The sequence below is a fragment of the Pholis gunnellus genome (assembly GCF_910591455.1).
Source record: "Pholis gunnellus genome assembly, chromosome: 19".
Lineage (NCBI taxonomy): Eukaryota > Metazoa > Chordata > Actinopteri > Perciformes > Pholidae > Pholis > Pholis gunnellus.
In genome coordinates this window covers 3,716,455-3,860,633 of record NC_136546.1, presented here as the reverse complement: position 1 = coordinate 3,860,633, position 144,179 = coordinate 3,716,455, and the positions used below count along the sequence as shown (strand labels likewise).

Here is a 144,179-nt window from a genome sequence, read left to right as displayed (position 1 = left end):
CTATATAATTAAGATCTGGCTTGACCATATATGTCATGCCTAGCTAAGACATTTGGTATTGTGGGGTGTAATGATCATTGCTAGGAGCTGCAAGCTGGACTTTCTTTTTTTTAGTCGTGCTGTGATCAGATTACTGTAATCCCTCATCACACTACATCTACAACCCACTGCTTTTCAACCTGCTGTTTTAGTAAATGCTGAGGTCTGGCTCACACTCTAAACATTCAATGTAAGACAGTCATTGAGTCATGACAAAAAAACACACATCTAGACGCACACACATCCAGAATCCCCATCAAAAATAGGTTACCTAAGAACAGACACAAAGCTCACAGGAAATAAAATTCTGCCACTGAAGCTTTCCTACAGAGTGTTTGAATGTGACTCTGTGTGCATCATGTGCTTTTTTTTATGACACATGTATGCATGCAAATACATCTGTGTGTGTGTGTGTGTGTGTGTGTGTGTGTGTGTGTGTGTGTGTGTGTGCGTGTTTCACCGATTTCAATTATTAGTTATGGTGTACTTATCCTGCATAAACAGATGAAAGGTTGGCATGCTAGACATAAAGCCAGTGGGGGATGAGGATGGCATGTGTTTGGGTGTATTTCAGAGAGAGAGAGAGAGAGAGAGAGAGAGAGAGAGAGAGAGAGAGAGAGAGAGAGAGAGAGAGAGAGAGAGAGAGAGAGAGAGAGAGAGAGAGTAGTAGTAGAGAAATAGACAAAGACAAAAATAGATATGGATAATGGTCAATAAACCCCCCCCCCCCCCCCGGTTTGGTGGTACATTGTGTATGTATGTATGCCTGTAACACAATTCATCCACCCCAATGAATCAAACTAAAAAGGTGTAAACGCCCTAGATGTTCAAATCAACCGATTTAAACTTTGCTTAAACGCATTTACTGTTATGGTTTTCATTGGGGTGTATGTAGAGTCTGGACTTTTTTTCCCCAGTGTTTATTTCTAAAATCTTTTATTTAATTGTAACACTTTAACAGACAGTTGCATCGTAGTCTGAGATGACATTTTGCAATGAACCCTGAAACCCCAAAATATATTAAAGTGGATGGTTATCTTCAAAAACAATGAGTTATATTTCTTGAAATTCTCTTGACAGCAATCAGTGAATCAAATGCTCTGACAAAAAAAAAGAAAAGAACGAAATCCAATATCGGGCCCTCAAGGACTTACTGACGTCACCTGGTGAGTGGTTGAGTGTGAGAGACTGTGAGGGCTTGAGATGGTCTAAATATGAACGGGACAGCACTTTGCTGCAACATATCACGTTACCAAGAAAACGACAAAAAATATGATGTACAATTGTGTGTATTTATTTTATATTATTTACTCCCTGATTTGAACGTCTTCCAGACTCTTTTCTCACAAGATGAGAGGTGACTTCATTTCATCTTTTTACTCGTTTTTTAAGACAGCTTCAATGACAAAATCAAATATTTGATGAATAAATAAATAAATATCTTCTGATTTCATGTTTATTTTTGTTCCGTCTTTAATCCTTAATGTTTCTGAGTAAATTTAATAAGACAGGCTGAACACACGTGAGCCGTCCTCTTTGATTACCTTTTTTTTACATCTCCATGCTTCCACTGGTTACTCCGTGTTTAAAGTCACATTGCAATGATTTGTGGGTAGTTCCCTTCGGTAAGTCAGCATTACGGAAAAGGGTTCATAAAGGGATCAAAATGTCTGCCAGAGAGCCCTCAAACCCTCGATGATTTGACGGTGGGACAGCCCTAAACCCTCGCGGACTTCACGGGAGCGACCCTCAAAGTCCGTGAGTCCGTAAGGGTGGAGATTGGGATTGGGCTGCTGATTTATGGAAAGGGTTCATAAAGGGCTCAAAATGTCTGCCAGAGAGCCCTCAAACCCTCGATGATTTGACGGTGGGACAGCCCTAAACCCTCACGGACTTCGTGGGAGCGCCCCTTAAGAGAGTCTGTAAGGGTGGAGATTGGGATTGGGCCTCGGACTCTTCAACTAGCTGCTAGATTGACAGCTGTGAGTACTGACAATGGGTGTGTTTGTTGTTTAGGTTCGTTATGGCAATCTTGGGGGAGCGGCTTTGGAGAAATGTATGACTTTCTTACTAGATTTAGCGATTTTTGGAGCTAGTGCTGCTAGCTAATACATCTAGCTAACTTTGGAAAAGCTTGAGCAACTGCCCTCTGGTTAGCGGCCGGTCCCTCCGCCTCACTCACCCACCGCTCCGGACAAGCTACCTAGCCAAGAAGCAAGCCATCCGTCTCCAGATCTGTGCCCGCTGTCTTCCTCAGTGAGCTGCGACAACACTTTACCACCCCACTGACGTGTGTTGTCACTATAGCAACTAACAACCACAGCCATTTTCTTTTGTCCTAGATAAATGACCACTGAAAACAATGCAATGTCTGTTGTACTCCTATCCTATTTCTATGCTTTTCTAACTCATGATTACGTTTGTAAATTAAATTATGAATCTATCACTTAAATACAGTAAATACGGAGTATTAGTTGGCGGATTTAACTTTTTTTTCTGTAAGTAAAACATAAAAAATGTGAACTGTAATTCACACATTTTTTAAAATATGAAAAAATGTATTAATTGATTATATTTAAACACTCAGTAGACATATGGTAGCCTACACTCAGGACTCCATAAAGCTGAAGCTGTCAACCATTGGTGAAAGCACACGGCAGCAACACGGGAGGAACTGGAGGGTTACATTTCTCTTGCGAAGTTGATTAAGAAGTGAGTGATTGTCCATCACTTCACCCCGATTTTGTTTGCTGATCCAAGGCTCCAAACATGTTACCATGTTAACTACAGATATCCAGCTCTCCATCGTCCTCACTGGCTCTGCAGGAAGATTGAAACACACAAGCCAAAACCTGCACACACAAGGAGAATTTCATTGTTGTAGTCTGGGTTGTAGGGTCTATTTTTGGGAACCCCAGTCTCCGATTCAGCCCCAGGACTCTTTGTTAACAAGTAAACACAACCGCCCACCTCCACAGCCTACTGTGTGAATTAGAGGCACACACATCACTGTATAATTCCAACATGTCCTTTTGCTGCCCAAAATATGGCAGTGTACACATTAGTAGATGGGTAGTTGTGGGAGTACAAATAAAAACAACTTTCATGACGATCCTTTGAGGAAATCTGGAGAGTCAGTTCTTTTGGATTTCCTCTTTTCCCCAACATGAAAGCGACCTGGTATGCACAGACTGCGTGCTCCCAAACACTGTGAGGTCTCAGTGCTTTATAAAATCTAATACTGATGTAAAAAGATGCATTATCTCTTTGGCTACTTTTTTAAGGGATCAACTACAAGGAATATCCTGGAATATGTATTTGTTTAATTTTATTGATGCAAACAAACTCATACCGTTTTGCAGCTAAGTGCAATTTGCTCTTCTTGTGTCTGATTGAAATGAACCATTAGGCCAAGTATCAATGCAATTGAGGTAAATGCGTCAGTTGCGGTGGGTGAGAGTCATACGGAGCCAGGAGCCTGCAGAGTCAATTCTGGCCATTCAGACCGGGTTTGGGTTGGATTTGGGACTTTATAATCTCAGAGAATATTTTAAATCTTGAACGTTTTGGTTTTTTTCCTTAGAATATCACCCCCCCTAAAACCCTGGCCCTTATACGCCATCTTAGACCGGTCTAATGTTCAGTCCGTCATGTAGTTTACACTTGCAAATATGCAATTACTGATGGTGACCTTGATGCTGCCTTTCTGTTTATAACCATAACTACTGGCTGTTTTCCTGTTTTAGATGAATAAACTGTGAGTGCCCAAATTGGATTTTCAAGTTGAAGCCAGCCTCTCAGAGATTAATGACTTCATGAACAGCCCTTCCATTATGATTCATATTATGTTGAATAACCTATTTCAGTATTCTATGTCAAGTTTAGCTCCCATCCGTCTGAGGATGAAGTGTTTTATGAACTAAAGTGTATAATGGGTTCCAACCCCTCAGCTGTATTCATACTCTATTTATCCCACCTTTGGAATGCTTGCCATAATGAAAGTTGATGCTGGGTAAAACATGAAACATGTTGGTAGTAAATGATCAGCTGAACATGGGCTGACACATTTTGAAGATGAAGACGAAGCTTTGTGTGTTTCTTCCAGTGTCTGTTAATCTCAAGTAAAGAGCCAATGGATACTTTAGCCTGCTTTAGTGCCCAATTTGCTGTTTGTCCTTTATTGCTAATCCCCAATAGTCAAAAAAAGATATTGGACAGAAAGCCCATTTGTCCAACACCCCGTTATCCAAAAAGCAAATCAAAAATACGTAGTCTTCATGCAACAAACGGAAGCGCCTGGCTAATTATTGGGCAAAATGACATCATCAGACCATTCGCATTATTTATGGTAAAAATATGACCTGCCCTACTCTGCCTCTGGTTGGTTTCATCTCACTCCTCATGCCTAAACCTAACCAACCCAACCATGAATTCTACATAATAATCAGCCATGTGCCTCTATTTGTTGCAGGGTGTGCTCACCCTGCAACAAACAATGAACAATGGGTGTTTGTTTTCAGGATAATGTGCTTCTGGAACCAACAGGCTATTGATCCAATGTTACATTTATTGGACGAATGGTCCATCAGCACAATGGACAGTCCTCCTTGAAAGCAGGTGAATAAACCGAGAAGCATTGTAGGGAACATAATAGCTTTCTGTTTGTTTGCACACCTAGTACTTCTCATTAAGGGATTCTTATTCTTGATACCCCTAGGGGGTCTGCGGAGGTACTGCAGGGGGGTCGTGACATTTTTGGTTGATTAGACAATTTTTCATTTTTTTTTTTTCCCAAACATGAATCTGTCCATTATTCTAATAGTTCAGTATTGTATTCAAGATAGCAAGTATGTTTATGCATGGCAGTGGCACTAATAGGCCATCACTCATTTTACGTTTCCACATTTATGTTTAGAATAAAAACCTCAATTTGAACAGCTTGTATGCATGATTATCATGCAATTGACAGACAGTGTTGGTATTGGCATTGGTATCAGCTGACAAGGTATGTTTCTAAATGGGAGTGGCACGGCCCCCCTACTCACCTTGAACATGTTTAAAACAAAAACATGAATATATCAACCTGTGTATTATTTGAATAGCTTAGTATTGAATGCACAATAAATAGGTACAGTATGTTTATACACGGCACTAGGCCCAGTTTAATATAAAACACAATGTTATACAATATATATAGTCGGGGGTCTCTGCTCCATCTCTCTATCAGTTTGGGGGTCCTTGGCCTGAAAAACATTGAAGACCCCTGCGTTAGAGTATTGCCCCCAACCAGTCCCACCTCATGATCACAGTTTTTCCTTAGATATCTCAAAAGGTCCAGAAGTAAAGCAACATAGTAAGCAGTCAAATGACTTGAAGGCATGGGGCAGGATCGAAAGGCTACTTGTATTGTCGAGTTACATGTTATAAAGGCCCGGACATACCAAACTAAAACAAAGACCTAGCATTGAATAAGGCTGCACCCCACCTCACGCTGTGAAAGGGTTAAAGTTCTAAGACGTTGTGGTAGCAACCTTTCAAAGCATCCCCTGCTTTATGACTCTAAATGGACCATCATCTACTAAATGAACATCATGCTGTATTGAAGAAGACTTGAAACTAGAGATTGAGACCATAAACTCATGTTTACAATGTTTACTGAGGTAATAAATCAAGAGAGAAGTAGAGTCATTTTCTCATAGACTTCTATACAATCTTGACTTCTTTTTGCAACCAGGAGTCAGCCTCTGGTTGCCTTTAGAGAGAATGCAAGTTTAAGGAACTTCCGCATTGGCTTTGCTTTTCAGACTTGGAGGTTGCCGCCTGCTGGATGTAAAAATGAGGTTGATGAAAGTACAGAGGCAGCACAATTGCAGTCAAAACAATGACCTCATTGAGGCTAAAAAAAACTCCACAGAACCAAAGGAAACAGCAGGTGATCATATGTTTTGGGTTCCTCACTACTAGTTAATTACACAACTAAGCCTTTTTACATTACAGTCATGTGATCTAATTTTGATATAAAAATATTGAATAGTGCAGCTTTAAAGAAACATTTGAGCACAGTTATTGCTATTCCGAGTTTAGCCTTTCACCCATTTTCTTCTGTCAAGTGCACCTTTAGTGCTCAGCCTTGATGAGAGAGCAGATGGAGAGGAATGACTTCTTCTCAATAAATGTTTCTGAGTTTCAGGTCATGGTCAAACAGCTCCTCCAACATGGTAGCACAGTAATATTTCTCAGCATGTGTGTGTCAGAGAGTGTGTGGGAACTTGTGTGAGCTCCTCCAGCCTTGTGGTTAATGCAACAGTATTGAAGGTCAGCTCAGCATAGAGGAAAGGAATGTAACTTTAGTAATTAGCACTCCCACCGAGAGCCCTCCATCTGTGTCTAACCACGCTACACTCACCAGCATAGTCAGACGCTTGCAATACTGTACTTGTGAGGTCCTTCACTGACTAAACTATAAATCAAACTTTGACACCAATGTCAATTGTTAAACAAGAAAAAAGCGTTAAATGATCTCAATATGGGTTTTCTTAATTTCTGTCAATAAGTAAATTCTAGAACTACACACACAAGTACAAGCTATTCTAAAAAAAATACATTATGTAATTTAGATTTAAATATTCCAAATTTCCAGGAAGACATCGTCTCAGGCAGGCAGTCTAGCTAATGGCAGTTTGCTTATTTGTTACTTGTTTGATAGAGCTGTTCACAGATATACTCAGGACAGAGACAAATTATCAAGATACTTTTGACTTGCAGACATTTGGGGAACTTGTTTGCTGCCTTAACAGGAGTCGATTAGATCCCTGCACATTCATGGCGGAATTGGTTCTAGGACTTGTATTGCTAGCTCACGGGCATGAATAACACATTACTTGTGTTAGTTTGTGGATATTAGATTAAACACAAGAACATGCATCAAGTGAGCACTATATCAACTAAACCAATACCATTCTTAGCACTGGATTTTGACAAATAAGCCAATAAGGCAGGACTCACCTAAATTGATATTGTTCTTTGGTGGACATCCTAAATTTGCCATTAATTAATTTCCAAAACCACATGACATACAGTGAAACCTTGTGCTTTTGGGGCAGTAGCAGCTTTGTCTGGCTGGTTTAAACCAGTTTTGAACTCGTCTAGCTCAAAGCGACAAAAATGGGGAAAAATGGGGATGGGAGGGGTGGAAGCATTCCACAAGTCTGCATGGCTAGTCATTAATAAATCCAATAATCATGTTCTGTTATATGACATTGTGCAATGCACGCAGCCTAGCAGTGAGGACAAGTTCCTAAGCTAGCTTGTAAAACCACCATGTCTCATTTTCACAGTAAAAAGGCTTCTTTTGTTTTGTCAAAAGAAAGACAGAACAAACATCCAAGAAGTGGCTTTCTTTCTCAATGTTTGACAAATCATGCTCTGGATGAAACGCCCGTCTTTCTATGACAGTGTTTTGATTACAGTTGACTTAGTTATGTTGTAGCGTAAGTAGTAGTAGTAGTAGTATATCTTGTTTGCTTAATCAGTACAAAAAAAGAGGTGTAGAAATGATACATTGTGGTTTTACAGGGCGGGTATGACTAATTCTTGGCTGGGCACAGTAACTTCTTTCCTGGCTGCATAATTCATTCATAATTACCATATGTATGAGAGTGGTATTGATCTTCTTATCCAACTCTTTGCATAGCATTGCAATATAAAGAGAAAAATAGTGCGATCATCCCTTGCACCTTGTAGAAGTATTCATTCACAGTAAACTCTTTGCCATGTAACAGAAGCAGAACAGAAGGGTGTTCTTGGCACCTTACCCAAGCACTAAACACCAACTTCCACAAAGAAAGACCTCATGTTGGTGTTTGGAAAACATGGGAACCAAGGAAATATACTTTTATCAGATGACACACTCCTCACTCCTCTCTGGGTATATCGGATCGCTCACCAATGGCTCAGATGAAAATATTCAGCCAATGGTCCATCCCGGATCGACACACACCTTAACACCTGTGCTGTAAAACAGCAGCCACATCATTCAGTACCCAGAAACACCTCAGAGACACACTCAAACACTCTCCTCGCTGCTGCATGACATAGAGAGAAAGGATTCGTACAAATGGCAGTAAAGGCTGATTCTTCTGTATCACTGGAGTCATTGCCAGAGGCTGTGAAGGTACAAGTGCTCTTTAGAGATGGGTTCATTTGCAGTCTTTTCTAACATAACAATGGAAGACGCTGTAAACCTCTCCTTTTTGAGGCCCATATTATAGTGCATTAAGTTGTGTGTTACTCTCTGGAAAGGTTCAGAACGCGTATAACAGTAACCTGGTTTAGTGTAATAAAGAACATTAAAGGAAATGGTAATTCTTTAATTCAAAAGTACAGTAATATTCAATTGAACATTAGAGGAACTTTCATTTTGCGTGGATTTTATATATTTGCTTACGTGTTGCAGTGAGAACAAAGTTGCAGGTCGACTGTCGTCTTGGCTTTTTTGACACCAATGAACAGAGGTGACACTATTTGCACTGCGGAGGAGTAACGCAGAAAAGCTGAATACGGCTCTGGTAGCTACCTGTCAACCACAAGGTAGCCCCGCCCTAAAGCATGCGCTAGTTTATAATCTATTTCACTATAAATGGACCATCATTTACTAAATGAACATCATGCTGTGTTGAAGAAGACTTGAAACTAGAGATTGAGACCATAAACTCATGTTTACAATGTTTACTGAGGTAATAAATCAAGAGAGAAGTAGAGTCATTTTCTCATAGACTTCTATACAAACAGAGGAGTCGCCCCCTGCTGGTCAGTAGAGAGAATGCAGCTTTAGGACATTTCTGCATTGGCTTCACTCTTCAGAACCGGAAGTTGCTGCCTGGTTTGTCTCTATGAGCGACACTTATTGAACATAGTCCTTTGACTCGTTAATATAAAAATATTTTCATTGGGGTAGCAATCAGCGTCTATATTGTTTCTATTAAATAACTAAGAAATTTGAGATGCACTCACATTTACAGCCTTTAAATATAACAATCAGAACTTGGACTATCATTAGAGTAGCATTTCAGTACTTTGTTTGACAAAACAGTCAGTGGACTTTTGAAACTGTTTTTGATCTGGAGTCAGACGACCAGACGGTGAGATCCCCACCTCTCAGCAGTGGCAGTGTGGGTAATGCAGTTTGACAAGACGGCCATCTGACGCACAGAGGACACTGACTGCCCGTCCAGCTCTGCAGGACAACGCAACCACACCTGTCAAGGCTCATAATGCTTAGCTGCATCTGCCACCCGCCACACCTCTCTCTCTCTCTCTCTCTCTCTTCCTCTCTCTTCCTCTCTGTGTCTGAGGATAAAAGGATCAGTGACAGAAGGTGAGGGGCGTGCAATGAAAGCAAAACAATAGTGGAAGACAGAAGTTTTCACGATAGTGAAAAGCAAGAATCAGCTCCCTGGGAAGTGTTCAGATGGCATTAGAGTTGAGAGACAAACTGGGTCAGTGAACAGGACTTAACGAACAAAAACACACTGACTCAGTGGATCTTAAAGGGACAGTGTGTAGGATTTGGTGGCATCTAACAGAACTGGATACCCCTCTGCTCACTCTCCCCTTTTCAAGACGGTGGTAGCGTGAGCAGGCAAGTGCATAACTGTGGTAACGCCATTCTCCTCGCTCAGAGGCCATATTTAACACAATACTACTTTAGGAGTTACGTAAGTCAGGCGGCGGCTGGAGGTACTACGGTTTTGATCTCTGTGACTTGCTTTACAACAGTTTCACAAGCATGGTGGAGAACCACGGTCACCTTCAGCTAACGCTAAAATGCAAAAATCTCTCGCTAGAGCCAGTGTTCGGTTTGTCTGTTCTGGGCAACTGTAGAAAGATGGCGGTGCAACATGGCGGACTCTGTGGAGAGAACCTACTCCCTATGAACACATGAAGGGCTCATTCTAAGCTCATGAAAACACAACGATTCGCTGCTCTTGGTGATCATACACTAATTAAATCATAGTTATGAATATAATATATATAAGATCCCCCTACACATTGGGCCTTTAAACACAAAGCCAAACGCTGCTACTGATGTTGTTTTAGTGCAAAGAGGCTGGAGACACTTTCTGAGGGAGTAAAAAAAAAGAATCCTTTGGGAAATCCTTGGGTTTATCTGCTTTGTCTTAGTACTAGCATTTTACGTCATCTGGCGGAACCTCTCCGGCAAACAAGCATTGAGCCCTAGGAGCCGAATTAAGAATTAAATTAAAAATGTGTTTTAAATTGTCTTTAACAGAGACTATAAATAAGACAATGAGGTTGCTTATCTAATTTCCAGTGGAAGGCTATTTCAGACTTTTGGACCCCTGACTGCGACAATCTTGCAACCCTGTGTCCAGCCTGGACCTGTGGACAGTCAGCAACGACTGGTCAGCGGACCTCAGGCTATGAGCCGGAGTGTAGGGAGAGAGGTCAGCAGTGAAGGATGTGGCTATCCCTTATTCACAAGTAACTGACTAACTGACACTAACTAGACTTCCAGGCTTAAATGCAAGGTAACCTATCACGGTGGTTCTCTACTGTAGTTCTTTAAGTAACTGTGACTTTTAAGTTCTGACAATCAGAACAACAGCTCACTATTTGATTTCTTCAACTGAAGCCAGAGAGAAGGGCCTAAAAGGCACAGATTCCTTGGAGAGTCGGGCGGCTTCAATACAGAATCAATACAGTTCATTTAGTAAATGATGGTCCATTTAGAGCAGGGAATGCTTTAGGGCGGAAGTACCCTGTGATTGACAGGTCACTACCACTTCCAGAGCGTCTCTACGTCACTCCTCCGCCGTCCAGATATGGTCACAAAAAAAACAAGATAGAGACTGCCAAAATCCAAGATGGCGATGGGCAAACTGCCAAACTGGAGGCTTCAAAACGTGTGATGTCACGACGACTACGTCCACGTCTGCAAGTTAATTTGTAGCGTTTGGGTTGGAATGGAAACCTGCAGAATCTCAGGCCTCGGTGTCACACGGTAGAAAATCTCTGACCTGGAATAACGACAGCCCTCCTGTGTTCCACGTCAGTCCTCTCGCCGCCCCTACGTTCACAGTTTTTGAAAAACTATTTGAACTCTCCACGAGTCTCAGTCACTATTTGCGCTGGGCCAGTTCGCAGAGAGGAAGTTACCAATATGCATTGGTGAGCTTCGGTCCCACGCAGAGCGAGATTAAGATGGGCTCCCTCGCTGTGAAAAGTGTGAAGAAGCAGAGTTTCTACAGACAAACCTCGGGTTCCAGACCGCTGAGCGCAGCGGGCCAGAGCCGCAAGACAAGAGCTCAATGTCATCTCACAGCTTTAAGAGGAGAGCTAGATGCTGGCAGGATTTCGGGGGAAGAGAACAGAAATAGAGGGAAGTGAAAGGGTTGACGTACGGTAAGGAGGGAGGTCGGGGGGGGCTAATCCAAATACATCACTGCCAGTCTGCACACGCACACACACGTACACACACACACACATACACATTAAGAGGGGCCAAAAGGTTAGCAGTGTGTGCCCGGTTTAATTATGATGAAATACATGGCAGTGATGTGGACAGCACCCAGGTGCATGCTGGGAAGACAAGCTGTCACCAATCTGTCAGCGTCTGTCTGCCTCGGCTCGGCTCAGACAGACACACACTCGCTCACCTGCACACACTGGCCGATGTGGACCAAAAGGCAACGGCAATACACGATGCACATCTCGGAAAATGTTCAGTTATAAGTCAAAGCCACACATTAAAACAGATATATCATATGACATGGCTAAGTCACGATTGAGAGAAATGAACGAGAACTGCTTTAATTTCAATAAGTTCAACAATATAACCGTGCTATTTTCAATTATTTGTTGTTCTCATTGTCACTGTCAGGCCACTGTCTTATTGGTGGTTTTGTGGGTTTTACAATTCTCAACCAATGAAAAGTATTAAAAGAGAGCTTGTGACTACATCTCATAGCTTCATCTGATTCTCAATCTGTTGGTGAACCCTCATCGTGATCCTAGGGGCGACTGAGACTCAGTGGTACAGCAGGGTCGTCGGTCCAATCCCCGGCTTATCCGTGTCCTTGGGCAAGACTCTTAACCCCCAAATTGCTCCTGTAGGCTGTGCCTGCGGTGTCTGAATGGATATTGTTGGGGAAAATCTAAATGACTAATGATAAGGTGTGCTTTAAAAGCTTGGTGTCCTTATGTGTCCTTGTTGTGTGAACTGCCTCACCACAGTTGTTTAGTCTATGCGAAAGAACACTCAGCAGCATGTCCTGGATTGAAATGATAATAAGGACTGTGGGAGCGTTAAGATGGGTACAGAGCTATGTTATGAGAACTTAGCTTCCTGACTATGAGAATGTGACCTTTGTGCCAGAACAAATGCTCAGGTAAAGTTGCAGACATCTACTTGGCTACATGGCGTGGACGCCATTTTGTGTGTGTGTTATGCTTCTGTGAAATATTATTGCATGTGACACTATTGTTTACTTGGTATAAATATCCGAGGCTCAGAGTCAGACCTCTGAGCAGCCTTGATCCATGTATACTGTATGTGAATCAACTCTGTCTCCTTCTTGCAAGAATAAATGGCCAATTGATTAATGATTTTCCATCGGTCTTGCGTGAATTTTTCTAACAGATATGAATGGTTAGTCAGAGTCCTGAATATCAGTGTATGAATGGGGGTGAATGGGTGAATGATGACATGTAGTGTTAAAGCACTTGGGTCCGAAAACTAGAAAAGCGCTACAAGTTCTAGTTACCATCGCTCCACCCCGCCTCCTCCTTGGATGAGGTGCAGCACACAGCAGTGATGAGGCGGTTTGATCTGACTTCTCCTGAGGCGGTCTTCCCCGCATAATGTTCCATAATGAACAAAAATATATTTTTCAACAGCAGTCTGCGCGAAAGATTCAACTCTGCAGGTCGGGGATGGCCGCTTGGTGTGGGAGGATCTCATCCCATGCACATTTCCTCCATGAGCCGCTGTGAGCGCCAACATTGTAAAGGCCTGGAGGAAAAAAACCAAAGTGCTGCAGGGATGACATTTCTTTGTAGGCCAATACTGGAAGTTACCACATCACTGGTTCCCTCGACAAAAAAACAATTCGATTTTTCCATTGGATTATGAATTATTGCAGAAAATTAGATCTGTGGCCAGAGTGTACTTACAGAGTGTTTAGCAAGATACTCTTCACAGAGTTTTGAAGACACGTAAAAAGCTTCAGAATTCACGAGAGGGGTGTTTTTTGACGTATTTCATATCTTAGAACAAACGTTCTTTTATTATTAAAATAATTATTACCTGACTTTGCAGTTTCCCCTCAGCTATGAGGAGCATTTCTTTTGGTCGTTATGATCATTGTTTGGGTTTTCCAGCCCACAACTTTCCAGTTTGGGGTTCGTCTCATCACTATCATCGTCATTTTAGGCTGTTGTTTTCAGTGAATGGATTCACTGCACCAAAAAATAGAGAGACAAAGTAAGTGACTAGCTGGTGAAAGAATAAAGAGAGTGAACACTGGACTTAGATTTGCCAAATCCCCAGACTCCAAAGTAATGATAATGTCGCATTGTGTTTGTTAGATAAATAAAATGGCCAACAGTTTGCTAACAACTTGGTTATGGTTCGTTAGCGTTGTATTTGCAGCTTTTAGGGTTGCCCCCATGTCGCTAAAGAACTCATTAATGCAGGTTTATCTCCTCCACCATCGTGTCCAGCTAAAAGCTGTGGACTACTTTGATTTGTGTTCTGTGCTGGTAAGTGTGTTCTAAAGTCAAATGGCTTCTGTTTTGCCTCATTTAATGTGCTTAAATGTTGACAGATGGTTAACACTTTTTATGACGCCCAATGTCCATCATGCATTCTAAACATATGTATAATAGACATATGTAGAATAGACATTCTTCTTCCCATGTTCCCCTTGTAGTTATTATGCAGCTCACACACAAGGAGCATGTTATAACACAATGACAAAGCATGATGACTGGAAGCAAATCTTTGATTTTAAAATACTTTATTTCATAAACAATATCTGAATTCAACTCCGTCGGGCACATACACAGTAAGGATAGAAAATGCTTGAATTAGAATAAGAGAAAACAACGATAATTGGGCATTCCTATCTGCTATCCTCGAGTGGCAGCTTACAAAGTGAGCTCCCTGTGTGAAGACGATGGTGAAGATCTAAAGAGTGGCCTGGTGGTTAGAAAACTGTGCTACACATGGAAGACGCAGGTTTCAAGCTCCCGCCCTGCTGAAGTGTCTCAGAGCAAGACACTGAGTTCGTTCCAGCTGCAGGGACGATGACCTGTATACTGAACGGAGAAACTTTCTTTCTGGGAATCATTATACAGTAGTACCTCAATATTCTCAGACAGATCTCATATATATGCAAATCATTCTTTTTTTTCCAAGGTCGTCAAATACGGCTGCTTGGTCAATGGCTGCACTTCCAAACTGTGACCGTTTGTCACCGTCGTCGTGCTGGAGGAGCAAGTCAGGTGAAGTGGTACAAAGAGTGATCAAGTCTGCGTAGGGAGGGAGGCTGTGGTGTATGGCAAAAACACCAAATGTTGACTTATTTAAAGATACGTACTTATGTTAAGTCACGTAACGTTACATAAGTTTAATTATGTGACATTACGTTCATTATGTTTTGTAACATAACGTTGTGGTTGATAAAAACACCAAAAGTCAACATTGGCTCGTTTGAAGTTACCTGTGTAAGTTAAGTTACGTAACGTTACGTAAGTTAAGTTACTTTATATATGACCATAGTTATGTTACATAACATAACATAACATCGGGGTTGATGACAGGGTCAGAAAGCACCAAAAGTAAACATTGACCTGTTTAAAGTTACGTCCGTTACGCAACAGTACATACACTTATATGTTGCATACGCAATGTAACCTACTCAACCATGCAACAACCCTACTCTTTTTGACCCAGACCACGATCTTTTCCTCTACCTGACCATGTAGGGTTGTTGCCTAAACCCCAATGTTGCTTCAAGTGAACATGGAAGTTTATATTTCGAAAAGACGCAAAACTGACACTAGAGGGGCAACGTAGCGCGTCGTATTTTGAAGCGTAGGGCCGCTGACCAAGCTGCCATGTTTGACGAGTAGTGAGTGAGAAAGTGTTGCATAATGTGTCGTTCATCATCTGCTACAGTTGCTTTTATTCAAATCACAGAGAAAAGCGGATCCACGCTCGGCACCTTTCTCATCTTCTGCTTTCTTTACTACTTGTGCTGTCTTATCATGATGTGGTTACATTTGGAAACAAATATTTTGTTTAAGGTAGAGCATGGAGGCAAGCCATTGGAATCTCACAAACAGACATAAATAAAATCAATTTCAATACCGAAAAGACAACATTTTGGTCCATGGTGTAAATCGAGCTAGAAAAGAGTCACATTGTCTCCCCGTCCTCAAACGGGGCTGTATAGTTCTTTACATGTTGGAAGACCTTCCCCTGTGCGGCTAGACCATCATAAATTACCTCTAATATATAGCCAAATATTGCGAATACTGTGCGAGATCAAATACACATATTTGTGCAAAGAACATGTGTTCCTTCTACATTGAAAGCTCAGACAGTTTTTAGTTTGGAGTTTTTAGAAAAGTTTCCCACAGTAGAACGACACTAAGGACAACATTAAGAAGGCATTTGCTGTATAGAATACCTTTTTTTGCTCTAGATCATAATTCAATTGGAAATGCCTTTTGTTAAAGAATACACCAAAATGCACACGTCACAAAAGCCATAATGTTAGATTAGAAAGACAAACCCACAGGCCATGGACTGTGTGTGTCGTCCCGGGGGGGGGGGGGGAAATATTGAGAACTGGCTGCTCCGGTGTGTCCCCCCACCCCTAACCAGAGCGTTCTCTTTTCTGTACAGTGTTATCCGTCCGTCCACTCGTTCCCATCTGTCCCTCGGTTCGAGGCTCACCGCTGAAGCTACGAGTTGGTGAGGCGTCGAGGGGGGGGGGGGGGGGGTGGTGTGTGTGACTGAGAGTCGGTGAGCTGTGCCGTGCTGGACACAGTGCTCCACCATGCTGTGCCTGAGACAAACTGTGCAAACGCTACTGTGCTCTTCTGTCCTCCGGGGCTACCGGCGCTGCTACCGTGCAGTAAGTATCCGGTACCACTTCGGAGGAGGCTGTGGATGTGTGTTCATGTGTGCGTGTGTGTGGTACAAACGTTGGCCAGGCAGTGATTAACTCGGGTCTTCGCTACGACCAGTCAAACTGTAAACAGGACTTTTAGTCTTCAGTTTTTATATACAGACGAAGCTAAAAAAAACGCTTCGACCCCCCCCCCCCACCCGCCCCATCCAGTTCATTGTTTGGCTTCACAGCGAGAAAAAAAAAGGAAAAAAAAAGAAAAGTTAATCTTCTTTACTTTCTAATAACCAGTCTCTCAGTTCTAGACCAGAGACAGTGGCCGTCTGTGTATCCCGGAGGCTTCTTTCTCTCTCTCCAGTTGCTGAAAAATCAGTTGTTATGAGGTAACCAAGGAGTAGATCATACTGGAACACAAGAAGAAGAAACAGGAAACGGTCAGCGAGTCAACACTGGCAGGCGGGATGTGACAAAGTGAGAACGAACAATAATCTGATGGCCTGCTTGGAGCATTCGCCGTGTTTGTGCGTGTGTCAAACATTTCATTGATCCATAGTTAGTATTTCTGCTGATTCATGTCCATGCTGCTGTCTCATCTGCTTGCAGATTTAATGGCAAGTCTGTTTGTGTCCTTGGAAGGGAGAGGCTCAGAAGTGGACTTATTTATCTTAGTTGCTGACGGCAAACTTTCATGTGCGACGTCCCTTTGAAGCTTTTTCTGTCGTGATCTGCATAATTTGGAGTAACGCTGCTTCTCGGTCAAGATCGGGCCTGCATTACAACAACACAAGGGGCTGCTGTGTTGGGGGGGGGGGGCAAAATGCTGTTCAATGATCTATTATACTTGAACACAGGATTTCTCAACTCTTGGAAGCTTTCACAGCGGCAACAATTTGATCTTATCAAGGGGAAACAGCATACATGCCTTGTTCCCGTAATCTACCAGCTATATGCACCCACGTTTTTCTTTGTATATTACATTTGCCAATGCAACATCTTGCTGGACGGAGTTGCATTGTGCATCACCAGCTACTGGCGATATACTGGCTTCATCCAAACGAATCAGCGGGCTGCGCTTCAAACAGAGCTCGAGGCGGTCTGGACGCAGCTTTCTGAATGTGTGCAGGCCGACATGAGCACGGCATGAACAATGTCAGCTCCGTCATTTATTCATTTCTTTTTCATTATTTTTGACCAATTTCATATTCACTTTAATTTGGTCTGCAGGTGTACATTAACAAATAACTTCTGTCATTTTGAACATACAGCCATACCATTATGACTAAGACAGTAAAGGATACAGAAAAGGCCCTGGAACTTTGATCCCTGTTGAACTCTGACCTACCCCCCCTTCCCCATTTCTCTGGATTCCATTGCGGAACGCCGCAGATGGCAGGCACGAAACAGGCTTCAATGTAGTCGGGCAACTCTTCACCGTCAATGTACGTTCACTAAAGTGTCTGACAACATTATGGAAAGGACAATATAGAGAAATAAAACATTTTTTCTTTACCTTTCGCCTTTCTTTTCGTTATTGTGTCATGTGACAACGTTGGAAGCGTGAGTGAGAGTTAGAGAGAGAGGGTGTTGTCAGAGTTTGTTACTTTGGAGGACAGAAAGCGTAGCTTAGTGTTGTTATGCAAGAGATATTCGTTGTCATGGCATTTAGCTGATTTCAGAACGAGACTTATCTTTGAGCAAGGTTAGACACAAAACTAAACAGTTTTATTTCTCAGTCGGGTCCTTTCCATAATGTTGTCGTACACAATCTGAGCCCGTCAGTGGCAAAAACAAGCACTTTTAGTGGATGTATTTTGACAGTGAGGAGTCGCCCCGAGTGATTACATTGCAGCTCGTTTAGCAGCTGCCATCTGCAGGGTTCTCCCTAAGTACTGGACACCTTTTCAAAAGTTGTTCCTATTAGTCACTTAGATTAGAGGGCAACCTCCAGGTCAGAAAAGTGAAGCCAATGCAGAAGTTCCTTGATCCTGCATTCTTTCTAATGGCCACCAGGGGGCGACTCCTCTGGTCGCATAAAGAAGTCTGATTGTATAGAACTCTATGAGGAAATTACCCTACTTCTAAACACGAGTTTATGGTCTCAATAGTTTCAAGTCATCTTAAATAAAGCATGATTTAGTAAAGTATGGTCCCATATAGTAAAATAGAAGATAAAGTAGGGTATGCTTTAGGGCGGGGCTACCTTGTGATTGACAGGTCGCTGTCACAGCGTTTTCCCGTCTGGGAGTTGTACATGTTTTTGTCTTCGAACATTTTCAGTTCAAGACAGTTAATTGTAACATTGTGGTCGCGTAAAAATGTCTCATTCAGTGTGTTTTTTAATCTCTCATCCTGACAACATATTTAACATAGTAGGACTATCGACTGGGGTCCCTGTTGACCGCAGAAATAAATGTCATGCTGCAACAAAACCCCATCTGCAAAGCCCCTTCCATTTGTTGTTAACAAAAATGTCATTTTCTTTTACCAATATTCTGGGATTACACTTTTAACCAAGAGGCCACTTTAACATCTAGACCGAAAAGTAACAGCCAATTTTACAGAGCAAACAATGGGAAGTGGCCTCAAATTGCCCAGAATGCAGGTGCCCTTAAGCTTTCTGTCAGAGCAGAGAGCCTCCCAAATGGAGAGAAGAGTTCAGTTTTTCTCAAAAATAATGAGTAGAGTAAACTTCTTTTTTTTTTTACACCAACCAATCAAAAAAGGAGGCTATATTTTTCACAACACAGCAGCTAAAATGAACAACTATGCATTCAGCTTCATGGATGTGTTCACACAGTTTTACTGCACAACAAATCATTGTGGAAGGCTTTATGTGAGAAGCAAAGTATAGAGCCATTTTAGATTATGAGAAGCCCATGCAGTTGTGTGCATGAGAGGCGCCAACTGAGGCAAAGTCTGCTCGAGTTGAAAATGTTCATGTCTGCGGATGTCTGTACTGTCTAAATCCCCTCACTGTCTGGCTGCCGGAATGCTCCAAAATGAAATCTAATGAAATCTGAATATACCTTAACAGACTTTACCATGGAAATAATTCATTAATAATCACTGAATGATTATGAGTAAAAGCAACAGATCTAACTTCCTTTTTTGGGGGGTTTTATGAATGAAGCAAACGCGGAGGTGCCGAAAACGGCAATTCCTCGAACGGCTACTTGAGGCTGGCTCCAAAACGGAGTCAAATCCTAATAAACCGCCAATTTAAATGCTGAAATAAACATGTTTACTGAAAAACAGTAGTGGTCTCTAGAATGGGGGGAGAATTTGTAGATAACTCACCTGCTTAAATTATGTTAAGGATTAAGGTTATGCACAATTAAGGGAGTGGCCACTTTGAGTGACGGGTGGGTGTCGTCTCATCCTCTGCGTCATCCTTTTAATGAGATATCATACAAAGTAACCAGATCATTTGTTTGTAATTCACAACGTTACTACATATAAAGTGACGCCAAGGGGTCCCGACCAATCGTCCATATGTGAAGTGTTGGGAATGAGACCGGGTTGTTACAATAATGGATTTTCCCTATTTCAAATATTGTTGTGGATCTACATCTTATCTTTTTTAAATTTTTCGGTTTACACCTTGACATAAAAAATGTAAAAACAACAATCCTTCCGGGCATTATTGTACTGTTGTTTTTTTTTCATTTGTAGGAAAGTTGCTACTGAATGCATAAAGGAAAAGCAAAAGCTGATGAGCATCATGTAACGCAATGAGCATGTACAACAACAAGCTGTGAAGCACACATTGCTGCAGTGATGTTCTATAAGTAAACCATTGACCATGAGATGAGCCTTTGTCCCCAATGTGCTCAACATACTATAATTGTTTTGACGAGAAACCCAGTGATCTGTGATGTTTACCTGAAAAAAAAAAGGATTGGAGAAGATTGCATGAAACAACAACCAAACAGCCAAACATCACAGATCGGGGATTCAACACTTGTCTCACTGAGCTGTGACTTGACAAGAACAGATCAGCACTTCACTGACAGTAACTAACGATTCCAAACGCTTGTGTTCATCCCCGAGGCCTTTCCGAGCTCCTAACACCTCCGTTCTCTGCTGGTGAGAAGACTGCAAATTCACAAGTATCCATGGCCAGAGAGAGAGACAGGAGAGGATACAAGTGAAGGGAGAGACAGACAGATCAAGAGTGAAAGGCTGGCTACTCCTCAGAGACTTGACCTCCTCCCGTTAAATCCTCAGAGAACCGGCTTCTTCATTAATAGATGGACTTGTAGCTCTTTAAATTACAGCTCCTTCGCTTACACAGCCTAATTAGACATTAACTAAACATAATGTATGCTAAAATATGACTTGTTATGTTTGAGCGGCTGCAGCAAAAAGGAATACTGACACTTTGGGAAGAAATATAATGTTGTTTAAGTTGCAAAATATTTATAAATATTTCAACTTGTTTGCTTATAATTTCACATTTTCAAATTAGTAGTCTATTGGCATTTCAAAAATAATATAATAATTCCTTTTCTAAGCCATATATAATTATTTTCATGTTCACATGTGTACCAAAGGGAATAAGAACAATGGTAGAACTGTCTTTGTTTAATTATGCATGTTCAGTTGGGTTGAATGTTGTTCTCGTTAACCCACTCTTAGCCAACTCATTACATACTGAATCTTGGTCAGTTCTTCTCGATACAACTTCAACTAACGCTAATGTAAACCCATCCACGTTGTTATTAGACGGTCAGAGCCACTGACAGATGATGAAGAGTGACAAAGTCTACTGAGGGGGAAGGTCGGGGTGGATGGACTTTCACCTAGGAGACCACTGTCCGTGTCCTGTGTGAAACCAAGTCAATGTTGTCTTATTTTACCTTAGTTTGTTACGTAATGTACGCAGGAATTTTAACTAAAGCTGTGTATGCTAAGTTGCGTAACAAGCATACTTATTTTACATAACAGACATACTTATCTTTACCCAAACCACATCTTTTTATAAGACTCAACAAGTAAACCAAAAAAAATAACTTATGTTGGAAGTTTATTTTGAAACAAAGCATATAATGAGCGGAAAGTGTCTGTTTCCTGTGAACATGGAAGTCTTTTCTGAAAGACACTATGAATGTAACGAACGGAAACAGACTGTTAGTCCAAACGATGCTAGAGGGGAACCCGGAGCATCATAGTTTGAAAAGTAGGGCCATTGCCCAAGCGTCGGTATTTGGAGTGTTGGAAGTAAGACATTATTGATCCATGCATTCAAGTTTATCTGAGGCCGCGGTTATGATTGTCTTTTCAATACAACTTTTAACATCAGATCAGCATGTGGGCACAATCTAGACAATTTATCAAACATAGGTCTCCATCATCTTACCCCCACACGGGAGGTCCTATCCAGAGAAAACCCAGCATTCCCTGATTTTGCTGCTTCAAAATAACGAAATCACCAGGGACTTTTATTGTGAATAATTTATAGGAAATTAAATGTGTTCATCACAGAATTATCAGAGCTTTGTTAGCGGCTATTCTTTAACAAAACATCACTAATACTGCAGGGAGGAAGTTTAAGCAGGAAAAACCAACGTGGGACTTTTATTGTGAAGAATTTATAGGAAATGAAATGTGATTATCCACTGTTTTCTCAGCGGCTTCTTATACCTAATCAGTATCCGATCAGGAAGGTCGCATTGAATAGTCAAGTGTGGACACATATGTGGTCACAGCTGAGTTCCGAACCAGCGGCCATGATCACAAAAAATTCATATTAAAAAGACGAGTGTAGCCACGGCGAGAGATGAATCATTTCTGATTGTTTTGCCATAGAAGACTTTGCCACTCTATTGATCATGATTGAATTACAAATACAAACAACCCACTACCAATCGGACAGTGGTGCTGGACAGCTACTTTTTGCAAGTTTATTGCTTCAGTAATGTTAATTATATGTTATAATCTGCTGCTGGAGGTGGTAATCTTCTTTAGTCAGCCAATGCAAGGGACTAAAAACATGGACGTCATAAACAGTAACTCAAGTGTGCAAAGTTATCGTGTTTCTGCAATAACATTGTTTTTGTTTTTTTGCCAAAACCAAAAGTGTCTTCCCCTACCAACCTAGTAATGCCAACGGCGGCGTACATTTCAAATCCAATCTGGTCCATTGGCAAACACTCACACTTCATTGAACATTGTGATACAAGCGAAAACAATGCATGAATGCATTTGCTTCAGCTTTGCTGAAAAAATGCATTGTGTTTCCATGACCACATACTGGAGAACACAATATTCATGACAGACAGATTTTCTGACTTTTAATGAATAATAATGTTAGAAATACACTCTTCTTCATGATTGTTTTTTTTATCTTAATTAATATTGTAAATTAAAGATGTATGTCAGAATTCACTGCGTGTACAAAAACCCCCATTTCATATCAAACGCTTTCCTTTTAGTGACAGAAGTCACTTTTTCCATGTTCCATTAAATTTCAACATCTATCCAGTTAATGAGCCGAGGTTAACCTCGTGTGTCTACGTGTATGAGCAAATACAGAGGCCAGATTTTTCATGCCCGGGGAGACGGTAAGAACGACAAGTACGATAAAAAAGGAGAGACGGGATAGCACCCAGGTAGTAGCACACAATATGCTAAGGACCATTATTTTAAAACCACTGGGGTTGGACAGGATACCTGTACGCATCTTGCAGGGGAAAAAGTACTCGTCACTGGAGTGCATTACATTTGACACGGCATCCTCGTGACAAAAAATGACGAGTTATAGAGGTAGAGGTCAGGCAAGGCTTCATTATCACCTAGTATCAGTGGAGCAACAGCTGGGGGAGGGGGAGACAGCACAGAGCTCACCTGGGGCCAAGGTAGAATAGAAACTGTGCAGACATGGCAAACTAGCAGGGAGGTTCCCTTCTCGTGATTTTATTAACAGCAGAGTGCACTGGTCTTTTATTCTCAATTTATTTGGGATTATTTATTGAGGAATTGAATTTATTCATCTGAGTACACAAAATGTGTCGAATGGGTGAAATCATAGACACTGTATAAAGATGGACGTTATGCAGGGGCGTAAATATAGACAGTGCAGTGTGGTAACACTGGGGCCCTTTTGGGTTGGGGGGCTCTCCAACAATGTGTCAGGGGGGGGGGGGGGGGGCAGAGATGTATGTAACTTTAACTTTCCATAACTGTGATTGTCTGTTTCAACCACAGACGGTATATGAAGATCTCAATACAGTCTATTGCTCATTCAGTCACTGACTTTGTTGCTGGCTAGCTTAGCAACATTTCCACTGACTTAGGAAGGTTAGCCACTGAGTAAGTGGACATGTTGGACCATTGTGTGTGTGTGTTCATATCCTAGAAAGAACGTGTGTAAATTTGAATTAATTCATAGAGATATTATAATTAGTTGTCTTTCTAGCGAATAGCTACGATGGCGCTAACATGGCGGCTAGGTGGCGGGTGTATGGGCAGCACCTTTATACCGTGGCCCCACCCCTCTATCACTACTGCGTAGACTCTGTCTCCAAATTACATTACCAGCACAAGCTGGCAGCACCCGTATCCGGAATATTTTGGCTTGATTTTTGTACAGTGGGCGGAAGTGGAGAGGCGTCGTCCATCTTTATATACAGTCTATGGGTGAGGGTATGACTATATAGATTTAACCCAGGTCTGCTGGACGCCCTTTGAGCCTGTGCTTCTGTCCTCCTGCCGTGCCCAGATTGACAAAAATCAATAGTGATCGAGTAATTCCAGTGGTTCATCTGCACCAGATAAGCTCCACTGAGCCAAACCAAAAAGGGGGTTTTAAAATCACCCATCACCCAGGTGTGGAGGCGAGCGCTCGGGTGGAGCTGTGTGTTCATCGTCTGTGAGGGCATGCACAATTTCATTATGTGCATGCATGGGGGTTTGGCGCCTGTGTGTGTGTTGGTGCGTGCAGTAGGATTTATTGTGAAGGTGTGAAGGGTCTTAAGGTCAGAGATGAGGAGAGGAGTGTGTTTGGTCTTGGGGAGCCGTGAAGAAGGGTCAGTGTGACAAAGGCAAGGAAACATAAAGCAGGTTTCAGGTCACTTCACTTCCAGTTCAAGTTCAGTTGAGTTCTTTACATACACCGACTGTATATATGTATATATCCACCTTAATATTGGCTCACTGTTTATACTGACCGTCAACATCTATAAAATGGCCCAGTCAAGCCTGATTATAAAAACCTATTTCAGCAAACAACTAAAAATCTGTTTCTGCTTATTGTTATTGTTTAAAAATGTTCTACAACCAAACATTTGATTTCCAAGTTTTGTTATAGTTATGATAATTTAAATCGGCAATGTAAATGCGGGAATCTGGTTATAAGGCAACATATTCAAGAAAAACGCCCCGTTGAACTTGATGGGATTGAAAGTGAATGGACCATCGCCCGGCTTGTAAAGAAGTACCTCACTGCTGCTGCTGCCAGCGGTCTCTAACACAGCATGAGCTAGAGCAGGACGGGATGGAGAAGCAATGGTATAAGTTCAAGATGAATCATGGTTTACCACATACCACATTCTCGCTTTCTTCAAGCTCGCTTTGAAACTTCTCCTGTTGATTATTTACAATAAGATTTTTTGAATTACACATTTTTTGAAATTCTATGGTTAATTATATGAATGATTTTCATATATTTACAGTACAGTAATCCGAACATTAGTTACTGTTGGTCCAGCTGTTGTTTCATGTTGTTGACATATTAGAGTCGACGGTTTCTACAAAGGGAAATTTGGATATCTCATTATCAATCCATAAATCAGAATATGATGTCAACAGCTATCAAATATACATTTTCTCCATGTTTTTAGTAGTAAAATGTTGTATAAATCAGGCTATAAATGATATAAGAACAAACTCCTCTGTAAAACCCTTCAGAATATAGAGAGGAAGAAAACTTGATGGTTTGGTGAAAGTAAGAGCAGCTGAAGAATTCTGTATCAGAGTCTGAGAGAAAACTTATTTGGAGAAAACAGCTTTTAAAGATGTGTTTTGTAAAACTACAGGTGAATAGCGTAAAAAAAAGTAACTAATAGATTCCTCAGTTGATTACTTAAATTAATATTATTTTTTGTTCTGCAAGTTTTTTAAATGTTATGTTTCAATATTCAAATAAAATATTATCGAATGCAAAATGTTGTCAGAAATCTAAAGAAAAAAGACAAAGTAAGTAAAACAAACACCTGTTTTCATTCCACTAGTCTGAAAGAGGACGCGTTAAGGAATCAAGTGTGTGAACAACTACAGAGAGTCTGTCTCCCCTTCAGAACACATCTGAAATGTAAAAGTAAAGTTATGTAAAGGGCATATATTTAGTAGCTGCATGTTTTAGTTAATGAACTGAAAATACACAAAAACACCTTTAAATTCACCTCAAAGGTTGAACTTACAATACAGGTGACTTGACTTCACCTACTGATTGATATAGGTACTGCTATGACGATGGATGAGATGAGCATCAAACATTAGTTTCTTTTATTTTTCCCTTCCTAACTTCTACCACTCTACCATGGGGGAGCATACTTTAACCTCCTTGTCTACAATGTTAGTCTTTGTAATACTGCTGTCAGTGGGAAACATACATACAATTAACTGCATGTCTCTGTGTGAAGGGGTCATGTGTTGAAATGGAAAGACATTTTCTTTACGATAATATCTGTATCATAATAGCTGTAGCTGTAAGGACAATGATCTTTTGCCAAAGGAAAGAAGTCCGGTATATTGAAATTACAAAAAAATAGTATTTTCTTTCAACAACTTCAAACAAAACAGAAATGTCAAGATCAGTTTGAAGCTAAAATCCATGTAGTCACAACAGTCCTACAAGACACATTCAGAGCAAACTTGGCCTTTATACAGATCGAGATCAACTGTGGCGGCCCTATGGAAGACCGTTAGGGTCAAATTTTCTTAAAGTTACGACAAGGAACTTTCATTTTGTGTTGAATATGGCGCCCCCTGTGGACACAAGTGGTAGTGTCTCCTTGAACGCAAGCGCCCCTTGTCATAAATATCAGCAGCTCCCAGACCCCCTTTAGAAAACTTCCTCTCATTTTACTGCAGTAGAATCTGACAGTCAGCCCAGCTTTGTCATTGTTCTGGTACTACCGTGCTTCCCTTCCCTCAGGCCCAGCAATACGGCCTGGGCCTCCTGCAGCGTGGTGTCGGTGTTGGCTCTCATTGAGGCGGGCAGTGAGCTCAAGGTTCTGCAGCCACTGACTGACTCCGCTGTAGCTTCTCTCCATACCCAGGGAATCGGCACACAGGTCGTCCTGGATCAAGGGAAAAATCCCATGAACACCGCTTTGTCTTTGGCTGGTCCCATCTGGATCATCCGGGGGCCGGTTGAGCAGCAGGGTCGAAGCTCTTCTAATGGATAGAGGAGGAGCTGCTGCCGCCAGGCAAAGGAGTCGGGTCGAAGGAGGCAGCGAAGCCGGATCTGGGTCGTGCTGGGCTGGTCGCTGCTGGCGGCCCAGCTTGAGTGTGAGCAGGAGTTTGAATCGTTTAAATCGGACAGGCATTAAGAATAACTATATAGAAATAGTCAATCATCTTGATGATGCTCTTGTTTACTTATGGAGGTCATAGAGAGGCATCAGTATTAATTTAGATTGTTTCATAACCAGTTAACTGTTCCTTGTAGTAACTTTAAGAATAATGCTATTCTGTCTTCATTTACTATCAGAGAATAAAAAGTGTAAAAAAAAAAAAAGGATTGTACCTTTAAGTGTTTCCATTGATAAGACCTATTAGAGGGATATATCCAGGTTCCACACACTGCAGCACCCACATGACACATGGAACAAGAATCCGGAGTGATTAATAACAGCATTATTAGAGAAGGACATTGTGTGCATTATTATCATGTAACAAGCAGAACATTTTAGCAAAAACATTGGACAAATGGTAAAACCTTGCACAGGCAAATAACTATGTGCAATCTATAAAAAAACACCATCATTTATGGAATTGTATTCTTCTGTAAAAAATACACTGAATAATGAACATGTATCAATGTGTAGCAGTTGCTATCCACCAAAGCATTCTGGTAGTGCTTGTTAATGAAGTAAAGAATCAAATTCTCTCAACATCATATGCATTAGCAGTAGAGTGGGCCTAACAGTAAACCTAGGTAACCTGACAGATCAGTATGTGTGAGAACTTGCATGTGATTGCCAGAGAAATGGTTACTTTATTCAGTAATTTGCACTCACACTGTTTCATGGGAGCTGTGAAATCAAACCTAGTGAAATAACCATGTGATAGAAATAGGGTCGGGCAACAAACGTGATGTCAGTGGTCTTTTTTCAAAATGTCAAGAGTTTTACATTTTCACCATTTCCCTTCAAATACTGGTCTAATATCGTAATGTCTTCACATGTATTCCAATTATCGTCCCACAACTCCTGCCACATGCTCACCAGTAGAGATAGTAGAAGAAGGAGAGGACGAAGAAGGACAGCTTGCACCAGGCCTCCTTCAGGCAGAACTTGAGCGTGTCGCCGTTCATCACCGATGCCGGGTCGTAGAGCAGCTCCTTAGTGTCCGTTGGGGAATGGAAGTACCTACCACAGAGAGCAAAGACCACATCGCGGGTAGTTGACCCGTTCCAGACCCCGGAAGGGGGGAGGGGGAGGGGCGGAGGTAGGCGGGGGGAGATGATGGGAGGAAATGGGGAAGAAGATAGTATGGAAAAAGATGGCATGATGAGTTCGGGGGACACCATCATGCAGCAGACGTGGGTGAAATTGTTGAATATGTTTGTGGAAATTGACCGTTTGCTAAACCCCTTCCCTGACCAGTTGTTCAATTGTTTGCTTCGTAAAAGTATAAGGAATGGATTAAATATTGTGTAGATTTGCCCTAAAGTTGGCTGCAAATGTTTGCATACCATCTTCTTTACATGTTACCTGCCACCAACATGGGACTTTCACCCAGGAGACCAGTGCTGGTGTCCCGAATGAACCCACAAGTCAAAGTTGAGTTATATTAAATGACGTATAGGCCACACAGGAAGCTACTTTCTTTTCTTTCCTAAACCTAATTATTAGTTTTGTTGCCTAAAACTTTTTTTGTTTTGTTTCCATGGTGGCATGTCATTTTGCACTTCACGTGAAACCGCCACGTAATGCGTTGTTTGTTATTTCACGTATTTCTGTGAGATCACATGGACCTAACCTGAGCATTGCTTGTCCAAGAATGTTTTTGTCAAGTTAGCATCCAAAGACTGATATACTAAAACAAAATACCAATCCAACCTCACATTCTTCTCAACATACTGTCGACTTCAAGCTAAACAGCTACTGCTACTCTTTATTTGCTAGCCCCATCTGAGAAACCAGCAATCTTTGAGGAGTACTGTGATTCGGTCAGACAGCGTACACAAACCTCAGAAGTCAAGACTGTAGTTTTACCTTTAATCCAGCAGCAGTTCAAATGTCTTTTTTTTCATATTTCATAGATGTCTACTGGCTGCGTGGAACGTTAACAATGTTTATCTGTGCAGAGAACAAAGTTGAATACAATATGTCCACAGCTTGCTCAGGTGCCTAGGCTGTGGAAATGTGGAATTGAATCTTTGGTATTTTAATCATTATGGGTAAACTATAGACATCTGTGGCATTACGGAAGTGGAAAACAGAGGAAAAGTAAAGGTAAGATTTCCCCCTAAAGTTTCTGTAGGAAAAACTGACTGAATCACAAAATAACGCAAGAGTGCTGAGGTCACAGATGGGGCCAATTATTTCCATGTCTTCATGGGTCATCAACCAGTGAGGATGCTGAGTTCTTAGTAGGGACATGTTGCTTCGGCCTCGCAGTAATGTAATGGTGGTTTGACTTATCTTGTGTCTGATTAAGTGTCTGAATGCTTATTCAAATATATTTTCACCCAGGTCACGGATGTGGTTCTAATGGTATCAGGGCTGGGGTTTATTCATCTAAATCCAGTCAGCTCAGTAAGTGAATCACACCGAGTCAAACTATGATTTTCTATAACTCTTTATGATGAATTTCCAATGAAACGTTTTCTCCTGTTTCCAATTACAACCATTTATCACCTGCTGACTGATTTACAACACGTAGAGAGAATCCACCCTATAATAGAATCAGCATTTGTTATTGCTATGCTCTTAGCATAATAAATATTTGTAAACACAAAAAGCTCTCTCTTAAAGCTGTGTAAAATGAAGCTGTGCACTGTCACCCGAAGAGGAAAACCTGGCGGTGATTAATAACAGAGTGGGCTTGGGGAATTGTAGGATGTTTCCTAGAGCGTTTACATCCCAGTGAGTCTTGTTTCTGTGGGGCTGTTAGAATTCCGAAACGGAAAATATAACGTACAGAAAATGATCCCTCAAGGAAAGTCACCGTGAGAAACGGGAAGAGGGAATTGCTACTGCTGCCTGTTGCTTTGAGAGAGAGAGCTGTTTTGTAATGATCCGCGAATGCCTCATTACGTTTTATAGGGGGAATGGTCTTTTATGGACCCCAGAGCTGACACAAATGAACACGATGCTGTATTAATGGATAATTGTATATCAATGTAACAGACCAGTTGCATTGAGATAGTGGGAGCCTTTATTCCACATAGGCCCATCACAGAACATTTCACTCATTTAAACATTCAAATTATGTTTTGCAGGGTATGATGGGTAATGCAGTTCAACAAGGAAGCTGCCACCATGATGCATGTGGTCTGTACGGTCATAAAACTTGCCAACGGATGGTTTATGCATGTTCGTACATGTACATTGGTACAAGTGTGAAATGATCATACATTTGGTTGTCATCAATGAATTACAATGTACATTTACTAATTCAGTTGGTCAATTAGATGACTCATGCATGTATGAAATCTTCAACAATGCACTTGAAAATGAATATCGATGTACTCTGAATGTGACAGAATGGCTTTGTTGAATACAATTCCCATGTATTTCTACAGTAGATACATGCACACGTGACTGATGATGAGGTAAACAAAGTTAGCTAATAGTTAACAAACAGCCAAACAATTAGCTAATAATATGTCATTAACAATAACAAAGCACTATTGACACCATTTGTTTCACCATTACCTGAGCAAAGCCAACAGAGAAGAAGAAACGTTTTTGTTTTATTGTTTTACCGGACCAATTGTCTCCATTAGTCAGTTGGACACAAAAACATGCGGAAATACGGTCCAGGTTGAAAAATACTGAAGTTACCCTCTGATTTCCTCCACGAGCTGTGCGTCACATGCAGCCAAAGCTGTTGCTCCTACTGCTGACCGTGTTGGATGAGCGATCCCAATCAGAGGTCCACACTACAATAACTAACTTCCTGTTGTTTCTAGAACAGCGACATGCACTTTCACCTTTACTCCCCCTTCATCACCCCGGGCACTTTGTATCTTGGAAACCTCTGTTCTGGACCTCACTGTGAACATGTTCTTTTGTGAAAATACTTTATAATGAACCAAGTTGCTTTGAAAACTATGAACTTAGTAACCAGGACATTCTTTCTGGAAAGACACATTTTAAATGTCATTTTTCAATTGTTGAAGGACCACAAACTAAATATTGAAGAGATTGAATATCTTGGGCACTAAATACCAGAAATGTCTGCATGGCTTCATAACTACATAGCACCAGAGTGAAGTGAGGAAGCCTTAGGGCACCACGTAACTCCGAAAGTCGTCATGGCTATAGAGGAAGATTATAGAGGAAGGCACACCATTTATTAATACAATATATTTTCTGTAACTAGGCAACTCTTTTTGTAATTCTATTTTGCATTTTTTTTAGTCTGGGGAAGTCATGTGACCAAGTGTAGTCATGTGACCAACATTCGGACCATCACAGTCATTGACATTCTAGCATAATGGTTTGTCAGAATTAACCACCTTTGATGAAGTTTATATAGGTAGCTGAAATCCTCTGGGAAACTTAGTTATCATCCGACATCCATCAGAGAGACCTCTTGTGCGAACAGAGCGACAACTTCTCAAACCACAACAGAACAAGTACGAAAACGTAAGTACTCAAACAACAATAAAGCATTACCGTTGTGTAAAAATGAAGGACCTGAGAACAGCTGAAATGGACACTGAAAAAACAGTCAACGAGCAGGCATCTGAAATTGCTGCCTTGAAGGAGACGATGGCCACAAAAGAGCTCGGTTGCGAGCAGGAGAGACAGAAAATGATGAAGGCTCTCAAGTCAGAAAGATAGGGTAGCAAAATAGCACGGGCGGACAAGGTCATCATAGCGAAGGAAAAGAACGAAATCATCCGTTCTCTTCGTGAAAGTCTGTTCAAAAAGCAGAGTGAGAGTGCCGAGTTCAACCGGGTTATTGACGCCATGAAAGAGGAGAACGAGACGTTCCTAAAGAACTGTGTAAAGAAGGCAAACCATGTCCACTTTGGTTTGGAAAAAATGGATGTGATGGACTTGGCCGCAAAGTTGCTTGCGCTTACAACTCAGCAAGATAACTTTGAGAAGAAGGTGACCGTCCTGGACCTGGAGAGCCAAGCCACGCAGAAAGACATCGAGCTCATCCGGAGCGAGGCGGAGTGGAAACTAAAACCCATGGCTCTAGAAGGACTGATGAGATGCGAGCTTGCCGCAAAGGAGGAGAGCTTCAAGAGAGAGAAGGAGCTGCAGAGACGCAGCAGAGAGATGGAGGAGGAGTGGCGCAACCAAAAGGAGGAAGAGCTAAAGCTCCTGACAAAGCAAAACGCTGACCTCCAGGTACAAAACCTCAGCCTTCAAAAGCTCGCCCAACAAACAAACAAGGAGAAGGCGCAGTTTAAGAAGGAGGAGAAAAAGGCCAGGAAGGACGCGGAAAAGATGCTGAAGAAGGACCGGAAGGAGGAGGAGAGGGAGAAGAAAGAGAAGAACGAGAACGAGAAGAGAGAAAAGGAGGAATTGAAAAGACAGAAGGACAGGAAAGAAAATGAGAAAAGACAAAAGGGGAACTGAAAAGACAAATGAAAGACAAGGAGTTGATGGAGGAAGTAGAAGAAGTGAGAAGCAACATCCTTTCTATTCTCCCCACTCACTTCTACCCTATCCTCACTTCTACCCTAAGCCCACTTCTACACTAACCCTACATCTACCCTAAACCCATCCTTCTTCCTACCAAACACCCTCCCATCCATTTACTCCCCCAACACACACACACACACACACACACACACACACACACACACACACACACACACACACACACACACACACACACACACACACACACACACTCCAGCCCCACCACACGCACACACACCCTCCTCCGTGAATCGCCACCTTAACGTGGTGGAGGAGTTTGAGTGGCTCAGTGATCCTGGGAGCTATGTTGTCTGGGGACCCTGGTAGGGTCTCCCAAGGCAAACAGGTCTCAGGGGAGAGCCCAGACTAAGAGCAGTTCAAAAATGATGGCATACACCACCTATCCCTTTTTGCACAGGTGCCATCACGTATTTAGGAATAAATATTTCCCCCAGGCCGTCAGAGCTGTTCACACTCAACTTAATTCCATTACTTTACACAGTAAACGATGATCTCCTCCACTGGATGAAACTACCACTATCACTCATGGGCAGAATAGCTACAGTTAAAATGACAATACTTCCTAAAATAAATTACCTATTCACTATGATACCATCTCAACCCACCCACTCCTGGTTCAAATCGCTTGACTCAATCATTACTCAATTCTACTGGAAAAATAAGAAATAAGACATTCTTAAATGGATCCACCCCAATCAATCAGACAACACACGGTTAGATATAGAACAGACAGTTTGTAAGGACATTCAAATTTCTGACTTAACATTTTTCAGCCAATCTATCAAACGCCATCCTTGTTTTAAAATACTAAATAGCAGAAACTCTGACAGCCTGGTGGAAACACAAAATTACTAACATTACTGTTGCACCTTCAAATTTGACTCCCATATGGAACAATCCTGATTTTCTAAGTCACAAGACACCTTTAAATCTCCACACATGGTCCGCCAAAGGCATCACTCATCTGAAACACATCTTCAATAATAACACCATGGTTTCATTCCCCCACCTGGTTCAGAAGTACGGCATCATGAGCAATCCATTTTTGGAATATCTGCAACTCAAATCATCCGTCCAATCCAAAATTAACACTAAGGCCACTAACCTAGAACTACCCCCCTCAACTTCAGAATTAATTAATATCCCTTCTTCAAAAAAGTTAATCTCATCAATATGTAGAGTAATATCACAGTCTGACAAAACATCATCCATACCATCAGGATCATAATCAGAATCAGACCTGTCCATCACTCCTGATGCTGACTTCTGGAACCAAATTTGCAATAATATTTACTTCATGACTAAAAATGCCAATTTACAACTAATACAGTACAAAATACTTCACAGAATTCATTACACTGGGCAAACATTTTTGAAAATGGGATTCAAGTCAGACATCTGTCCATATTGCACTCAAAATACCCCGGATAGCGATGTTCACGCCACCTGGCACTGCACACCAGTTAATCACTTTTGGAAGGAAATAACTGAGTCACTGTCTGTCTTCCTGTGCTGCCTCGTCCCACTATCCCCTTCACTGTGCTTACTAGGAGACATCTCAACAATAAATCTGAGCAAAACAAACCGCCGATTACTCCTCGTGGCCCTAACTATCGCCAAGAAAACTATCCTCATGAACTGGAAATCAAGGAATAACACACACATCACACACTGGAGAAATTTAATGACAGAGTATATTTCAATGGAAAATCTAACCTCCTCCATCATATACAATACAACAGAACACCACTCCATCTGCTCATCCATCACTACGTTTTTACAAACGTGACACCACCTATCCTATTAATATAGAATTTGTATAAGTATATATATATTTTTATGTATTTAATATTATTATTGTTGATTGTTGGGTCGTGGTCGGGGCGATACTTACATCTCTCACTCTCCTCTGAATCACCTTGTCAATATTAGATTTCTCTCCTATCACTCACTCCCGACTTACCGTCTTGCCTCCCGCCATTTCCTCCTTCACTTTTCACCTCCCTCTCTCTCTCTCTCTCTCTCTCTCTCTCTCTCTCTCTCAGCTGTGGAGGAAGCAACATCTGTAGCCGCTGGCAACTGGCACAGTCTCCAATTAATGAGACAGCGAGATACTTTTTTCCCATTTTTTTTGCGCCTCTCCTCTCAGCCTGTAACTTCAACCAGCTGAACACATGAGCTTAATAAACCAGGCTGCCATTAGTCTACATCTAACCCCAAACTGGCAGAAAGAACAGCAACAAAGAGGAAAAGAGACAAAGAAAGAGCAGCAAAGGAAATCTGGAGATCACTGACTGGTGACCCATTTTTTAGACATTGCCTTGAGATGTGTTAGAAAACTGATATACTGGCTTTTACCCATGCATTTTCTTCAAAACAATGGTTGTGTACATCCTCAGGAATTAACGCAAAACACCTGCAAGGTTCAATTAAACATGTACATGGCATATATCCCAATCCAGATATATCTCCTTCCCCCGTGCCATAGAGCTCCTTGGTTGACCAAAAGTTATTTAAAAGATATCAATGCTGTTGCATTGGGTCATAAACACATTTCTCCTGTCTGAGTAATGTTTGCTCGAAAGTAAAGTGCCCAGTTGTTTCCAAAATGATTATCCTTTTTAAAATAAAACTATACAGTATATTTGTATTTCTGTCTTCACTAGGAAACAATGGGCTTGAGAGCCTCAAAAACTGTAGAAAAGTCGTAATGTATTGAGAGAGGGGTGTATTGTTTTTGCTCTTTTCATGGGATTTGTTGACACAGTAAGACAAATATAGTATAAGTCGAGCTTTACCGTTTGAAATTAACAATATAGTTACTTCCTTGATATTTGCCACGTTTGGTTACATTTTTCATCTTTAGTTACATTTTACAGTGTCAGGTAGGGCAACCCTGTCTCTTACAAAATTACGGTCCCATACAACTAAATTGCATTCTCAATTACTATTCGAGGGAAACCTTCCTGGATAACGGTCACAGTTTTGAACACAATTTAAAAACAAATAAACATTTGCCAATTGAAACACAAAAAAAGGCCAAAGAACTACTTGGTTAGGTTGAGTAAAACATCATGGTTGGGCTTAAAATAAGTATTTGTTGTTTTATTTCGATTTTTTGTAACATTCAGGTTACGAAAGTCAATTTAATGATGTCACTGTTGACTTTTGGTTTCACACAGGACACAAACTTCTCCCGAGAGAAAGTAGTGTTTGTAACCCATCAAACCACACAAACTTCCCCACAATGGAGACCTCTGTTGAATATGATTACAAACGTATTTGTGACATGTCAAAAAAAAAAATTATCTGGGAATTAAAAGTTTCCATCCAAACATAGTTAACAATTAAATAATGTTTCTGTTGTATAGGATCGTCATTTTTTAAGAGACCAGGCTGTCTAGGAATGATTCTGCCCTTCTTTTCAAAATAATGGATATATTTTTTGATGTGAACAATGCTGCTTCCTACCCTCTCTGCCGCTGTCTGACCCAAGCCCATTCATTCCAACTGGAGACAAAATTATTTAAAAAAGTGTCATGGATATAAAGCTTCATTTTAAAAAGGCTACACAATTTTATAGGTGGGCACTGTACATCTTAAGCAACTTTATCTCAAACTGGGACTATTTTTACATGTGGATTAATACACGTTTGTTGCACCAGAGATTATTTAAAGCAGCTGAAGGCTGCATGGGAAACAGTCTTGGAAAACCTGTGTATGGGACTACACACACACATGCACACACAAACACACACACACACACACACACACACACACACACACACACACACACACACACACACACACACACACACACACACACACACACACACAGAAACCCTCGTTGACACAACGCATTCCATAGACCTTTACTCTAACCTTAACTATCCCAAATAAATGCCTAACCCTAACCTGAACTTAATTCTAACTTGAACATTAAAACCAAATGTTAACCCTCAAACAGGGCTTTGAAGAAGCTGCGACCGACCAAAATGCCCTCACTTTTCAAAAAAGTCCTCACTCTGCCGGTTAAAAACTTGTGGTCCTCACTATGTAGTAAGTACAAGAACACATGTGCACGAACAAACATTACAATGGATTGCATAGTCACCTCCATGTGTTGTAGAAGAGCAGGGGGATGTTGAGGCCCACCGTCAGCCACTGCTGGGCACACAGGAACATGATGCAGAAGAGTCCATGGATGGAGTATTCTGGTAGCACCAACTACAAAGAGACGCAGAGGAGCAAGAGACAGAGGAGGAATGGGGATGAGTCAGAGTGAAGAAAGTGGAGCAAAGAGCAACCGCTTAGCTTATTCAGACTTAAATCACTGATGGAGCAAAATAACTTCAATTTTTTATGAGAAGAGAGTGAGGCACCAACACTTCTTCTGCTCCCTTATTGCATATGTGGTGAATAGTGTTACTAAATGCTGATACTGCTTGAATGGCATTTGCACTAATAAAAGAACTGCATGACTGAACCAACGCTAAATTAAACTTAACTAAAGGGCGTGTTGGTTAGCAGATGCCACATTACCATTTTTAATGCCCACAGGTATAAGAAAACACCTCAAGTACCATCATTAGCATTCAAATCCTTAGCCTAGCCTATATTTAGCTACTGATAATCTGTCTATCTGCAAGCATTCCAAATGGCTAAATGCCCCCCCCATCTACATTATGGAGAGCTTAGCTTCACAATGGACTGCACACACCGATGGCAGGGCTCCATCGTTATCATAATAACTGTAGGGCTCGGCCCTCAGAATGCAGGAAGCAAGACTACCTCCTGGCAAACCGCAAGGGTGAGAATATGTGAGACCAGTGACGCCTTCCCCCCTCAAGCAACAAGGCCCGCTTTTGTTCTCCAAAATAAAAAGTGAAGCTAAAAGAAGCTTATATTTGTGCTGTTTCATAATGATCCATAACAAGTTGGAACTTCATACACTTGCAGCCAGTTCGGCGATTACAAAGCTAGATTTATAGACAACTGAAATTTGACCATGATTTAAACATTATATTATTGGAACGGCTGCATAGCTGTTACCTTTGCCCGTAGTCTGTGGCGTGAAATGAGTGGTCTGTAGCCCGTCATTCTTAAGGAACATTATGCGATGCTCTGATATGATTGCCATGCAAAAAATAAAGTTACACATTGAAGATGCACAAATTGTTTAACTCCATATACTGTAGTAGCATTACATATTTGACCGGTAGCTTATGGAGGCTACATTCGCTAATGTTAGCAAAATTTGGATAGATATTATTGTGTAACTGATGTTAGAATAACATTTTTATTAAAGCATTTTTGCAGAAAGAATCTTTTGGCTGATGGACTGATAAGATTGATAATGGTTGATAAGAGCTGAAGCAAAACTGTTAACATACAAGCCATAAAACTAAAACAAATGTTAAAGTATAGTTAGTATGTATATTATTGACTTAAGTGCTTGGACATGATGCTATTTCATGTCATGGGTAAAACACAGATGTGCATGCATTTGGGATCTAATCCCTAATTGTCATATTTTGATTCTTAGGCAGAAGCCCCCGGCATTGAGGGCGGTCTGTTGCGTTACATAATTACGCAGAAGATAAGCACTTGGTTAAAGTTGGTATTTGGTATCCTTAGAATGAGACCAGGCTGGCTCATGCACCCCCCACCCTCACCCCCTTTTGTTGCTTTAATTCCCTTTCTTGAGCATTGTTAAGAAATCCATGCAAAAGAAGCATTTAAATTCCTTATCAAAATGAAAGTACACGTTTGAAGAAAAGCACGCATTACAGCAAAAAGAGAAAGATTTTGAACTGCTGAGAGCGAGAAGATAGGAAGATGTAAGAAATGTAGATAAAAAGTTTTCCTGACGCACAATAAAAAACAAAAAAACAGTGAGGAAGCACACTTAAAAGCATATTCATCTCTGGAGAGGTCTGCTGCTTATCATCATGCAAATTGCACTTATCACATTTACCTCTATACGAGTTATTTATTTACTATTCCAGGCGAGAAGCAATGCACTACAATTTCTACCCAGGTAGTTGTATATGTCTTGTTGCGGTTGTAGGAAAATGCACACATAAAATAACATCAACTTTTGTATGAGGATGACATTGACTATTTTCACTAAATCGTATTAATTGCCTGGTTTAAGACTTTTGTTAAATAAGGCAGCGTCCACTGTGTTTCAGACATTCAGATTAAAATCAGTTCAAGAGGTTTTAACATTTACACCAAATGTTTCATTTTACATTTCTCAATCAGGAAGATATAGCACTCCTATCTGAACAGAGTAAGAAGTGCCATCTGCAAAAAGCTGTTTCATCAGAAAAGGGGCAAAGAGAGGCTATGTGTGCCGTTACTTCTCAACTTCTGCTTCCTTTCAAATGTCACTATGTTTTGTTCTCAATCCAATAACACACAGATCTACTATGTTATATAAAAAGGGATATATCATGAAAAAGTCACTTTTTCACTGCTTGTGTACATATATATGGGGTATCTGGAGTGTGTCTACCAACCCACAAACTGTGAAATTAGACGACCCAGTCAGTTTGTTTGTGGGCTGCCTCGAATAGAAAACATGGGATTCCAACGAAAAATACCAAATATGAACCTGAATATGAGCATAAAATGTAACCTTTAAAGCTGCGCAAATCAATGTTTCATATAAATAAGGGATCAAATGATCATGTGTAGTATGAACAGGGTCACTCTTAGTGACAAACCAACAGCGAATTGTTACCCGACTCTGCACTTCCTCTCAGCTCTACAAAGCCTTCGCCTTTCAAATCATTGTTCCAGGTTTTACAGCCCGCAGCTCTCATCAAACTAATTTCCAGCAGCAGCAGGCAGCTGTTTTCAGAGAAAGAGCTCTGACAAACCCACTGTGCACTACCTGCACAGCAGCAAACAGCAGACAGACACAGTGTGAGACTTGCTGGTAGTGGACTTTAAATGGCCAGGTAGAAAGATACATGATTCCAAATGAATGCTTCCTCCGCTTCTGCTGGATGTGTGAAAAGGAAACTGTTTGTTGCATTATAAGGTGAAAATTTGTCAATTTTGTCAAGAAGTCAAATGAATGAAAATGCAAAAATAAACACATTTTTACAATTCACACCATATAATAATCACGGTAAAACCATTAAGACGTTGAACAAATTTAGTTTAAAAGGACAATTTGAATGACAATACATAGTATTTTGTATTTAGTAAAAAAGAAAGAAATTCTGCAGCGATATAAAAAAAAGGGGGGGAAGCATTATATTTTAAGGTTCCTGTTACTGAGCATGAGGGGCCAGATTTATATAAGATAACCTACGCATATAGAGGCGTACACACCTTTTTAGCAGAGATATGATGAGGAGGTGATTGAATAAATGGTAACATTGTATTTAGGCTGTTTGCCTATTTCACAGATTTCATTTTTGCAGGATACACAGCGTTCTATAAAGGCTCATTGATAAACTTGATTTCAAACAATTTGAGACCATCATCTCCCTGTTCCCATATCCAGAATTGTGAAGCTCTTTGTAAAGTCACTTTCAATATGACCTCTATGAATGAGTCGTTGATCATCCTCCTGACGTTTAACAATAAGGACGATCGAGATGGTGTGCAGAAACGTGATGACTTAAGCGGTACGAACACTACAAATAGCCACAGCCGTCGAAAATGACAGCGGTGAAGTTGCACTTCTTCTTTGCTGCATTGACAGGTCTAATGTGTGGTGGAGCCAGTACAAGTATCGATATGCAAACAGACTTTCAATGGTGTTTCTGCATCTTCATCCAGGCATGCCTGTGGGAGTGGAAATGAGGCATGTGCGCCTAGTTCCACATTGATTGACATTCTTAAACACAATCAGCCGTACGTGAACGCGTCTGCACATATGTCTTTGTGCACACGCACAGCTTGAGAGAGTTGTATTCATCCAACCCCAGATGAGACTCCTTAAAAGACTGGCTGCACTCTGCTCACCAGCCGACAGGTCTTTGGCCAATCGGACATAGCAGCCGAAACTGCTTGCTGTGCAAATCCCTGTGACACCTGCGCGCTCCGCTGAAATCCCCCAGTAGTTTCTCACCGCTGTAGTTAATGTCATTCACGAAGAAAGCCACTTCACTACTCATGTATATTTAAGGGCGTGCGGGGCGGCGTGGCCTTCTGGACCGCTTGGTCTTGGAACATTACTGCACACGCTGCCATAACAAGGCGGTGTTCGGGATGCATTATTCAGACGGCCACATGCCTCCTAATAACAGAAACACACATTTTCACCGAATAGCTCTTCAGCAGTGGAAGACGAGGAAACTGCTGCTAAGACGAAACCTAAATATAACCATTTGCTTTCACACATACAGCAGGGAAGCTGCGCACACACACATACATACAAACACTCGCTAATGCAGCATGCATGCAGTTCATGGATGCGAATACACACGCGGACTGCCCTCCCCACATGGACAAAAAGCTCATTAAAAAACAATAGCCACACTGAGCTTTACATTCTCTGTCTTCTGTCCCCGTCTTGTTCAAATCCTTAATGCATGTTGGTCACTAGCACTCAGAGGAAAGTACAAGCATGACGCGTCACTCCAGCAGCAAAGCAACACTAACAAGTACATAAAACTTTACTGACAACAGCATGACAAAAACATGAAAATGGCCTTGTGTCCCCAAGCGGCCTTGTTTAAGAATGTAAAAATAACTGCAACAATGTTACAGACGTTTAACATGGAAGCATGTACAATGTAAATGGCAGTCTTTTGTAATGTGCATTTCATGTCTTAAACAATTATCCATTCATAGTTGACGCAAGCAAATTAAACCAACGTAACTTTTAAAATTCGTATATAATTTTGGGAAATTTCCCACTAGAATATTATGGGAAAAAAGTGCTCTATTTGTAAGGGATGCACCGACCTGATTTTTTCAGTATCAATACCGTTACCTGGGTTTTACAGAGTAGCGATCTGATACCAGTACAGTTAACATTTCTTTTTACAATTCACTTTTGTTTCATTTTCACCTCTTTTCTGAAAATGTCACACAGACAAAGAGGAAGATTTTTGGTAGATAAGAATGATAAAAAATATGAAGCACAATTGAAATCATACCATCTAAACCACATGTGTCAAACTCAAGGCCCGCGGGCCGAAACCGGCCCGCCACGTCTTATGTGACCCGCAAAGGCATATATAAAAAAAATGAAAAGTCATAATTATGAGGTATATTTTTACTATCAAGTCTAACTTTGTATTAGTTTTTTCCATATAAAAGGCATATGATTGTCTTAAAATTAAACTCTATGCTGCTTAACAGTGTACACTACAGTGACCATGAACTGCATCTCCCACAATGCACGTCGAGTTTGTGACCCGCAAAATGACAGACCCCGGCCGCTAGTAGCAGTTAACGTAAGAAGAGAAAAATGTATACAGAGGGAAGGCAATTTAATGAAAGATGGGAAAGCGAATACATGTTTGTGCTTCAAGGAGAGAAACCGGTCTGTCTTCTGTGCTATGAAGCAGTGTCAGTGATGAAAGAAAACAATTTACGTCGGCGTTTTGATACCCAACACGGAGCCAAGTATGCTAAATTTAGCCTCCAAGCAAAACATCAACTTGTCCAAGAATTAAAAGGCAGACTCCAATCACAGCAGAACATATTCACAAAAGCTACATCCAAAAATGATGCCGCTGTGAAGGCTAGCTTTATTGTGGCTGAAGAAACCGCCCGAGCTTCCAAGTGCTTTTCAGAGGGGGCATTTTTGAAGGAGTATTTTGAAGGTTTGTGTGCAGGTGTGCCCCGACTAGCTACAGACTTTTAAAAATGTCAGTTTGTGAAGAAACACCATCGCTGACCGAGTTAAGGAACTAGCAGGCAGTCGAGCAGTTACGCGGCTGTTTCATTAGCTGTTGATGAAAGCACAGACAACACGGACACAGAGCAACTGTCAATTTATGTAAGCGGCGTGAAGGCAGACTTGACTGTCAGTGAGGATTTCTTGGATGTAGCTGCCCTGCATGGGACAACGACGGGGAGGGAAGCAGTGGAGAAGTCCGTGAGTAAAATTAAATTACCCCTGGGGAAAGGTTGGTGGGGCTAACTATTATAGGTAACTATTAAGCATCTGGTAGGCACGACGTAGGACTTGAGACTTGACTTGGAGTCTATAGCTTAAAGACTTGAGACCAAAGACTTGAGACTTGACTTGGAGTCTATAGCTTAAAGACTTGAGACCAAAGACTTGAGACTTGAGTTGGACTCTACAGCTCAAATGCTTGAGACTTGACTTGGACGCATGACCAAAGACTCGAGATTTGACTATTACTTGCGACCAAAGACTTAAGACCTGAATTAAACTTGCAAAAAAGGACTTGTGAGCGTCTCTGGCTACAGCAAGTGGACATTGGAGGTAGAGCAATAACAAGATTGTGTCTCTTGAAAATAGAATATTGTCCTGTGTAACCAGCAGCTGATCAAATATGCTGGTCACACAGACCAGAGGACAGTCTTCAACAACCAATTGTCGACTGCAATAATTCAAAAAAATTGAAAGGCATGTGCTGGGTCCATGGGCAAGCCACGGTATTTGAAGTTCCGAAGGTACAAAAGCCATGAAGAGGACTTCACAGGAAGGCTGTCCACACCCTTCAATGTGAGCTGTAGAATCTGCTATTTACACAGCAGAAAGCAGGAAGTGCTGTTTGCAGTTTCATTCCAATGGCCTGACCACACACTATACAGGTCAAGGTCCGGTCAGCAGTCGGGCCAATTTGTGTGAACAGCTGTGTTGTAGTTTGTTTCAGTTTATCACTTTCTAATTACATTGAACTTCACTGAGTGTGGCTGTGTTTATTGTTTACGGTCATGAACAACCTGCATTTTTTCAGTCCACCATTTTAAAAGCCTCTGCCACGTCCAAACCGAACCCTGCAATCCCCCTGAGCATACTGTTTTTTAAAATGTATTTCATGGCTCAGTTAGTGTGGCATAATTGTAGCTGGGACAGAGTGCAAGCACACACATGTATAATGCAAATTACATACATTGTGCACTGCTGGCGACCCTGCTGACAACAGTAAATGTGTGTGTATTGGAGCATATGTATTCATGCTAATGGTTAACAAACTATTTTCTTCCTTCAATCACAGACTGTGTGTGTGTGTGTGTGTGTGTGTTGACTGAGGGACCCATCTGGGAATGTGCCCGGCTGGGACAGGAGGTCTGTTTCTCTGGGTGCGTTGCCCGGGGGCGGCCCCTTCGCCCATCTGATCCGACCCAGCGGCAACACTGGCGAGGATGCATTCACGTGGGGGGGAGGAGGGGGCGGGGGGGGGGGGATCTCTATTTTCACCACTGCGAGTATACCACGATACGCAGCATCCTTGCACTTTGGAAAACTTTGAACAGCTGCAACCACGCTGTCCGGCGCACTGACAGAAGTCACAACACTGCGCGAATGGATGTTGGAATGCTGAACGTGTACATTGATGAATACATAAATGTGTGCAATACGTTACCGTAAAAATGAGTCCCAACTAAAATAAATGACATTTTAAGCTCCACAAACATCTTTGGCCGGCCAGATTGCTTAAATTAACACCTAGTTTTCCAACACGTTCGTCAAGTACCAACACCCTTCATCATCCATATGACCTCTGTTTTATCTATATTTAAGAATAAAAATGTAATAACAATGTACATATTATCTTAACCAAACTATAATTTTAAAAAGGGAACCAGAATCAGTCAAAGGACAAAAAGTTAAAATTATCGCCACTTTCATATGAACATGTGTAATCTAAACTAATACAGTGGTGGAAGTGTCAGACACACGCAGTCCTCCTGCTGGAGGGAGCATTTAGCCCACTGGCAACTTTGGTAAACTATTCTCATTATGAAAATAAGGAACATTTCAAAACACTTGTGTATTACACTGTATGAACAATTTCCCACAAGGCAGCGGGTCACAACTGGCTATAAAACTGAAAAAGCATCCCTCATGCTCTGAAAATGAATATACCAAAATGGAGCATAATAGACGTGTGCACGAGTTTCAATTAGTTCCACCTTGGCTAAATGCCCATGTGAAGGACAATTACTTCTCTAATTGTGTTATCCGGTTCTGCTTTTGAGTTTAACTGCCGCTTGAAAGCAGCGGGGATGAGTAGTTGGGCTCCGGTTTTGCTTGTTTCTCCTCCCGCTGATTGGCAAATCTGGGCGATGCCCGTCGAAGGTGCGCTGTACATGTTGGATGTGTCTCCACACGGTGCTTTTCTTATACACTACACACTCTCCCTCCATTGCGTTCACCGTATCTCCAACGCCAATCCGCTTGATATGCCAACCTCAGCACGTGTTGCTTGCGGCGTACGGGTAAAAGTTTCCCAGCAGAAGGCGTGCTTGCGAATTTTGGTTCCAGATTTCATGTATCTTTTTTTTTTTAAATGTAAGCGGTAAGAAATAAACAAATGGTAACATAAATAATTTACTTTTGACAGCGAACCATCTGCAGACGGAGCTTTTCCCCATGTTTGATAGATAGTATGCAGCATTGCGTGACAGGAGCAATTACTGCAAAGGGTAGAGGTGACATCTACGAACCAGATCCAAATCCACAAAAATGAGAATTTAAATTTGGCTTAGTTTGCTGAGCCACCAGTGCTCCCTGCGCGATCCAATATATCTGCATGAATTATGTATGAATTGCATATGATCTACACTGTGAGGAAGGAAAGGAGTGGAAAAAGAAAGGAGGGGATGAATGTGGAAATGAGGGAAACGGAGATAGCAATAACTTCCAGCATTTATAGTGGGTAGTTTATTTGGGACTTCAGGTAGTAGCTGTTGATTCATATGGACCAAAATATGGATCTTCCATCAAAATATGACCTATTGACAGTACAAGGGAAATTATTTCCACTAGGTTGATATTCAATATAATGCAACAAAACATGTATTAGTTTCCACTCTGCCTGTTTTGTTTTTCTACTTTCTGATTGGCTGGAAGGTATCCAGAATTGTTTGCCACCCTTGGACACCGCCGTCTGAAACGTATTGTTTTCATTTAATGAGTCGGCAGAAATTGAGCCTTCCACCCCGAACACATTCAAGCAACAGCATGCACAGAGCTCAACGATGTAGGAGCAGTTCGGCTCATTACAGTAGAAGACCTGTTGACAATAAATCATAGTATACTATGTCAAAAGAAAGTCAGAGAATAGTATGTCAGAAGAACAAACATTACGAGTCATAATATAGTGGTGCGGATTCGGCGAGCTGCATGCAGTTTGTTTATGTGTCTTTTCTTGGTGATAAACAATTCATGAACATAATTGTTTCAGCACTAAAACACCAGAGACATTTGTTACCATTAGGGCACACAGATATCTCAGGCGTGCATTTAGCTCAGCCCAAACCAGGAGTCCTCCAAATGAATGGATCAATAAACCGATCCATTACGAACAGCTCATGACGGCGTGCTGCTGCTCCTGTTTCAGCTCTGCAAATTGCAGCGCTGCAGTTTCAAATGAAAAGCACATTTAGACCTGCCGTTGACGATGTATCATCCCCATCATCTCCCTCCTTCTCCTTTGATTAACTTAGTTAACGATGCCTCGAGACAAATTCTTCATCTCTCTAACCCCAACCAGTGCTTCCTCTGAAGGTAGCGCAATAAGGACCGTGTTAATTTAAAACAGTATAATTAAATGATGGGAGAGGTTGCGGTGACAAGACGAACAGCGATGGAGAAATATTTGAAAAGGAAAAATGCAGACTCTGAACTGGGCCCTGGGCAACAAAACCCAGATGAAAAGCCTAGTAAGGATCAACACATTGAGAGACTTGTCATTAAATTGTCAGCATATATCCGGCCCTCGGTACAACGGCCCGCCAGAAAATATCATTGTTTATCATAACTGGCCCGCCACACCACAGAGCTCCGGGACGAAACGTGGCGATGTGAGCTGGCTTTATGTGCAACATAACGAAGCATCTCACTGCGCTAAACCTCCAGCTTCAGGGACGTGTGATCACAGACATGTGTGATGCAGTAAAAGTCTCCACCGCTGTGTTCGATCCGAATCGATGCCTTAACTCCGCCCACTGTACATGCTGCTCAAACGCTCTGCATGTTTGGGAGCACATACCTGTGTGAGCAGCTTTTCTCTGTGATGAAGATGAACAAAAACCCACAAAGAAGTCGTCTCACTGATGCACACCTTCACTCCACATTGAGGGTTTCCACAGAACCTAACCCCAGATATTAATGAACTGGCAGCCAAGAGAAGATGCCAAACATCTGGCTCTGGTACGTATGCATAAAATAATGTAGCCTACCTAAACATGTATTCTTTTTGCACTTTGTACAATATCCCTTCTATCCTGTTTATTAAATGGTGACTATTTGGCCCTCAACGTAGTCCCAATTTTTAGTTTAGTCCCTCTCTGGGATTGAGTTTGACACCATGGCATAGATGCTGTATTATGATAAAAGGTGTCATTTTGTAACGTTTTTGGTTGTTGGTGTGCCGCGGGATCTTTTTAATGTAAAAAGTGTGCCGCGGCTCAGAAAAGGTTGAAAAACACTAACATAGCCTACTTAACTTACGCAATTTGGCATACTTAACAAAAGTACTTATTTTAACCCAAACCAATCCTAAACCTGACCTAAAAACTAGACTCAAATTACTCAAATTTGGCTGAAACTTTCTAAGCAGAACCACTATCTACCATCTTTATGATTCCAACATGTAAAACCGTAAAGACGTACTGTTACTTTGTTTATTACCAATGAAAGCAAGCATTTTGTACACATTAGATCCATAGATTTCTGTGTGAAATTGTCTTTTTTTTCCCTCCATCCACCATCACTCTCTCCAGAAGAAGTGTTTCTGCTTATCCACTTTCATTTGCTCTTCTTTCCTCCATTACGCCCGCGCCGAGTCTCCCAGACCTCTTACAGCAAACTACCATCCAACACGGTAAAGGAGAAGCTCCTGCCCACTCTCCAGGTTGAGCCTGACAGGTCTGCCTCAACCTCTCCAGGCCCAATTAGCGAGGCCACCCGCCACGGAGCGTGCTCACTCACAGCTGCAACGAGGCTGGAGAGCTTCTCAAAATGCGACTCTCCATGCGGGCCCCGCTCTAAAGGGACGCATGGTACGAACCCCCTGGGTCACAGAGCAAATCTCGCAACTAATGAGGGAAATAAGGAAATGGAGAATATAAGAGACGGGAATGGGACAGAGAAAAGATGGACAAGCACAATGAATACCCAGCCTTCGTTTCTCACTCCTTATCTCACCCAGGTCACGCTGACTCCTGGCTCTGTCACCCACCTGGTTGTGGAGCAGCAGCAGGTATAAAAGCCCAGACTCAGTGCAGGGTGGCTTCATGAGATATAGATTTATACCCTTACTGAGCTCTTTGATTTGCCTATCTGACACCTTTATAAATCCGGGTTGGAACCTTTCGGATGAGTGAATAGAAAAGACAAACAGCCTCTGATATTGCTGTCCGAAGCTGACTTCAATTCATCACATTCACATGCTGGAAGTCAATGTGTTCTGGTTTCTTGAAACATACAGGATTTGCATGTGAAAGCCCACCAGATAGAAACCTAGATCCTTAACCACCCCAATTACCACCAAAAGTGGTATCTCATTCAATGGGAGTTGCAACACGGACAGGCCTACTCAGAGGATCTACATGATGTCCCACAGCAACTATGGCGACCATGGTCAACACGTCAGTGGCCCTACGCTTCAAACTATGATGCTTTTGGAACCCCTCTAGCGTCAGTTCTGGACATGTTAACTTTACACTTGTCACAGGCGTAGTCTATTTTCAAAATAAACTTCCAACAAAGGTTTACTTAGTTTCAGGGTTACTCACGCAACAAAACAACTTGTCAAAGACCAACGTTTGGTGAGTGGCCCTAAGCTTCAACTATGTTGCTCTAGGTTTTCCCTCTAGTGTCACGTTTGAACGTTTCTGGGACGATGTGTCAGTTTCCTCTCATTAAATGCATAGTGTCTTTTCAAAATAAGGAAACATGCAGTTCCCGTTGACTTAGTTTTTAGATTTACTTACCCAACAAAAGTACAAAGAATAACAAAAGATTAAGGTTTGGGTAAAACAAATGTTACGGAAAATAGCTACGCCAGTCACATAACTGGCATTAGTAAAGTACGGAATTTACGGAACAAAACTAAGGCGAAATCTGTCGATATTGACTTGTTTTCACACGGGACATGAACAGTGGTCTCCTAGGTGAATGTCCTGTGTTTGTTTGACCCAATCCAACCTTGACTTCCACTCAAACCACATGGGTCTCAATACTATGCCGGTTACTCCTAACATCTAATAATGACCCATGTTTACATTGGAGTTATTTGAAAGACCGGTGGGTCACCTAAAGAAGCTCATTGAACCACATGATTATCTAATGGACAAAGTTAAACTCAGGGACCCTTAAGGGGATCCATAAATTACAGGCATTCTACAGAGTAGTTTAAAACCCCTGAAAGTCTTGTTTTTGCTGACCTCCACTGGTTTTATTTGTCACATTTTTGCAGTGATGTAAATGTCGACTCCAGGACTCTTTTAAAACAGAAAAAATCAAATTCAGTCATAGTGGTGCCACGTCTACGACGTACATGATGCACAACCTCTATGCAATCGAGTGGGTCTTAAAAGGGCTTTCAAACAGCATTCAGTACATCACCATGCTAATTAATTCTCATAGGGAATGTGAAAAAAAGATGATCCGCAGTGGTAGTAACAACATACAAACCTGAACACAACATACAGCATGTAGAGCTAACCGCCTAAAACTTTGGCAAACATGCAAATATATTTCACTATGGAAAGGCAACAAGCTGACCGCAGATGAAAAGGCAGATGTACATGAGCTACCTTGCCAACCAGGAAACATATGGTCCTCCCCTCCTTCCATCTTCAACCTCATCAGGTACACCACACTTTTTTCCACCTAAATCATTTGGGTCCACTCCTTCACCCTGGATGGAGCTTGGCAGTTCCTTTTAGGTGCAGCTGCTTTTCCTCCCCTGTTTAAGATTTTTTTTAAAAGACCCAGTCACCAATTACCATCTCAAATCCCTTCAGAACAGGCAACTGTAATTAAGCTTGGCAAAAAGTAATTGTAAATATTTTATGAGCTTTTAATGATTCATGTTCCTCTGATATGCCATACAGCAGGGGCCCACATGGTTCATTTAGTTGTTCAAACACAATTCAGATGAAACGGGGGCATAATAAGAGGGCGTCTGTTAGGTGGGAAACATTATATTCATTACCTTGACAGAACTGAAACTGAATTTGAAATTGCTGCAAGTGCAATTGACACTAGACTGGTCGGCCACAAACACCAACTTCTCTAATTTAGAGCCCCAATGTGTATGATATGTAATTTGCTACTTTAGCAACTCGTAGTGGTAGTATAGAATTTGTGCACGCAGATGAAAGATCTGGCCTGAGTACACCAGGAAGACTGTACTAATTTTCAGAAAACAGTTTTTCTTTTTGTATAATCCAAAACTCATGACATCAGAACCATTTCAAAAATCCAATAAACACATAACCATTATACAAATCAACGCTTTAGAGAGACCCTATGTCATTTGAACATCTAAACAGTATGGAAGATATGGGATAATGCTAAATGCTAAAACATAGCACAACCTTAGCTCCTCGTTGGCTACTGACCGACTGAACAATGAAAATAAAACCAGTGTAAACAAACCCATAATTAAGCTTTAATTTAAAAGCTATGTTTTCAGTTCAAATATCAACCTAGCTGCGAAATTACTAAAATATTGATATTTTACAGCAGTGACATATCGCATACTCCAGTACTGCTTTCATTGATTGCCAAGCTGCTGAAAGACCACTTTCCCTTGAGCTGAAACATCAAAGGCTGCTCTTATTCGTCTCAGTCTTCAGCAGCGCACGCTGCTGATGCCCTTTCACCCTGAGGGCAGGAATGATAAGCATGAAATTGGAAATTTTTGCAATTGAGTTGATGAAATTCTCTTTCCACATGAGTTGGTGAGGACAGCTGCCCCAGGCTACTGCATATTCCAAAAGCCCTGATGCATTCGAGTTTTGAGACTGGCGACGTGTGCAGTTTTTGCCTTCAGCTGGGATAAAACGATGGTAACCGGGACACACTGCATATGGAAAAATTAATTCAGAGATTTATTAAAATCATTAAAGATTATTTTGAGATTTCACCTGGAAAACTGAATGGGCTTATGAATGCTAATTTAAATAATTTCCAGTCACTGTTTTATAATTTAGTGCTCAGCAGTCATTCTGTGAGAGTAGATTTCATTTCAATCAAATGTGGGATGTCTGGTTTGGAAATGAAAGGCTGTCAAAGTACTTTTAACACATATAAGCTACACAGACATACAGTATCATGTATTGTTGAAAGCATGTGACAGGGTCAAGGCAAAAACATGATAGGACTCCAACCTATCGGGGTACATGGACAAGATGAGCTATTATCGCCTCACAGTTGTATGCCTCAGCCAACTAGTCACGGTTCAGTTTCCATCCATATCTGTCCAAAATGGCTTCAATTCATCATTTGTTCATGTTAGACATTTGTGCAAAATTGTGGCGAAACACTGGCGAGGCGACATTCAATTAGGGAATCTATATTTTTATCAACTGCATCTTATGTATGCATCTGTGACTAAACTATGGCACAACACTACAAACTACAACCTCCGAGATTATCATGAAGATTAATCAACACCTCTCTGACAGAGTCCCAACAACAAGAATAAAATGTAAGCTTCACGTCTTTGCAAGGCTGCTTTTTCAACACACCATCACTCCCAACTCGTTAAATACCAATGCTTGGTTAGAAGTACTACCCTGAGCCTTCCACTTAGCACTTATTGTATTCATACTAGTTTGTTTCTGCACTGTAAATTTGCTCTGGTTTATGCTTTTAGATGCTTGTTTAAAAATGGAGATGCACTTACGACTTCTGGTGACGAGTAGTTCTCTTGAATACCTATGTTGAATACACTTACTGTAAGTCGCTGTGGATAAAAGCGTCTGCTAAATGACTGTAATGTAATGTAATGTGCCCGTCAGCGTCTTGATTCCGACACACAGAGGCACCGTTTAGCGTCGTGTGTTATCTATATTTTAAAATAAAAATGACAAAAATAGCTGTACTTAGTATTATCTTTAGCAACTTTGCAACCACAGTCAGTAAAGGGAAAGAAAGTTAAAATTCATTTCACTTTCATGTTATCATGTGTGACTGCACACTGTCTCTTATTCTGACTGAACACTGACAATCTTTACTAATACGACTGTAGCACAAATGTCAAAGACACACAGTCCTCCAGCAGGGGACTGAGGGATTATTTTGTGACTTTGTGTCTGAAATTGTCATTATTAATTTAACTATTCATGAGCTACGTCCTAAAACGTGATTTGTGAGTTCAGAGTAAACTTTGATAACCAAATTCTTCTCAGTTTACCCGTGAGTCCAAGTGGACTGTAGTCCTTTCAAGTCTTTTCATTATGTTTTTTTTTGTCCAATGTAGTTCTTCATTATACAACCTTGCTACATAACCAACTCTCCTACCAACTTTAACACTCTTTATATCTGGTCACCCGTCATTGCTCACAATTATGCAGATTACTTACGAATTGATTATGTCGGTTATACACAAATTATAGTGCATTGCTTTTTGTAGGTAAAGCAACACAAGTAGTGCCTGAGAGCAGCCTACTCTCAGTGGTGTTTCCCCTAGTTAGCGCTCTAGCCTTTTCTCTTCCTTCTTTCCTTCTTCTGCCTGGGCACAGACCCTCTGACAGGCCTACGAGTCCTCTTCTTCCACCCATTCCTCAGCAGCCCCTCATCTTTGGGAGACTTTGCCGTTCAGTTTGATTATACCCTGTCCTATTTGGCCACTGGGGTTGCTCTGGCACTAAAAAGAACACCCTTGTTTTTTTTATTGGCTCTCTCATCGAGTAGTCACTCCATCAACACTCATTTCATTCCGATGTTTTGGTGATATTATTCACTATCTTTCATATTAATGACAATGGATCCTGGTAATGACCTCTCTGCTAGCGCCATTCATTGGACAAGCTTGATATTTTTAGCCCCAACATTCTCTGTAAGTTATTCAAGACTAAGAATCGACACCATAACAACATCAATATCTATTCATTCTTCGTATATGTGAATACACTTTAAAAAATCCTACAGATTGTCATTAGTACTGTTCATTGAGCCCAGTGCCTGTCGCTAATGTGGTAAAAAGTGACTGATTATAGGGATGCGGTGCTGAAGACAGTCTATAAAGATGTGCTAATCAAAGCAATTGAGTGGGGCCACGACCACCATTGTTTCAGATAGACACGGATATCCCACCTGTGCCCATGCTTGTGTTTTTGGATGACCAAGAAGAGAATGCTTTTTAAATTTTCCAAGCAATTGCTTTTAGTAATGGTGCAGCAGTAACACAGCTATCACTAAATATCTTTGCCCTGAGCTGAAACACTGTGTTTGTCACTACCATTACCAATAGGTTTCTAATAGTTATCTAGTAATAGTTATCTAGTAATAGTTATCTTTACAAGGTCACTGACTGCTGACTACTCACTCCTCTTAACCGGCCAGTAGGGTGATCAACAACTGCTTCAGTTTGGACTCTCGTTTCCATTACGGATTATGAATTGTTCCATTCTTGATTTACAAACCAAGGTAAACCTAGCTGCTGGGCAAAAGCGACGGGATAATCTGTGGGATTACAAAGTGGTCTCTGGAATGAGCCGGAGAGCAGGTTGCAAAATGTAGATAAATATAATAATTCAGCGTCCTTTTATTGGGCGTCAACGCGTTTTAGCACATATTTTCAAAAGAAATAGAATTGGCGCGTAATATGCTTCAGGACGCGGCAACAACGAGAGCCTTTCTGTTCCGTGAGATATGCGAATAAAAAACGTCTGATGCACTTCCGGTCTAGACAATGGTGGTTTGACATGACAGCAGTGGTCATTGCAGACACACTTGGCAGAGCTCTGCACTCTACTGAGTGCACTTTTCTGATTTGACTTGTGTTCATCTTCATATTTCAAAATACAAAAAACATTATATACACATCACACCACTACCACGTTATGATGTGACACTCTTGGAACCCCCGCTACAAAGATGAAGCTGGAAAGAATCCGAGGTCTCAAGCGAACTTCAGCAAGCCGACATTTGCAAATACAAGATATATATATTAAAACAAAATGTCTTACTCTTTCCATACACAGGCATTCGCAAATACCAGGTATCAGCTCTGACATACAGACAAACACACACATTGCCTGAGAATATGAATAACTCTGGCTATGACACTAGTACCGTAAAATGCACTGTCTGTATATAGAGGACAGCTTCTGGCTAAATATGCTTTCAGAGAGCGAGCCACCTTCAGGGCTTCCGAAGTAAACGTGATGGCGGCTTTGCCCCTAAGGTCAACAGTGGCAAAGTGGCAAAGTGGCAGGTGCCATTCCTGGCCACGATTATTTGCCACTTGAGGGTGTAGCATTACTGTTAGTAATTCTATATAGATGAGGAATATTAGTATGGCAGGGAGTTGAAAGAAAATTGAGGAATGGCTCAGGAGGCAGAAGTCCATGTGAATAAAGGCAGTTTTATTTAAACAAATATCACAATGGAGCAGAAGAACAAAAGTCCCCGGAAAAATAAAAAAAGAGCAAATGAACTCCAAAAATAAACAAAATAACACAGCCTCACAGCAAGCTGCACCCAGAACTCCCCTATAGTGGCTTTGTACACCACTCCTGGCTCAACCATAATTGGACGGAACCACTGCATGGGGGTTATCTAGTTGGACAGAGAGAAAGGACAGAGGGACAGAATGTAGTCCTTTGATGTGTGTTTGTGGGGGGGGGGGACGTATTTACCTTATAAACACCGTCTTTTGCATCAAATAATCTATTCCCAGCGAGGCAGGCTGGCTAAAAAGAATAGTCCCTGAATCAGATTAAGTTATTTAAATGTTAATCATTCTGTTTCACCATGGAAACATAACCGATGAGTTAGCAACCAAAAGCAGAGCGCGTTAACTCTCAACCATATGCAGTGTCACCTCGTCAACATCAGTTACATCAAATGTATACTGTATTTCAGTATCCAATTGATTGTATTGGTACCAGTAATACTAAAGCCTGTAATTGAAACAGTCCTTCTTTATGTTTTCGGCAACAACTGTGATCATTTCTAGAGTGTTCAGTTACTGTGAAATCAAATCCCTCATCGAGGGGATCCCTAAAAACCCCCTCCAGGACCCCAAGAGGGCCCCGGAAACCACTTAAGAGACTCACTGAACTAAACAATGCTACTACTGAGATGAACATTTATATTTCACATTCGTAGCATCTGCTGATGTTGTGACTGAACAAAAGGAAAGATTTCATGAAATAAAATACTTTTAATATGAACATAAAAAGGCTTAGCTATCTCAAATGTCGGTCACAAATGTGTTAATAGCTGTGATAGTGTGCACTTTGACAAGATAATTCATCCTACCGACACGTGAGTCATACCAAGATCCTTGGCACGCTCCATCGAAACCTGCGACGTCTCTGGCCTTGTGTTGTGTGATAAAAGTGCACATTTTAGAGCGGCCTTTAGTTGCAACATAATCTCACAGATATACGTTAAATGACCATGACTTCTTAAAAGTGCAGTACATGGGGATGGTAAGTAAATGTGTAAAATGACGTGCCGCCACCGCATAAACAAGGTTTAGGCAACAAGACCACTTAGTTAGCTTGAGGAAAGAAATCATGGTTGGTCTTAAGTTAAGTACGTAAACTAAGTAAAATTCCTAAACATGTCACAAATGCAAGTTTGTGACTCAATATAGACTTTGGGACACGAACACCAGTCTCCTGGTTGAAAGTCCTATTTTCCGTTGGCTTTGTGTTCGTGGTGCGGACACGTCATTTTAATTCAACGCCACCAACGCGCAATGTTCTGTCAAGAGGTAATGGTCATTTCACGTATTTCTCTGAAAGCCGGCTCGTCATTGTGACCAGTCCAAAGCACACCTGCATCTGGGTATGCCACACCTGTCAGGTGGCTGGAATATCTTGGCAAAGTGCTCACTAATATGGATTTTAACAAATTTGTGAACAAAATTTCACATAAATAAGCCTTTTTATGTGCATAGAAAAAGTATTCGATCTTTTATTTCAACTGGTAAAAAATGGGAGCAAAAACAAAAGTGTTGCATTTGTATTTTTATTCACCGTACACTGAATAGAAAAAGAAAATGACTAGCATCCCCCTCTCGCAAAAAAAAAAAAAAAAAATGTATTCACCAACACAGGCTCTTCTCGTGTCTGTCCGTCACGCACTCTCACTCAGGGCTACACTCCCACAAACAGGGCCGGTGCAGCCAGCTCCCCTTTGCGTCCTGTGTCTTGGCAAACTTCACAGAGTTTCATCAAAGTATGCAGGACAGGCCCTCAGTGGCCCCACATCAGACAATACACTTCACACAGACTACATCACCTGCCTGCATGCCCAGCTGCTGGCTTATATGCATCGAGTATATAAAAAGCACGCACAAGAGGGAAGATAAAAGACAAAGAGCAGGGAGAGATGGATGTGACCCACGTGACGGACATGGCAAAAGGTAACGAGTGGGAGAGTGAGATGGGAGGAGGGGGGGGAGGCGAATACAACCTTTTGTACTGAAACTTCAAAAGCTCCATGGGAGACCCAGGGGAACCCACACTCGTCTCCCATCTCTCCTCGCCCCGACTCCTCTGCATCCTCAAATCTGATTGGCAGTGACTGGAATATAGAGCAAGCTTCACCTTGACATCAGCAATGTGTAGGAGGGAATGGAGGCGGGACGCAACCAGGAGCCTGCGACAAATTAATATCAAATTGCGGAGACGCTATGCCAAACAAATCAGCTTGATTGATAATTGATTCGATTTCAGGTTATTTTGTGTTAAATTAGGACCAGTCTCCAAGGTGTGGGGGGGGGGAGTTCCTTATAGCAACTTCACTGACGGGGACTTTTTAGACAAGCTAAAGTCACTACAATGACAGCAGCAGAGACAACTGACCTCCGGTGACTCCGGGGAAGGTAAGAGTGATGAGTGGGAAAGAGACGGGAGATGAGTCTGAGACGCAGGTCAGAGTGGGTGTCCAACAGAACTCCTCAAATATATTTCAGGTTCACAGTTCCCTGGCCATATTTTAACGGGCTGGAAATATTTGAGTTGTGTTTAATATATCGGTATTAAGGCTCGGTGACAACAGCGTTTTAAAAATAGTGATATTTTTGCTCTTGGGGGGTAAGTAAATCCCCCCAAAGAATTCTCTGTAATGTTCAACTCTAATGATCTTTTGAACTTCATTCAAATAGTCGCTGCATCACCCGACAGCCTGGTCCCCTAAGAATGACCTTCCCAGACAACAAAGGTGCATTGTCGATTATGTTTCGAGGGGAACATATTTCCTCCCGGAATACGTTTGCTTTTTCACAAAAACCTTTCTAATCATAGTCCGCCGAAGTCCTCGTCGGGGGGATGTTGGTCAAGGATGGATGGCTGAAGCAGACACAGGACTTTTACGTGGGGGACATTTATTTATCACGTTAAACATTTGTCATGACATCAGTAACTTACTTATACTATACTAATTTAAAAGCTAGAGTGGCGGGATTATATATTCGTATAATTGAACGTTTGCTACGTTCAAGCTCTTGCCAAAAGAGTTCACGCAATGCGGCCAGGTATAGCCCTCTGTTTTTCTCAGTATACTAGAGTTGTAATGTCATATGTCTATGGCAAGAATCCCACGCTAAGAACACCAGAAAAAGGCTGGTTGTTTTCAGAACTAGTCGTTAATAACTCCACAATATCATTCCATGAGTAATACACAAAGTGCCGCTCACAGCTCTGCACAGCATAGCTGCTAATTCTAGCTCTAACTGGTTACACATTGTGTCAGTCCACCTGTATTACCCAACACCTTTACTGCAGGAAGGGGGGCAGAGACTCCAGCTCGGAGAATAGCAGAAGCTATAGCGTCCAAGAAAAGGGTCTGGAGTGAATCCTCTGGATAAAAAAGGAACTCGGCGTTCGGAGGAAGGATTAAAGTCGAAAAAGAAAGCGATCAACAGTGAAAGAGCGCTCAGAGGGGGGCGTGGTAAATAAGACAAATTTACTCGCAGACATACGTCGTAAGCACGCCAACAGTGTTTGTGTAATTTGAATTCAGATTCAAAGAATCTTATTTCTAATTTCTCGAAAACTTAGTTCCAAACTCCAGCTTTAAGCAAAACCATGATGTTTTACTGAACCAACCAAGTAGTTTTGTTGCATTTTGGTTTTGTTTCAAATCCCAACGTATGGGAACATCATTTTCAGCACGATGGGTTGTCTATAACCACCAGTGTTGGCTACTTAGCGACTTTGTCACGTTTCTCTTAAGATTCTGACGACTTTTAAGGCCCCTACTGCTACTTATTTGCAATAAAAAGCCTAACAACTCTTTGGACAGACCTTAACTTGTCTCCCTTGAAGAGAGTCGCCAATGAAATGAGTTAACTTTACCATTTGAGCTTTATTTATTCTCAAAAGACACAACTTATGAACCTTTTACAAGAGTGAGTATATTTAAGGGTCTGGATTTAGATGCTGCAAAACAATGATTTTACAGCTGTGCGTTGTCTAGCAACTATTAACTCTTTTCAAGCAGGCTTCAGCCCCCTGCCATTGAGAATCGATGGCAACACTGAGAACCTCACGATTCTGTGAATTGGCAGAAGTGATAACATGTAACAAGATGGCCTGTTGACCCAGTTACGATTAGATCCATCCTCATTTCTGACGTTCAAGTTCCCGAGGTAACTTTTTATGACGTGTGGTGGATGTGAACTGTCAAAGTTGTCTCAACGCACGTCAACCAAGCGGTTAACCGAGCAATCCTCGTTATTATTTATGAAGCGTTCACATTGCGTCAGGTGCTGTTTTGCCCCCGGGCTTGAATCTACAGTGAGTTAACTTCCAGCAGATAGGCTGACCGGCTGATTTAGTATTCAGAGTTGACACCATCATACTGCAGTGCTCCAGGTTGGAAATGCTGTATTCTGTACCACTAGTGGGAATCTAGTTTTCTGAAAGGTTGTATGGTAAGAGAAATGCCCCTGTAATCTTAATATATAGAGATGGATATTAAAATGCTAAAAGCAGCATCTGGATGAACAGATGGTTGGATGGAGGTGGCACCTTACGCAGTGTTTGTACAGCTTTTTGCTACGTGCCATATTTCAATGCAAACTGCTGTTAAAACCAACGACAAACCACTGCTGTGCATATATTAGTATTTCTTTTATCCCTCTTGTGTTGCTGAACACACACTCTTATAAAATCAGTGAGGTGTCGGCAGATTGAGCGTATGCTGTGTACTACCTTTTCTGTTATGTGTGAGAGCTACAAATGATCACGATTTTCTGTTGTCAAAATGTGAAACATTTTATTGAAACGTTTTATGTTTTCCTTTAAAAAAGATTTATCGGGTTTTTAGTCTCTGAAAATGAAGTTTGAGGTAAATGACGATGAGGATTCTCATTTTGAGCCAAGAGGTGAATTCAAAGAAGGATTTCAGCCAAAGACAGTGACTGTGATTTGTCATTGTTGAGTCACTCAGCAGTAGACTATGCTTGACCATTGCAGGATTTTTGAGGACAAAATTTTTTAAAAAATTACAAAAAAAAGTTATTTTGCAATTAATTAATAGCATGTTCTGAGAAGATTACAACCGTTAATATCTTACTTTGTAGTTCACTCAGTGGCCACTTTGTTAGGTACACCTGTACAGTCTGTTGTAATTGAACACAACAGCCCTGCCATATCATCTGCCTTTCAAAGTTTGTGATTTTAGTGACATTATCTGAAATGTGTTAATTCAATTAAATGTTTGCTCTTGAGGTCATAGTTTAAGGTGGTGTTGCACTGGACTACGCTATTTCATATTTTTTTCCCTATTAACAGAAACAAGGGGGTAGAATATTTGAAACACTTCTGAATGTGCAACTCCATCACTAACTATGACAGTGTTGAAAAAAAGGGGTTTCTAGAGCAGACAAACCTTTAAGTTTGGGTTTAGTTTGATATAGTTTTCACCAAAACAAGTCCTTTTAACCCAAAGCCAGGGCTTCACCTTTTGAACAGTTTCCCGTGCAGAATGGAACAACATCTCAGAGACAGTACAGTATGTACTTGATGACTACAACCATGGAAATCTAGGTTGTTTCCAGTGTAAGTCATGCAGCACTATTAATATTCATTTCCTGCTGAGCCTAACAGCGGTTGTTATTTTCTTGTCAAAGAGGAGTCCCCCCCCCCCCCCCCCCTCGCTCTCTTCTTCCTCTCCTGATTCTCCCTCTTCAGTTCTCTCTCCTTCACCCCCCTCCCTTCTCTCTCTCTCCCCGTTATCTCTCTCACGTCCTCCCCATCCCTCTCTCCACCTCTCGGGTCTTCTCTCTCCTGGTAACAGCGTGTGGGATCAAGGAAGCGCCGCGGTTTTGCATATAAGCTCATTATTCTGACTGACAGAGAATTTACACTGTTCCTGCGCGAGGGATCGCAGAGAAGTAATCGCATACATGCAGTCTTTTCTTTCTTTGCTCCGCAGCAGGGATGGCGGCATTGTTGTTGTTGTTGTTTCGCCGACTGTCTGGCAGTTGCATCATTTTTCTTTTATAATCTGATGATGCACTTGGACACATGTTTCTCTGTGTTTCGTATGCTGTATGTGTTTGTGCATTTGGTCCATTTAAAGCTAAGCTTCACTAGCTATGGCTATGTGTGTCATTATCTCTGCCAGGTGTACGATTATGTGCTCAGTGTTGTGTGTAAGTGTCTGTCTGTCTGTCCACAGCTAATTTCGCATACTACTGGACCCATACTATATGACCGTATGCTCAAAGATCTCTCGTAATGATCCACAGTTTTTGAAAAAACAATTCTATTGACGATATTTATACCATCATTGACTGCTGACTCTTTGCTCCTCTTTACCAGCATGTAGGGGAAGTTATCAACAGCTACTCCAGTAGCAAAAAGAGCATTTCCCATTCAATCCGCTCAGCTAAAAGCAAACCTAACCCGGTCTGTTGCAGGATAGATTTTGGCCTTTGTTGTCAACATATTCAAGGTTAGTCCTCAAACTTTGTACATTTTCCTACAAAAGCCTACAACTAGTGTCAATTTCCGCTCATTAGATGGTCAAATACCTAATTAGGTTTAGGAAATATTTAATTAAGGTTGAGGCAACACAACCACTTAAGTTAGGTTCAGGGATAGATTGTGAAATACTTCGTTAGGTTTAGGAAACAAAACCACTTTGTTAGGTTTAAAAACAGATCATCGGGGTTAAAATAATCGCCGTAACTACATTACGCTAGTTACATGATTAAAACATCAACGTTGACGTCTCTCTTCACATGGGGAACAAACAGGGGACTCAGTGGTCTCCTGGCCGAAAGATCACTTTTTGTTGGACCCATCAAGCTCCCCTCCACCCGCCCTGGATGTGCTTTTGTGGTCTCTTTACTTCCTCGTTCATGATTTCGTAGATAACATACGAAATAATTTCGTGTGATATCTACGAATGAAGGTGCATTCTTTTTCATAGCTTTTGCCTACTAATGCTGGATGAGACCAGCCCGTCGTGGCTTGATGAAAACGTGCGGTGTCATTTCCAGATGATCTGCATATCAATTCACTATGTTTTGATTGTTTGAAAGTCGGGCACCAGTACCAGATGAATACATCTTTGTTTGTGTTATCTTCAGCGCCGTCTTGGCTGTAAGGGAGCCGGTAGGATTGAGTGAGATACTAGATTTGGGGAGAGAAGAGATTATTTTGCTCTCTTATTTAGCGATAATTGAATTTGTGTAAGAGAACCTGACATTACGACTTATGAAGTTGAGTCACATTCATTTGTCCTCAACAATACGCTTAAGCCACTGAAAGCTGATTATATGTATATTGGCTCTGAACAACCTTAAATACCACAGACTTAACTTCCTTACTTCTGACCTTGATGAAGAGGTGATAGACACAAATCTTTAAATCTTATGGTATTCATATTTACCCTCGTATATTGTGGCATTCATCAACTGCCGGAAAAAGGGTTCTTATTTGCCCCTCCTGTCTTTTCACCCTTTCCCTAACTGGGAACACTGGTATTGGCAGTAGTAGAGGACGCACTCAAAAAACGTTTCGAAAGTAAAACTATTAACACCGCACAGTAAAAGTCCTGCAATTAAATGTTTACTTCAACTGAAGAGTGAAAGAGAGGCTTTATCAGCACAATTTACTTAAAGTGACTTAATTGTTAAATGTGGAGCTTTTTTTATTTTAATATGATGCTGGATAGTTTAATGCCTAATAATGCATTCTATTTGAATTGTTATACACTGCCTGGCCAAAAAAAAAGTCGCCTCCTGGATTTAACTAAGCAAATAGGTAGGAGCCTAGGTTCAGCAACAGTATGTGCTCAAAGAATGAGGTCAGCTGACTACCTGAATATACTGAATGACCAGGTTATTCCATCAATGGATTTTTTCTTCCCTGATGGCACGGGCATATTCCAAGATGACAATGCCAGGATTCATCGGGCTCAAATTGTGAAAGAGTGGTTCAGGTAGCATGAGACATCATTTTCACACATGGATTGGCCACCACAGAGTCTAGACCTTAACCCCATTGAGAATCTTTGGGATGTGCTGGAGAAGGCTTTGCGCAGTGGTCAGACTCTACCATCATCAATACAAGATCTTGGTGAGAAATTAATGCAACACTGGATGGAAATAAATCTTGTGACATTGCAGAAGCTTATCAAAACAATGCCACAGCGAATGCGTGCCGTAATCAAAGCTAAAGGCGGTCCAACGAAATATTAGAGTGTGTGACCTTTTTTTTTTGGTGGCAACTTTTTTTTTGGCCAGGCAGTGTATGTTGTGAGTCAAATCTGAATCTGGGATGTAACATTTCTCTGTCAGGTGAATGCAGTACTACAATGTTTTACTCTGAAGTAGGAGTAAGACTTTATATGAGAAGTGGCCGTAGTCATTGTGGCGTCACCCGTTGTGCACTGCCGTTTTGAAGCCACGAGTTCGTTGCATTCCCTGTCGCCATTTTGGATTACAGCCGTCGCCGTGTTGTATTTTTCACAACTAGTGAACAGAAGTTACCATATTTGGGATGACGTAGAGGCTGTAATCATGCTGTATTGAAACTAGAGATTGAGACCATAAACTCATGTTTACAATGTTTACTGAGGTAATAAATCAAGAGAGAAGTAGAGTCATTTTCTCATAAACTTCTATACAATCAGACTTCTTTTTGCAACCAGAGTCGCCCCCCGATGGTCATCAGAGAGAATGCAAGTTTTAAGACACTTCCGCATTCACTCGGCAGAACCGGAGGTTGCCGCCTGGTTCACACTAAAAAGTAAGCTATACGGCTGACTTGCACACTTTGAAGTGCTTTGGGGGCCTCGTGTTAGTTATTTTGTGGGTACAACAAGTAAGAATTTTAAAATAATTCAATACTTTTCATAGCTAAACATAATATATCTATAGCTGTTTTGGAAACCTTTTTAGTTGGGGGCCCCAAGGCCCAGCTGGCCTACCATGCCAGTAAAGTCTACTTGTGGTGTTTTTTTGCCTATGAACCTGCTTATTTCCCTGGTGTTTCGGACCTTGAGTGTAATACAATTATGTCATTGGAGGTGTATTGCTGAGGACCCAAGAAAGCACAGCCTTGTGTGTAAAGCAGCAACACTGTTCTGAACAGGCACGTTTCAAAGGGGACTGCACTAGTGAGTCCTAAAACCAAGAAATTAATCATCATTTCTTTTGCACGTCCAGTTATCTTGTCTCGAAGTCGACGGGATTTTGGAACAGGGTTTTCTGTGGTTAACACAAGATTAAGAGATTTAAACTTTTTGTTCTACGATATAAATATCCCACTCGTGATGATGAAGCTTTAACGTGCCTTAAAAAAAGGTGGTTGCTAAAAATGAGACTAGTAAACGTCATCCGACGTGAAGTCCAAGTGGTGGTTTGTTTGTAGCGTCACATTAGGCTTTTACTTCTGTCGATTACATTCACGCTTCAAAATAAAAAAAGTGGTGTTCATTTGTGAAGATTACCTTGCTGAACAAAACGTGTAAGTACCATAAACGTTTGTTTGCCAGAGAGCTTATTTTCTGCAATAATCTAGAAATAATATCCCCTTGGCTTTATGGGTTGGCATAGAAAAAGAAAGCATCTTCCCTGCAGCACTCTATTACACTCAAGTGACGCTCATGCATCCGCCTGACAAGGACATGAGTAACACGAGCCTGTTACCTCGGTGATTAAAAAAAATGTGCACATGATACAAAAACATGACTCCATCGCGTCACTAGAAGTCAGCGAGGATACAGACAGACTGAAAGTGACGAACACCAATCTGCTTTTCAATTATGCTGTCCGCTCAAATGCAGTTGACTGCTCGGTTCCACTGTTGTTGCAACTTAGCGTTCACAAATAATTGACATCTGAGCCAACTTTTACTTTTGTCAATTTACATACAATAAATGCACAGCTGCCAGGTTTGCCTGGATTTCCTGCACCTTTCAGGTCAAAGCTTTGACATGTTTTGTGCTCTTCACGAGTGGCTTGTTGATTTAGTTACCTAGCTCATTGCTTTCAGCCTGGCCACGCTCAGTGGGTTATCACTGATGAGAGAAGAAGTCAGTCAAATGGGATAGGGCAGGATTGTTAAAAATGTGAGATGGTTTTGTTGGTTGTACATTTTAGTTACAAAGACTTAGTACTGTTCTCCGGGACGAACCCCAATTTTGTGAAATCTTCGAATCACAAAAAAATCCCAGCAGTGCCTCCGAGTGATTAAAAAGCAGCCTGAGTCAAACGGAAATTATGAATGTTTATCAAATAAAACCCACTTTTATCACACTGCGTTTCTGCTTTAATCAAATCAAGTGCTTTTTAATCAAAGCATTTATGTCGTTCGTCAAAAACGAGGTCGCATTTGAGTGCAGCCAATTTCGATCATACTTTCTTCAGCACAGTTTTCTTAATTAGTTTACTTAATGAGTCCCTTTAGTGTGCAGCCGCCTGAGGAGCTGTGCTCTGACGGACAGAGTCCCACAGGGTTTAACTTGAGCCTTCCAGCACACTTCTGTGAGAAGCGCACAGACCTGACGCTTAATGCGTCCTGGCGTGATCGGATGACAAGTCCTATTGATAAAGGCAGGTGTAACCATGGCCTATGAGACAAACCGGGCTTACAACTAACTAAGTAAACCCATTCATGTCCTTCGGTGGTCACAGCAACTGATGTAGAATTAAGAGCGAGAAAAGCTGGGCAGGAGAGGAGTACAGATGGTTCAAACAAACAGGACTTAAACCAAGGAGACCGCTGTTCATGTCGTGTGTAAAACCAAGTTAATGTTGCTTTATTTAACCATACTTTTGTTATGTAACTTACACACTTAACACCTAACCAAGTACTTTAGTTGCCTAAACCTAACCAAGTGATGTTGTTGCGTGAGTAAACCTAGATTGGATATTCATTTTGAAAAGACACAAAGCAGGTAACAAGCAGAAACTGACACTCTGTCCCTGCCACGTCCAAAATGGACACTAAAGGGGTACTTAGAGCTCCATAGTTTGAAAGGTAGGACCACTGACCAAACGTCAAAATTTGCAAAATCTCCAAAAAAAATGAAAGTTCTGTTTGTTGTTTACACACTTGGACACACCAGTGTGCATACAAAGCACACACACACACACATGCACACATACACACAACACAAACAACTCAATTGCGATGAGAAAACTGCGCCACAACAATGGGCACAAACACGTGCACTTCCACCAACACACTGTGCCGAACAGAAGCAAGAGATCACAGCTCAGCACAGCACCACTTCATTTCTGACTGCTCTCTCATCTCTTTCCAATGTGAGGAGGCACACACACACACAAAGCTGGGGGGTGGCAGAGAGAGAGAGAAAGAGCAGGGAAAAATACAACGCTCAGTGAGAGTAATGAGGGCGCAAGAGGGGTGAGCAGTCAGAAGAGTCTCAGAAGTGGAGAGAGCAGGGTGCAAAGAGGGAAGGTGGGAGGGAGACCAATTTGACAGGAGGTCTTACTCACGAGGGAAGGAAGCAGTTCTATCTTGTCTCCTCCATGAGGTCATATTTTTGAAGCACAGATTTCAGAAATATTAACACAACAACCACACAAGTCGTATACCATCAGATACATCAGATAGATACTTCCAAATTTTCAAAGTGAATGGAACATTATGTGACATCTATGATGCATGCCATGAGATGATTAATTCTTCTCGTCTATGATGAATTCCTCCCCAGTACACACTCACTTTATTTTTACTGTTGTATTGGATTGCATTAGAGAGTCAGTGTTGACTTATTTGAACTTACTTATGTTACGTGAATTACACACTCAACTGACATGACAAAAGTACTTATTACAACCCAAACTACAATCTTTTCCTGAACCAAAACAAGTACTTTTACTGTATGCATATAACAAGCAGAAACTGTTAGTTTCCTGTGAACACGGACGTTTATTTAAAAAGACGCTATGCGTGCAACGAGTGTCACTGCGTCGCCTACACATCTAAAACGGATGCTAGCAACATAGTTCGAAGTGCCGGGCCACTGATCAAGCATCGGAATTTGTCGATATTGGGAGTTCACTGCTTTGGTGGCCGCGAAATTCCTTCTCTCTGTGATGAGAACTCGTGATTGTTTGTTGTTAAAAGTCACTGATAATCTACCGATGAGTTACCCCCTCGTGGTTTTATGCCTCTACTAACCAGTCAAGTTGCAGTTTACATCCATGTCCGTCCAAAATGTCATCACATCAACATTTATCCTTTTGGACATTTGTGTGAAATTGTCATTATTGGCATATCAATTCTCAAATTATTGTGTGAGGTCACAGTGACCTTGGACCACCAAAATCGAATCAGTTCATCCTTGAGTCCAAGTGGACGTTTGTACCAGATGTAATACAATGTCCTCAAGGCATTTCTGAAACATCACTTTAACGAGAATGGGACCGACAGGAGATCACAGTCACCTTTGACCACCAAATTCTAGTCGCTTCATCCTTGAGTCCAAGTTTGTGCCAAATTTGAAGAAATTCTCACCAGGTGTTCCTGAGATATCATGTTCACGGAAATTGTACGGACGTATATGTACTTACCGATGGACAACCCAAAAACATAATGTTGCCGGCCGTCAAGGCATAAAAATACCCTTGGCACCTCAAGAGTTACACTAAGGAAGGTGTATAGAGAGGGATGGATGGAGAGAAAGAGAGAGAGAGGGAGGGAGAGAGAGAGAGAGGGAGGGAGAGAGAGAGAGAGAGAGAGGGAGGGAGGGAGAGAGATGCTGAAATTGAGGAGGAGAGGGAGGAAAAGGGGCAAGACAGGTCCAAAAATAAAGGCAGGAAGAGCGCTAATGAGTACACTCAGATTTGCTTAGTTGCTGTGACAACGCGCCGCCTCATTGCTTCAAGCCGACTGCATATCTAATGAATAGCACACTCTCTCACACACACACACACACACACACACACACACACACACACACACACACAGTTGAGAGTAAAGAAGACAGTATTTCCCCTCAAGCTATTTTCATCTGCATGGGTTTTTCAGGCGTCAAAAACCAGAACGCAGTTGAGAACAAAAAAATGGCCCGTGTCCAGACGCCTGCATGTGTGTCTGCGGTGAAAACTATGAAGTAGGTGTGCCAACGTGAAGAAAGAAAGCTTTTAACCAAATCAATCAGGACCACCGTGTGGTGACTGTGCCAGTTGGATTGGGCTGAATAGTTTTAGCAGAGGGAAGAAGAGCTCTGGAGAAAAGAGGAAAAAAAAAAACCTTCACAATTCAGCAGATCCTCTTGCATCGGGATCTCGGGCATTTACACTGACAGGCACAGTGTGCAACAGAGTCAAAATATAGCCCGTGAATTGTGTTTGCGCAGTTCGTAAACTGTGAGGGGATGTATGAATTTGACTGGGTGTATGGAAAAGGGAAATTGTCACTCGAGGCGCTTGGCGGGGATGTCTACCCTTTCCACTTCTCTCTGCTTTCGTTGAGTCATAAAGCTGTTCGTCAATCAGCTCATACATTATATATATATATATATATATATATATATATATATAAATTTTTTTTGGCCCGTTTAGCAGTGCTGCAAATCAATCAGCAGGGTTTAGAAGATTTTTGCATCAATTCGATTAAGTGCCTTGATTTCTCAGTGCTTTAATCTACTGGATTAGCCCAAAAAACAATCACGTCTGGTTATTTATTCCCAGCTGAGTTCTTGCCTTGCAATGAAAATGTGCTGAATATTTTCAATATGTTTGTGTCGACCAATGTCCAGTACTAGGAATGCAGCAGTTAAGTTTTATATCTAACCAAGACTACCGTTGTAGGTGCGTACACACCTGTAGTTGGGTTCATTTGGTTCGCATCAGGAAGAAAAATACATTGTTGCATTTTAGTTCTGGTTCCTGTTCACGCTGACTTTTTACAAATGAGCCAGGAGGACAAAACATGAAGTTAAACAGTAAGTCGTTGATTGGAAAGTTTTGGTGATGTTGGGGAAATTCCAGAAGCTTATGCAGCACTTCAATGCTTCTGATCTATATATTTATGTTCTTTGGTGTCACAAAGAGTTCACGAAGAAATAACTGATTTGAAGCATTATCAGCATCATTAGACTGCCAGGACAGGATAAAAAGGAGGCGTCTTGCACAGTAATAATCCAGGGTTTATTACTGGGATCGCTTTTAATGAACTGACAAAGAATACGGAATCTGATACAAGCACAGCAGTTTTAACTGCTTTTGACCTGTTAATCTGGTCAATATTAATTATTGCGTGCTCATATAAATGGCCTAAAACAGAGGTATTCAATTAAAATTCAACAAGGTCCAGTCAGAGAGAGTTTCCTCTTTTAAAGGTCCGAAGCATCACAATAATGTCTAACTGGCTATACGATTTAGTTCCATATAAATTACAAAAAATACATAAACTAATAATAAATAAATGTTGTTCTTGCTTCAAGTAAAATAAGGGTTAGGGTTAAAGAATACATTACTGAACAGAACGCTTTTGAAAAATGTGCAAAGTATTTAATAAAAAATAAAAAAATTAATTGAATTGTCCTGCAGCTTTAAATTCAATTCATTCAGGGAGAAGTGAATTAACGTTAGGATTCTGATCTTAGATTGTTTATTACCTGTGACCCCTGGCCTAAAATAAAGATCGATAAATGCCTTCCTGAATGGATTTCACAATCAGCAGATGGATTCATTCGTAGTTTAGCTTTTGAAAATCCTGCAAAAATCACATATCAGGAAATCCGATGGTCTGTTCGTTTGATTTGAATGTGCTAGGAAGCGGACAGAGACCCACCTTTTCAAGCGTTCTCCATTTGGTTGTTAAGTCCAAACTGGTGGATTCCGATTGACAGCTTTCACACCAGCCCAAAAAAACAGAACTAACCGGGCAAACGGACCCGAGTTTGTTTTTAACCGAACCAAAAGGGTTAGGGTGTGAAGGAACTGTATGCTACCAACCGGTAAAATACTACTGAACTATTAGAAGTTCCCGAGAGGATTCATTGACAGCAACCACAAAATAAAGTGTGGAACTGCTAAAACTTTATGGCCTGCCAGAAATCCATTTGATCGCCCAAGATCATTGCTCGCTCAGGCAATTAATCCCAGAGTCAGTCCGATGAATGATTGAAATCACAGGTTTAGTAAGTCTCTGATCTCTGCTTTGGAAAATCATTTATTTTCATGAAACACTTATTGATTGGAACATATACTAAACATAAACTGGGTGATATTCTGCTGTGTCGCACATCTGCAGCTAGCCCCAGGGATCAGTGCACATGTAGGTCACGGCAAGGACAGCGCATCTGGATGTCTCAATGCATGTGTGTGTATGTTTGTTTTTCACTGCGGGGAGAACGTCCTCCCCCGGGGGCCAAGTGTAGGGCCCGAGGGCTTGAGTTGAAAACACTGATAACCAAGATCAGCTGTTCAACCGATGAACCTCCAGCATCAAACAGACTCAAACACGCGCATGAGGCACGGCGCGAGTTTCCGAGAGGTGGAGGGAGAAACAGATGTCACACTGAAGCTGGGAGGAGGCCTCTTCTAAGCCTCGTACTGACTCCTCGAGGCAAACTGTCTGCGCGCACACAGAGAAACAGACAGCATGGCTCTGCAGAGCACAGCGCAGAACCTCTCAATCTCTGTCTCCCCTTTGATGTCAGTGCAACACCAGGCAAGAAGACAAAGGAAGCATCTCTGCGCAAATCAAAAATTCATTAAAACAGCACTAACCAGACCTGTGGAATACTGATAAGCAGCTCACAATACTTACATAACTCAAAAATCAAATACTACATTGTCAAGCAGAGGCCTTGAATTTCTAAAAAAGTGACAAAAGAATTTAGAAGTATCGTATATCAGGCGAAAGCACGGTGTCATCTGTGAATTGATTGTTTTTTTTCCCACTTAATTTGATAAACTTTCTCATTGGAGCACATATTCTTGAAGCGTTGATAATTAATAGCCAGTTACCCATCAAAGTCAGCATCTGAACGCTACGAACAAGATGGGATTTGTTCCCTCTCTGCTCACCTTCCTCAGCAAGTTGCAGATCCTCTCGATGTTCCGCAGTCTCTCCCTCTGTGAGGAGACAAACAGGGGAAAGGTAAGTTTATAGCTTGCAAGGATTCGTGACTCAGTCCAATAGAGTATGCCGACATCTGGTGAACGATGAAACAGAATAGAAACAGAACCAGTGTGTCCTTGTGCTGAAAGTAGGTGGAAATACATTTACAGTAAGCTGTTTCAAAATATATATTCTAGAAGAAACAGCAAACATTACATGAATACATCTTGGAACTCATTGCAATGATATGTCGGAGGTTTGGAGTCCAAGTCGTGACTCAAGTCAGACAAAGAGCCCGAGGCACCGTGGATGGGTGAGCAACAGTATTGACAGTTGGATCAATAGCGGCATCCATAGTGCTGAAAAGGTTGTTGGTGTGAAATCGGAGAGGCATTCCACCCTCGCTCCTTTATCTACGTCCTGGTAATGAATCAGATATCATGTGAGATATGAAGCTTGTAAATGGTAAATGGTCTGTGTGGCACTTTTCTAGTCTTCCGACCACTCAAAGCGCTTTCACACTACATGTCATCATACACACCCATTCATACCGTACACTGATGGCTTTCCTTTAGGACTCTAACTAACACTCACACAACGCAGGCACCGCTATGGGAGCAATTTAATGCTTAATTGTCTTTTAAATGCCTTTCTACATTTTTGTTCGACCATCATGCATCACTGTCTAAAAAGGCGAGTAGTGTCATTAAGCCAGGGCTGAGATTTACATTTAGCTCCTCTGGTCTTAAGAGTATATTAGTGCAGGTGGAATTACATAATGAGAGTGAATGATGGATACTCTTATGATGGTGCGGGGGTTGTTAGGACCTGGGACACATTTATTAACAGGGAACAGGGCAGTGGTCAGATATAACAGCTTCCTCGAGAATAAGAGAGCTGACATTCAGGCCCAGAGTAAAAACTAAGTTCCCATGTTTATGAGTTTGCCCAGACACATGCTGAGCAACTTAGAAATAATCTGTATTGTTAACAAACTCAATGGCAAGTCTGTTTTAATGATCACCAAAGATGAGGGACGAGTTCAGGTGGGAATTCAGCGTTTGAGGAAAGGGGTTCGTAGACATTTGTATACTTAATTTTGAACATAAGGGTCTGAAATGAAAATACATTTTGAGAAAACCTCTCTAGACCACTTAAGACATCAGTCTTTTGGATAGCCTCCACATTAGTGCTGTAGTTTGTCAGCAAGAAATTCACTCCTAGAATTTTGGGGGAGAGATTAATAAGGGAGCTTTCTCCTCGAGCAGTCACAGTAGTTATCATTGTGTTTATATAAGTGACCATATTTCAATATTTGAGTGTTCTCAGCTTGTGTAATAAACTGTGAAATGCTTAAATCAGCAGTCGCCACAATGCTGACTCTAACAGCCACCATTTCACCAGAGCTTTTAACATCATCATCAAATATTAACTGATTCCTATAGAGACGCATTCCGGACTTGACTGGGCTCCACAGGAGGCGCCGCACAACTCTGGCTGCTTATGAATCATATATTGATCTGAGCGTCACGCTGTTTGCGCTCGTGGACAGTCAGTTTGACTTTATCTCTTGCTCCTCATGAGCTCGTTGCAAACGTCAACAGCGAAGGCTCCATGGGAACTATGAAGTCAATAAAAAGGTTTTTGCACTTATACAGAACATCAAAGCCCGCCAGGCTTGAGCTCAACAGATCTTTAGTCACCACATGAGAAAAACAGGAGGAAAATGGAGGAAAATGTGCTGAAATAATTGGGATTTAAAACACTATGAACACTTCGTGTATGAGTGTTGAGTCTGCTTATGGCAATTTATATTTTCATACACTAAAAACCAGGCATTATCTGCATCTACATACTAATTTTAACTTACCTGTGCATATTTTTTACATCATATGTTTAACGCTGAGCGCTGGCAAGTGTGAGAAAGAGAAAGAATCAGAGTCTGCCCATCCACATATTTCCCATGAAATATGATTTTTATTTACCAAAGGGCTGGCTTAACTTTGACTCATAAATTCACTGCAATTAGTTTGAAGTATTTTTCCTTTCAGCGGTGGTTCCAGAGTTAGCTCTAGTGCTAATTATCAATGTAGATTGTTTAGATGCAAGATGCCTAGTAGATATCGGCCGTAGATATCGGCCGTAGATATCGGCCGTAGAGATGTCTGCCTTCCCTCCATTATAATGGAACTAGATGGCACTAGACTTGTGGTATTAAAGTGCAAATAAAAATACATTTGAAAAACCCAACCACTATGTTTCTTTCCAGAAATCCTGACCTGGTTATTTAAGATAATCCACTTATCTTGTTGTGAACAGTTTCATGTTGCTGTCAAAAAAAAAAAAGATTACCTATTAGTCAGTGTACTTATAAGCTGCACATGCCGACAACACAAAAAAAAGACTCCAACCCCCGGACTGCTTTGCATTCTCACTGAAAGGATCTCTGAAGTTCGTTCCACAAGACTTTGAGACCCTGCCGTGGACTGTATATACAGTAAGAAGTGGACGTAGTCATCGTGGCTTCACCCATTGGTTTGTGGACTGCTGTTTTGTAGCCTCAAGTTCATCAATTTGCCGTCGCCATCTTGGATTGCGACCGTCGCCATGTTGTTTTTTTCGCAACTAATGAACGGAAGGGACCATATTTGCAATGCGGAGGAGTAACGTAAAGACGGATCTACGGCTCTGGTAGTGGCAGCAACTTGTCAATCACCGTATAGCCCCGCCCTAAAGCATACTCTGCTTTATGGTCTGTTTGACTCTAAATGGACTTATTATTTACTAAATGAACATCATGCTGTACTGAAGAAGACTTGAAACTAGAGATTGGGACCATAAACTCATGTTTACAATGTTTACTGAGGGAATAAATCAAGAGAGAAGTAGAGTCATTTTCTCATAGACTTCTATGCAATCAATTTCCTTTTGGCAGCCAGAGGAGTCGCCCCCTGATGGTCAGTAGAGAGAATGCAAGTTTTAAGACACTTCTGCATTGGCTTCACTCGGCAGAACCGGAGGTTGCCGCCTGGTCCCTGCTAGTCTTCATAAAGGACCTCCGTATATCTATCTATCTATCTATCTATCTATCTATCTATCACTCCTGACCCTGATTGTGTTGCCTAAGCGGAGCTTGATGGGGAGGGAAAGAGACCCGACTGTTCCTTTCCTATGCTCCTCTTTAATTATGACTTACTCGATCATATGAACTCTGGTTAGGTTCTACTAAGGTTCTAAAAGAAACACTGCTGTTCAGTTTTTCAAATTCATTTTGAGTGCGATCTGATTCAATTACATTGGTGACAAGGTCGACATCTCTACTCTGCTTTTTTTGGGCACTATGCAGACTTCCGTGTGATACGTCAGAACCAAAAACAATCAAAGATGGTTTCCCGTGACCTAATGGACAGTGCAGTTTTGATGCATGGGGACGTAATTCTTTAGGAGACCAGGCTGGGAATTTCTCATTTCACTCTCAAAACAGAAAGCAAATGAGGGTATTCTCAAAGATGTTGAACTGTTCCTTTCAGGCAACAGTGTTGTTTGCATTCTAAAATGATCCGTTTGATGTATTCAAAGGTTGGATGCCAATACGTTCTCCGTGTGTGCTTTCCTAAAATATGCATCGATGAGGATGTAAACATGCATATTTGATTGCTATTTTTAAGAAGTGCAAGTTGCGACAGAGGTTTCTCCTAGAAAAATGTTTAATGTATGCCTGTGCTCTAAATAATGAAACCAGAGGTCTCAGAGTAGGAGGCTGAGGGAACACCATGGTAACAATGGAGAGAGACGGAGAAAGTAAGTGAAAGGTATTAAAATATGAGGGTGACCACTGTATCCTATGGTAGCATTAACTCATTCCTTAAGTATGTAGTGTGTGTGTGTGTTTAGACTTGCAGACTACAGTATAACAACTTACACTCTCATCTCCCCAAAACGCCTCATGGGACTTTACCTCATTTCACAAGAAACAGCTGAGGGAAGCGTGGGAAAAACAAATGTGGGAAATATATTGCACTGCCTTTTAACTTTTCATTATTTCAAATGTTTCAAAGCACAAAGAGAAGCCGTTTCAGCTGAAAAAGACTTTGAAGTGCAATGTACGGGCAGCAGCATGACGGGCAAAAAAGGGAATCCGTGATCGGGAGGAGGAACGGAGGAAAAAGAAAAAAATTTGTATTCATAGTGGTGGATTACAGATTGGTCCAGCCTGTACAGGGAGTCTTTCATGTTCTTCAAAAACGCAGAATTTGAACCCTCCCTCTGTCCTTGATACGACCTCATCCATTGCACACACACATATATCCACATCCCTATACAGTATGTTCATGTACGCACACACCACAACAGCCATGAAAGGCTCAGTCAGATTGCCAATTATCTCTACTGCGAGTGTCTATTTCTGGTTGAGACACCTTATCAAGGGCCGCGCCCAGATCGCTCCCGCATGACACCATCTCCCCCGCCAGGTTTTAAAGGAGGCCTCGCAAATACATTCCACTCAAGCAGCATTGTGTGTGTGTTTGCTAGTGTACGTGTGCGCACACATGCCCGCAACTGCCTGCTCATTAGCAAGCAATTAGGCTGATGTCTCTTTGAAATGTTACTCAGCGAGAATTTGCTTGACAAGCAAGAGCGGCGCGGAAGTATAAACAAGTGTCGGGGGGGGAGGGAGAGGGTTGGAAAATGAGAAGTGGAGGGTGGAAGGTGGCGGTCTTTGAATTGACCTTTGTTTAATCAAGCCGGCAGACCCAATTCAGAGCAAATTCTCATTCAGGAGGGTGCGTCGTTGGACAATTAACCCCTGAAGATGAAGTGGTGGAGGGTTGTTCATGGCGCTAATGTCTCTCCAAGTGCAAAGTGTGTGTTTAAACACTGTGAAATGAATTTCCCCCTCTTGACTCAAGTAAGACTTGAACTTAAGCGGGGGAGACAGGCGTGGAGCGTCGAGGGAGATGGAGTGATATGGGAGGGGGGGGTTTAAACGGTGTGAAGGGGCTACAGAAGCTGTCGTCGCTTGTGTCCTCGGTGGGATGAACATCAATCAGTCGCGCTAATGAAACCTACAATTCATATTCATAAAACGCTTCTATGGAAAAAAAACACCAGATTTTTTTTTTCTTTTTTACTGTTTTTCCTTCATCTCTGTCCTCTGATTTCAGACTCAGATAATATTATCATTGCTACCGGCTACAGCTTTATGCTTTCATAACAAAGCAAGCATGTGAATGTGTACTGTGTACCTGCAGAGTGCGTGTGTGCAACAGTGACACAGGCAACAGATGCCACGAGCATTGTGGGAAACGAGGACATGAAAACTGAAATCGCAGCACATCTGTGTTTGTGTGTCTGCATGTGAGGGAGGGGTACGTGTGAAATCATCACAGACATGTACAGCATGTTTCAGACAGTGTATAGAATAGAGCGTATACACGCATGACCATGTGGGTGCAGGTGGACATGAACGTAAGTGTGTTTTCTTTATTTACAGATACGCCTGTTTGCATCGTGTTACACCAGAAAATGGCATGCCTAAGTTAATTCACACATACTCATGAAACAGGTTGTGCAAACAGCTTGGTGGTGTAGTGACTGCTAGCAGCACTACTGTAGCTAGCCAGCTAATGGATAACCTGTTAGTATGCCAGGAACATGCTAGTGCTGGTTAGTCACAGTGACACTTTTTTGTAATTTCTTTGTACTGGACTGTTTACTCCGTCTTTGGATTTTTGTCTTCGGGATTGGACATAATATTAATTATAGAGATATTGAAGGAGGGAAATCTGCAAGTTCTGTAAGCTTGATCAAGCTAGAAATATGAAAAAGGGGGAAAAAATGAATTGAGTTCACCAGGGTGTATCCAAGATTTTTAAGTTAAAGGTGCAATCTGTGATATATCTGGCCAGAATTTTTGTTTAAAACATTTAAAAAATGACATTGTCAACCCATTGTAAAGAGAGGCGAGAGTGTTGACGTTATGTCAAAGACGTCCAAGTATTGTGCTGCAGAGAAATTTACTGAAATGAGCATGCTAACCAGCTAGCCCCGGCCTGTCCTGTCTTGTTATATCCCTAGCACCCCGAGAGTGGTGCTAGTAGTATTACACTAGCACCACTCTGCCCATTCTGTCCTCAGTCCAACATGAGAGGACGAAGAAGTAGAGCTGACCTGAGGCCTTGTCAATTACTTTTGCGTTTTGATAGTTTGTTCCTTGAAATTAAATCCAGAGTGGCATAAACGAGAGAGCGACAATTATTTGAATTTCCTCGCCGCCACCGCCGAGGGGAGGGCGAAGCGGTGGCTCCGGGTGACAGACCTCATGGTTAGCGGGAGTCACAGCAGGCTGGTGGAGCACTGGGTCTAACCTGTATAACGGCTGCAACAGAAAGTTTGCCAATCCAGCAGAGAGTCCGCTGCTCTAGCGGGATCGGACCCCGGGGCGCAGCGATCCAGGGGGAGCTGCTCCAGCTAAATGCTTATTGAAGGTCTGTTTCCTGGAGCCGCCGCCCGCCCTCTTCCCCACAAATTAGTCTTCTGGTGGCGGGGAGGAAGAAATGAAGGTACAAGTTTTCCATATTGTTGCTCTGATGTTAGTAGTTATATTTTTCTATAACTGATGTCTGTGAATTTAGATTGTCTGAACTCAGTAGTAGAGGTGAAACGCTGCCCCCTATTGGTCTGGAGCACGTTACCAGATCTTAATGTTTAAACTTGTAACGGAATCCATGTTAGGAAATGATCCCCCAACAATCTGACAGGGATGGCAGTGCAGGCAATCACACACAAGGATGTAATGCAGTGGTCACCAACATTTTTAAGCCCAAGATCCCTGACCTCTGCCTTGGTGACAGGCAAGATCTACCTATTGAGGCGTTGAGAGAAAAAGACTGTCCAGACTGTACTTACAGCTTGAGGCTTTTTATTTGGCCTAATTGTAATTGAATGAAATCAAACTCTTCGGTCCAGCTTTCAAATTGATGTGACCAAGAACACACTAAATGACTTAATTTCAGTGCAACATAAAAAGGAAATTATTTAACCGCACACAATATGAACAAGAAAAAACACATTTGCAATGAGCAAGCTGGATGAACTATATTAACTGTTATATTTATCAACTGAAGTTAGAACACAACACTGACAAGATTCTCAGTCAGTGCAACTAATGTAAGTGCAGTTCAGCTCTGTGTCCCATCACAATGCCATCAGAAGTCATGTGACTCAAGTCAGTGTGATGGCTGTGACTGAACACTGTCTGTGAGTGCCTTGTAGTTCGGCTCATAAGCACAGACAGCCAGTCTGAGGCAGTCTGTGAGGTGTCTGTCTCCTTACCTCCTTATCCCTCACTCCCTACCCTGGTGTCCTGGTGTTCTCATGTTTCCTTACCTCCTCATCCCTCACTCCCTAACTGTCCATGCTGGATCTGTCCCCGTTGTTTTAAGTTATTAGCATGACTGCATCCAGCTAGCCAAACCTGTCTGGTACAGCTAGTAGAGAAGCTTCATGTTCTGCTTCCCTTTCCCGCTAGTCTGCTGTCTGATTGTGAGGTCAGGCTGATCTGGGATCAGCTCTTTAACTGCAGAATCTCCGCCAAAGTTCTCCTCTCAAACGGGTCTTGGAGGAGTAGTGCTCGCGCTGGCGCTCATGCTCGCCTGTAAAGACTTCTCCTGACAAGAACGCGCAGCTTGGGGCCAAATCGTTTTGGCCCCTCTCTGAATCTATTTGAGGACGCTGATTGGCTAAATTGTATGTCATTCATTTATATCTTTAATCAGCAATTGGCTAAACTGCTTCATAGACCCGCCTCGGTGGGCCCCACCAGCTGCGCATTCTGAGATGTGCACACAAGCGGAGATGATGAGCAGACAGGCTACATACAAAATCCCCTTCAAAATAAAAGCACAGGATTTTCTTTTCTTCTTTTCTTTTTTTTAAATTTATTTTTATTTTATTTTGGAGAGCGACAGGGAAAGTCTCCGAGATCAACCTGTCGATCGCGAACGACGGGTTGGCGACCACTGATGTAATGAATTTCCTCTACGCTGTCTGACATAGAATGGAAAATGAATGTGTATGTGTTTGTATTCTTGTACTTGCTACATAGTGAGGACCAACACAAAAGTAAGGACATCCTTGGAAAGTGAGGACATTTTGGCCAGTCTTCACTTCTTCAAAGGCCTGTTTGAGTGTTAAGACTTTGTTTTATGATTCAGTTTAGAATTAAGTCTAAGACTTGGGGGTTAGGCATTTAGCTGTGATGGTTTATGCTAGGGTAATTGGCTAGGGAATGAATTAAGTCAATGAGAGTCCTCACAAAGATGGAAGTACAGGGATGTGTGTGTGTTTGTGTGTGTGTGAAGGGTCCGCACAATGCGAGGTTCTTTCCAGAGGGGGCACACTGACACAAACTGCTAATTAAACCGCCTGGTTTCAAGAAAGAGAGACAGCAACAGAAAGAGACCAAGGAGGGAAGGCTGGGTGGGAGACATTATGCAGGAGTAAATGAGAGACGGATCATATGGATAATTTCTGTAAGTGTGTAAGTGTGTGAGAGAGACGAAAGGAGAATAATGGCTGGTTACTGTATTTTAGGACAAAGCCATCAACTTGCTGGATTAAAGGGAGGAGATGGAAAATGGAAGATAAAAATGGAAGATAAATGGAAGATAGATATCTGTATACACTTGTGTAACTCAGGGCAAAGTACTTAAGCACATGCAGATCAAAAAACACCACAGCAATGACGTGGTTGAGTCAAGACGTGGTTAGCCTGGCTTAGCTAGTTGGCCTTGCTTTATACTCAAAGGTAAGAAAACAACAAAAAAAACCTTAACGCCTCTAAAGCTATTGACGCATATCTTATTATGCGAACCCAGCCAAAAACTGTACTCTTCATGAAAACTTTAAGAGCAACAACAGCTTTGAGAATGTATTTAACTAATGTCTTTGAAAGAGAAATTGTGCATTTTAGGTCCACGTTTTCGTCTGGAATTGGGCAGCAGTGACACGAGTGAGTCAAAAGGGGAAATAATGGGTTAAGGAAACATGGGAGGTTGAGAGAAGAAAGACAAATAAAGAGAAAATTAGATGGAACCTTTTGTACCCATTCCCCGGCTGGATTCCTTGATACGTTCTGCATTGCATAATGATATGCAAATATGATAAAAATATGAAAGACGTACTGAGTGGGGAAATCTGGTCCAATGCACTGTTTTCATTGTCTTGAAAAAGTCTTTCAAGCTGAAGAATTCTTTTCATTTGCTTCTCAAGAAATCCTCATTCAAGCGTCTGTCCGTATCCAACTCCAACTCTCCTCTTTCACCCACTTTGCAATGTTTTCATCAATCTGCCTCCTTCTCCAACTACCCCCCCCCCCCCCCCCCCCCCCCACCGCTGCTTACTTCTGCTCATGTATGGAAGTCAATACTCCAGAGAAGCCATACAGTCCAGAGCTCTTAAGTCAAAGTCACCTCCAAACTAAATGCTCGTGCTGGGCCGTACCACCATGCATTATTAAGAGCCAACTGCGTTAGTAAAAGCCCAAAAGACTCGAGGGAAAGGGATTTAGAGGGCTGGAGCAAATCCTAAAACAACTTCACCGGGGGCGTCTTCCCCATGCTGGCCAACGCAAGTGTACTTTTTTTTTCTCCACAACTTCTCCTGATTGCTGCCGTGGCAATTTTCAGAAGTGATGAAGCAGAACATATCTGCCTGTTTCTTCATTGTGAGAAAAAAAGAGAGACAAAGTAGTGAAAGGAAATGGGGGGAGGTGTTGGAGAAAAAAAGCTGGCCAAGGCTAAAAGACACTCACAGTTTGTCAATGTACCGCTCACATTGCACTCGTATATATTGATGTTTATATTTTATCATGTATAAAATCAATTAATGCAGATCATCACAGTTTAAAGCACAGCATTCATTTAGCTATTCATCGTTAATATTCAGTGCACGTCCAATTTGTTTACCAGACATTCTAGGAGAGTAGAGGATGTATGTATAATCCAGTGTATTAACCTGTGAATTGACTATTGTTAAGAATTGATATTCAGTAAGCCGAAATAAATAAATGTTCCCCATTTAAATAGCACCCTGGATACACAGAACCACCAAAAGCCTAAATCCCTGCATTAACCTGAAAAAGCCTTTAAATAGGGATAAACTGAAGTGAACACGAGCTGTTGGCAGCCTGGTCTCCTAATGATAACGTTGCAATCCAACGAAACTGTATGACGTTTCGTGGGAAACGTATTTTCTCCCACATGACTATGTTTTTCACATAGCACAAATACGTTTACTTCGTGTTAAACTAAGTCAATGTATTTCAAACTTAAATAACGTAACACACTTTTTTTAAGCCAAGACATGATGTTTTTACTCAACATAACCAACTAGTGTTGTTGCATTTTTGTAATGTTTCAATTCACAACATGAACCATGTGTTTAAAACTGCGAAGAACCTATTTTTTTAAGAGACAAGCTTTAAGAATATGTTTTTCTGGAACTGATTCTAGGAATAAAGTTATGATGGTTGAGATGGTTCGGTTTCAGAAGAATGTTAGGAATGGAATCTACAAATGGTTACCGGTCCCAAAGCCATCCATGTTATGTGGCTTGTTGCTTTTATTTTATTCATATTTGGATTCAGGAGTTTGTTCGTTAAAAAGATGATCATTCATACTTGATGGTTTGGCCCCAAGTCCTACGATAAGAGTCTGCTTTTGAGCCAGGAAGTGAGGAGAGGAGGGCGTACGGAACTGATATGTTGCCAACTGCTTGATTAAAAGTTAATGGAGAAAGAGAAGAGAGGAAAGTACAGGGAATAGAGACAGGAAAAGACAGAGAGCGAGAGATCATAAACGACGATGATGATGATAAAATAAAATAAAGAAAATGTTCACAGAAGGGAGAGCAAACCTACCGCATGAAGTGGATTGCCCTGATCGATCGGCACCTTGAAGTCAGTCTGGAGCTCATCGAAAGCAGTTATCTGAGAGGGAGAGGGAAAGACGTGAGCACTGTGTAATCAGTCAAATAGAGGCACAGAACAGAATGACATGTCTCACTCTGAAAGCACATCATCATAATCACCAGCCTCCTGTGTGTCTCACGACCAGCAATGCAGCATTGAGAATGCATGCTGGGCTGCATGTTATTACAGTTATCTCTACCCAACCCCTTCTCCTAAGAAATTACATTCCATACAACTTAACTGCATTCTCAACTGTATATTTGCTTTCAGATTACGGTCATATTGTAAATTGAAACGCAACAAAACCACTTGGTTAGGGTTTAAATAAAACATATTGGTTTGTCTTCAAATAAGTACGCCAAGTATGCCATCAATTACGAACATAGGTAAAAAATAAGTCAGCACACCGACTCCTGCGGACTACGATTCGGAATGTATTTGCGATGCTTCAAATCCAAAGGTAATCCGGGAGAAGATGTTTCTCACGAAACTTTTTCTCATAAGTTTTCTTGTATGAGAACATATTTCTTAGGAGACCAGGCCGTTTTACCTGTATGTTGAATTACACGAAACATTTTCTACCTTGGGAGGAGACCCCGGGGAAGACCCAGAACACGCTGGAAGGATTATATCTCCCAGCTGGCCTGGGAACGCCTCGGGATCCCCCAGTATGAGCTGGAAAATGTTGCGGGCGAGAGGGAAGTCTTGGTCAGCCTGCTTGGCCTGCTGCCACCGCGACCCGACCCCGGATAAGCGGAGGAAAATGGATGGATGGATGGATTTTCTACCTTGATTCATAATAACACGTGCATACGTGCTGCTGCCGCTAATACTCACAAAATATACAATAGCCCTCAGCCAACGCCCCACTTACACTGCCTTAGTAATGTTTGCTAAAAAAATACAGTGCCCAACCGTTTTTGGTAAATTGCTTTTTGTAAGTGTAATAAAATAATGAAGGAGTCAACAGACATGCTAGCAGCTCTGTGAAGCTGCACTCATGATGTTAACCATCTTGGTTTACCGTGAACCCATTTGATAGTTAACAGTAATTAACAGAGGACTGTACAGTGGAAAACCAATCAACCATGATATATAGTATTATTAAATAAATCATATAATCATATTTGTGACCCATCACTGAATCTTTGGTAGGAACCAATGCGTTTTGGTTGGAGTAGAGAAGTCAGGAAACACAGAGAGAGCGCTCACACAGGTTTTGGTCTTTTTGGTCTTTGGTCTTTTTCTCTATGATCCATGTTCAATGCATGCATGTGGATTGTGACGCTGGCACATGTTTTGTGATCAGTAGATCTTATTTGTTGGCTGCAAAGCTAAAGTCTTTTTAGCAGCTTTTTAGAAATTTCCCTGCAGGACGATAAAGTATAACTTAACTTATCTTAAGATGGCAGCCGTATCCTTTAATGTTGTACAGACTGATTGATAGAGCATTCCAGTTATTGTTATTGAACTGTAACAAGCTGTTGCCCTGTGCCTTCAGGTTCAACATATCTCAATTTGTGTTATAACGTCGTTAAAACGTTAAAGGCTAAAAGTCAACATTTTATGAAGAAAAGGTAGACCAATTTTCAAAATGCACAACAAGTTCTTATTGAACGAAATATTTATTCTTTCTTGGCGTTTAGCCTTTCAAACAAGTTCGGTCTTTGTCAACAATATGCACATTTTGGAGCACTGCGGAACGTACAGCTCTGTGAGCGAGGGGCGTAAAGTTTAGCCGCACCACTCCGCTCACTTGCCCTGGTAGCAGTATACCAACATCTGCTGAATAAACCGATCCACATGCTGCACTGTCAGGCAAAAGAAAAAAAACAGCCCATGACGTGGACATACGTAGCTGGAGATTTCTCTAAGTTGCTCTGTACCCACACCCTCCATTTTAGAATCAGCTCCTCACCCTCGTCATTATTAACATGATCCGCTCCAATTAAAATGTTGGTCGAAATCTGCCCAGAGGCACAACAGTTGCATGCAAGAGACTTTGAAATCACAAACTCTTGAATTGGCTGCCATTTGATCCTGCCGCCCCACCCACTGCTGCATTGTGGGACAGCTCTAAGCAATAACAATGCCGAAGTAATGATGAACAGTGGATAGAATACGCAACAGTTCCATTGGTGTTGCAATGGCGGCAATTGCACTACAAAGACAGCTGTCATTGCTTGACTAGTTAGGCCTCAAGAGGGAAATGTTGTGCGTGTGTGTGTGTGAGTGAGACTGCACGAAGAGATACAAGTGTGTCAGTCAGTGCAGCTGCATATGAGATACGCTGTGTGTCTCTAGTGTGTGTGCACCATGGTGGAACTGTACGATGTGAGAGCAGCATGAGTATATCACTGTGTGTGTGTGTGTGTGTGTGTGTGTGTGCAGAGTAAGAAAAATTGATTATTGTTTGAGTGGTACAAAAATGTTATCCATGCATTGTGTGCTATGTGAGGTAGAAACAGAGGAGGCAGTGGCATATGCGTTAGTACATGTGAATGTGTGCGTTAGCCCCAGTGTGGGGAATTAACATCAGAGAGACGGCAGAGGTTCGCAACAATCCCGGGTTATTTCCCTGGGCTCGCCCCCACACTGACAGGCAGCTCTTTACATGTTATTTCCCAATGGATCGTAACAGTGATCCCGGCTCATTGCCTCGCTCTGTTACAGTGTGTTAGCCTCCCTCGGGCTGCTCCTCATGGGCGGCGGGAGCACACACACACAAACACAAACACAAAAAGTCTTCATGGGTGCATAAATCCTAGCAAACAGTGAGGCGCTGTACGTACTCATGCACAGGAACACACTTCACAGAGACACACGCACATAAAAGTGCAGTAGATATACTCCACCTATACATCCTTATGCGCACCCCATGAGAATGACATTATAGACTGGATGTCAAGGCTTAAAGGATCATTCAAATGAGTATGACTGGTGCTTTAGTCTTGCAGTTCCCTCACTCACAGTATGATAGCGCTCAAAAGTAATTGTGTCTTCTGTGTCGTAATTGCTGAGTAGGCATGGGACAATGCCATTCCCATTGATCATCAAATAGGACACACCTTATTTTTACTGAACACCCTATTTAGTGAAAAACTGAAATCGATCAATCTTTAATAAGGAAATTACAAATCACATGGTCCCCGTCTAAATAAAGAATATAAAAATAGCCATATTACATGGGTCTGTTCTTTCTTACACCAATCAAGTTTGATGACGCAATAAACAATGTGTTAAGACGATATGACAGGTTGTAACAGTTTATCCAGATAACATAAACTACGTCATTCATTCATCAGCCCATCCTTTTTTCCGTCTCTTATCCGGGACTCAATCGAACAGGCAGCAGATTAAGCATGTTAGACCAAACATACTTCGCCCTAGCCACATCCTCCAGCGTTTCCTGGGCCATCCTGCCATCCGTTTCTGGGGCAGAAGTGATACTTTACGCCGCCACCCTTTTTCTGGGTCTACCCTGGGTTCTTGTCCCAGTTATGCTCGTATTCAGAGTACCTCCAGGAGGTAACATAATCAGATGTCTGAATCGCCTCAACTGGTGAACTTGAGGAAGAAGAAACAGTGGTTGTACCCCTAGATCCTTCTGGATGTCTGAGGGTGAGCCCAGCCACCCCGCAAAGGAAACTCATTTCAGCCCCTTTTTATCTGTGATCCCATTCTTTCATTTCCAACCCAAAGCCACTGGCCATAGATGAGCGTTGGGATGTTCATTGACTTGTTCATTTGGATCTTCACCTGTAGGCCCTACTTCGAAGATTCACAACCCTATCAGAGGGGAGGGCTCAGAACAAGAGTAATCAAGGAACCTGTGAGTAGTGGAAACTACAGAATGAAACCAGCTTGCTTTGATTAAGTGGACACATATAAAATGTTGGTAATAATCTCTCATTGCACAGGAAACAACAGTACATTGAATCACCAACATTCGGTTGAAAGTTGAAGGTTTAACCAGGAAGTCGGTCTTCTAAAACTTTGTTTAGCAATGAGACCCTGTTCCCAAATATCTGCAACCCGTTTTTATTACCAATTGATGTCTAAAATGACGAAAATAAAATCTTTTCTTTTTTTTCCATTAAGGGAAAATCTTTCCTAAAACAGAATTTCATCCTGTTGATATTTGGCAGTTAAGTCAGTCATGATCAGAAGCAATATATCTGTGACATGCTCAGAGGGTGATTCCTGCTGCAGATCTGCTGGCAATGACCATGGGTTCTGTTTTTGCAAATCCAGTTCTATTTTGATGTGGCAGTTGCTTTTAACAGACTGCTTTGAAATCAAGGTTGGCTGGAGCAACAGCAAACCACCTGGCACCCTTTGCTCCTCGCTTGGAATGCCAAATTCAGCATAAACAGTGTGTTTTAATGCAGACTGTGGGAGCTGGAGGACTGACACCTGGCTGTGTGTGTGTGTCTGTAAGGGAAAGAGAGATGGATGTAGCCTAATTAGTTGGGTTTCAGTGTGTTGATGTGAATATGCGCTCATTGTCGCTGTCTTTTAGTCAGTTGAAGCTATGACCGACCAAAAACATGCTTTTCCCTCCATGCAGCCTTCAAGACATTCATATGGAAATAACCAGATTAAAAACAACGGCAGCAATCAGAGGAACCTACACTCTAATGTGAAAGACTACAAGGTCCACTTTAATTATTTAAAATCTTGTTTCAATTATTCATTGGTATTCTAAACCCACTCACCATGGGATAATTTTCGGAACAACCATTCCTCGTCAACCTCTAGTACACAATTTAGAACCCGATAAAGCCGGCGCCAAACACTCAGCCTAATATACAGGCAGACCATTAGGATCAATGCTGGACTTCATGCAATCTTTCTTGCATTAACCAACAGACAATTAAATAATAACAATACTTTTTTAGTAACCAATATTTAACTGTTTAAAAATAAACCGCAGGAGATCGTTGTTTGCATGATCCTGTTTAAATTGATCTAAAATAAAATGCATTGGAAAGCTTGGGCTTCTGTCTTTTGTGTCATCACGTTGTTTGCTCGCGATGATACTTACGTTTCTACATTTAAAAATCTTTTAGATCAATATGTTTTGTGATATTTAGTCAAATCTTATTTACAAAAAGGTCTTATTTTTGTATTCATGTTACAATTTCAAATTTGTTTTCATCAATTATCATGATTCTTGGATTTACACAACCGTGTAGCTTAGGTTTTAGGCTACAGATTTTAGGGATATGAGGCATTTAAAGAAATGACATAACATAAGCAAAAATAAAAATGCTTAAGGGGTGAATAATCATATGTTGGGGACACAACAAAAATGTAGTTTGGATACCTTACAGACAAATCCACATGCAAGGATTCTCGCTCAGGTAAGGATTGCCTGCTTCAGATATATTATTTTAAGAAGAGCTCAAGGGAAACCTCAGTTTCTAGGAACAGTTCCGTTGTTGCTCAATTCTTTTTGTTTTAAGCCTGTAAAACAACACTGCGCGTACTAAACTTCTCTGCCTCTGCATTTTATTATCCGGTTTATCCATCGAAGACTTTCTAAGGAGAATGAAAATATCCCTCTACTGCATACTAGCCAGAGGTCACTGGCTGTCCATGAGCGGAGAATTGGCTTGTGTTTTAATCGCTAACATGCTCCAGTCAGTGTTGGCCTGTATCTGTGCTGAACACCTTGGCAGGGGGAGACAGCTGGAGAGGGCACTTTCTCTGATGCTAATAAACACTGCCGGCACAGTTAACCCCTTCCTTCACTGTGCCGGGGATCAAATGAAACAAATCTCTTCCTTCCAGAGAATTCTGTTCACACAATTTCGCTGTCAGGACTTTCTGCGAGGCACCAATGCCAAATGATAAGCACATGTGCCGCCACAGTGATGTTAAAGATGACAGAATATCAACTGAGCATCAAAACACATATAGTCCAAAAACATTATGCTGCAGTGACATTACAGCAGGACAGGATTTGCTTTTGTCCTAAAATCCCTCGCAGGAGTGACATTACCATGGACACATTGATTCCAACCCTAGAGGCTTGTTGTGAAGGTCCACATTTCTTTCATACAAACTGGAGGTCACCAAAGGCCAGTAAGCATAACAAACTTAAAGGGCCAGTGTGCAGTATTTCACACTGCAGGAATGGAATACAACATTCACAACTATGTTTTCATTAGTGTATAATCGGCTGAAACTAAGAATCTTTGTGTTTTTGTTCACTTCGAATGGGCCCTTTATACCTACATAGGGAGTCATTAATTAATAATACATCATGGAACTATACTTCATAAACCCATGAATGTATGTGAAAGGTGAAGGAAGTGGCCCTCAGCTTCAGCTGTCAGAGACTTCATTCAATGCAGTTCAATTTGGAAGAATGTAGAAAACGACAACACTTAATATTAATAGATAAACTCTCATCTCAGGGTCGCTACGGAGTTCTTGACATAGTGTACAGCGAATGATCATTTCAATTCAATGTTTTTTATAAATGTAATGTGTATTGATCCATTAACTCACACCAAACTATTAAAACAGACAAATAAATGGATACATGAAGTGAATAAGGATGAATAAATGAGGATGAAATGACAAGGATGATGTGACCAGTTTGAATCAGTGACTCATATCATTGATTCATTTTAGACAATTACATTTGTACTTTGACGTTTTTCCATTCAGTTAAGCAGTTTACCGGTAAGCAGTTGAGAGTTAATCAAGCACCGGGAAAGATTGTGAACAAATTTCACATCAGTTCTAATTTAAGGGAGATTTACTCCCTTAGACTACTTTCGGTCTAAAGGTTATTGATCTATTTATTCATTTCTGGATTAGTCTGGCATCTAGTATCTGACATAACTTAATAGCTGAGATCAAAGTTAGTTAGGTTTAGTAACATCAATGGCCGCAATTTCTCTTCGGCCATCTCGTCATTTTCTATCTGCTTGGTCTGACCGTAGTTTATTTGGATTGTACTCTTCCATCGCTCTTCCTCTAAACTATGTCTATCTTTTTATTTCACCTTCTTTTAAATAATTAATACTAGTTAACTTACAGTACAAATCACTTGGGTGAGAAACAGAAGGGAGCATCGCTCCTCCCTCGTGGAACGGACAGGATGGTGGTCTGTGAGCCGCTATGCCACCAAATCCTACACACACCGTCCCTTTAAGTGAGAAACCAATGAACTGTTCTCAAGTGAAAGCAAGACAACCATTACATGTCTATTCCTATGACTAGAGTATGAACATACAAGGTCGTAATATTTACACGTATAGATCGAAAGAATAAATGCTTTCACAACTTAGATCAATAGATTCCTGTTTATTTACAGCGACCTGCTGCTATTCCTTTGGCCCTACTGCCAGTGAGACAGTTATCCACGACCGTATATGAAAAGGAGACTATGGATTCCTCCAGCAGTCTTTACATGGAAGTAAAATCAATGCAAATCCAGTTGATTCTAAATTCATGAATCCTCAAAGACTGTACCTTGTCAATTGTGATCACTTGGCCCAGAAACCAAACATACCCACAAAGAAAAAGCTGGAATAGCGATTTGTCTGATGTTGCAAGCAATGTGAAGAGCGAGTGAGGTGACAGTTGATGAAAGAAGAGGGAAAAGGAGGGATAACGACGATCTATGGCACAATCCTACAGTGTACGCACCGTGCCGCGGAACAACAGAAAACAGTGGAGTCAGAATGATGGATGAGGAGCCAGCAGGGGTTAATGAACATGTGGATCGATGCAGAGCCAACCCTGCTATACACTGGACGCCACCTCTATTACAGCCTCCGGTGCCTGGTGCCAGAAAGCCCTGTTGACTGTTTGCTTCATTGAGATTACGATCAATTTGTATCACCTATGCATTTCTTCCCCCGGATGTCTTACTCGGGCAAGTTGAGGCCGAGCTACTTCCTCATTTGTACAGTTCAGGGGAGCGAGGTGGAGAATCACTGTGGCTCTGCATGTTAAATGCTAGGTGACACCCAGAGGGCATGAATTCTCCTCTTTTTGAATTGTCTTAACAGGCGTGTCTTCACCTTTTAAGCTCATATCTTTCACTTTATATTCTCTTGGGTTTTCTCTTATGCCGACACTGTGCGTTAAGGTACTCAGAATTGAGCTTTTGGGCCTTTATCAAACATCACTACACCTTTCCCTTATATCGTTCCTGTCCTCATTTTAAATTAACATTTAACAGACAATATGGCATTTTCAAAGCCACAGAGGTGCTTTTTCCAAAGTAATGCAAGATGGAAGAAGTACTCATTAATTCAATCGGAACGCAAAGCAAACTTTACGCTGGGCCCAACTACACACAAAATCAATGCAAAGATCTAAAGCATCCCCTGCTTTATGGTCTGTTTGACTGTAAATGGACCATCATTTACTAAATGAACATCATGCTGTATTGAAGAAGACTTGAAACTAGAGATTGAGACCATAAACTCATGTTTACAATGTTTACTGAGGTAATAAATCAAGTGAGAAGTAGAGTCATTTTCTCATAGACTTCTATACAACCAGAGGAGTCGCCCCCTGATGGACACTAGAGAGAATGCAAGTTTAAGGCACTCCAGCATTGGCTTCACTTTTCGGAGGTTGCTGCCTGTCTGACACACTATATGATTCTCTCCTTTGAATTCCCTCTTTAGTGTTTAGCAATTATTGAATGAGTGAATTATTTTGGATACAGCCAGAAACAGTAACAAGAACAAGTGGAAAGCTCAATGTACTTCATCTTTATTTCATTGCTGTTATTAAGACATGAATTATTCAGATGAAGATAGTACAAACTTTGAGTGCCCTCCCCACATGAAAAGCATTACTCGCTGTGACTGAAGTGGTCTGTTCTTCTGTCTCCAGTTAATTATTTCACTCTTGATCTCTTTATCTATTTTTGCGTTCGCATCCCATGCTGTCAACCTTGTCTCCTAGAAAAGCTTGATCCACCTCAGGTTGTTTCTCTCACCCTAGCAGGAAACTTCAGCCTCTCCACACACAACTTTAATTTTCCCTTTATCACTCCTGTCGTCCTTTGATCTCGCCTCCTTCTGTATTGCTGCCCAGCGCTGCATCTGCCTTTTCCTTCCTTTTCATGTCTGATCATCATTTTGTATTCTACTCCAGTCATCTATCCAGCAGTCCAATCTGCCCTGGTCCGAACTCCCAATAAGCAAGATCTGTAGTCTCTCTGGTCCTTCCCCCCTTTTCCTCTCCATCATCCCAAAACTTCTCCTGCAGCAGACACTACCTCGTCCCCCTTACATCTATTTCCCTGTAACTTTGACTTGACCGGTCTATCCCCAGCGGACCTCCACAGTAGATGTCTGAGGCGTTGCAGATCCTGAGAACAAGCTCCGGCCTCCGGGCACGCTGAGGAAAGTAGCACAGAGCGTGCTTGGCTAAATACCTCTCTTGGTTTCAATCTTTCTTCCACACTATCACATCTGTGTCTGAAGCCAAATCAACCGTTTGAAATCTGATCTCTCACACTTCATCTCTCTTCTAAATGCATTGCTACAAGGTCTTTCTCCACTATCCCACACCCTCCCTCCTGCACATAGCAACCCATGCTACCATCACCAGAACACCAGTAACAGACGAGGGACAGTGACGGTTGTTGAGCGTGAATGATTATTCGCACGACACCTCCGTTGAACCCGGCAATGCCCTGTACTTGTCAAAATCACAGTCTGATGCAAAGTCGCGCTCGGCAGCGGAAAGCGACGCTAGCCGAGCCGCTCCCCGAATCCATCCTGAGCCGTGCGTCAAACTCTCATGTGGGATGTCGCCTCAGCTCTTGCTTTGTGAGTTCATTCTTAAACAGGTAGAGGGGAGAAGGTGAAGAGAAAAGAGGAATAACAGCATTCCTTCCCCCGCTGCCAGGGCCATACAGAGGATTCAATTGGCCTCCAAAATCTATATATGTATCCAGTTACCTTAAAGTGACAATTGGCAATGGTGGAGGAAGTATTCAAATAATTTACTCAATGATAAGGTTCTTAATTTTCTTCAATATATTTTTTGTTGTATTTGGTCAAATTCTCTTTACATCCTGACAGCAATCAATGATTCAAATGCTCTGACAAAAAAAATATCTGGTATTTCTGGCTGTCGCAGGACTGCAATAAGCCCGTCCAAGTATTTAATTCAGCCCAAATATAATGATTGGACGTTTGCACTCTGCCCGTCCACTCATTACTTGCCACTGGTTCTTCCGAAAGCCTTTCTATTGCTAACAATAGCCGTGTTCGTTTTTTACGTTCATTGTGATATCATTTGGAGGGAGGCCTGAAGGGACGGTCCGTCAGTTTCGACACTTTCTCACTTGATTTAGCAGCTTTTGGAGCTAGCTGCCTTCATTGCCAAAGAGTTGGCAACATTGGGCTTGTTTTTTTTTTTATCTAGCATACTCTTGCAAGTTTGTCAAGATAACCAACCCTACCTTTAAGGACATTTTTTTTTTTTGAAAAGGTGGTTCCATCGAAATGATTGAAATGACTACAAACCAGACCTCTTACTGGCCCCGGTGGTTCAGGAATACTGGGGAAGTAGTCCAGTTTGCTTTCTGCTTTGTGGGTTCATACCTCACCGCACCTTACATGCACTAAATACCACTGGCACATTACAATGGAAACCCCAACTGGGAGTGTAAATGATACTTTAACATCCTGCCCTCCGTCCCACTGTCAGGACAGACCTCTGCATCATATCTGCACCACGGGGCTTTCCCATCTGTCAGAGGAGCGCCGGAGGAGTGTGTGGCTGGCTCCCGGCTTTAATGACACTTAGATCACATTAGGGCCTGTGGTTACATGGGAGGAGAGTCGCTGAGGCGCTGAGCCGTAGAGCTCGGGGGGGAGGTCACAGTTCACAATGTATGTTAATTAAAATAGTGTCGCAATCGCTCACGTGAGATCTCCCACGGGTGACTGAGTGCGGTCTTGTATTTTATTTGATGAACAGTAAAATTCTGCCAATCGCTGCAGCTTGTGTGACGGGAACCGTCAACCATTATTGTGCTTATCATCAATAATACATTTATTGTTTTGAAGGGACATATGTCTTGCACAGATAGTCACTTAAGGAGTGCAGATGGTTGGATGGATGGATGGATGTAAGGACAAAAAGAAAGCATAACATATTAATGCTCACATTTGAATTCATACAATCAGGGGTTTTGCTCCTACAGGCTTACTTAGTCTGGTATGACCATTAGCTCATGTTGGCTAATGTCAGCTAATGTTAGAAAAAACATGACATACCGATGAATAACAGACATTCATGTGGCTCAGCTAACTGACATTGTGAATCGTTTTGTACTACAGCTAAGATGTGCTCAAACAGAGCACTCAGTTGATTATTGGACACCGCGAAAAGTTTACGTGAATCTAGTAAAGGACCGTTCACATGTTTGCGTCTAAAAACGCACGGGAAACGCCTGTTGTGCTGCGTTTGTCCTTTTTTCCCTTTATTTGTGCCTGACGTTACGAGGCAACCAAAACCTGCTCGCTGCGATGACATCGACGAAGAAGTTGTAATAACCAGTATGGCGATAGCATAAGATGTCGCGTGACCGTTATTGAAAGTTTCGTGGTATAGTGACGGTATTGAAAGGGGTCAAACTCATCATGGAGTCGGCTGTTCGTGTCCTGTGTGAAACCAACGTTGACTTGAGGAAAGTTACACGTTTCTTAAGAAAGTCTTCTAAGGGCGGTTGTTATTTATTTATACTAGTTACGTTCTTACGTTATATTTTTGTGTTACATCGTTGTGTTACATTGTTGCGTTATGTCGCTGCGTTACGTCATTAAGTAACATTGTTATATTACCTTGTTAGGTTACCTTATTACTTTACGTTTTTACATTATAGTTTTAACACAGCATGTTTTTTCTAACCTCAAACAAGTAGATTGTTGCCGAAACCTAACCAATCGTTTTTTCAACCTTAACCACGTGGCATTGTGTGTTTCTGCAAGCGTGATACAAGACTGCTATGAAACATGCGTTTTTGTTTCAGAAACCTTGACTTTTTAACATATCCCGTGCTTTGCAGAAATATACAACATAAACATGTTTTACGGTTTATGGGTTGCTCGTCAAATGTGCCTTTGTTCCACCTATTCACCTCAGAGATACATTATATCATCTTAATTAATTAGTGTTTCATCACAATTTCTGCTCTTGTTCAAAACGTTCTGAGAAATCTGTAATATTATGAGAATAATGTCACAATATCTTAAGAAAAAGTTCCAAGGGGATCTTTGAGATGTAGCCTCTTCAAGGGCCCGTCAGAATGATCTAACGAATGGCTTCACTCCAAAAATAATGTAAACGAGTTTGCTCAAATATTGGTAGGCACAACTCTGTTCCCCCAAAATATCCATATGCTAAAACATATGCCTTTGGTTCCCTCCTCATTACCCGACCTGTTCTTACTTCACACCTCAGCCCGCCGTGAGTCCAGGGATGGTCAGACAGAAAAAAGAATTCACTATAATAGATATTCCAAAGAAAGCCAACACATCCTCCCTTTATTATTTACAAGGGTCTTAACTGAATGGCCTCACAAACAAGTGGAATGGAAGATGAATTAGTTATGTCCTTCAAAACAAGTTAAACAAGAAATATATCTGCTCCTTTAAAATGGGTGGAGTAGTAGATAAGGAGCTAATTAACTTGGCAGTATGTGGTTTGATTTATGATGTCCAATTAGTGACAGAAGTCCTTCTATGTGCAGTCATTTCTCATTCCCTGACTTGGATGACTCAGGCGCTGGTGGTACCTGCTGACAGGTCTGGTAATATGTTTGAGTCAGAGCAGTCTATTACTCATTTTCTCCCATTGTCTTTTCTATGTGGCCTGGCTGTTTCATAGCCTCATTCTTTTTATGTTCATTTACACTTAGTCACTTTATTTATAGCTTGATTTTGTCACCCTGGATAGTTTGCACACTTGTTCATCGGTGCATTGCAATGTAACCTTTTTGGTCAAGTGGCCACTGTGCAGCAGGGTTCAGTGTTTTCAGCAGTTTTTTGAAACAAAAGAAATTAAAATGACCGCTTTGTCTGTTTGCCTCTGCCAACCAGTGGAGTTGCAGTTTGGGCAAAATGTCTTTACTTCATCGATTTTATCTATCAGACATTTGTTTGAAATTGTCATAATTAGCAATTTAATTCTTGAGTTATAGACAAAAATTTGTTTTGTGAGTTCACATGACCATGACCTTCAACCACCAAATTCCAAACAGTTTAGACCTTTGACCCAAGTTTGAAAAAATTCCCTCAAGGAGTTTCTGATATATCGCATCCACAGATGGACGGACAAACCAAAAGCATAATGCCTCCAGTGGTGGGTGTTGCCATCGCGAAGGCATAAAAAAACCCGGCTACCAGCCAAAGTGGCTGATGGAAGTGGAAGAGTTTAGGCCTTTGCTTAAGTCTGTATTTTTCATTTGCGTTTTAAAAAAATCCATCATCCAATACAATTCATGACAACCTTGCACACTTCAATGCGTTTTCTAATTATTTTTGTACTAAAATTTTGCAAAAGGAATGCCTCCTGCCTACTAGAGCCCCCTCCTAAGGGGGCTCTCTGTACTGTCTATCTTAGACCATCGAACAAATACTCATTACGAAACGAATATAATGATGATACCACGTGAAACTTCAGAACCTTGGTTAAAATAATATGAATGCCATTTGTACATACTCCAAACACAACTCACTCACCAACTATTAGAATTACTACAATACCATATTCATATTTCGCCAGGAGTGTGCACACTCAGCACATTTCAGGACCTAGCAATCGAAGCTAGATGCTAACAAAGAAACCGAGATAGCACAAAGCACGCCAACTACACACTGATTACAGACATATCCGTAACATCTCTCTCAGTCAGACTATGACTGAGATATTAGAGGGGTATTTTGAGCGAGGGAGATGGGAGGAATCAACTCCCTGCTGCCGGAGCATATGCGTCACAATTTACGGAGACTTGCTGATTTCGACTGGCTAACAGTGCTGTCCGTCATTCTCATGTAGGTAACTCAATTGTATTGAACACCATTAGTAATATACAAGTGAAATATATAGTTTGGTACATGAGAAAATTCAAATGGCACACATGGTGCCAAAATGTACCCAAATGCACATTTTGGAAATCTCGCCTAAACTCTCTGTACTAAAACCTCTCTCATGTTGTTGTGCTTCACTTTATCAAAGTCAAACTTTGCAGAGAGACTGCTCACATATTGTGCTATGATTTGGGAATGTTTTTAGGCTTGGACCTGCATCATTTTGTGGAGAATTGCAGTATTAAAAAGTATTAGTAGTAGAATTTATAGCACCCTTAGTGGTGAATAGAAGTGTCACAATAATAAAAGGTAAAATATGTTAAGTCACAATATATTTACTAAAGAATGAATTATATGTTTGTAATATGTTTACATGAAGGATATTATATGTGACAGTATATTGACACATTGAATGTATTGAAATCATGAAAGCATAATCACTGGAGGACTTAAACACTGTGAAGAATAGCCATCAGGAAAAGTTAGGGATTATTCAATGCGAGGCTGTTCAGAGACAGGGGAGGAGAAGCTGAGACAACTGATGACAAGCAGAGACTGCCGTAAGACAACAGGAGAGGACTCCTGGGAAAGACCAATGCGGCCGCAGGACAGAGGGCAGGTCAGAGGTGATGTCAGAGGGAGCCCAGCCACAGAGATGAGCAGCGGATCGATGAAGGAGGGGTCAGAGCGATTGGAAGCCAATCACTGACCCCAGAAGATGGCCTTTGTGTTTTGCGACAGGTTTCGGACGCTTTCCGACCATCAAAGGACATAAAAGGAATGTTTGAGAGCGCGTGCGGGAGGCCATGGCATAGTTCCGTTTTTCAGCAACCCAGCTAGGTGAGTCCTGTGAGTGGAGTTTGCTCATGGTCTCTGCTCTCGTGATGCATACTATCGATAGTGTATTTTAGATTGTAATTGTCATCATCAGTTTACAGTTGTCATCGTTTAATTAAATACTGTTTTGAATTTGGACCGGATCGAGTTGCTTTTTGATGCGCCTGCGCAGTCAGAAGTAAACACGGCAGCGGCCTTGCGATTCCTCCAGAAACTTCAGCCTCAACAATTTCAAAGAAATAATATCAATAAAAGTGCTTTTTTTTCAGGCGAAACTGAAACTTTTCAATTTGAGCTGTGTGCCATCTTCATTTACTCTTAACCAGTAACATATATACTGATATTTACACATCTGAACAAATCTCACAAGTGTTCCCTTTATTATAACATCAACATTATTCAAATAGACCTTGTGGTTGCAAAGATGCACTCTTTTTAGTATGGGTATGCAATTTTCGAGCAGAGGCCTAAAAATAGGGCTAGGGTTCAAGATGATTCATAACTTACAATACGTGGGTGCAGTGGATAGCGCTAGTTGCAAACAGGGCTAATGGATGAATGATATTAGCACGAAGCTATCGTTTAGCTGCCTAGAGCACAATCACTACTGTCTAATCTTTACTACATCCTTTTCTTTTTGCGACCGTCCCCGATTCCAAGCTCTTCTTTAATCACCTGCCACAATCTACCTTTAAGTTCCACGTCTCTGTATCGTAAAGAGCTTTGTGCCGGGAGACAAATGAACGAAGTGAATCAGCTCATCAGATTCCATTATACATGATGACGTTTGCATGTATGGTAGCTCTGAGTGGTCAAACAACTCTGATGGATGGCAATAGAAGAAATTTAACCTTGTTCCGAAATCTTTAATTGCGGTCGAAAGTCGTGTAACCGTGATTGACACATTTTGGACAAAAAAATAAAGACTTTATGTGCAGACATCTTTACAGCCAGAATGTTCCCAGCATTTGGCAGGTGGCTGGTGTGAACGTGCAACATCAGCTCCGTCGAACGCTTCCACCTGCTCCACACGTTCCCACCTCAGCCGTCTCCGTAATGATGTCTCCTCACAGCGAGGAGCTGCCGGCTTATTGCAGAACGTCTGTGCGTCGCCTCGAAACGGGAATCAGCGGAGGAGGCATCTCTGCCCTTTCTGCCGTCTTAAGCAGAATGCAAAATGAAGCCTGGTGCGATGGATGTGTGGATTATTGTTGAAGCTACAGAAATAGCATGTTTCCGTTGTGATCCTTCCAACCGGCGCTGAATACTGAAGGAGACTGAACTGAAGGAGCCGTCGTGGTTTCTGTTTCTCTATAGTATCTTTCCATATCAGCTTAGTAGTAGCTAGCATCATAAAGGTGCTTTCATTTGGTCTTTTTTTTGCATGCCCACTACAGTTTTAACTGTACTATCACGGGTGTCTGCACTCTCACTGCCCTGGTCTCTTTATTTCCGCTGTGAGCAGGCACATGGGTCCACTCTCTGACGGACGGGCAGACCCGACTGTTGGGCGTAATTGCTGGAGGATCAGTCATCCCAAGTGCATCAGGTCTGTTGCTGTTCCCATGCAAAAAGGCAGATTCGGGACAATAGGCTGGAAGACCTGACCCAAATCTGTCTTTACACAAGGCCCCTTTCTGCATGATGGAGATGTGGCTCAGGGAGCAAATAATTAGATTATTCAAATACAATAACGCAGTCGGTCACATTGGACGCCGGTGTATATAGCTGAGCAGTGGGTTGATTAAAGGCAGAGGAAGCAGAGCAGGGTGGATGCGAGGAGGAGGGGGGGGGGGGGGGGGTTCACTACAATATTTTCCCTAATTGATGTGGAAGGAAGGCCATTCAATTCATCTCGGATGCTGAGCAGGGTTGCAAGCGTTTCTGCATATAGCGAATTAGGTCAGCAAAGTATAGCCAAATATGAGGGAAGTGGTGAAGACGATGGACGCATGCATGAAGATACAGGTGCGCACCTGTCGTATCATTGAGGGAAACGTCTTCCAAATAAATCCCGCCAGTGTTTAACAGCGTGACATCTCCCAAACAAATACACACTTGAAGAGGAAAGGGGCTGTGGGGCTTTTCTGACTCCGTTACGCACAAATGTCACACCTGCGCGTTCAATAAGGAAGCGAATGGTCGGATCCATCCGCGGGTTATTAATCACAGAAAAAAGCCATATGATGCTCATTCTGAGGTACTTACGTGCCATATTGCGAAGAAGATCAGGGACACGCAGAGGACCAGAGACAGCATGTAGCAGAAGGCAGCAAAAGTGAACATAATTGAAAGGGGAAACGGTGGATAATTTCCCAAAGAAGCACGATCCCGCTGGCAAACATCTAAAACAACAACAACAAAAAGAGAGGAGGAAAAAAAAAGGAGGAGGAAGGGGAGGGAGAGACAGGAAGAAAGTTATCACGGTGCCATGAGACGCCGATGCATTGCCGGCACCATGACTTCGTCCCCCTTTTGCAACGTTTGCAACAAATTGTTGCAGGAAAAAAACTCCTCTCCAGACGGATTGTTCCGCGCGTCCAGGCAGCGGCGGCGGCAGCGGCGGTGGCGGCGATGTGACTTCGGGAGTCAGAGCTGGTCTCAAATCAGTGCGCCTGGCACGATCGGCGTCGTTGAGGTGTAATCATAGAAAGAAAAAAAAAAAAGGGCTCGCGCTCTTCTCCGAGATGGAGGTTATCAATGTGAGGAGGTTTGTGCGCAAAGCCGTGCAGGTAATCCATTCAGCAAGCAGCAGCAGCTCTGTGCTCTGTGTCTGTGCTGGGGTGATGGTGTTATGAGGAGAGCCCCCCCCCTCCTCGCCACCTCGTGCCACAAGGCGTGAAAAAATAAAAAAATAGTAATTTCCCTTCCTGACAAACCTATCAGCAGCAGCGAGCAGGGGGGGGGGGGGGGGGGGGGGCGCGTGAACAGGTGGATTTAAAAGAGCCGCAAACCCCGGTGCGCTTGCGTGCGTGTGCGCGTGTAGCTGATGCGTGCTGTGGTTATAGTCAACTGTGACTCTTTGACCATCATTTCTGAGCGTTTGTAACTGAATTGCGCATGTTTCTGGGTTGAGTGATGGATGCAGCCTGGTAGAAAGACAGCCCTCTCTATTGTATTGTTGTGACTTTAACCTGATCAATACCACGTGATTTGCAATGTACACAATGATTAGACTCACCACTTCATGTGTTGTAGCCTACTGTACATGCCTCAGAGGGAAAGCAGACAGTCCAGAACTACCACACACAAAATGATCCACACTCCCAAAAGATAATCAACATACAGAAAATGATCACTTGGGGGGGGGGGGGGGGGGGGGGGGGATTAAATAAAAGAAATACAGTTTCATTAATGATTTCAAAGAAACAGAACCCTCTGCTTGGATTAAGGCCTGCAGTATGTTTGAACTGTGATGCTGGTGCCACCGCCTGACGCTTTTGTAAATTGCAAGTGCCGTAGAGCAATGGTTTACATTTCAGAGGCATAATGCTGCGGTGAGACACCCGGGGAACATGTGTGCCTGCTCTGCTAAATCAATAACACCCTCTGAGTTTATCATATCCGTGTGAGCTGCAGTGTATTCAGAATATTACTGTTAGGGTGTTTTTGTAGAGGGTTGAAAGCAGCTGACTTCAGAAATAAGTTAAGAGATGGATAAGTCACACAGGTAGAGAACTAGAAAATGTATTTCCTGCAGAAAATGCACGTGAATCCTGACAGATGACGTTAATTGCAAGGCGTTGCTGAAAATACTTTAATAAATTGAAGCGCAAAGCATTGCACTGTACTGCTGACAGACGTAATTGTAATACTGCCCAAGGTGAAATGAATGAACGTGATATACAGAAAGGTTGGAATAAACCCTCAAAACTATGAAATGTTAGACAAAAAGCAGTATTGGGGTAAAATAAAGCTTTTAAATTATAAGTCGTCAGACAGAAATCATAGTATTTCAGTGGAATGAACCTTTAAAACTATAAGTTGTTGGACAGAAGGTTAGTATTTGGGTGGAATACACCTTTAACACTTTAAGTAGCTAAACAGGAAGTAGTATTTGGGTGCAGGAATGAACCTTTACAACTATACGTTGTTAGACATAAAGAAGTATTTGGGTAGAATGAACCTTTTAAAACTATTAGTAGTTACACAGGAAGTAGTATTTGGGTGGAATAAACCTTTACAACTATAAGTGGTTCGGCAAAAAGTTTTTAGGTGAAAAACAAGCCTCATCCTGAGCTTCCTGAAGAAACACTTACCCTATTGCTTTCTTATTCTTTTCTCACATTCTTATTCCATAAGAAGGGGATACGATACAAGGGCCTTTGGTTTGTTGACTTCTTTTTTTATTCTGGGGACAGACAGGAGTCCCTGTATTCTAAGAGCGAAGACTCCTGATTGGACTAAAGAATAAGCTTTGAGGAGATAAGTCAGGTAGGAAGGGGGCGTGTCCATTCACGATTTAGGTAGCCAATGAAGGGAAGCTAAAACGGTTGGAAAAAGCCCCTTTCACAGCAGTTATTCAAACACATGTCGCATTAGGTTAAACACAGGTGAGATTAATGACATTAATTATGGCCCCGTTAAATGTAGGCCCTGGTGTTGCGCATGTTGGTTCACTGGTATGACGGACACACAAATAAGTGTGGGACCATCATTCATTTAATCAATTACTGTGTGCGTAGAATTTAAGATGAGGCCCACCTCTCATACCCCAGGGGGAGGAAAATGTAACTCTTTTTAACGTGAGGAGTGAGGACCCTTTGTTGAATATATTGTGTGTGAATTGTCAAAATAATGTGAGCATGTGATGAACTGGTACCGCTTGTTTACCTCCAGGTCGGCATGTATGCATTAAATTGAGCGTAGATGCTAGGTTTTCAGAGCTCAACATGTTGTTTTTGAGATCGTTTGCACATGTCGGTTAAAGAGGCAATGTGTGGCTCAGTGGTAGAGCGGGGCTGTCCTCCAATCACAGAATCGGTGGTTCAATCCCCGGCTCTGCTAGTCCATGTCCATGTGTCTTGGGCAAGACACCTAACCCCAAATTGTGATGGATGGTTAGTTAGAGTCCTGATGGGTAGGTAGAGCTAGAGCAAGAAGGCTGTAAGCTAACTTGCTATTGCTAGCAGACTTGTGTGGTGTAGAGTAGCGGGTCGGGAAAGCTTACCCAGAACCTCCTGCGGTTTGGCATCTCAGCCTGGTTTGACAACCTCAATGTACAACTGAAAGCCCAGATCACCCGGCTAACACAAAGAGCCATGAAAATGATGGGAGTCAGACAGCATCCCACACTCCAGGTCGTCTTTGATGAAACTATCATCAGACACGCCCAGAAGATTATTTCAGACCCCACTCATGTCCTCCACCCTGAATACCAGCTTCTTCCCTCAGGCAGACGCTTCAGAGTCCCCCAAGTGCAGCCCAACCGCTTTAAGAACTCCTTTGTCCCCCCGTCCATCAAAGCCCTAAATGGCAAGCTAGCCAGAGCCTAACCCCTGTAACACCGATTTTTTTTAATTCATTTTTGTATTTTTATTATCTTAAACTATACACTACAGGTGTGTTGGACAGGTGTGAAATGTATTTGTTGGCTGGTGGCAGTCTTTTGCATGTACAGTAGGTACTGTGTGTGCGGGTATGTGGACTGCCGACAGTCTGTGTATGTAATGTATGTATGCAATATGTTACTTGTATTGTTTTAACAGCAGACACTGTATGTATATTTCCAAGACAAATTTCCTTCGGGACAATAAAGTCTATCTCAACCACGGAAAAAACCAGCTCACTTAATTCATTATGTATTTCAATGACTTAAGCAATTTTCATGAATCCGGGTTACCATCAGTAGCCAAAGGGACATTTTTGTGGTTTATGACCTAAACCAGAAAAAAGAAATTGCTTTTGAAAAGTAGTTTTGCACATAAAATGGCAAATGCACCCATAAAGCATAATAGAAGATGGTGCCACTAAACGAACAAATGTAGTGTGAGTGTATTTCAAGTCGATGGGTTTGTTTCATAGAGAAGGTGAAATGGGGCTTTTTGGGAGAATGAAACCAGGACAAAAGAGGGTGTATTGCCTTAAGAACAAAAGCCATGTTATTAGTTTTGGTTAAAAATATCAATGTAAAATAAGCTCATGTTGAGACAGTAAAAACAAATGCATTCATGCATTAGAGGACAAGAGAACATATCGTTTGTTCTATGGGTATCCCTGTTTATGAACTGAGGTCATCAGCTGACCTCCTGTCATCCACAAGGTTATCTACACAAGTCTTTCTGTTTTAGTAGACAACAGATGGTCTGAGGTGTGTAGACAGGAACGGCTGCCCAGTTACCGTTTCGCTCTCCTGGGCAAGCTATGCAGGATGAGGGTGAGACCCTACCTGGGAGGCACTCAACCAAGAAGTGGTGCACAAGGGGTTCCGTGGAGTCCATGTGCGAAGACTGACCCCTCTCTGTAGCTGTCTCGGGCGTCAGATGGACTACCTGATGATACCTTTATGTGAAGGAACTCCTCCTGCTGCAGACAGGTTGAAACTTAGCGAATTGAAAATTGAACATTCCACAGGCGTCAACCTTCGGTTCTTCCGAGTGATGCCGATGCGGAAGTGTCTTATAACATGCATTCTCTCTAATGTCCACCAGGGGGCGACTCCTCCGGTTGTATAGAAGTCTATGAGAAAATGACTCTACTTCTCTCTTGATTTATTTCCTCAGTAAACATTGTAAACATGAGTTTATGGTCTCAATCTCTAGTTTCAAGTCTTCTTCAATACAGCATGATGTTCATTTAGTAAATGATGGTCCATTTAGAGTCAAACAGACCATAAAGCATAGTATGCTTTAGGGCGGGGCTTACTGTGATTGACAGGTCGCTGCTGAGATGAGGACGGCAAAATCGCCAAACTCTAGGCTTCAAAACGTCAGTCCACAAAGCAATGGGGGACGTCACGATGACTACGTCCACTTATTATACACAGTCTGGTTGCACACATGTATTATTAATAAGAGTATCATGTATCACATATAATAAAATATGATCCGTGCAAAACAAAAGCAATTATGACCTCATGATATATTATAAAATGATAAAGGATTATGTGTGGGTGCTTATAACTACAAATATACAGTGCTATAAGCAGATTATAACACATTGTAAGCATGTTTGTAATAATTATGTGTCCATTTATTGTTTCGGCAGGTTACACTTCTTTTGTAACCTGCCGAAGACACTTGTTGTATGCAAGTATACTGGCAATGTAGTTGAAGTTATACATAATATGTGGCACTGTCTACTAATCCATCCATCATTGGGCGAGGTAGGCAGGTAATAACAATGATTATAATTCATTTAAGTTACACATTTCTAGAAGCAGCAAAATATAGACAGTGACAGCATATAAGGGCCTTTAAAACAACAGATGGTAGAAAGAGCAGTACAGTCTTCAGGAGCCAGTTAACATGGTAACGTAGCCTATGTAGTAACGATTGTTAGCTCCTCCGAGACAGACATGCCATTATAGCTTGTTATGGCGGTAATTCACTTTTTATGGGAATAGACGGCAGGAACGGTGTTACGCGTTTGGCAGCCCGCCGTGTTTGCTATAACAATGAAGAAATGCTGTGAATCATACGACACCTCTGAGCGACTTTTGCTTTCAGAGACGTGTTTCAAGTATACTGTAGCTACAATCTATTTAGTCTAAACTTGACATTGGCACCTTGTCGCCTATAGCAACAGCCTGACAGCTAGCGCTGCTATGACTCAGCGTGATCACTTTCATCACAAACGCAGATCACTGGGTGAGAAAAATAAAACAATTTGTTGAGTAATGAGCGATACGTGTAACTTCTGGGGATGATTTGAAAAAAAAAAAAAAAAAACACACTGACACCGCACACATACATGTGTATATAAATATGTAAATATATGTAAATACTGGGAAAAAGATTCCAACAAGCAAAAAGGCCATTTTACAGTTTGTTACATCATTTATGGATTCCCATTTTCTCCAAGTGCTCAATAATACAAAAATAGAAAGAAGACAGGACTCTGAATTGCCAACTTTATTCCTTTCAGAGCATCTTCCTTTGAGAGCTTTGTCGTCTGACACGTGTCACTCAGACCTCCTGTGATGTAACCGGAAATCGCTGCAGTGCAGCTTTTCACACACACGCTAAGTCACTCCAGGACCACTACACTGTCAGTGTTATTCTTCCCCAATACATGTGATGAATGACGGCACCTTGTGGGGTCAAGGAGACCGTTGTGCCCGAGTGTCTGGGAGAGACAGACAGGAGGCCGGTGAGAAGGGAGAGACAGACAGGTGAAGACGGACTGGACGAGGAGTCTGCACGGCCACTAGTGACGGGCGGATTACTGCCGTTTGCTTTTTTTGTCGAACACTTTCTGATCCTGCGTCTGAGTTCAGGTGGCAGTATTCTTGACGGACCACTAGAGATATTCAGTACATCTATACGAAATGTCAGTTTGAAGTCAGCGTGCAGACATCGCTCCTCTGTCCTGCAACATTTTACTGATGCAACACTTAAAATTCATATATGTGATGTTGTGTGTGTGCTACCATCACTTGGCATGCAACTGACCCTTTAGAAAGTTGGGTTTCTCAAAGCTGTTTTCAATAATAACACTTTAGACGCAGTTGTAGTTGCACTGAACTGTCTTTCTGATGAGTTGCACCTACAAGTTAGTGAGAAACCTTTTAAAAACCTTTTGAAGCTGAACAGAAAGTTATGAGGCTTGTTTCTTCACCTAAATACTATACTTTTACTTTTTCATTTCCCCCTCTTTCTCCGTGTCTTCAGCCGTACCGCTGCTACATTTTCAAACCGCAAATCCATTTTCTTGGTTTCTCATCCGCCACATTATTTTGGAACTGGCTTCCTGGTCACACGAAGCAAACGCAATCGTGAACGAGGTTGCGTAGTTGCAGCAGTTTACGGCAGTCGATCGATGCGTCAACAACAAGAATACTGAATAGAAAGTGTGGATTATCAAACTTGCATTTACCTTTTTTTTTATTGCATATGTTATAGTAGAATTATTTTAGGAATTGTGCACGACTGATACTTTTTTAATTAACTTTTTAATATTCTCACATACCTCCGGCAGTATTCCCACAAGGGCACTGGTACCATTCGAGAGCAGCGGTTCCATTGACGCCGTCTGACCCCAAATTCCTGCAGCACTGAAAGAATGCTCAGCGAATGAAGGAACGTTCATTCTGAAATAACTTGTCGGGGTTTTGCCCACACCGGTGTTTGTGAGCAGTGGACCGTGAGCATCAGCTGCCGTGGGGACTCATGTTTAGCACCGACAAGCTAAACGTGTCAAGTTGGCCTTTTTTCAGCTCTTTTGTGGAAGCAGCGTTGCCAGAAATTGGCATGGGCCCCGATTTCTCTTTTTTTGTTGGGAACGGGGCCAAGGCCATAATGTACTCAGTTCCCAGCAAGCATTCTACAAATGGTGTTGCGTAGCAACTAATAATCCTTTTTTTAAAATCCAATCAAGAAGTGTTTTCTGCCCTGTTTTTTTGAACGGTTATTCATCCGAGGGAGACCATTACTCCGCAGGAGCAGCCGTCTGATAAGCACTCACAGAAGGTACGAGACACAACTGGGAGCTCTTCAGTAAAAGTGTGTGATTTGAACATCTCCTCGGTCAGTTCAGAGGCTTCCCTCTTTAGTTACGAGGAGTTTGGGTATAAACGGATTGTATTACTTGCCCACCGCCGTTCAGTTGTTTTTAAATATAGAAATAAAAGAATTGTTAATTCTTGGCGTATCAGCAACCATTTTCATCAACTAAAATAACTTTATAAATAACGGACGCTGCATCATAAACAGCAGTAGTGTCACAGCACGGAGCAGCAAGAGAGAGATTGCGGCTATCACATTACGAGAGTGAAGGATATTGATGACAAGGCGAAAAGCTAAAGTACCTTTATCTTAGCGCCCAATGCTAATGGCGTTAATGACGCAATCTGTACTTTTTGAGAGGATCTTTGGCACGGTCCAGGACGGCCTGTACATCGACTTCAGTGGGAGGACCTGGAGCTCACCCCCCAGTTCCTGGGAGCCAACACAGACACCACGCTGCTGGAGGCTTGGGCCGTATTGCTGACCGTCAGATCCCTCTGAAGTAAAGCAAGAGGTTTTCTAACGACACCAGGTGATCGTTTCCTACAGCCAGAAATGGCTATAGGAAATGGCACAAACATAATATGAATGAATAAGAATATGTCGTGCGAGTTTTAGATGGAGCCGTCGGGAAGTGAAAGAATTTAAATCTACACAATTTGTACCGATTCAACTCTTCTATAAAAGGCTGCAGTTTGTCCGTCACAGAGCCGGACGCTCAAAACCGCCGACGATATCGAATTACCTCAAACAAGCCTGGAAGTTGGGACATTTTAAAAAAAGGTAAAGTTAATGCAGCAACATGTCAGGTTTATGTTATTGGGTGATGTGGCAGCAATAGCAGACTGAGTCAACATGTATATGGAGTGGCTCTCAGTCCCCGTGTGCCCTTTGTGAACCCAGTAGGAGTCAAATCCCCACACCATGACACTGCTGCCCAGAACAATGTTGTGTAATTGTTACAAGATGAATTGAAGACATTTGTCCAGCAGATGGTGCAACTTTCCTTCTTTTTTATTTTGCATTGAAGTGGAGAAGAGCTGAAGTAGAGGGTGTGATTTCACACGTGACATGAGTGTTAAGTGACAGTTTCACGGGCAAACTACTCCGAGTGCACTGATTCTTCTTTGTCACATATCAAGGCGGATACCTTCATCCCTGTGCTCATTTGTCCCGTATTGTGTAACTAAACTACGGTTTTGGTGTTCTTCTATTTGTACATTATATTTAAATGCAAAAACACTTACAATCTTAAGGTAACAATTCAACATTTTGGGAAACACGCTTATTCACTTTATTTCCAAGGTCCACCAGGAAATTTCAATTCCTGCTTTCTGGTGATTGTTTATGTATTCATTTATGGTAGAAATGTTTTCATTGATATAGAGTAAAACATTCAAAATATAAAAAATGTATGGAATATAATGTTGTAAGACTCCGCAGTCATATTCTTATGTCTTTAACATCTTTCAATGTTCACGTGGTGTTCACCTATTCACTTCAATGATACATGAATTGAATTCATTAGCTCATACAGGGCTCAGCGAGATCTCTGCTCACGTTCAAAACTTTCTGCACATTCAAAACATTTAACGCTTGTCTGTCTTCTCTGAGGAGTCGAGAATAAAATCTTATTACTTTTGAGAAAATAATCAAACCAGTTCCAGTTAATTCACAATGTAAGAGTCCAACGAACCACTGAGATATTCAAGTATATATTTAGAGAAGCGTACAGATAAAAACTAAATGCTGGATACACAACTTGAGCGAGAGAAAGACAGCACGAGAGAGATCTGGCGTCATAATTGTTCAGAGCCATTCCTTTTAATTAAACAATCAGCTAAATAGTCATTTAAGTCAGCTAAATACAATTGGAATCCCCCTTTCATGATATGTGGTTAAAGTAATAGTTCCAGCTGAGTGCTGTGCTGGTTGTTTGCTGTGATCCAGACGGATCAATGTTGTGATAATGACTTCATCGATAAGCCCCAAAGCTCTCAACCAAGCAAATAAAACATAATTACCGGCTTCTGTCTTGGACAACATGCTGCTGCTTGTACTGTTACCTCCCAGGAGTCAGCGGGGTTTTCTTTTTGGTGTACAAGCTGCTGGTTTGGTTAAATGTGCATTGGTATTTTAATTAAACGCATTAAGGGCCTACAGATAAAAGCCATAACTGGAATGGGGTGCGCCTCTTCCACCCATTCTTTTCTCTACTTTGCATTCAAACGGATGGGACTTTTTTCAGCAAACAGAAAAGAAGCAAACCTTGTTTTTGGTCCAGCAGTAGTTCAATAAGTGTGACAAAGAATCATCCTGCCACTCCCTTCTGTAATCGCCTCATTGCCCTCACCTGAGCTATCTCGCCCATCTTTACACCTGCGACTCATTTCCTCATCACCAGTCCCTGTTTCCCCTGTCTGTCGTCAGATATTGGGTGTGTTTGAGATGAGCTGCGCCTCGCCTGGAAAGTGGACGAGAGAGCAGCATCAGCAGGGGGCGTTGAAAAAACAGTTTTCAGCCACCTTCAAAGAAAATACAGGAAGTCAAAGAAATGACTTCCTGTTAGATCCGACCTGTGGGCTACTTGTAGTTTGCAGACCACGTTCGGAATGTATTTATGTGGAAATGTGCGTGTATCTGGCATTGTATGAGATCCTTTGTTTTTTTCCGTCTGCCTGTGAAACAGTTGCTGCTCGTATTGACCTGTGATATATCAATAATCTTTATTATAATCACACAAAATATGTTTTTAGATTAAACCTTCATTGCACAACATGAGACTGACATTTACAATTACACAGAAAAATAGGATTTCCTACAAAAACCTGGTGTTTGATCTGGTGACAGCCAGGCGTTTTCCCATCATGCCCTGGGTTCATGCAGTCTTGTGAGAGTAACTGCAGCGCCTGGCTCTGAAAAACTGCGGCCGCCTCGATCTCGTGAGTTTATCGTTGACCACGTGTGCTTGACGTCAGAGCAAGTCGGGATCAAGTCGATACGAATCTAACCGGTATAGCATCTTCAGCTGGTCATTAAATAATTGAACAGTCCTTATCTACCTCTACTGCATCATCTCGTCTGCATGAGGCTCCTTCTCCTGCATCCTCACGCTCACCTGCTGGTCATACTGTCCTACAAGTCCAAGTCCCTCTTCCTGCCAACAAATGTTTGACCAGACACAACAATTGTATTTGTATTTATTTTTAAATATTTTTACAGCGCTGCCAGGATCCTGATGAGAGTCCGGAGGTATGAGCACATAACACCCATTCTACACTCACTACACTGGCTCCCTGTCTCATTCCGGATTGACTACGAAGTCCTACTACTCACACATAAATGCATAAATGGACATGCACCTCCCTACCTACAAGAACTCATCACTCTCCAAACCTCCACCCGCACCCTCAGATCTTCAAACAGCTCGCTCCTCCGGGTCCCCAACATCAAGCTCCACACCATGGGCGACCGGGCCCCGACCACCTAAGGGCAACACAGACACTGGACTCTTTTAAGACCGGCCTCAAAACCTTTTTATTCAGGAAGGCGTTTCTGACCTTGTGCTAAATCACTGTCAGCTATTTCTTTTGTGTTTCTGTTCTTTCACTGTTCTCTATTGTGCTTATGTTTACTAGTTTTTTTATTATAATATGTCATTTTTTGTGCCAGCTCTTTTCCAAACAATTTCCAATGACGGCCTCTCCGATGGTTCTGTGTAACAAACCGTCTGGCAGGTCTGGTTAGACATTCTATGGTGCGAGAAAATATTGAAAAAAGTTAAGTTAGTCACAGCTCTATAAAGACATCTATATGTATTTCTCTGCTTCATAACACATTTACACACCTGTAGAATGTTTGCATATATATGTATCTGCACAGTGTTCTATGTATGAAGGCAAATCACTGTCAAAATCCGAGAGCGCAAATGAGATCCATGTGCGCGCGAATTTTACTTTGACGAGCGCTTTTATATCACTCCGCGAGCAAAATTCACTCTCGCGCGAGCGAAAGTCGCTCGAGAAGCTTGACACTGCTCGCTCTCGAGTCTTTATTCTGCTCGCTCGCGAAACTTTATTCTGCTCGCTCTCGAGTCTTTTTTCTGCTCGCTCTCGAGTAGATTTTCTTTTTGACAGTAAGTGGGTGGACCCAGTCTCCCTTGTGTCTCTACATCTGATTGGTTACAAACCTCGTCTTTGGATGAACCGGATATCACTGACACAGACATCAGGGGGAGATTTTCAGATTGCACTACAGGTCAGGAGCAAATAATGTACATTTTACTGCACGTGTACTTTTACTTTCTGCACTTAAAATACATTTTGCTGATAATAACATACTTGACTAAGGTTTTGAATGCAGGTGTTTTACTCGTAGTGGATTATTGTTTCATCAGTATGGTATTAGTACGTTTACTGCAGTGAGGATCTGAATACTTTTTCATCCACTAATTACTTGAGATTATCTATATGTTTGATAAAAGGCTCCTTCAGCCTTTGTCTGCTCTCAGTTGGCAGTATTTGATTATCCTGAGTTATATTTAAGTGCTGCTTTTGAAAGTGATCTTAAAGTACCATTACCTGTGCTTTATGCTGCCCTAAATCAAGTTTAGTTTAATTTAGTTTAACAGCTACAGTGTGTTTGTGTGTGTTTGTGTGTGTTTGTGTGTGTGTGTGTGTTTTTTTACAAGTCTTTCTATTTTGTACAAATATTTCATTTATTTAGTTGTATTCATCTATTCTATCTGCATTCCATGCCACTTTATTATTACTTTTACAACTTAGATATTTCTTCTGCCATTCTTAATTTCTCCTAATCCTTCTCTTCATTCCCAAAGAACAGACAACCCGGGGCCTGTCTACACTAATGAATTGCTGTAAATTGATGGTGGATTTAAAACAGTATCTTACAGTATTTCATATTAACTGCAGTTATTATGAAATACTGTAAGATACTGTCAACACATCCAGGACTATACTTCTGTCCTTCACAATAACATGACGAGCAAATGACATGAAAACTTCATTTTGCTCCTTAATGTTCTTCCTTAAGTTAACGTCAATGCTGTCAACACATCCGGGACCAGACTTCTGACCATACTTTAAACTGTCCTGATTTCAATCACTAGCAAAATACCAGCTGGTGCATGACAATAACCAATTTTGCATACATATAGTGGATCTATAAAACAATTACTATTATTAGAGCACAGTTAGATTCAAAGTAGCCTGTAACTATTTTATGAAATGTAAAAAAAAAGATTTCAAACAAAGACAAATGACTAGAGAAAATGATGGAAGAGATGATTTATTCAGTGTTTCATTTAAAAAATAAAGACTGGACAAAAAAAATCCACAAATATATACATAAACAAAATGAGCGTTAGCGTCGGTGAAGTGAGCATTTAAAGCACTTCTCATCACGGGTGTTTTTAAAACTGCGTCCTGTCTGCAGATGTGTCTCAGAGAACTGAATTAGAAAATATACTGAGCAACATGAAAAGAGAGTTGAAATGTTACTACATTGGGGATCAATTTAAATTCCAAACCATCATATTCAATATGAAATTGAACAATACAAATGCTATCACTTTTATCTGGAGCATGTTGCCCTCAGTGGACATTTCACATTTAATATAGGACTATAGGACCAATGCTGTATCCTAAACTACAAGGATTTTGTGATTAATAAAAATATATAATCGGTTATGAATAGAGAAATTGTAACACTTAATATTGTAAATAGTAAAAAGACCGTGAGGCTACATCCACACTACTACGTTTCCACCTTAAAACGCATATATGTTGCTATATTTGCGCCTAGCGTCCACACTACTCCGGGGTTTGAAAACGCTACAGACGCCGTGTTCGTTTGAAAGCGTACGCTACTTGATCAGGTCTTAGCAGTTACAACGTGTCCTTCCCTTAATGCGTCACGCCGCCAGAAGAAGACAACATGGATAATGAATTACAGGCTTTGTCTATACAAGCAGCTGTTGTGCAGTTCAATTCTGCATTTCATAATAAACCTACACACGGAGGAAGCAAGCTATTTTTGGAGCAATTTGAGAGCCAAGTGTCCAGCGGCCCGATCAGCCCTACTGAGCGGACGCTTGAAGTCACGGTTTGTGGCTTTGAGGAGGCCGATGAACACAAAAAAGAGGACTTTCCTTTTCTTATCAATGCTTATTTTGTTCTGCACAACGATTGTGAAGTTCACAAATAAATGCTCTCCAGTATGACACGGACTTCCAGTCACCAGGCAGAGCTACGAGTGAGAGACGTGTGTTGACCAAATGTATTGACCCATAATCTAGGAAACTTTGATTTGTAAGTGTTCATTTTGAAGCAAATTTGATGTGTGTGTGTGTGAGAGAGAGAGAGAGAGAGAGAGAGAGAGAGAGAGAGAGAGAGAGAGAGAGAGAGAGAGAGAGAGATGGCCTGCAACGTTGTAATTAAGTTTGAAAAGTAAAACTTTATTTGAGGAAGATTATAGAGGAAGACACACCATTGCATCAGGTGCAATGTATCTGGAGGACAGCACTAGATCCCCATCTATTTGATGGTGGTGGGAGTCTTTGGACTGGTGCTGGCGGCGCTCTCCTGCCTGCCCTGCGCCAGAACCCCTCGAAGACGGCACCCCCAACCCGCTCAGTTGATTCTGCACGACCTGGAACTCGTTGACATCTTTGTTCCTCTTCTGCTGGTTTATGGCTGGTGAGTTTAAACAGCGGCGGGCTGACGAAGGAGCTCACAGGAAGGAAGCACGACGTCCAAAGACAAGTGCAAGTTGTAGTAACGCGTGTTGGCCATTAGATGTCCATCTATGTCTTCTAGAGAGCCCCGCTGCCTTTTTAGAATTGACACACAGACCATAGATTGCATACAGTCCTCAAAGGTGGACATGTGAAGGGAGTTTAAAAAACTGGAAATGAGGATCTTGAAAGGAAACACAGTCCTTCAGTTCTTAAGAAACCAGCCCACTGACGTTCATTATACATCTTTTGATACACATTGGGGCTAAATGACATAATGAATGACACTGCTTTGGCCCCTCATGTCGCGTCATCTCTCTACTATCAGCTCTTCAAAAAAAGCCCCAGAAATACTGAAAAACAGATTTGTATTTGAATAATTGACGCTGCTCAAAACAATTGTCTGGATTAAAATCAAAGTTGGCTCAAACATCTGCAATACAATCAAATCATTGGGGCCTAGCGGGTCATCCTCTCATCCAAAACGTGTCAAAACAGGAAATGGCAGCACATTTATTCTCTTCTCTTTCTTGCCTATAGGTAATGTGTGGATATACTCTATTTACAAGCCCAACTACATCAGGAACGCAACAAGTGGGGATCCGTACTGTGACGGGACGCTGTACCTGTTCGCCTGCTGGACCACCACCGTAGTCTACATCCTGCTGGGTCTGTTCCTGGTTGGCGGCTTCTGTGTCCTCTTCTGCTTTTACCTGTGTGGCCGAGCCGACGCAGACGACGACGTCTAGAGACAAAACAAACCAACGACGGGATGCGTCTAATTAGGCTGTTGATTGGCTGATATAGTGCGACAAAAGACTAATATGGTTCATCTTAACGCCTACCATGTCTCCTAGTGGCACTTCTAGTTGCACAGCCTTTGTTTCGACAGCCTCATTGAGATACACACTTAACTCCAAGATGCTGTAGATTTTCACCACTGATCACTAATAACGTCTGAAAGTGTTTTCTCGATGCAGGGCCTTTTTCTACCTCCTGCAGAAGCTGCAATGCACTCTGTTCGTAGGAATCCCCTCTCACTTCCAGTCCAAAAGATACACGAGATGTATTGTTCAACCAGGAAATGGGCTTAAACTTAATACAGAGAACAGGATAACATGATCAAATGTCTGGTTTTTGGAGTTGATTTTTGCCTTGTTACTTTTTTGTGTCAAGATGGCACTCAATAAAACAATCAATCATATACCACATCTTTCGTATCATGCACTTTAATTAATAGACAATGATTTCTTATCCAGCGTATCCTATATATATATATAAAATCCTTTTTTTATGCTTCCCTTTTTGGTCTCCATTATGTAACATTGAATCACAACACTTAACTTAAAGATCAAACTGTGTTATATGAATAATATAACATGATTAAGATAACATACAGTATATTTACCATGATTCAACCAAAGATATGTTGTATTTTGTAACCTGAAAAATCTATTAAAGAGAAAGAAATGTGTAATATGGAAACTGTAAATATAGGAAATGTATTTCTCCTAATGAGTGATTTCTGACCTCAGGATGTTTTATAACCGCCTGTTCAACCACCGAGGTTACTAAGGCAGAGAGAGATAAGAGGAAGTTGTCTCTTCATAAAACGAAAAAGACTTTTTCGACATGCTATACTATGACCTTTTTATGACTTTTTCGACATACTATGACTTTTCTAAGACTTTTTTCGACATACTATACTATGACCGTTTTCTGACATACTATGTCTATGTGTTTTGATAGCCAAACGTGGGCGACCTTCCGCTCAACGTCAGGATGGCCGAGCGGTCTAAGGCGCTGCGTTCAGGTCGCAGTCTCCCCTGGAGGCGTGGGTTCAAATCCCACTTCTGACAAGTATCTTTTATGACCTTTAAACAAGCTATATAAGGCATTTATGACATGTTGTATAAACATTACAGTGGAAGCTGTGTATCGGGAGGTAGAACAGGTTGTCCACTGATTGCAGGGTTGGGGTTCGATGCCTAACTTAGGCAACACACTGAAACCGCTATCATTTGTGTGTGTGAATGGGTTAATGAGGAGCAAGCATTACAACTTTTTGTCCTATAAATATTTCCTTTTAGTGTAGCCCACCTCGTTACACTCTGTAGTGTAAGTGTAGTTCAATTACTTTTCTGTATGTTCTGTCTTAATATATTTGTGCTACTGTAGGCAAATATGTATATGCGTACCTTTGATCCAAAATGTGTTTCCTGGTAATATTTGTCTTAAATTAAACAATTTGTGGAACTGAACAGGTAACAACTGCCTAAATTAGCCTGACTTACTCTACTATGATTTTTTTCCGACATGCTATACTACGACTGTTTTGAGTCATGGTATGACGTTTCTAAGACTTTTTTCGACATGCTATTCTTATGAAGGCAAATCACTGTCAAAATCCGAGAGCGCAAATGAGATCCATGCGCGCGCGTATTTTACTTTGACGAGCGCTTTTATATCACTCCGCGAGCAAAATTCACTCTCGCGCGAGCAAAAATCGCTCGAGAAGCTTAAACCTGTCCGCTCGCGAAACTTTATTCTGCTCGCTCTCGAGTCTTTTTTCTGCTCGCTCGCGAGTAGTTCTTCTTTTTGACAGTAAGTGGGCGGACCCAGTCTCCATTATATCTCTACATCTAATTGGTTACAATCCTCGTTTTTGGATAAACCGGATATCTGTTTGAGTCAACGATGAAACACAATCCACTGAGCGAAGCAATTAATCCAGCACAGAAAAAGCAGGTGGATCATGATCAACAAAAGCATTTGCACACAGAGAGAACAAGTGACTCCAGCAGGAGGCGGACTCAAACACTTACCAGTTTATGTGGAAACAATTCCCCCCAACCTGCCCACGGCTATTGTTCCAGAGCAAGAACTATTACCACAAAATAACTGCTTTTCTGCCTCCACATACAATGGAAGAGGCGGATTCACCATGTGGAAAGTGATACGCACATTACATAGTCTGGTGTATAATGCCGGCGCAAATCAAAGCCACCGTAGCCTATCTTGAATAATGATTTTGCTGCGGTTCAATAACAATGAAATTGCAAGTGCAGTCCTTTAAAATTGCATCGCACATAAAGGTGCTGACAGTGCTTAGGTTTTTGGAGTGTTGCCCGAAGAGTGGACTGAAACCTGAGTGGAAGATCAGTTTTTTTATTGAGGCTTCCATCACCTGCATTTGTCTTTAATCCCCTAGACCAGGGGTCTCTAATTGACGGACCGCGGTCCGGATCCGGACCCAGGACCTTTACCCATGGATAATTGAGAATTATAAAATTTTGACGAAGTGTTTCTATTTTAACCAGTGCGTCTTATCCAGCATTTACGGCACTTGTTCAGCGGTGCAGAAAACACGCCGACCAATGCGTTGTAAATCACATCACGTGATGCAGCTCAGCCAATCAAATGTGGGTATTCTGACAAGTTTCTTGACCGAGTGAGATTTACAAACACCGTGACCCACGGGGGGGGGGGGGGGGGGGAGAGATCGCAGAGCAGGAAAGTGTTTACACCAGAGAGAGAAGTCAATTCACATGACGTTCTCCTGCAAGAGAACAATGGTCAGAGAACAGAGACCAGAGTCTTCAACTAAGAATAAGAATGGACTGACTCGTATATATATATACATACTTGCACTAAATATTGCAAGTTAGATATTATTGTTCCAGACCTTTGCACGAGGAGATTTTCTCAATCTGGACCTTTTGGAAGTGTAATAGAATACCCCTGCCCGAGACCAACAGTGACTCCCAATGACAAAGCTTTGAACACCTTGAATTAGGAAAACGTGACATAAAGAACATGTGTTGCCTTGCTTGTCCAGGCTAATAAATACGTCAAGTATGATCAATGATGACTTTTCACAGAATAAAGGGAAACTCAGATAAAACACTTAAAATGTAGATTAATAGCAAGCAAGTCAAGAGGATAGCTCATTGGCATGCATATGTTAAATTGATTAGATGCTATCGTTATGACTGTAAAAGAAGACGGTGCTGGAAATGGAGGATAATTAATGAGGTCCACTGACCAACATATTATTTGAAAAGCATTCATTTGGAAACGCTCAAAAGTGTAGTATGTAGGATTTGACGTGTGAGGTTGCAGCTTGAAACCGACTGAAAGTCCTCCCCAGTGTGCCAAGGGTGTGGGAGACCTATGGTGGCCAACTGGCCCATGAAGAGGACGGCTCATTCTAAGGTAATGAAAACACTACTATTCTTATTTTCAGGTGATTATACACTAAATGAAACATACTTATTAACTTTCTGTCCCATTTCGGCCAAAGGATCCTCCGAAAAGCCACACACTGTTACTTTAATAGTTGATGTCATAGTGATTAGTAAGAGAGATGAATGGGGCAGTCACTACTTTTAGTGGATTTCTGAATTATACATACACAAATAAATCTATGTGTCCCATTTGTTGTATATTACAATACCATTGCAATTTTGGACGTATAATTCAGATTGTTTACAACCCCAAAAATTGGTAAAAACCAAGTCAGCAACTAGACACAGACACGACGACAAGAGGGCGTTCAAGCGTTTGTATGAAAGTGAATCAAACAAAAATATTTCATATTAGAATTGTAGTACTTTCATGCTAAATCTACCCCAGCTGACCCCATGCGGATTAACTGACTCAGCAGCTGGATTTCTGGCAATGTCACAGGATCACATATCACATGAAAATCCATCTGATCAGGCTTCAAGTGATGAGTCTGTACCCAGCGAGCCAGAGCACGGACCAAAGCTGGCAGCTACGGACGTAGCTCAGGGGTGTGTGTGTGTGTGTGAGACGAGGAAATTGTTCCTTTAAAACAACAATGGCGGCTCCCAAGGAGGTTAGCGTAAACGCTATCACGCTAACCTCTTCCATCGGAACTGGAAATCATTTCTTCATTAAATAGAAGAGAAAAAAATCGGCAAGGAAGGCTTTTCGCCAATGCAAAAAAAAAACGTTTGCACTTGCTGGCTTTGGGCAAGAGTTTGATTGACAGATGGTTCATCCAATCACCTGCCAAGTCCTTTCCCGAAAGTGCCTGACCATTTTATAAACAGTTTCCATTGACGTCCATGCTTCAAAGAGAAAAGTTTGGCTGTACGAGCCAATTTTGGAACATTTAGCTAAGCTACATGTCAGCCACGAGTATAAATGTTGTGCTGTGGCTGTGTGGGAGTTATGTTATGGATCAATATTGTTTTCCGTTAAAATGAGCGAGGGAGGATATCGACACTGATGTGGAAAGAATGTCACAACATCATGGAGTAAACGACGATAATCTTTCTGCTAAACTTCACCCGGCAAATCGCCACATTGCTTCAAACACATGACCGCTCATGCCGATCACATCCATTATTTCCCCTCAAGAGGTCTTGGCTCCAATTTGTTTCGCCATCCATCCCAGGTAGCACGTCAATACATATCACCAGGATAAATTAGGTGTCTAGTATTCTGCGATTTCATTTCAGGGGGCACCTGTCGCAGATTTGCTTGCTGAAAAAAAAGGTACTTCTGTAACTGCTCCCCGCTCTACTCGGACCCTGGTCCTTAGAACATGTTGAGTTTGAGTATGTTTCCATTTTATTGCAACACAAGTTGTAATCTTGTCACGGCCTCTTGGCTGTTTTTACTTGCTTATAAAGTATTATTAACATTATTTGACCCATTTCTTAAAACATAATATAAGGAATAGCGTAAGCGATTACAAATCAACATTCAGTTACTATTCCCAGTATTGCTCCATTACTTAAATGTCTGCTTGTTTGTAAGCTTTCCCAGACTTTGGGTGGTTTAGTTGATATCCACTTCATCTCTGTGTGGTTTTCTTGGTGATCTTAGGTGGCTTGTTTGGAATTCCGGCATTTCAGGTTCAGTGTTTTAATGCACGGGTGGAAAACTAAAATAAGTTGGGAAAATGAACACCCAACTTGCCAAACAATTGTTGCACAGAGTGTAACACTACCATGTCTTCTGTGCCATTTCTGCCCTAATTTCATCACCACAAATTACTACAATGTTAAATGAGAGGTAGTGGCAGACCCAACCCAACTTAATGTGTCCTAAAGTGATCAGCAACCTGTTTAATTTCTTTGATTATAATTACCCAAAGTGATTGTTAATTAGCAAAGCAACTGTATGAATCTGCTGATTTGCAAATGTGCCAAAAAATAAAATAAAAAAAGCTTTGACTGCTTTATATACTGTGCATTTTTCTTTGTGTCTTACTTGCCATTTCTGTGTCTTTATCTGCCCCCTAAATGCAGCATTTAATCCTGACGAAGCTAAAAAGAGAAGTTTGAACACGTAAAAGGAAACCCAGCCAACATGTTGCTCTCCAGCCAGTTGGTGTTCACTATAGTCCATGTTGTCATTCCAAGAGGTCATTTCCCAGCATCACCACTAGATGACAGTCTTTAATTTCCTTTCTCTCATGCTTCATGGATTTATCCTATCGTTTTGTCCTCCTCCACAAGGATGTTCAGCTGTCCAGCGTAGAGGATGAAAAACTGACCACTTATTACTAAGGACGCATATGCAGAGCATGCGTGTGCGTTTGTGCTGCACGGCGCCACAACAAAGCACATGTTGCACAAGAAGCCCACACAGGATTCCTTTCCACTGTATGTTTAAGATGAATCACAGATTGATACACAGCTGTGCAAACATCCTGTTTGGCTCTTACTCCTTGTGTAACAATGATGGCCTACGGTTCCCACACTGCTGTAGAGCAGTAACCTTTGACGCCAAAGCAGCATCTTTTGTTTTTCCCCTTCCAGTTTATTTTAGACTCTGCCTGTAACAAAAAAATAAATAAATACATTCCACCCATTCCATCTGATGATGAAGGCCACCAGACGTGGGGGAAAGCTCTAGCAGAAATGTAATTACACCTTGTAAATAACGGTAATTAATGGTCAGGGTAATTACACAATTACCACTGTGTAAAGCTGAAGATGCGAAGACGTACCACACCGAGCATGTAAATGACTCTTTGCACCATGTAATACCAGTGCATCCCCGTATCTCCGGTGTATCACCTGCAGCATCGCTTGTTTGTACACATTGTGACAGACTATATAGAGAACTCGATCCGGGCCCTGGCAGAGGGGAGCAGTGATCTGCCGAAAGCGTCGGCTGGGCGAGCGAGCTTTGCTGCAAAGTCACAGCATCCCCCCCTCTCTCTTCAGCAGAGCGAATCAGAGAGAGGCACAGAGACAACGCGGCACAATTGGTTGCATCCGTCCGAATATATCTATCAGTTTAGCTCTTCGGAGCTCTGCCGTATTCCTCATCAAGCACTGCTACAGTTTTTTATGGCTGCGAGGTTGCAGCGTGACAAAGACGAGGCATAGCACATGATGCCTTCCTGAATGAAGGCCTATCTGTGTAGGGCACAGACTGCTGTATCAGCATTTTGCTCAAAGAGAGGGAAAACTCTATTCTCGGGTTATGTGGTTCGTGAGGGGCTAAAGGGAGCTGGGGGCTATATGCTATAGCATGCTACATCTCTTCCCATTGGGATTTGGTTTTTTCTTTCCTCATTTCATTTTGTCTGTTTTTTGGTCATTGTATTCTCTACTATCCCCATTACACTGATGGTAGCGACTACCATGCAAGGTGCCACCTGCCCATCAGGACTAATTCTAATACACAATCACATTCAGATGCTGATGGAACCGCATTTGGAAGTGATTTGTGGTTAGTTGTTTTGGTCAAGGACACATCAGCATGGACTGGAGGAGGGATCGAACTGCTGATCTTCCAATTAGAAGACGACCCACTCTACCTGTATACCCGCCCCCTAAAGCAGGTCTGGGTGCTATTTCAACACTATATGAATATGCATCAAAACACTGAATCAAGAGAGAAAGGCACTGTGCCTTCAAACAAGGACTTCTGTGAGATTGTGATGTCAAAACTATTCAATCAGAGTTTAGAAAGGGAACGGCGGACTCAGAGTCAGTTTCCTGTATCTGTACACATGAGTTATGCCATTGCCATGCCCCTTTAGGAGTCTAGCGGTAATTAAATCCTCTCCAATGGGAGAGGTGAACTTGAACACAGATTATGAATATTGGACCCATTTTTTGCAAGACTCATACCTTCCGAACATTCCGTCACTGAATTTGTAAAATGATTTCGTAAATGCTAAATATGACTGTGTGAATAGCTAATGTTAGCAAAAATAAAAACGTAAAGACATTGCACAAATATAACCCAAACTTCTTTCATCTACGCTCACGATGTTCACAAAACTTCCAAACGAGGGGGGAGGGGGACGAACACATCAAGACCGCGCCCACTTAGGAGACAGGAAGTGTTTACCATTTCGAATCCTCATCTCTGTTATAGAGCATCTCTGGGGCTGCCGAACTCTGTTTAGTGCAGATGTGAAAGCCGAGGAAAAGCCTGATCAATCAGAGCAGAATGGGCTTCTTAGGAAGGGGGGGCTTAAAAGGGACAGGTGCTAAAATCTGAGCGTTTCAGACAGGTGATTTCAGTATGACAAAAACTGTGTTTTTTTTAACATTAAAGCACATGTAGTAGAAACTCCAAAACTCAAGTATGCAAAGTCAGCTCCCTTTTCCATCAGCATGTAAGATACAGCCCCCTGAGCCTGCGCCGTTGCCAGAAAGACCCACTTCAACATGGCTTGAAACCTCTCCAAGACTTCACCTTCATTTAAATGTGCAGCTGATCAATACGCAACATTAAAGCAGCAATAATTGGCTTGGCGAATTGCCCCTTGAAAAGGCACACTGGGGAATTGGGTTAATTTATTTAAGAGCTCCCCTGCCGCTTGTTGTGCGTCTTCAGTCTTGTCATGGAAAAAAAAAGAAAGTTTGCATTTTCTTTTCCCTGCCTTTCCGTCCCCTATCTCTCCCCCCAGCCACTACCCTCGTCCCCCGGCCCAGCATATTTTTTCGGACTAATTTGTTCAGGCCGGTATCTTCCCTGCAGGCGAGTGATGCCGACTTTGACTTTCACTCCCCTCGGTTCCTTTGTGAAGCGGTATCAGGGGTTTTTGTTCAGCTTCTGAGACTGCAAACACCGAGCTAAAGGGCAAAAGGACACCGGTCACTCAGGACCTATTCTGCTAATGAAGGCAGATTAGTCGTGCAACGATGTCCACAAACACACGCATGCACATCACTTTTATTGACTGTTTGAAGCAAATGCATGTGGATTACATTGAGTGGAGAGATCATATAGTTCATTCTCCATAGGAAGGACTTCGAGGGAGACTTTTAGACTCACATATGCTGTCTTCTCTTCTACATAAGTGAGCTGTGACATGATTCCAATTCCCCGCGATCATTTTGTTTTCCCTTTAGCTGGGTTCATCTTGGGTGGGAGATGAAACAAGCCGACTTTTCCTTCTCGAGGATGTGCGGTATGGTTATGTTAACCGGATCTCGCTTCCCTTCTCTGTCATTCATCTGATCTCATTATCAAGCATTTTAGTCTTATTAAGGGAAGATTGCCTCAAGCTAAATAAAAGTAAAAGGTGTCTTACAAGTGTGCTCATGCAAAAAGAAACGGGGACTTCTAACCAGGTAACCGCAACAACGCAGAACAAAGAAATAATAATTAGGACAGAAATAAAGACAATGACACTTACTCTGGTCTCTTGAGTTCATTTGTATTAGCTCCCTACCAATCTGGCATCAGAACAGATCATATCTCTGCTACTACATGTTAGACCATTACAGCCGCTGTACTTTAAATAACTCTTCCGAAAGAACTGACCACATCAACCTCATATTTGGTCAGTACAATCTGAAGGCCTATGCGATCAAAATGTATCAAACTTCTGCAATTTCATGCAACATTGTTGCCATGGCATGGCGGTTCAAATGTGCATTCCGCCTTATGACAGGGAAGTTGTTGTAACTTCAGCATACAATTCCAATCTGTCAGAAATCTTTAACCCTAGTTTACAGGTCACTTATATATATAATGTACTTATCTTCAACATCCCATCCTGGTACAATGTTCTCACTACCAAACCCAAAACTCCCTTTAACCAATTGGGCCAGCAAAATAAATGGTTTACCCTTTCTGAACTGTACACCCGGTCAGTGACGCCGAGAGCCTCTCGCCTCTCGCCTCTCCATCAAAACTCCCAGTCACACACCCCCCCCCCCCCCCCCCCCCCCCCCGGCTCCATTGCTAAGATATATTGACATACTGTATATGCATTTATCGTTGCTTGATTTTCCTTGGACAGATATGGTGCTGTTACGGCGTGTTATGTCTGACAGCGAAGCAATGATTTGAGGGGAATGCTGCCGCTCTTGTCACATCACACCTCGGTGGTGCTCTCTCACAGAGAAGCCTCCCATCTCAGGCATTTCGGCGTTCATAAAACGTGTCAACGGAACAATGAATAAAATATTAACCGAGCTATTTTGCAACAGTCTGTTCTTTTTTTTGCCGGCAGATGAGCTGCTCTCCGGTCGCTGACTCGGATGAAATGACGGTACAATATGTGCCACCTCTGAGTGTCTCTGGGTTTATTGATTTGAATGGAAATCACCCCATATTGTCACTTTGATTCATTCACCTGAAATCAGCAGTTTTTTTCTCCTGAACATGTACAATTCCCCTTCCCTACCATGAGTTCATATTTTCACAATTTTTGCCTTTGAGCTCACACATAAATGCATCATTAATGTTTGATGCTAATACTTTTGTACTTCTACTCAAGTATAACTTTGAATGCAGGACCTTTTACTTGAAACTGAATGTTTACTCTCTGGTATTGGTATTTTACTATAATATCCGAGTACTGCTTCCACCGCTGCATTGATATTGAAGGGGACATTTTATGAAAGACTCACTTTTCATTTATTTATGCACAGACATTTGTGTATCTGGAGTGCCTACCAACCCAAAAACTGTGCAATAAGACGACCCGGTCCGTTTTTTGTGGGCTGTCTAGATTATAAACCGTGATTTAACAAGCCAATCAGATGCTGCTTCCCTTACTATGTCACATGCAGGTTCATTAGAATAAACCGCCCCCCTCTCAATTTGAGCATCTCCACGCACACTTTGAGAACTACCTTTGCAAAGGTGCGTTATATTTATCTCATGAGCCAATCAGTGCAGACTGGGCTTTTTTTGGAAGGCAGGCTTAAAGAGATTATGAGGGAAAAAGTTTTTTTGTACATGAAAGCATGTAATCATGTTCTGGTAGAAAGCCAAAATACAAGCCTGAACATGAGCATGACCAAGGCTATAGGCAATTACATAACAAGTCGATGTAAAAAGGATGCAACACACTCTAGGTGATGAAAAAAGTATTCACAGTTGCATGAAGCACTCATTTGTGCAAACAAAGCACCTTTAGTTAGTTTCATCCTATTTTAACGTTTTTTTTATACTTCCTGGTTCGTGATTATTTTGATTACATAGGAATTGATTTTATGGGATGTGTACGAATTACAGCGCAGTCATTTGTGTAGTTATAGCTCCCAACGCTGGATGAGAACCGCCTGAACAAATACAGTACCTCAAGGATCTGAGACACTGTATAATGAGAAAAGTCTTGAAGCTTCTCCCCTCCAGTAAGGCCGTCCACATATGCTAACTGTACTTCATTATGGATGACAGACTCGGGGGGGCTGTGAGTCTTTTTTTTTAGTCACTGTGTCATCCTCTCCTTGCCTTGTAAGACATTAAGCTCCACACTATGCAGTCAGCCATACCCCAGAGACGATCAGCACAGCAGGGGAGCCGTGACAGAAGGAGAGACAGAGGCAGCGCAATGGAATGAGGCAAGAGTTGGAAAAACAATATCTTGATGGAAACATCCATCTTGTCTTTGCTTGAATAGAAGCGTTAGTGCTAGAGTTAAGAGCAATGTTTGGTAAAAGAATGGCCACTCTGGGTACAAATGTTGGCATTTATGGACAAAGGCCATGTGGCATCCAAGCTATTACTGTCTCTTGTGAGAAAATGTAGTACAGTGTTTACTGCCAGTCCTCCACCTTTGGCAATGGAAGGAATCTTTAACTGTGTTTTTCAGTACAATTTACAGCATGCGAAGCCCTGCCAGCAAGAATGCTGCTGAAAAGAACGAGCATCTCGGTTACATGACCGTCACCTCACAGGCTGTAGCGGTTGGCTAGATTGAGAGTCTTAAGTCATAGTGACGCTTCAAGCTAAATGCTAATGTAGCGAATATATACGTGCTGCAGGAATTAGTCCTGAAACCTAAAAATGAGTCAACCTTTTTACACTTCCTGCTCCCTCCTCTGAAAGTGAATAGGTTTTTTGAATGGGTTTTTGGGTAGATGCCTGAAATAAAGTCTGTGGTTAACATATATATTGTGTATAAGAATGATATGGAGATTGAGACTATGAACTCGTATTCAAAATGTTTACTGAGGTAATAAATCAAGTGTGAAGTAGAGTCATCCTCTCATTGACTTCCATACAATCAGACTTTTTGCAACGAAAGGAGTTGCCCATGACCAGTAGAAAGAATGCAAGTTAATTAAAGGCACTTAGCTTCACTTCTCAGAACCGGAGGTTTCTGAGTTAACACAATTAAGAGATTTTAATTGTTGTTCTACGACATAAAACTTTTCATGCTTTTACGTGTCTTAAAAAAGCTAAATTAGACTTCACGTTAACGTTTTACTTCTGCCGATTGCATTCACCTTTCAAAAATCACAAAAAGGGGTGTATAAAGTATAAAAAGCATTTGTTGGCAAAGCTACATTTCTGCAATAATCTCAAATTGAAAGGTATTACTGGCTTTTTGTTGAGGGAACCAGTGCGATGTTAACTTCATGGGTTGGCCTACAATCCCTGTACCACTCATAGGTGACTTACATTTTACATTCTGATCTTAACTCTGATCTCTGACTTAGGAAAGGGCCCTGCCCTTCACCCAAGGTCCTTACGGCCGTACATTGTGTGGAAACCACGGATGTATGTACAAAATGTAATTATAGTCCATCTAATATTTATTGAGTCATTTCCATTGTCACACTGTAAGGGGGGAAATAGTGCTTCATCTGTCAACCTTCTTATTTCCTAAACCCACATGAGCTGCACAAATAAAAAGAAGGCCAAACTGTCTCAGGTCTGTGTACTTTACCAGGATGACATTAATAGAGCAGCAGATTGTGATTTTGTTTTGATGAACTGCCAATGGAAGCCAATGTCTATCTCATCTCTGCAGCCCTGTTAAATTAAAACATCTCTCCTTCTTCCTCTGCTCTTTTTCTTACCTCGTATCCACAAAGGGAATCTCAGCCCTCCCTGCTTCTCTTTCATCTCTGGATAACAGTGTGGGTGGAAGCTTGGTGGTACTGCATATTCCAGCCGTTGGTGGAGTTAATATATATTCTCTAAATCCCCCAATAAATTCACCTAAATTGCCTCTCCTTTTTTTAATGAACCACGCCATCTGGTAAGCGGTGCTCCGCGGGGGCCTCGGGGGAAGCTGTTTGTTGCCACAGGAAACCTCAGCTTGACACCCAACTTGGGAGAGGTCGCAGACAATATGGTGGCCGAGGCCAGGATCGATAACCATGAAATTACCTTGCATACCCCAAGTGAAGATCATTTAACTCTACTGTCATGCATCTATCAATATGTCCCCGTGGTAAACTGCACACATACAAGCCAGGGAGTGGTTCTGTTGTCGATATAAAAACATAACCAAAGGCTCACATTACTGTAAGCTGGTGTATAACTCACCAGACAAAAGTGCTGCAAAATGATATCATGATCAGCTGTTAATTCATCTTTCGGGTGATTCATATTTGATGTCCTTTTCTATACATATGTCTCACAGCTCAGAACTACTTTCCGTCCCCCATCACCTCGATTGCCACCATTTATTCATGTTCTGTTACAAAGCGGCTTTCCCTCAAAGCAGGTTTCCATTACCTTTGTAGTAGGTCTGTATCACAGCAGACTATTGGACTAAGAGAAGCACAGGTGTTACTAATAACCTTGATGAGGGCTCTGTTGTATTCAAGTGTCCCAGTAAGTAATGGTAGTGAGCCAGTATGTATACTACTGTACCAGGAGCCTGAAACTGATCATCATTCATTTTATAACAAACACCTCTGCTTTTCCTACTATGACGTGTCAAAATATCTTATGTGTGAGGAAAAAGTCTCTCTGGGTCCTAGCATTGTAAGAACAACTTTTTTGACCAAAGCAACACAATGGCCAAAAACTTCAAATTTCAGGAACTCTGCAGTATGATGGGGTATTAGGGCCATTGTAGGTAAAAAAAAAGAAGAAGATAACCGAAACACAAGATGGCAACGTTCAAAATCCAAGCTGGCGACGGCCAAACTGCAGAGCTCAAGGCTTTAAAACCGCAGTCCACAAACCAATTGATGACGTCACAGTGACTATGTCCACTTCCTCTATACAGTCTATTGTCAGAGCGTGGCAAAGGTCCTGAAAGACACATATATGCGTTCTTTCTGTGTTCTTTTTTTAACATAATGCATTGGTATCCATTCTGTTCTCTATCATGTAAGACCTGTTGAACAGCTTATTTGGCGTTAGCTTATGGGGTTATCAGATAAATCCTAAAGATTGCCCTTTCCGATGTCCTCTAAGACGGACAGCCGAGGCAAAGGTCCTTAAAGATACATACACACGTTTTCATTCAAGGTCATTCTGTGTTCTTTCATTAAATTGAAAATATACTAATATAATAAATATATTTTGCACTCTGTGGCTCACGTTATAAATTTGCCACTTTTGTCTCAGAGAATATCCACGTTTGTTTTTGTTTTCTTTCCTAGAATGGCCCTAATACACCGTCATACTTCAGGGAACTGCCTGCAGTTTTTAAATGAATTATTGATTACATTTCCAAAAACAGTTTGATTATATTAGCATGGAGCTGTTTGCCCCCTTTTTAAAGCATCTTGCATATTATTTATTGTTCTATCAGCTTTGACTGTCCATCACCTCGTGGCTTTAATTCTTGCCGAAGTAATCAAGTTAACATGGGCGGTTATTTATACAAAACCTATCAGCAACAAGCCATAAAGGGACCAACCCAAATATATAATGTATGCTTCCACCTTAGTCAGAAACATTATACTGGGCCCTGGGGAAATATTCAAGAGGAAATGCTGTAGTTACAGTCTCAGTGTTTAAGAGCGCTGGTGTGTGTGTGTGTGTGTGTATATATTTGCATGTGTGTGTTTGTGCTGTGGGGGTGGTTCCTCTGGTGGATGACTAATGACTTTGTGTGTGTGTGAGGGATGGGGGTGGGTGGATTGCTGGTATGTGTGCATGTGTGTGCCTTCAGAGATGGAGAGAGATTTCCCTTATTTGCTCAGAATTATTTACCAGGAGACGGACGTGCTCGTGTATGTTAATGCTCACGTCAACGAGTTCATATTGCCTGTTAAAACGGTCACTTTATCTACAGAGGCAGGTTGAGGAGAACTGATGGTGGATCGCGCTGGTTTGTCTGAACCTGTAACCTTGAATCCTCCACCCAAACACCTTCAGCTGGACCGCGACGTGTGACCCCCCCCCCCCTCGTTCATTCATCCAAGTGGTGCACGGTGTATTAACATCTGTCAACGTCAAATATGTAATTTCCACAGCAGTCAAAGTAAATTGCCCAGCCTCCCAACAGCACTTTTTTAATAATTTACAAATCACGGTGCGGCAGAAAAAATAGGTACACGCATGCATTCGGGCATACACGTGTGTGTTCGGGCTGTGGCGCGGGTCATTTGTCAGCACGGCTCCCTCGCAAAGATCAATTCCTGTAAATTCCTGTAAATGCATACACGTACAGAACATGATAAACGTCTACGTAAGCACTGGAAATAAGTATAGTATTATTATTATTATCTTAATTGTGGTGTAAACCAGAACCAGTTGGTAGTGGCGTTGGAAACCAGGACTCGGGACACCAAGCTTAAAACTGAGCCTATCCCGGACAAACCAGGACGTCATTGTACCTAGACATTGTATTAGCCCACTAAGTAATGTTAGCAATTAGCTAGCATGTTGACTGTTTGAGCAGCTGAGCACAGGTTCATCCCGAACCCCTACACATCGTTGTCAAAAGCAACATTATATAAAAAGTAAAGGTAAAAGTAGAAAATTCTCCTTAAAGTCAACGTGGTCTCCCTACTAGCATTTCTTTCATCATTCACTTCAACTCTCTATGGATGCAACTCTACACACATTCAAGCAATGTTGTAAGGGTTTATGGACAACCAACATGACCAATGCAACAGTTTGTCAATGTAAAGCAGAGAGATGTGCTTCTCCTTGAGATACTCTAGGTTGTCCTTCAAACTCACCCAGGCTCAGTTCTGAGCTGCACACACAGCACCAGCTGTCTTGGCGATGTTTCTAAGCTGTTGGTTGGGATATTTGGCAGCCGGTTGGTCACGAACACAAACATGCTGCTTGAGGATTACAGATTGAAAAAACAACTTTGATAAGCCTTTCTTGTCTCGACCGTGTTATCTTTATTAAACACCTGTAACACTCGCTTCAAGTGTTCCTTTTAAGGGTGTAACAGGATAACTTGAGTTTTAAGTTAATTAGATTTAGACTTTGCAAAACTCAAAATGTGATCCTGCGTTTCTTCTCCGAAAATGGTTTCCTCTTCTAGATATTTAAAAACCACTTCGCCAATCATGTAGTCTATAGTTTCTATAGAACTGAACACATAATACCCGGAGTGAAACCTTCTGTTTGGTAGTTTATGATTGCAGTCATTTATTCCCTGCTTTTTTTCTTTTTCTTCCTAACCCACTAACCCCCCCAAGCACCCCACTATTCATCTGCTTTATGCAGGGATGGGTTAGGAGCCAAAATCAGGTTCAATCTCCGCCTGCCTCGCCCAGCACCTCGCAGTCTGTTTCCAGCCTACAGCTCAGCTGCGTTCTACCACTACCACCGGATCTACACTCGCCGCGCATTTACTTTAATAAAACTACCTGTAAACTTTTTCAAACCTTTATCCGAGTTCTGCTCTTGGGTCCTAGCTCCACTCGCTGCAGTTAACATACGTGTACTTAACATGTAATGTGTTTAACTGGTAGCTGCATGTATGTGCCTCGTATATTTGACTATGTTTCATGGAGGTAATTTGCTCAAGCATGTTCACGTACTTCAGATGTGTCTTTCTTAAAGCTGCATGAACTTCTTCTACCCCTTGAGGACGCCGGCGTTCTTAGTCAGCTTTACTGTCTTTCAGAGGCTGCAGCAGGCTTAGTTTAGAGCTAGAGTGGAGGTACTGGTATCTGGGGTGAGGCTACATTTTGGGGAAGGGAAAAACTGGCGTTGCCCATCTCTAATATCTAAGTGAAAATGTGTTATTTTCACCTGTTCTAGTGAATTTCTTTCTCCATTCTATTCTTGTCTCTGCATACTGGGAAAAGCTGAGACTCTTGTGGATCCAATGAGCCCAAATGTATTCATGTGTGATGATGTTAATCCTCGTTGTAGCCATTATAATTGTAGTGAGAAACTTTCAAAACTTGACGTCACTGTATCAAAATGACCTGTTGTGACCTCTAGGATGATCACAGCCTCATCACACTTTACAACCACAAATAAGAGCCCTTGTGCATTCAGAGGATGTATGGTTTGTCTAGGTATATTGACAATACAGGCAGTTTCCAGAACAGAAGTGCTCGCCATCCAATCGCAGAAAGATGACATATTTTTGCAGAATGCTCCAAATGTCTCCAAAGTGTTTGATACAAAATCACAGCATGACTTTGGTGTTCTTCTATAAGACATCATTGAGCATGGAAATGGCCATCATAAACTTCCATCATAATGTTCTGAGCCCTTTTACACTCTTAACGTACAACTTTTGAATATGCGCCTATGCAAAACAAAATATCTATGATTTTCATTCATAAAAAACTTGTGCTTCAGTTTCACAGTTTTTAAATGATGTGCACCCATTCTTTGTGGCGTATACTGTTGACCTGCTATGACAAGCTTTGCAGTTAGTGTACAGTAAATTCAGAGCTTTTTTCTTTTTTGCTGCTTGAGACTGGAAATGAGGTGAAATGGAAAAACAGTGAGCTAAAAAGGCTAAAACGCTCCATAGAGCTGAGGGGAACTGCGGTCAGGTAATAATTCTCCGTAGGTTTGTCACTATGAGCGACCCCTTTAACATAACCCATTGTCATTTGATCTATTGTTAATATTAAAAACATTGAATAGTGCAGCTTTAACAATAAAAATAAAATGGGAAGAAATAAGTTTCCCTGTTTCCCTGCTGGAGAGTGTTTGAAATAAGAAAAGAGTGTCCTTTATTCCTATTTAGTTGATCAGATTTCAGTTTAAAAAAATCCACAGTCATCATTTTAAGTGACTCATCCCATTAATGTACCGTATTGTTAAGTGATACAGGGCCTTTTACTTTGAATTCCCAGGCCTGTGCTCGGTGAGTAATGATGGACTGTTGTCTGCTGTCTCCCTCCCGGGGGAAGCATCTTGGATAAACCTCTCACCGAACTCCATTAGTTGAAAAAGCTCTCTGCTTAGTGTCGGCTCAGTTATATACGGCTCGGATTTGTTTTATGTTTGTACTTAATCGATGAGTGTAGCTTTATGTGACGTCTCCCTTTTTTGTATCAAACACTAGCCCGGCCTCTCAGGGAGATTAAACTTTGTGATTGTTTGGTTGATTCTTGTCAGCACAGTACTGGCGGTTTGAGCAGGAATGCCGTTCACATTTTGTGTGCTTTAATATTTTGTTATCTTACAGAGCAGAGGACATGTTCGACGGACGGGCCAAAGTATCCGGAGTAGGGTTGAGATGTTGCTATGAGGGATTTAAAAATGGAGAACAATCGCATGCTTACTTTAATGCTGAAATGTCATCCAAAATGATGCATTACTCTGTTTGTGCTGCACTAAAACACATACAAAATACATCACAAAGGTCTCTCATTGGGACGGCTAAAATATTGATCAGCACAAATCTGCTCAGATGCTGCATGTTGATCCACAAAAACTCTTCTGGCTGCACCACTACCAGCATCACACGCTCTCAAACAAATCCACCTGCACTGTGCGTCCAGATCCCAATTTCAGGGGACATCTCTCATAATTTACGTCACCCAAAACGACACCAGGGTCCCTCTGCAAATCGTGTCGCATTCTCATATGTCCCTGATGGATTCTGGAATGTGACACCAAGCTTTATAGGCGGCCACGGAAATTGTCCACTGGCATTGCTATGATAAAAATTCTGATTGGGGAAGTTATTCTCTTCATTTTGTGTATGAGTGGGTTGGGAAGGAAAGCATCAGAGGGACAAGTGGAGGGAGAGCGATGGTGAAGCTTCACTGTAGGTAATGCGTGGATTTATTTATCGCTCTGTTCCACTGGGCTCATTCCTTCCCTCCCTTCCTCAACCACCTTTTTCTTCCACATCTATGCTTTATGCACACAATCAATTATTCAACATGCAGCTTTCACAAGCTGTGCCTCCCACTCTGCCAACTGCACGCCTTGTTGTAGCCTCAGATAAACACAGCTACTGTAGGCTGCAGACAGCAGCAGAGCTATGGCCTGCTCCTCTCATTCTGAGGACCCTGTAAGGCGTTTGCCAGGGTTGTATACTGTCTGCGAGGCCACGGTGGATTTATTGATTGGAACTACTCTTGTCCACTGATGCTTTAAGAAAACGATGCTGAGAGATCACCCGTATAAATCAGGGAAATTCCTCTTCTACCAGAAATGGGTCTGAATTTTACAAAAAATGACTCATAGTGACTACTAACTGACTTTAAATGTATAAAGGAGATGCACTTATGACTTCTGGTGACTAGTAGTTCTCTTGAATACCTATGTTGAATACACTTATTGTAAGTCGCTTTGGATTAAAGCGTCTGCTAAATGACTGTAATGTGAGGTAATGTATCAAACATGTATCACTGCACTGCTGTCGCAGTCATACTTTATTTAGTACATACTTGAAGGTCCAGTGTTTAGTATTTAGCTAATTTGTATTAGCAAAAATGGAATAAGTATTCAGAACTATGTTTTCATTGGTGTACTATCACCTGAAACTAAGAATCATTGTGTTTCCGCTAGCTTAGAATGAGCCCTTCATATCCACACAGGGAGTCGGCCATCGTTATTAAGGAGTCTGCCATGTTTCAATGCCATGTTTCTACTGTAGCCCAGAACGGACCCAACACGTTCTCACTCCCAACTCGTCAAATACCGAAGCTTGGTCACTGCCCCTTGGTGTCTGATAACAATGTAAACCCATCTGCTTCAATATTAGATGGGGAGAGCAACTGATGTAGTATAAACAGCGAGAAACTCCACCATATTGAGGTTGGATGGGTCAAACAAACACAGGACTGTAACCCAAGAGACCTCTGTCCGTGTGAAAACATGATCTTTCCGTTAACCTACCCAATTAGTTTTGTTGCGAAAAAAAGTAAGCTAACGTTGGATGTTTATTTTGAAAAGAGACCTAATGTATGTCACCAGCTGAAACTGACACAGCATCCCTAGTACTTCCAAAGCTAACACTCGCGGGGGTACCTGCATCACAGTTTGAAGTGTAGGGCAAGTTGGCAATGAGAATTTGTTGGAAGGCCACCGTAGCTCTCCGACAAGCTTGGAAAGGGAGGGGTGAGCAGAGGGGTTTTTAGTTGGTTGCAAACTGCAACCTCACTACTAGATGCCACTAAATCCTACACATTGGTCTTTTAAACACGTGACCAAGAAATTGTGTTTCTCACAAGCCCCCCCAAGGAAAGCGCCGGACTTTGAAGCTAATTCTACATAGTGGTGGATTTCCTGGGTCAGGTACATGATGCAATGTAGCCCAAAAGGACTCTTTACCTATAGACTTACATTCGGAAAGAGACGTTTGCAACTCAACGATTATGTGCTGTATCCAGTTCTCTTCAGTTCTGGAGAAATCTATTTGAGGAATTTTGGTTTGTAATTTATCCTGACTGTGGAAACAAGGTGTCTCATTCACATTTAAGGAATCGGCTTCCTATAGACAGCCAGTCACTGCCATCACTGCATATGTGGTTGGCCGTGTAATAGACTTCGTCTCTCACCACTGGGATACTATCCAGCCCCGTGACTCTGAACAGAATAAGTGATATAAAGACCAATCAAATAATTTGCACAAAATAAAGATAAACATTCTTTCACCATCCCTCCTACACCTGATTATTTTTGTTGTCTCTAGACGCAGGATATGACATTCACATGAGATCACACAGGACAGGATACACAGACTGTTTAGCTGTTTGTATTGTAGGACTATGTTTAAAACTGGATCCTTTTTTGGAAACAGTAACAAAAAACCCACTAACACCCACTAACATCTGGCTTTTGTCTTCAGTGGGAAAGGTAGCAAACGGCATTCATTCCAGAGAGAGACTGCAGCAGAAGAAAAAAAAGACAGGTTGGTTACCCGTTAAAAATTCCGTCTAACATATCGGCTCTGTACTAACTCTACTCCCAGGCGCCATCATGACATGGAACATGACCAACCAAAAAAACTTGAAGGCATACTCATCTACAGGCAATAGAATAGGAGTCTATCTCCTATTTTTAGCTGGTTTTCTTGTGGTTCAAAAGTTTGTTTGAAAAAGAACAAGACATATATTAAGAGTGGGAAGTTGTTTTCTGATGTAGCTGCGAACTACAAACTACACAATGCTTAATTTCCGGTTGCATCTATTGTTTACTGAGTACTAAAGAAGACCGTCCATTGCTCCGACACCTTATTATTCTGAAACCACAGTAGTACAAATGACATCTCATTGGACCAAAAGCATATTTGTCTGACAGCCCTTTGTTTCGAAAACAAACGGCCATTGTTCCAATTGCTAATTACTCTGAAAATACACATTATCCATGCAACGAACACAAGCACATGACTAATCCTTATGCGAAGTAATGTCATCAAACCCTTTTTCGTTCTGGTGAAGCCATGACCCACCGCTCTGCCTCTTATTACCTGTTGCCGTCGTTCGTTGGGCTAGTTAGGTTTAGGCATGGGGAATAAGATTAGTTAGGGTTTTGGGTCAGAATATAGGGGTAAGCCCAACAGAAACAAAGTAAGGTGGGTCTACCTTTGCCATGGTAGGAACAACAATACCATGACTGGAAAGGTAGGACATCATTTTGGATAATAATCAGCCATGTGTGTTATATCCTTACACAAAAAGTTTTTATTTATGGAGCAATTGGCCTTCGGAACAAGGCTAAAATGTGCCTTTTCTGTGGCCATGAGTAGAATGAAAGATTGGTACATTTATCAGAGTGCTTGGCTGGAGCTTTCAGTTGTACAAAAGGCTAATTTCAAATGGCAGAGGTTAACACCACTAATGCAGCCGATCCAGACCGGTATAAGAAAACAATGCCAAACACCATTAACTCATCTCCTGTTTTGCATCAGTCTGCAATTCTGCACTCTGCACCATTCAAATGAGAGGAAGTAAAAATAGCTGCAGGAAGATGACAGAGGGAAGGATGTGGATAAAAATGGAATACAAGAGACGCGCCTCAAATCCCTGAAATAGAATAGAGCGGAAATAATAATCATCAGAGGCTCCGTCTGCCTTGACGCACAGTTACCTGTGGTGACGGCTGTACATATCGAGACCAACTAGAAAGGTGCATTCAGTAAAGTACAGATCTCTGCCAGGTGTGTCTGCAACGACCACTGTTGTATTTTGTGATTGAAAGAATACAATCCACAACTGGCTAACCCCCCCCCCCACACACACACACACACACACTAATCCTAAAACACACTTCATTCAAACTCAAAACCAGCGGCGATGTATGCAAGCAACTGGCTCAAAGTCGTTGTATTAAACTCACCAAGCTGTCTGTCCGCGTAACAGCGGCTGAGTAGCGGCGATGTACTCAGCAGTATGTGTACTGGTAGTTCTGCTTGCCGTTAGCGGTTAGCCAAACACACCGTCCAAAACAATAAAATTGACTGCTGCCCCCCCCCACTGTGTCTCTGGGAGCAAAGCAGTAGCTGGAGGTTGGCGATGCAGTCAGCTGTGTTATAACAAGCGGCCCCTCGAGTGTTGAGTGAGGAGTCAGCAGGTAGTTTAAAGCAGCCGATAAATATTATGGCGTTTGCTGCAGCAGAATGTGAGGTTAGCCGTGGACAGACACTGAGGTGCACACCACGCGCATGATCCTCCAGTTGGAGATATTAACAGCACTAACTTCAACTCACTTCACTTCAGTTGTATTTCTTGTCAGTGTATAATACATATTTCTGCACTGTGGGACTTGATGATTTCACTGCTTGCACACCAGATTCTCTCCTGTCTTGTGAGACCCTTTACGGCGTAATAAACACTAATGATATACAGAATGAAAATGGTATGCCAAACCATGCATACAGTGTGTAATGTGTCACATCGACAATAAAACGTTCCTCCCGATCTAATTAGCCATTCTATGCACGCCGGTCAAAAGCAGTTATCTCCGTGAGGCCTCCCATTACCAGCATCGCTTCCACAACATTCTTCATCCTACAATCACTGTCACAGAAATAAAGTAAATGTATAATACATATGGAGGAGAGCTTGCTATACTCACCATGTAGTAGAGGTTGTGGGGTTTTCATGTTAAGTGAAATGGACTTAATATTATGCCTTTTGTAAACCTTGGGTTTGCATCCTTTTTGCTGTTTTCATTCTAAATTAAAGCACCACTCGGGGCTCGATTTATTCCTTTAGGGGGAGGTGGGTTGATTTAAAACAATGCAACTTATCCAGGCGGCAACATCCGTTTCTGCCGTGTGAAGCCAATGCAGAACGGTCTTAAAACTTGCATTATCTCTACTGACCAGCAGGGGGCAACTCCTCCAGTTGCAGAAAGAAGTCAGATTGTATAGAGGTCTATGAGAAAATGACTCTACTTCTCGCTTGATTTATTCCCTCAGTAAACATTGTAAACATGAGTTTATGGTCTCAATCTCTAGTTTCAAGTCTTCTTCAATAAATTATGATGTTCATTTAGTAAATGATGGTCCATTTAGAGTCAAACAGACCATAAAGCAGGGTATGATTTAGGGGGCGGGGCTACTGTGATTGACAGGTTGCTGCTTCTACCAGAGGCATATACGGCGTCTCTACGTCACTTCTCCACATTCCAAATATGGTAACTTATTCGAAATATGGTAATTTCTGTTCATTGGTTGCAAAAATGACAACACGGCAGCGGACGTAATTCAAGTAACTCAAGGCTTCTTATCGGCAGTCCACAAACAAGTGTCATGGCTACTACGTCCATTTCTTATATACAGTCTATGATCGTATCTTTTAAACTCTTTGTATCTATTGAGTTACAATGGCATTAGCATGCGTCTTGGGGGGGTTGCCAATGATCCCAGGGGGTGTGCCAGGATTGTATTGCTCTGAGGTTGTCAAAATTTGATTTGCACATGTATCACTAAAATTATATAATATATATATATATATATATAATAACCCACTTACTGGATAATTTCCACAAAAGTCTTGACATTTTTTTGTCCTCACTCAGACAGACTAGGTTATTTAGTAGGCCACATTCTCTTTAAAGCTGGTGCTTGTGCACAGTGTCAGATGAACATCAGTCTAAACTAAGATTACTAGTATTATATTATGGCTCCAACACTATGTATAGAATTAGATTCCAGTGGTGGATATGTAGGATTGTAAAGTCTGAAATTGTGTAGACGCCACCACTTTGTTTATGTTGACGGAACTGATGAGCTATATTGATTAAAGAACGTTGATTTTATTTTTAAAAAGATTGTTTTAACCGCCAAATAAATTATTTCAAGTAGTGGATTTTGTTAAAATTTGTAATTTATTTTGGTTGATGATGTTATTAGTAAGGGAGAACCACTAGCCTATAAACAAATCACTAGCAAGCTCTAAAAGGAGGCAGAAAAATCTGATTTAATTTTTTTAATACATATTCTATATCATGTCTGGATATAGTGATAGTTTGAGCAATTTGGATAAACATATACTGTTTATATTTTCATTAAAAGGTACAAACTGTAATTTTAACTTCAACATTTAGCTCCTTCATCAATCAAAGTAACACCATCTGGTCATTTAATAATATATTCATACAGATCTAATAAGACTCGTAATATTAGCCCGGAGTATTCTACTCCACCCCCTCACAGGCTTTTCATTTGACTGCACCAGTATCTGCAGTGTCCATACACTGTCTCTTTGCCTGCAGAGGGGTTTTCCCAGCACAGGCATCCCCTCACTCTCTCGTCTCTCCTCTGCTGCTGATACAGCATGACCAGGATTACGCTTTTAACCCAGTCCAAGATGGCTGCCTCCAGCTGCAAGCTCACTCTCCCTTTTCTTCTGTGCTGTGTGAAAAAAGGAGAGAGCGAGACGTTTAAAAAATACATGACCCTGAAAAAAGAACGACACTGCAGTCAGCATTTCTAGACTGCAACCATCAAAACCCTTCCGTGCAAAGAGATTTACTATCATCCACATTGTGACAGCTGAACATGCTAATTAAGGCAGGCATTCCATCTTCACTTTAGATAAGTAAAAGTGCTGATCCCTTTTCAAGGCAAACTTCCACAGTTTCAGAGTCGAGATTGCAGTGCTTTCAATATCAGCCCCCAAATGAAAAGGACTGGGTTTTAAATGTTAATGCATAGGAATTCCATCATTGAATGGGTAGCAAAGAGGTTCTTTGCAAGCAGACTGCCGACCAGACATATTGTTTCAGAATTCAGAGGTCAGGGGCAGTCCTGTTAAAGCTTGGTAAAAATCAATAATTTACTGCAGTTCCAGTATATATAAGATGTCTTTTTTTTTCAGAATTTACCGGAATCCTTTCCGTTGTGAAATAGGGAGATATTTTGGCTTGGCTTCCATAAGAAAAGGCCCTGAAAATACTTTCAATGAGCTCCTAACTTAGCCTAATATATAGATATATATATCAAAGACAACTAGCTTAGGAGTGATACAGGAAAATTGTCAGAGCAACTCCTAGCAAGGACATAAGGATGTGGGTTTGACCTGTTTGAAGCAATCTCAATTAAAAAGATATTGTTGATCCAAGATAATAGAAAGAAAAATTGCTCGCTTAGTGATAATGGGCATAGAATGGACAGTGAAATCAATAGGTTTAATAATGTAATTTCATCTCTATTAAGACATGGTGTAATTGACCCTTTGCTGAGCCCCCACTGCGACTCCATCAAGCTGTAAGAGCTACCATGAAGCCCACACTGTCACTAACTGCGCTCCCTGAATCAATCAATCAATTTTTGGGAAAAAACATGGACGTAGTCACTGTGACATCACCAATTGGTTTGTGGACTGCCATGAAGCCTTGAGGTTGGCAATTCTGGCAGTCCCCATCTTGTTTTTTTGCAAGCAGAAGTACAACCGAATGCACAAATGCTTATTTTTCCTATCTTAATTTATGAACTAAAATATTTTTTTTATTTTTACATCAAGTTTACACACATGGGTCAAAAATGACCCATGTGTGTAGGTGTGATAAAAATTAAAAAAATACATATTATAATAATGATTTTGTTAAAAATTATTATTATTTTAGCAGCGATTTGGACCAAATAATTACACATTTAATATTTGAAATGTTTACTTTGTCACACTCATACATAACACACCATATAACCGATAACACTGATATTGAACTGTAAGTGTATCTGTAGTGTTACCGTCGTGAACTGTGGTGAATGTATAAAATGAATAAAGAAAAGAAAAGAAAACTGATTCAATAAACTCATATGGGTACAGTGCAAATTGCCATCTTAGTGCATACATGCCTCACAAATGACAATCACATGTTTGTGCTCCTTGCACACAGGGCTGGTGCACTTTGAACACCAGCTGCTGGCCTTTCGGTCTTTGACAGCTGTGGGCAGAACTTGCACCTCTTCTTCTTCACTTGGCCCTCCTGTCTGATGTCCTTATGTGGCTGGGTGGTGGCAGTGTTTATCTTTTTTAACCCACATCTTCCCATCGCCTCTAAAATATGCGTTTGGAAGTGGGGCGTGCCCTCCATGCGCCTCTTCATTTGTGGCATGACAAGCTCTTTGCCCAGCTCCTTGACCAATAGCATTGGTCACACCACCCATGTAATGTAATCAGGGTGTTGTGCAGTGAAGTTGGTGTAGGCATTGAGGGTGGGAACATCCAGCACATTGTGCCAGAGCACCATGGGCCACCTCCGTGTTCTGTACTTGCATGTGTAGGTGCGAACCATCTGATCCATTGTGTCCACTCCTGATTTTGTTTGGTTATAGTACTGGATCACTTCTGGTTTCTTCTTCACACTGTTGTCATCCACTGCCCTGTCGTCATGCATGGTGCTCAGGAGGACAACAGCCTTCCCCTTTTTGGGCACATAGCTCACCATGGTCATGTTGCCACTGAATCCAAATTCGGAGCTATGCTTCTCCCTCGATTTGGATGGCTTCATGACAGGCGGTATGTCTGGCTTGTTCTAGCTAAGAGTACCCACAATGGTCAGGTTCTTCTCAAGGAGCTTCTCAGCCAGAGGGATACTGGTGAAGAACAGCCCTGGTCCTCTTGTCATCAAACCATATGAGTCGGCAGATATCCTCATATCTATGGAACCCCATGGTGGCCTTGTACATTGGATTTTGCAGTGGATCCAGAAACAGCTCCCGCAGGGCCACATCCCAGCTCTTGTCCCCCCCGGCAAGGAGGGTCAAACCAATAACGGCCATGAATTCTACTTCGTCAACGCATCTCCACTCTTACAAGAATCCGATGCGCAAAAGCAGCCCGTTTAGTTCTGACATGTAGTTCTGACAAGTGTGGCATGTGAAAAGTTGTCTGCAGTGAACATGTTCTAAATATAGTTACTTTAAACATCTTACCACCTCCCACACCTCTTTAGTCCTTCTAATATGTGTTCTTTCTGATACTGTTGCGCTTGATGATACTTTGTACAGGCAGCCCTTGATGCCAGCCTTGGTTTAACCTGCTGTTTACCAAAGCACAGCTTTGTACTGAGAGCCACAGTGACAAGAGCTGTCAGCGTGCCGGCAGGGAGCGTTAAGCTCCGACTTGTAGAAGGCTGCTTTTAATGCCATAAACAGCCCGCTTAACTTCACTCTCCTGCAGCCCCTATTGATCTCTACTAAAATTACTTTCACACCCTGATCCTTCATAGATGATAGATTACCTGCCTACAAACTGGATTGGGGGGCTCTTATGAAGCTCAAAGTAAAAATGGGTGCAAACAAATATCGACAGCACATCAACTATAGTTGAACTTGCATGTTAATACCCTTTTCATTTGAACAGCTGTACAGCATAATACATCATCAAGAGTGAGACAGTATTGAAATATAAACTGTACATGGATGTGTAACTTTGTAAGAGTTTTTGTTCCAGCTTCCCTTCACCCTTATTTCATTTTCCTCTTCCCACCCCCACCCCTTTTTTTATTTCCCCCGTTTCTCCTTTTTTTTTACATTATGAGTTGGCTGCTTCTCTCATTAAAGTGTCATGCTGAGTCTCAACGTCGGGACTTTGTTGGGGAGGAATGAGACCGGCGTGTCGCCATGGTAACACACACACGCGATCTGCACAGAAATACACATGTAGTGCGCAAACAGACACTTGCACGCTATATGTGCGTGCTTGTGGGCTGTGTCCGTGCTTAGCTTGCTGTGTGTGCATGCACTGGCACGTGCACTTACGTCATATTTTTTAAAAAAATGGACATGAGTAAAGGAGAGACGGAGAGAGAAAGACTCAGAGGCTAAATACCTGTTTGAGAGATTATTTTAGTCAAGGTCGTTTTAAATTCCATTACGGTTTCAGCTGCTTGTTTGAAAACTAATCTGAGCCCCCACACTGAATAACACCTGTAGTGTATCAATGTGGTTTTTTTTGTCTTCTTCACACCTATCAATAGATATTCTGGAGAGGCAGTATTCACTTCACCTCACAGAGCTCACCGAGACAAGACTGCCATATCCATTCCTCCTCCACAACACGCTCTTGCAAAAAACATGAAGCATGGTGAAACAAAAAAAAACCAACTTGTGGATAAATGATTAGTTACATTACAAGCGGTTCTTACGAATGGGTTGTTCTACTGAAACGATGGAATCTAGGTAGTACAGATCTGCTGAAATGTATTTCGCCTTACATACCAAAAACTTATTGTGTAACATCAACTAACTTCTAGACTTAATGAATCCACAAAACGTTTATTATTTTTATATATTTCATGACAGAATTCATGTCCGGTTTCTTTGTCATTGGTGTTACCTACAATGTAAACAAAATTAAATGTTTAGAAAAATATCATCCGCGTACCAGTTTACATCTTCTATTAGGGATGGCCAGTAGAAGTTGTTCAGGTCATATACCTGCTGGTCCTGTGCATGCACTTGATTTTGACATTATGTTCCTCCACTTCCAGGATAATGCCAGGGTAAGGCTTGTCATCATACCGAACAATACACCATTGCCCACAATGATAGATCTCGATCACGTCTGGTTGGTGTTGCTGGGATTGTGGCACCGACTGGTCTCCTTCTGTAGGAGGAACAGCTCCAACAACGACATCTTGCAGACCGTAGCATGGGCAATCCTACACATCCTCTGCTGCCTGGCAGAAACAACTGCTGTCTCTGTATTTAAGGAGTCCAGGTGTGATGCTCAACGCTTGATGAATTTTCATAGTCCCCTTTATCACCGAAAGAGGGACCTCTTGCATCTTCTTTGCCCTTAACTCCACATCTCCGTTGCTAATAGTTTCACATGTGTGCCTGACTCTGTAAGCACCTGATAAAGACTCTTAGCATCAGGGATGTCCCTTCCGTGGTGGATTAAGGCACCTGCAGACCTCTTCAAAGCCCCTCCTACCCCATCCAGAGCACCCTTGCCATGGCTTGCTTCAAAAAGGTTCCAGGTTGTTGTTTGGAAGCCTTTTTGGTGAGCTTCAGAGCCAATCATGGCTTGCACGATGTGTCATTCAACTACATCTAAAGTGTTCCTTTTCGGATGCAGCTTCCTCCTGGCTGCCACTCCCCAATCTTTTGCCTAACCAATCTTATACCAAGTTTGTTGTCTCGACTCAATGAAATCGTAAAACTGGGGATAACACCAATCGCTGTGTCAAGTGGCCACCTACAGATGGATTTTCAATCAAAAGTTAATTATATTTTTCTGTCAGTTTATTTTTACCTATCACATAATGCGGAACCAAAGTTGTCAAGAGTGACTTTTACTCCGTGAACTCTATTAAGCTGTACGCCATAAGCATCACGTTTTAAGGTTAGCAAGTCAGTCGCACCATGGTGAGTGCAAATGAAGTGCCGGAGATGGAAGACCCGCCTGCAGGTTCCCGGTCAGCTCCAACGCCAACGGAGAGAGAGTTGTTTATAAGACGGGGAAGGAGTTTTTGCTGTTGCTCCATCATTGTAGGGGATGTGAATGGAAGCACGTCCAACATGCTAACGCACATTTGACAGAATCACCCAGACCATCACCAAGACAACGAAAAAACAAACCGCTGCTTTGAGATTTTCGGAAATATTTTTTATTTTCAATGCTTTGAGCGGCACAACTAAAATTTCAATTACCTTAAGTGCGACGGCTAATGTATAAAAATGCAAAGTTTGAGAGGCACATGTCTTAACAACTATGTACGTGAACAATTACTTTGACAAGTGAGAAAACTCTCCTCTTAATATGTCCCTATGACATATTAACTTTTGTTTGATGCTGTCAATTTTCGCAGCAGGCATTGACAAAATCTGTGTAGCTTGCAATTACATACACCAGGTGCACTTTGCTAGTATGAATAACCTATTACCGTTTAGACAGTATGCTAATAAAATAACTTTTTGATGCCTTTGTGAAGCAGTTTGACAAATCGCACGGTAAGCGGGGCGGCTGAGATATTGTCACCACAGAGAGGCGATACCCTTAATAATATTTATCAGCAAGTCAAATCATCGTAATGGCTTTTGTTCATTTATTTATCCGTGCTTTATGTAATGGCAGGGTGACGTCTCTGATGTATGAGCCGGCGCTGAGTGGGCAGCTCAGATCCATTACCCATCTACTAATGCAGGTCTTTTTTTTTCTTTCTATGCAGCCATTCATCTCAGCCCTCTCCCACTGTATAACTCAACGGCTTCCACCGCGAAACCGATGCCAGTTGAGATGGGAGAAAGAGTGCATGCAGCAGCCCATTTGGAACAGGTATACAAAAGGGATGGGCTATCAACAACACGAATAGCAGATCAGTTCCTCCCCTAATTAATGCGTTTTGCAAAACAAATGGCATATATATTTTTTCCAAGTAAAAGCACGATCGTAAACCTTAACACCCACACAGCAATAAGCTCAGAGGAAGCCGCAAATCTGGCCATCCTGAGATCCTCAAAAAAAGCTATTCTGAGGCCTGAAGCAAGAGGCTCTGGGGTGGCTTTGATTGGCAGCTGACTAAACTGCACAGGGTGGGATTAAAACAAAAAAGAAGTTAATTACTCTTCTCATTACACGCAGTGATCGGGAATGCTCTCAGTCAGAGAGACATCAGACACTTGTTTTTTCCATATTTCTTATCTGGAAGATTGCAGTCGCGGCTGATCGCACCTCCTCCCCCCCCCCACACCTCCCGAAACGGATACGCG

At 41.7% G+C, this 144,179-nt stretch overlaps 1 protein-coding gene across 1 annotated transcript; it reads right to left on the bottom strand.

Moving 5' to 3' along the window:
• Nucleotides 1–26,977: 26,977 nt before the first annotated feature.
• Nucleotides 26,978–98,335, bottom strand: cnih3 (cornichon family AMPA receptor auxiliary protein 3; the record flags this gene model as incomplete). Its single annotated transcript, XM_079180923.1, has 6 exons — nucleotides 26,978–27,005; nucleotides 27,650–27,793; nucleotides 36,393–36,505; nucleotides 70,120–70,167; nucleotides 81,075–81,143; nucleotides 98,258–98,335. 6 exons carry the CDS (start codon nucleotides 98,333–98,335, stop codon nucleotides 26,978–26,980), a joined length of 480 nt encoding a protein of 159 aa, XP_079037049.1.
• Nucleotides 98,336–144,179: the final 45,844 nt, after the last annotated feature.